Genomic DNA, 121,896 nt, shown 5'->3' on the forward strand with positions numbered 1-121,896 from the left:
ATGGAACTCTAACTCGGAACTAAAATATATTTGTAAAAATAGTGAATAATATATCGTCCAAGGTGGGTGCTATGGCACCCAGGGCACCCCCTGGGCCTAAGTACCTGTTTGTAAAGGGCAGGTCGCTCAGTGCATCTTCCTCGACACCTTTGTTTACCTATGGTTATAGTCACGTGCCAGATATGCAGTCCCACGGTCTCGCGCTGTTGGTTCTGAGAACTCTAGCGGGGATGCTACTTGGCCTAATCCGAGGGTCTCCATTGTTGCACTCGAAACCACTTAAGCCGCCTGATAATGCCGATTGCACTTAAACCTGTAGATAAACCTCGAAAACCAATTATAACGGCGGCTCCTTTTAGCATATGCTACAATACATATCAATAGACTTCAGTAAATACATATTAATAAACATCCACAAAGATATTTATGGTTAAATTTGTAAATTTGCAGCATCTTATACAATTCAGTGAAATCTGAGATTGCTGAAAACTCGAGATTTGCGAGAAAATGGGTAAGGTTGCTAATTTGTTGGAAACGTTTCAATAAAAATCAGAAAAATTCCGATAGTAAACAATCGACCTGGAGTCACAAATCCAAGGTCTGGCCAGCAGAAACCAGTGGGATTTGAACCCGTGACCACTTTGTTCAAAGCATTGTATGCTAACCACTAGTGACAAGTCTATTCTGCTGCATACACGTTTTTAGGGTTTGGATGAAAAGCTTTCCTACTTGTTCCGATATTACATCGTCATTATCATCGCCCAGCCTTGCAAATATTCCATCGATGACTTCAAATATTGCACTCCGTAGCCCTTCTCGCAAAAATGTCGAGATTATTGATGCGAATTACAGTTGTGAAATACTAATAAAAATATTCAATCTATTTAATAAACCTTTTACTATCCCTCCTTTTAATACGATACTGTAACGTAGAGATTAGGTGGATGGTGCTCGTGGACCAATGGCTTACGAGCGCTAATCACCTGATCTCTCGTTCGCGCCAAAATGTCCTCGCCGAATGAATATGCCGTATGTAACGGCCAATGGGGTCGCCCCACTCATCGACCAATAGTTTATTACATGTCTATGTATGTGTGTTGCGCCCAACGGGTATAAATATGGGGAGCTCTCGGCCTGGAAACCATTCCGACCTGGAGCGCCGACGAGAGCAGGCGAATAAGCGACTTCTACAACCCTCTCCGATCTTCTTTCTTTCTTCTTTCTTTCTCTCCGATCCTGGAAGCCCCCTCTTCACGTCCACGCAAAAATACTTTTAAATTATTTAAAAATGAAAATTTTTTTTAAATTAATTTTTATGCGAAAAAACAAATGACAATGCTTAATCATTTTGCTAAGAGAATTTTCGTCACAGTTTTCGGAGACAAATTAAAACACAACAATTGATTTTGTCCGATTTTCTTTACCGCAAATTAAGCACGCTTTTTATACATATGTATATTAAATTTTGCGAAACACACACACATTTTTACATACCTCTTATTTATATGTAGTTAATATGAGATATTGCGATGGCCTCGGTAAAACACAGTGTGCAAAAAAAGCAAACTGCATCATTTATAAACATAATTTTGGAAATATGTAGGCAGTATTCGAGAAATACTATATTTTATGAAATATTTTATTTCAGTGCCGTAATAATTTAGTTGTCGACCCAACCTATAAATCTTTTTTTTTAATAATAAAATAAAGTCAGTGTTGGGGTTGTAATAGTTTTATTAGTTCATCTCGAACAATGTCCATCGTTGGTTCGTTTGCGGAAACGTGGTCGGCAGCCAAGTGGGTCGTTCGGGTCGTTTAAAAACCATTAGTGAATGAAGATATCATTCGTCAATAAAATATGTGAAGTACTTCGGCATCTGTGGGAACGGGTCATTCCAATCAACAATTGGAGACGAACACCCAGAGGGTGACTATATTGAATTGCCCGTGACGTAATCGCATTTTCCAGTCCACGTACTGTTTCAGGTGTGTTCTTTATTCAATTTATCTTCTGACACGTTGGATAAAATAAAATGTGTATAAAAGAAACCTACATTTTACGTTTTCCGAATCCAATTCTCTCTTTCGATATCTATCTAACTGAACTGGCTGATAATGTACATACATATGTATGTAAGTACATACAATTGAAACTATTTACATATATGTATATGTAATAGATTTTAGCGCGAAGATATCGAATGCACAAGTTTTTATTATAAAAATCAAGTACACAAATTTATTACAAGGAATTTTATCACTGGATCACATCTTGTTCATTAAAGAAAAAAATCGGATGTAACCAACCCATGACTATCTATGTATTTGAGGAATATAAGAAGGTCACAAAACAAAATTCGATATTGAACCGTACAGACACATCCACACATACCGGCAGCAATATGAAATACTAATAGCTATGACAGCATTTTCGATACAAATTGAGCGCCAATATATGGAAACTTGCACAAGACAAAAGTTCTACCTCCGGTTGTCGGATTTTGTTCAAATTTTTTTTATTACTTAAAATCACTATCAGTATTATCGTCTTGATATTTACCCAATAAATATCAAGATGATTAAAATAATCTAAAAGTTCAAATTAAAATAATGAAATATTGTTTAAAAAAAAAATACTACTTCCGGTTTATCAATTCTGACCAAAGTCTTATCAGCTCTAAGTTAGTACATATAAAATACAAATATAATTTTTCAGCTAAATAAGTTCAGGGGTGTGGACAGAGTAGTGGCCACAACATTTTTGACCTTTCTAATAGGAAAAAATCCCACTTCCGGTTTATTAAATTTATTGATTTTTTTTATCTTTATCGCATTGATACAAGAATTATACTTCAATTGTTTCGTGAAGAGCACACATGTTTAAGGGGTCGAAAAAAATAGTGGAAGAAAAATCAAACAAGAGTAAACTGCCACTTCTGGTTGAGGGATGCTTACCAAATTTTATACATAATTTGATATTAAGCTTATACTCCTAGGTATGAAATTACAGTACAATAAACCAAAAGATTTCTGAGAAAAATATAAAAAACCTCGATTCTCTAGAATAAAAGTACATATTACTTCCGGTTCAGGTAAAAATATGAAAAAAATATTAATTAAGGGTATAAAATTAATAATTTATTTTTCATGTAAAATAATTCCAGTCTGATTCGGTTAGCGGCTTGGGAGATAATTTAATTCAAAAACTTAAAAAAACCTTTAAGGGAAGGTACCATTTCCGCATATACGCGTACACTACTACTACTAGTACGGAATAGAATCAGTCATCACTAAAAATCGGATAGTCACAGTGCTATCCATTGTTCCATTGTTGTAAATCCTTTGTAAAAAAGGTTCGGCAAACCTTTAACAATGCATTTACATCCTTTGAACAATACGCGGCACCTTCTGGGTCCGGTGACTATGTAGTCATCACATATTCGCTACAGAAATAAAAGTCCTTTTTGATAATTGAATATACGTATTTTATTTTGATATAGATTATTATTATTTAGAATTTATTTATTTATTAAAGAAAAAAACAGATTTTAATAATAACAAGAAAATAAAACCAGTAGATAAAAGTAATAAAAATAATAATATGTCGTTTAATCATATAAATATGAGAAAAACATAGTAACATAGGAATGAAAAAATAGTAAAAACGAAATATAAAAGAAAGAATACTAATATAATGAAGGATAAACAATATTCTGAATGGATCTATTAAACTGACCGTAAGTCATATTAGACATGTCGATATCCGTATGATCAGCTATATAGTTAAATAACCTGTGCATATTTTAGAAAATTACATATTGATACAAATAATACAAATTTTAAATTAAACACCATTGAAAAGAATTTGCTTATTAAAGCGTTGACGGTTACTTTCTCCTTTAATTTTTAAAGTAGACATTTTACTTAAAAACATATTTTTCGATTATTGCTTTAATAAAATGTGGAGCAAATATACTAATGGGGTTACCTAATAGTTGATTTATTGTTTTGTTGAATATTGAAGTAAAAAAATGCCTTTTCACAAAACAATACATCTCATAGTACCTATATTTAAAGCCAAGAAAAACACCTATAGTTCACATTTAAATTTAAAGATAATATAAAAATATTGATATCACTGATATTGTTGCATTTTGAATTTTATAAATTGTAATATTAAATCATGAACAAAAAGTTGAATCACATTTTACAATAAATTATGTAGTTGGGTTATCAGTAGAGATCGGACCGGAAGCGTGCCGTTATCTACAAATCAACGGCCTCAAAGTTTGAGAATCTTTTGAAAGAAGCATATAAGTTAATGACTAAAGAGCGGACCCAGAGCACGCCGTCAATTGTTCAATTGTTGTAAATGCTTTGTTAAAGGTTCGCTGAATCTTTTTTTTTGCATTCTAGCTTTAAATGCTCAATATAAAGTAGTGTTAACAGTGAAAATACGTACTTTTGACTTTTGATTTGAACTGGACGACAACTTAGAGAGATTTTAAAGTTAAAACGTACTACAAATGAACGATAAAATACCCGAATATAGATTCCAATATTCATTTTGAACAGGAAATTGACAGATTTTGAGACATCGACCGAACAACACCAAGACATTTAGTAGATACAAATGTGAATATCACCACCACAGTACTAATGAGGGATACCGTCCTGATTTTCCAGATGCTCTTATACACTGGTCATGATTAAAGCCAGGACCCAGAGGGTGCCGCGTATTGTTCAAATGTTGTAAATGCATTGTTAAAGGTTTGCCGAACCATTTTACAAAGCTTCGCCCCTCCTTTTACTTCGCCCCTCCGCGCCCCCATGATTAAATGCCGTCTAGGGCTTCGCCCCCATGATCAGTTACCTTTTCGATCTAGACGCCCCTCCGCGTCTAGATCGAAAAAAAAAATCACGTGTTCGATGACGTCACCGATCTACGGACGACGAACGAAGGATACATATTTACATACATACATACAAAGTCTCTTTCCAAATTATATATTAGATAGAAGATATAAGATAGACTAGTGTTGTACCCGATGAAATATCATCGCATGGGTGTTGGTATATTGTGGTTAAAATACATGTGTCGGTCTTGTTTTTTTACTTTACTTTTCATTCATTTACGATTTTCAGAATGTATGTACCCGAAATAATTAAACAATAAATTATCGACGCTATTCATTTTTACATATATCGTAAATGAAAAAAAATCGGATGTGACCAACCCATGAAATTATTTATGTATTTGAGGATAGGGCTTCCAAGTCAGCTTAAATCGAAACCGAAAAACCAGCTTTTTGACTATTTAAAAAAAACGAAAACCGGTTTTTTTTGCTCAAATCAACCGACTTTTTAAGGTTTTCTTTAATTAACACTTTGTATGCGGGCCATATTGCAATTGCCCCTCGCCGTATAGCGGGTAATTCTGATAGAAAAAATCATAAATTGAAATGGAGGAAAATTTAAAACATTTTTGAATACTTTTATAAATGTTTTTAAATTGAACAAAACTTTTAAGCCTGACACAAAACCTTTAAAACTTTTAAACCTGACACTGACACAAAAAAATCCCCAAAATACACAGAGACACACACACACAGTTTTTCTAATTCACGAAAATGTGATCAGTGATCGATTTGAATCAGTCGAAGTCTCGAGTTTGAATTTTCGCATGATCACAAAAATTCATCTATTGTCACTACGTACATAGATAAAGTAATAAAATATTAGACAGAATATGTCAATTTTCTTATTTAAACATATCTTTTTAATTTTCAGTGCATCCGACGTACTAATACTATGTTTTATTGCAGCAGTAAATCGAAAATTAAGTCGTAAATCGAAATTGAAAATTTTCATTACTCCGCGCCGTCGACACATGGCAATTTCCAGGGGGATTTTCCGATTTGGAGAATTTTGTTGGACAGGAGATAGGCAATTAGTTCTATATTTAATTGCAATTTACAGAACTACTAGTTGATGACCTGCGCTATAAATTAGCTTTTGCATAAAATAACCTACTTACACGAAAATGAATGTTTGCTATACAAGCAACTACATACACATATTATAAGTACATATGTATGTACATACATACATATGTATACATATGTACATACATAAACCAGTAGCGTGGTCTAGTGGTGAGTGTTGAATTCTTTTGTGCTTGATGTCACGGGTTCGATTCCCACTAAGAGTCTTGTTGTTGGCCAGATCTTGGTTTGTCGAGGTCGATAGTTTCTTATCAGAATTTGGCAATTTTTCTGATTTTCATTGAAAAGGTTTCTGTAAAATTGGCGTTTCCTTCCTAATTTTCTGTTGCAAAAATTGAGTTATTGTTATATTGTTATTATTATATTAGGAGTATTCATCGGGACTTCTAATGAGCGTACGTGCCCTCTCGTTTATAATCAATCAATCCAGTGTTTCTTAACTATTAATTACAAATTCTATTTTATTTATCGAATATTAGCTTTATCACAATATCACAATGTTTAAGTGTGCGCGTTGTAATTCTGAAGGCTTAGACGGTGTTCTATGTAGTGGCTGTAAATTGAAATTTGATTTCCCTTGTTCTGGTATTACCAAAGCGGGCTATAATAAACTCGGAGGGGATCGTCAGCTCCAGTGGAAATGTGCTTCATGCAAGACGGGCCTTATTCCAACCCCTCCCGGAAGCGTCACAGCGTCGAGCTCCCCAACCCCAGTATCGATGGATCTTCTGTTGGCTGAAATACAAGGCATCAAGATGGACTAAGCCCCTCTCAGATCAATGTCGGATGACATAAAATCCCTGAAATCTGATGTTTCTGATTTGAAGAACTCTTTGGAGATGGCCCATTCCTTAATAAATGATTTTACACAGAAGATACATAAACTAGAGTCTAGGTTAGATACTCTAGAAAAGACAAACCTTGAGACAGCAACTATCCATAACAAGATTGATCACCTTGAACAGAAATTAAATGAGAAGGAACAATGGTCAAGAAGAAACAATATTGAAATCAAAGGGGTGCCACTCTTTAAAAGTGAAAATCTGATTGACACCATTGTTAATCTGAGCAAGAAAATTAATTATCCCATAACCCCTAATCAAATTAACTTTGTTGCGCGGGTTCCTTCCCGTATTAATAATAATTCTAAACCGATTGTCGCCTCTTTTCATAACTATCATCTTAAAGAAGAATTTATGCTGGCAGCACGGCGTTTAAAGTCACTTTCATCGAAGGATCTCGGTTATTCCGATGACAAAAGGATTTTTGTAAATGACCACCTGACCGTTTCGAACAAAATGCTGCTGACAAAGGTGAAGGCCCTGGCTAAGGAAAAACATTTTTGATATGTTTGGGTGAAACACTCAAAGATCTTAGTACGGAAGAACAACACCTCACCGATCACAGCTATACATATACTCGGAACGAGATCTAATAAATATCCAGTGAAACAATCATCTAAAATTTTACATTTAGTCAAATCAATTTTTCAAAGGTTGATAACCATTTGCAAATCAATAAGTTATTGTAGTATTGTTGCCATTCTGACGGTTATGACGATGGTTGGTTTTGGTCGGTGTGAGCGGGTATACTATCAAGAGTCAGAATTGACTGCGAATAAAAATGACGGATTTCATATATAATGAACTAGATAAAAAAAATATTATTGAAGAAAAAACATATAACAGCTACAAAGAATACTGTATCCAACAAAACGACATCAACTGCAGTCCTTTAATTCTTCATATGTACATAAGAAGCATAGAACGGAACATAGATGAATTTTTAACAACTATTAATAATGATCTCAAGAAGCCAGCATGCATAGTGTTAACAGAAACTCATTCGAATAGTGAAGTGACGTACTATATACCGGGATATACTTATGTATCAACTACTAACCGTATAAATAAAAACAGTGGGATCGCTATGTTCATGTTCATCTTCTTCTTCTAATCTATAATTTGGAAAGAGACTTTGTATGTATGTAAATATCCTTCGTCGTCGTCCGTAGATCGGTGACGTCATCGAACACGTGATTCGATTTTTTTTTTTTCGATCCATGGGCGCCGATTTGTTTTTTTCGATTCAATGGATTCACCCCCGCGGGGGCGCAAGGCGAGTAGTTTCATGGAGCCCCGCCAGGGGCGCCACAAGGGGCGCAGCCCCGTGGGGCCCCGAAGGGGGCCCGGGGGCGCAGCCTCATGGGGCGCAGCCCCATGGGGCTCAAAAGGGGGCGCAGCTTTATGGGGCACAGCCTTATCGGCCGTAGCCTTATGGGGCGCAACCTTATGGGGCGCAGTCTTATGGGGCGCAGCCTTATGGGGCGCTGTCTTATGGGGCGCAGCCTTAGGGGCGCAGTCTTATGGGGCGCCGCCTTATGGGGCGCCGCCTTATGGGGCGCCGCCTTAGGGGCGCAGCCTTATGGGGCGCCGCCTTATGGGGCGCCGCCTTATGGAGCTAAGCCACATGGGGCCCCGAAGGGGGCGCAAGGGGGCGCAGCCTCATGGGGCGCAGCCCCATGGGGCCCCAAAGGGGGCGTAGCCTCATGGGGCGTAGCCCCATGGGGCCCCGAAGGGGGCGCAGCCTCATGGGGCGTAGCCTTATGGTGTCTTATGGGGCACAGTCTTATGGAGCTTAGCCGTATGCGGCCCCGAAGGGGGCGCAGCCTCATGGGGCCCCAAAGGGGGCGCAGCCCCATGGGGCACCAAAGGGGGCGCAGCCTCATGGGGCCCCGAAGGGGGTGCAGCCTCATTAGGCCCCAAAGGGGGCGCAGCCCCATGGGGCCCCGAAGGGGGCGCAGGGGGGCGCAGCCTCATGGGGCGCCGCCTTATGGGGCGCTGCCTTATAGGGCGCTGTCTTATGGGGCGCAGCCTTATGGGGCGCCGCCATATGGGGCGCTGCCTTATGGGGCGCCGCCTTATGGGGCGCCGCCTTATGGAGCTTAGCCGCATGGGGCCCCGAAGGGGGCGCAGCCTCCTGGGGCGCAGCCCCATGGGGCCCCGAAGGGGGCGCAGCCTCATGGGGCGAAGCCCCATGGGGCGCAGCCTTATGAGGCGAAGCCCTAAACGGCAACTGATCATGGGGGCGAAGCCCTTGACGGCATTTAATCATGGGGGCGCGGAGGGGCGAAGCCCTAATAGGCATTAACTAAGGGGGGCGAAGCCCTAGGCGGCATTTAATCATGAGAGTGCGGAGGGGCGAAGCCCCAAAAGGCATTAGTTAAGGGGGGCGAAGCCCTAAACGGCATTTAATAATGGGGGCGCGGAGGGGCGAAGCCCTAAAAGGCATTAACTAAGGGGGGCGAAGCCCTAAACGGCATTTAATAATGGGGGCGCGGAGGGGCGAAGCCCTAAAAGGCAACTGATAATGGGGGCGAAGCCCTAGACGGCATTTAATCATGAGGGTGCGGAGGGGCGAAGCCCTAAAAGGCAACTGATCATGGGGGCGAAGCCCTAGACGGCAATTAACCATGGGGACGTGGAGGGGCGAAGCCCTAAAAGGCAACTGATCATGGGGGCGAAGCCCTAGACGGCATTTAACCATGGGGACGTGGAGGGGCGAAGCCCTAAAAGGCATTAACTAAGGGGGGCGAAGCCCTAGACGGCAGTTAATCATGGGGGCGCGGAGGGGCGAAGCCCTAAAAGGCAACTGATCATGGGGGCGAAGCCCTAGACGGCAATTAACCATGGGGACGTGGAGGGGCGAAGCCCTAAAAGGCAACTGATCATGGGGGCGAAGCCCTAGACGGCATTTAACCATGGGGACGTGGAGGGGCGAAGCCCTTATCGGCAACTGATCATGGGGGCGAAGCCCTAGACGGCATTTAATCATGAGGGTGCGGAGGGGCGAAGCCCCAAAAGGCATTAGTTAAGGGGGGCGAAGCCCTAAACGGCTTTGAATCATGGGGGCGCGGAGGGGCGAAGCCCTAAAAGGCAACTGATCATGGGGGCGAAGCCCTAGACGGCAATTAATCTTGGGGGCGCGGGGGGCGAAGCCCTAAAAGGCATTAACTAGGGGGGGCGAAGCCCTAGACGGCATTTAATCATGGGGGTGCGGAGGGGCGAAGCCCTAAAAGGCACTAACTAAGGGGGGCGAAGCCCTAAACGGCAATTAATCTTGGGGGCGCGGGGGGCGAAGCCCTAAAAGGTATTAACTAAGGGGGGCGAAGCCCTAGACGGCTTTGAATCATGGGGGCGCGGAGGGGCGAAGCCCTAAAAGGCAACTGATCATGGGGGCGAAGCCCTAAACGGCAATTGCTCATGGGGCGTGGAGGGGCGAAGCCCTAGAAGGCAAAGGCTCAGGGGGGTGCCGAGGGCGAAGCCCTAGAAGGCAAAAAAAAAAATTTGATTTTTTTTTTGATTTTTTAAAATTTTTTTTTTGATTTTTTTTTGATTTTTTTTTTTATTTATTTTTTATTTTTTTTAAAATTTTTTTTTTTAATTTTTTTTTAAAATTTTTTTTTTTTTTTAATTAAATTAGCTTAGTCATGTTTAAGCGGTTTATATTATAAACACTGAGCGAAGCCGGGTAATACAGCTAGTACTAAATAATTGTGACATATTATGCGAGGAAGAAATTCATATAAATGGAACAAACTGCCTACATGTACAAATTAAGTATTATAACAAAAAAATTGATATTATCCCTATATATAGAACGCAATCATCTACTGTCTGTTTGTTTATAGAAGAACTAAGACAAATATTATTAAAATTTAAAAACGCAAATGCAATAATTTTAGGTGACATAAATTTAAATATATCACACGATTATACATCGAAGAACAAAGAACAAAACTAAACATGATGGCGGAATTAAATTTTGTACCGTGTATTTACTCTTACACTGGAAACATAAATGGGCAACGTCCATCGTGCATCGATCATATTTTCACAAATATAAAAGATATAAATAATATAAACTCGGGAATTATAAAAACTTCAATTACCGACCATTACATGACTATGCTACATTATATTTCAATGACACCTCAGACGATAAATCAACATTACAAACAAACTGCTAATACTAATAATGAAATATCTGTTATTAATAATGTATCTTTGATAAATAAATTGTCATCTGAACTTTGGTTAGATATTCTCCGAAATAATAACGTTAACGAGTGCTGTGAAATATTTGAAAATAGATATATTAATAATGACTCGAAAAAAATTATTCAAATAAGAAATTCAGCAAAATTTCTTAAAATCAAACCGTGGATAACACATGGACTAGTGGTATCTATAAGACATAAAGAAAGGCTTTACAAAGAAACAAAAAAAAAACCACTAGATATAAAATTAATTAATCATTTTAGAAAATACAAAAATAAATTAGTTTCTCTCATAAAAAATACTAAAGAAAAATATTATAAAAACAAACTTGATGATTCTGAAAACGACAGTAAGAGAGTTTGGATAATAATCAATGAAATTCTGGAAAATAAACAGAAAACTAAAAGTAATACCATAAAAAATATAATAAACTGTACTGAGGAACCCAAAAAAGGAGCAAACGCTTTTAACGATTTCTTTGCAAATGTTGGAAAGACTCTAGCTGATAAAATTACTGTAAAAAAAAAATATATATTGAAAAAACTGCGAACATAGAAACTAAACTAGATCTCTTCGAACCAACCAATCCGTCTGAAATAGTACAAATTATATCAAATATGCGAGGTGGCTCTGCTTCCGGTTTTGATGGTCTCTCCGTAAAAACACCAAAAATAATTAAAAATTACGTTTCTACACCAATCTCTCATATTATAAACAATAGCTTTAAAACGGGAATTTTCCCGAACACATAAAAAAACCATAATTACTCCAATATTTAAATCTGGTAACCCAGAGGATATTTCTAATTATAGACCTATTTCACTCTTATCAAATATATCGAAAATTTTTGAAAAAATTGCTAAAAAAAGACTAACTCTGTTTATAAAAAATAGCTCGATCATAAATGAAAATCAATTCGGATTCACAGAGGGAAAAAGTACCCAAGATGCCATTGCAAAAATTTCATGTATTATCCAGAGTACCTTAGACAAATCAAATAAATGTATAGGAATTTTCATTGATTTAAAAAAAGCATTTGACAGCATTTCCCATAAAAAACTTGTATTAAAATTAAAAGAAAATGGCATTGACCTCATAGCCCTTAAATGGATAAAAAGCTATTTAAGAGAGAGACCTCATATTGTAAAATTAAATCAAACATATAGTACACCACTAACAAGTATATTTGGCATTCCTCAAGGCACGGTCCTCGGACCATTACTTTTTCTAATATATGTAAATGACATTTTCCAACAGAAAATAAAGGGTGATTTAATCTCTTATGCAGATGATACTGTATTATTAGTAAAAGGCCAAACATGGGAAATAGTTAACAAACTTGCAAATGAATATATTAATACTTTAAAATCATGGTTTGATAATAACCTACTCACACTTAATGCAAAAAAACAACATATATATTATTCTCATTACAAAAAATACCTATAGAAAAAGTTAATATTATAATCCATGATGAAAAATGTGACAATGTAAACTGTAAACTACATGATCCTGTTTGTACTGTAATCAACTCTTCTTCTGAAATTAAATATCTCGGTGTTATCACTGATCAAAACATGAAATGGACAAGCCATATTACAGAGCTAGTAAAGAGAATAAGGAAATGTATATATATATATATATTTGTTAGGTTAAGAAATATTTTAAATGTGGATATAATAAAAAATGTGTATTATGCCCTTGTCCACTCTCTGCTTATCTATGGAATTATAGGTTGGGGAGGATCCTACAAAAGCAATCTAAATTCAATAAAAGTTTCGCAAAAAATTATTATAAAAGTAATACTTAAAAAAAACTCTACTTTCTCGACAAAATCGCTTTTTAACCTATTTCCAGTACCAAATATCGATGACATATTTAAGCAAGCTTCCATTATAAAAATGTGTAAAGAAAAAAATAACAAAGAATATCAAGAATTTTATAAATTAATGAGAAATGGAAACCAATTTATCACACCAAATTTTAAAACAACACAAATGCAAAACCATTATATTTTCCAAGCCATAAATAACTATAATAATCTCCCTTCTGAATTGCGCTCTATTGTTAACCAAACAGAACAAGTAAAAAAAATTAAACACTTTTTCAAAAACAACTTACACTGAAAAATTTTAGTGTAACTTTTATATAAAAAATATTATAATAGATTTTAAGAATTTATAATAGAATCGTAGCTCCCTTATCAGGCACAAGAGCTACTCTTATCTGATAAGGAATACATGTCCAACTTTGAAATAAACATTATATCCTGTAAATATATGTATATGAATAAATTAAATAAAAAAAAAAACTCAGGTTTCACCAGATTTCTCACCAAAGATGACTCTGTGGTTGTTTATCGAATGTAAAAATTCGTATTGTTAAATGAAAAATGTTACTAATCGTATTTATACAATGAGTATTGTTGCGTAGGGGTGGGTGGAGGATCCAAGTAAAAGCCAACAGTCGTTTCACAGCATTTATTGATGATTCAGGAGATACACGCACGGTCACTGCTCCGTCCAGAATGCCCTGATATCGCCTACGTACCGCCTTATAAGGGGTAGATCTCTCAGGACGTCTAATCTGTTTACCTACTGTATAGTCACGTATTCGGATATGTATTCCCACGGTATTAGAAGTGCAATCATTGTTTAGCTTTCATGCACTTAGCTTGTCGCTAATCCCTAAACCACTTACACCGGTCTCACGGTCTCTCAGGACGTCTAATCTGTTTACCTACTGTATAGTCACGTATTCGGATATGTATTCCCACGGTATGAGAAGTGCAATCATTGTTTCATGCACTTAGCTTGTCGCTAATCCTTAAAACCCACTTATACCAGTCGCACGGTATGCATTTAGTTAATCCGTTAACAGATATCCGTTACAGATAATCTTTGAACGGTCACAGTCTCTGGGATTCTATTCGCTTAATCCACGGCGTACGTTACAGTATAAATATGAGTTTTCAATGTCTTGTAATAAATTAGCAATAGTGACGACCTGGAGCTAATCTGTAATGTCACTATGGCGAAATTGTAAAAAATAAAATAAAATATGTTTGTAAAAGTAGTTTTAATAAAACTAAATAATAGCATGATGTACATACATTATATGTACATACATATAAGCTTTGTATCAATATCATTCAGGCAATATTCCGCATTGAAACCTATATTTTAGGTTGAGAGGTGAGGCAAGAGGATTTGAATTATTGAGGTCCAATTTAACAATTTGTGAACGCCCCTACGTGTAAACTTTGATATTCTTTATGAATACGTCATGATATGAATTGAAAACAGGTAGACAATGCGTGACACGGGTCAGAGCAAACGCAAGGGGGTGTGGGAGGCTATTGTTCCCGCTCCAAAAGGGGGTTTCTGGCGTAAAGCTTTCAAAGGACACACATGGTCGAGTTATAAAGGATCGCGGCCTCATCATAAAGGATATAAAAGCCGCGGCCGAGATGTGGCCCGTTCACGCGAGACACGTGTGCATGTGCCGCCATCTTGCTCTTTCCGCAGTCACGCCAATTCATAATCAAGTGGGCGCGACGGGTTGGTACTGCCGACTAAACGTTCTACCGCCATTTTGAATAAGGTAAAAATGCTGTGGGATATAGTTAGTCCTTTTAGTTTCATTCGCTTTTACGACCTACCATTAGAAGCCATGTATGTAGTTGCCAACAGGCGAGAGATCGTGTACGCTATCCAAAGCACAAATTTCCTATGGCCAGTTAGGGTCATTAGTAAAGCCCGGACCCTGAGGGGTCTGTATATTGTTCAAATATTGTTAATGTATTGTTAAAGGTTTGCCGAACCTTTTTTACAAAGGATTTACAACAATTGAACAATAAACGGCACGCTTCCGGTCCTACCTCTAGTCATTAGTTTGTATCTGGGTACATGTTTGATTCGCTACATGCAAAAGTTTGAATGAATGAGTGACGTACACTTTTGATATCGTATAGTAGATGTGATGTTGTGGCGACGATGCGCTATTGAAACTTTTAGAGGTCATATTTACCATTGAACTTTGCCTATAAAGCTAAGTAGTTTAAATACCCTCTAAGAGAGACGGAAGCAACTCTACGGCCCAGCACTTTCCGGGGACTGAGCGAAAAAGGGGACAAGCTGAGGTTGAGGGGGTGTAGATGGGCCTTCGAAGGGGCGAAACGATGCCTCGAAAAAACAAAAGGGCCGAATATAGGCCGTAGCGACGAGTAAAGCTGTTAACTTTAATGGCCCAACTTGTTCGAGTCTGTCGTGAGTATGAATAATTAATTTCGAATTATAATTTCCTTGGAGGGGAGGACAGAGGACGAGAAAAGGCGGGGCAGCAGATGCTTTTCCATTTGACACAATTCCATTTTCCACTTGACTCTCGGGATGAAAATGAAACAATACTGTTGTATCTGAAAAATCGCCTTTGTAATCCAATTTTTTGTTTATATTGACCATTTCAGATTTCGATTTAATTTAATTTCAAATTGAATTTGAGATGCTAACTGCTATCTTTTATAATTAGAAGCTAAGGAGCCCATATTAAAACGTTCGACAAAAACGCACTTCTGAAATTATTTCGTAAATAAGTACACAAACCTATATACCACCTTTTTGTTTGAGAAATTCGATCAAAAACACAATCAATATAAATTGGAAAAAGGTTGATATTATTGAGACTTTTATCGACGCTTTTAAATTGAAGGAAATGTAAAATTTTGTAGCCGAGATAAAACTTTTATTTTCCATTGAACTGTTTATAAGTACATATAATGGTTAATGGTATTTCGTGTTAAGTTATTTATCAAAGGAAGCATCCTTTTCTTGAAAATTTACAATAAAGGAAAGGGATTAAGAGATTCTTGATTTTGACGACAATGCATATTAAACGTTTGTGATCCATAATACATATATCAAGAAAGTTTATTCGTCTGGATTTAATCGTATCCCGAAACTTGCAACAATGATGGCTTTGATCATAAGGAATCTTCGAGGCATGTTGACGAGTTTCCGTGCCGCACCTAATCGTGGGATCTTCGCTTCCTGATCCTTCGCACGGAGATACGCATTTATTACGACACGTCTAACGAGTCTCCCCCTTCTCATTATCCAACCCCCACCCCCTCCATTACCATTCCATCACCCATATTATTTAAGCTATACCAGTAGAAAAACATAAGTATAGAAATTTAGTTTCATTTTTATTTTTTTAATTTGTGCCAGTGGCTTTACAGTTTTTCTAAATACGCCACTATAACCAGATATACATTTATTTATTTATACAGGTATACACCCATTTTTTCATTACAAAATACCAATTATAGGTTTCCGCTAGTAGTAATAAACTAAAGGGCAAACATACACGTAGTCGTACATAAATCTTGGAAATTAACATAAGAAGAAACAGAGAAATTAAATAATTAAATGTGAGTATTAAATTACACAGTTAGTAAGATAAGTTCTGAAAAAAAATTGGTATAAATTGCATAAGAGATAAATTATATAATCTTGTTTAAATCACTGGTTTTGGTTATGATCAAAACTTTGGATGTATCGTTCTTTCTTATGGGAATTTTACCATGTTTAATCCAAGTGTACTGATAGTTTTTTTCTTTGGCCGTTTCCTTGGTAATAGTGAGTAGTTGTTTGGATGCTGGTGTGAGGTGGTCATTGACATAAATTCTGTGGGACTTATTTTCAAAACCAGATATACAGGATAGCGATAGTCCCTTTTGGGTTCTTGATGCCGCAATAAAATCTTCCTTCACGTACCTGTTGATGAAACTTACTACAAGTAATTTATCCGAAGAAGTGTGGGTTGTGACTGTGAAGTGCAACAGAATGTTGCACTTCACAGTTTTGGAGATGGAATCTAAAAAAGTGTAGACGTTTTCAATTTTCTTATAAGGAACTCCTTTGATCTCAACATTGTTAAGCCGTAATCTCTGTTCATTGCTTGTGAGTGAATTTTGCAGACTCTCGACCAGATTCTGAAGGGGCTCGATATCTTTCACCTTATCCTCAACTACGCATAACCTATTTTGAGCTTCTATGATGCTAGAACTGTTAAATTTGCAGGAAGTTTTGAGGTCAGAAATATCAGTTTTAATCATTTAATGTCTTCTACGAGTGACGGCAGGCAGATAGGTAACGTTTGATATCAAGGATCTCCTTAAGTAATGTATCCAGTGAAGGCGAAGGTGACTCGGCCAATGGCTGAGAACTTGGTGGACGGCATCGCAGACACTTCCATGCAGCCCTTTTATTATCTCTCAATTTTTTGTAGCCGCCTTCCGTGATGTTGGAACAACCAAAATCGTAGTGTTAATCGGGTCTACGCGACGAGCCAGAATGTTAAATTACAGAAAACACAAATATCGGAAGGCAAAGATCGAAAATCGAAAGATCAAAAAAAAAAAGGGTGCATGGTAAAGGGTACATACTCACATAATTTCCGCGAGCAGGGTACAACTGGAACAAGAGGAACAGGCTTTTCCTCCCGTATTCTGCGCGCACACATTAATACGGGAGGAAAAGCCTGTTCCTCTTGTTCCTGTTGTATGATGCTTGCGAAAATTAAGTGAGTAATCCCGTAATCCCGTTTACCATGCACCCTTTTTTTTTTGATCTTTCGACTTAAGATCTTTCGATTTTCGATCTTTGCCTTCCGATATTTGCGTTTTCTGTATTTTAACATTCTGGCTCGTCACGGAGACCGGTGCTAATCGTAGTACCACATTGAACACCATCAGTGAATTGCGATTCACAGGATGCACAACTCTGCATAATTGCCAAATTAAATTGAACTAAAGGTTGACAATCTATGAAATTCACTCCGGGAAAATTGAAACTTGAAATGATACTGAATTTGATTTTGATTTTGTGAGTATTATTCAAGGCCAATTACAAACATCCATTCATAGAGATATCTATGAACAAGTTTTGAGATGCCGTAAAATCAAATTCTATGAGAAATAGGACAGGATTGCCAATTTATTAGAACCGGTTTCAATGAAATCAGATAAATTGATAAACTCTAAAAGAAAACGATCGACCTTGGAGTCACATATCCAAAGTCTGGCTAGCAAAAAAGCCAGGGATAGATCCCGTGACAATACAATTGAAAGTATTACACACAAACTACTGGTCGATGCTGTATTATTTTATTTTACATATGCAATGCGCTTTCCAGGCCAATTATGTATAAACATCGATAAACAATTTATAGAGTAAATTTTACAGAAAATAATGGAGACATCTATGGATACACTTGATAAATTTGCATTTTTGCAGCATTTTACAAATCAGCTGATTCAAGATGCCGAAAAACTCGAAATTTGCGAGAAATATGTAGGTCAACCGTTTCAATTAAAATCAGATAAATTGGCAAACTCTGATAGGAAACGATGGACCTGGATTCACATTTTCAAGGTCTGGCCAGCAGCGCCAGGCAGGAATTCAACCCGTTACTTTTTAAAACTATTACATGCTAACCACTGATCTATGCTGCTGGATAATTTTTACACTTTCAAGATACAGGTTAATCTTATAAATGTATATACATACATGTATGTATGTACGATGTACCTACTATTGTATAATAATTGTATATCTGGTATGCGGTATGTGAATTGAACTAAGAAGGGATGATTTATTTTCTAATGTAAGTCGCTTTTTTGCCTATATTTACATAAATACTGGACACGCTCACAAATATTGCCATCGGTAAAAACGTTTTCCCTTTGAATTCCCTTAACGCGGCTCGCAATATGGCCGGATAAAGAGGGGCCATGGTGGTGTTGCCCCATAAAAAAATCCCCGGCGAATATGCGGACGGCGACATCTTGTCACGACCCTCTTCACCTGTTATGTCTTTTCGGTACAAACTGTGAATATTTAACGCCACCTCACCCCTACCACTATCGCACACCCACCCTTAGACCTATCCCACTTCCTTTTACGGGGATAAGAATGAGTCTTCGATGAGACAGCTCGCCGAACATATGATGATAGATGCGATGTTTCAGTTTAGATAGTTTAAAAATTCTGACTCTTGCATTTGCTCGATCGGAACTTGGTCTACTCTTTTTCCAACGAGAACAATACGGTTAATTTTCGAGTAAAAATTTAAATTTGTGTCGAAAGCCTCCCGCAGTGAGACGGGTCGACATTTTGAGGGATATTGGGGTCTCGGGGGCCCCGTGCGAGTCCAACCCTGAAAAGTCCACCACATTTTCCGCCGATTCGATTACGCGCGGCTAGGGGCGTTTGCATAATTGATGTCGCGGTCGCGAACCGCGCTTTGCTACCCCTGTTCTTCTTAACGTACCCATAACGACGCGTCAACTCTGTGCTAGCGAATGTATGTATGCATGTATGTATGTAGTTCCAAGCTAATATTTCTAAATTTCAAAGTTTCACCAAAAAGTTCAACATCGTTAAATATGTATATTAGTGAAAAACTGAATTTAGTATGAAGGTGTGATTCGAATGTGTTAATTTTCAGTTTTTTTTTTGAAAATTGCGATGAGTGGGATGTGGGGAGCATAGGATGACCAAGAATGTACTGGTAGTACATACATACATATGTAGGTGGGAGGAACAGACGGTCGTTGAGGAATGAAGTTGTAAAAAATGTAGAGGGTACAACGCCGTCGACGAGAGCAGAATTAAAAATGAAACCGCGATCCTCTCCCCATTCCCACTACTCTTTACCCTATGCCAAAACAATGGCGACTTTTTGGTAAAACATCTGTTGCAGAGGATGTCTCGAAAGTGACATATTTCAATTTGTTCTCTAGAAGTATTGTAGAAAATATAATGAATCAAGAGCAGTGACGCTATATTGTAGTTTGGCTATTTGCAAAGCTTGTAATTTTTTTTTATTTATTTTACTTATTTTTATTTTTAACATATTAGCCACAGTGAAATTACGGAGAGCTCTAACGCATCACTGTGGCCAGTCATACAATCATAATATCATAATAATATTACCTTAATCATAATAATGACAACCTGTTATATCTTGATGGAAAAATCATTGACATTTATAATTGATAATATCAACCACTGGCGTTGCTCAACAGCCACTCAACCAGCTTAGCACAGTTTACATTAAAGAGATAAATTTCACCAGCAACCCGGTTGAGCAGATATATCGCTCTAGATATTGGAGACGTTTCCAACATATTTGTGCGACCCACAGTAGAAGAAAACAAATCAAGATTCCTCAGAACTTACTAGGTGCATCAAACTTAAATTCATTAAGAACCTGAGGATTGTGTACTATTCCATTTAATAGCTTAACAAAGTGCTTTCCCAGAAACATGACGAGACCCCAATGAGTTGAAGTCTAACGCCCCTAATAGGAATGCACTAAGATATAGCCAAGGATAACAACCATACAATTTCATATAAAGATATCTGAGAAACCGTTTTTGGATTCTCTCAATCTTCAATGAATGAGTCATATGGGTAGGATAATATGATTCTAGAATGCTACGTACTAGAGATTCATAAAGAATTTTAAGCACCAACGCATTCTGGATAGGTTTACTAACTCTTAGTAAGAATTCCAGCATTTTTATGGCCCGCAAACAAATATTGTCTATGTGCCGTTTAAAATAAAAATGATTTGGGAACATGAAACCCACATCGCAAAATTCATCCACAAACTTTAATTCAACACCACTTACATAGGCGATAGGGATAAATCAAGCGATTTGAAGATCTTGTCACGTTGAGGACACAGCATTTTTGAATGCTAAAAGTTAATTTATTTTCAACTTAACAGTGTATCTAAGTCCAACTGGAGAAGAGCTGCGTCACTATGAGACTTAACTGTCTTAAAAAATTTGAGGTCATCAGCGAATAAAATATAGTCGGAATACTTTATTACTTTGAAAATGTCATTAATGTAAAAAGAACAATGTCCCAGATTGGACCCTTGAGGTACCCCAGAATATGAAATAAATTCTCTTGAGGAATTGGCGTGATAATAGACAAATTTCCTCTAATTTTCAAAGTAATTTTCGAGAATTTGCATTAAGCCCTTTGATAAACCAAAACGTCGTAATTTTACAAATAAAATATTATATGGTCCACCATATCAAAGGCCTTCATGAAAGAGTCGTTGCACGGTTTAAAACATTGTTTATTAATTGGAGAGCCACAACGAACTAAACTGTTCCGAGACATTACACGCTACCAACCTCATCATTCATTTTACGCATGCCTACCAACTTAATCAACCACACATGCATTATTCTAGATTAAAAAACTAAATGCCACAAAGTTTTACAATCACAGAGTTGATGAGATTGTTTCAGCCTATTTGTTGACCGTTTTCCACGTGTTCAATAGAAAATGGTCAGTACTGGATGTACATATTTCACGTAATGATCTTTTGACTAACGCTTCTTTATTCACGCTTGATGTAAAACGGAAAATGTTTCAGATTCGTCGAAAAGAGATTACAAAATGGCGCGGGACATTATCCTTTCCTGGGCGACGCATTAATTATGAACACGCAATTAATTAAAACAACTATTAATTCATATTAGAGTGACGCGCCCGCGGCCATTACTCTTTGCGGCGGAATATGGCCAACGGTGAAACCCTTTCATTAATCAAAAACTGTCTTACTTGTTACACTCGCGCGCCATCTTGCGGTGAGACACTGAAAACTATCCGTCATTATATTTTATTCAGTCATTGTTCGAATAAGCTAATAATATAGCAACACTTTGACAGATGATCCAGAATGGCACTAAAGCGACACGAGTTTTGTTCGCACGTCTTAAATAATAAATCGTCATTTAAATATTATTATTGTTCTATTGTACGCGGAGGCGTTAGCGTTTGTGAATCTGTGTGTTTTGTGTATTAAGACTGGATAAAGTTTTCGAAAATTTAGGAAATTTAAACGTAGCAAATTTTCAAAAAGATTCTCTCGAAAGAGTCCTCTCGATTTACGAACGTCGTTTCAGTACTGACATTTTCGTTACAGCGAGCGTGGCGCAAAGTCTATACAAAGTACGAGAGTTCTATAAAATATGTGCAATAAACTTTGAAACTACATTTGCTCGTGCTATTATTCTATCTTAAGCTACTGCCACCAAGTGTGGTACATAGATAGTTTCAATAATGATGATTTATATTATATTTGAACTTTCCGTAAACGGTTAAAATAAATGTAACTTTCTTTTTTTTAACGTTTAGTTTGACATAGAAAAGTATACACTACAGTTTACTGATTTCGGATTGTCATCTGTACGAAGTATTCTTTTTACTTACAAAGTATAGATATATGTATGTAATATATTTATTAACCAGTGTCTTTTCTGAAAGCTTTTACAAAAAATAAGGTCTCTGATTGTATTTTTTCGATTTAAATGAAACATAATTGGAAATTCTAATTGGTGGGGTATTTTATTATACGCAACGCTACGTTTCAATTGTTTCCGAGGATTTGAATTTACGAAGAAAATATATTTAACGTTCCCTAGTAACTCACAGCTAATATTATTGCAGTTTCAGTTGTTCGGTATCCGGGTTAAATTAACGAAATTGGAAACAATATAAATATAGTAGTAATAGATATCAGTTAAATTTTTATTTCTTTTAATTTTTAATAGACATACAATTTGATACTCGAAAACGTATCGAAATTTTCGGTTTGAAAAATAATTAAACACTTTCATTTGTTTTTTCATACAAAAAAAACACTCGACGTTTTTATTTCGATTTCAGTAAAAGATTATTTGGTCGTGAAGTACATATAAATGAAGTCGTTTGAGGTATGTATCAAAATTATTTACATACATATGTTAACATGGGACAATATCAATAAACTTCGCATACATATTAAAAATGTTGTCAAAATGGTTACAGTTACATATGTTGGTAAACAGTCGCAGCCATTATAAGAAGACGAAGAAATATAACTATGTATATACTATAGGCGGTAAGTTGATATGAATTTTAAAAGGTCGCAGGTTTTTGACCAAGCCGCTAATGCGGTCAAAGATCAATTATAAGCATCGGCACTATCTTTCGCATGAATTATGCCATATACATAGGTACGTACTACCTATATGATGTGTGCGTTGTATTTATGTATGTTTATCCATTCGGTTGTGTAAAACAACCGCAAAAACGGCTGTCGGCAGATTGGCCAGGGAATTAGCCGCAGCTTGGTAATTGGCTGTCGTACAAAGCAATTCCTGTGTCCCCGAAGGGACACTCGCCGCAAACTATGTGCTTTAGCGGCGGCCATTTTGATTTGTATGGTGTATGTATGTAAGTCCCTAAATATGTATATTTTCAACTTTTTTCTAACCGTTAATTTTATTATTCATACCAAATTATTTGTAAGCCAATTAATATATTAGAGATTGTGAAATATTCGGTTCACATTCTGAATGAGTGAATATTTTAATTTCTGTCTGTGTACAGTGTTTGGTGGGTTAAAGGATTATCGATCCGTGCAAACGTGTGATAGTATCGAAGACATTTATAGGTGAGATTTGCGGTGCATTCGCGTCTGTAAAGACGCATTATTTTCATGCATCGGGGATGCACTTCGAAACAACGTCCCGCCCATATTCGGGGATCAACGTCACTTTTACGACGGTCGTAACTTCCGCGCGAAATCTTCTAATTTGACCCGATAAGTACGTTTTATGGACCAATGGTCTCTGATGACTTTAAGGGTTTTTACTATCAAGTTTTAATTCTACACAGCTATGTACATATGTATATTTATGTATTTGTAGGTACGGCTTCTGTTTCTGTTTGTTTTTTCAATTAAAAATAAATACATAACTCTCAAAGTGTGAATGTTATTTTATTTGGGGCTATTAAAACTTTGGCGTTAAACTTTCGATCTCTATTATGGAAAGAAATTTTATTATCCTTTATTTTTTAAATTAAATTTTTTTTAAATTATTTTTTAAATTAAATCTGAAAACTTTTCGTAGTCTACCGGTGCCAAATTTTGTATACTGCTAAACATTATTGGAAAATACTGTGAAAAATCACAACTCTTAAGCTCAAGTTAATTGAGATTTATCGTTTTCAATGAAACTAAAATCCTACACGCTAAGCGTATGGAATTTAAAATTCATATCTGTGAGTAACAAATTAAGATTAAGTATCGATATTATGTAATTCGGCGATATTAATCAACCGGAAGTGGAATTTTCTTTCAATCTTTTTCAACTTTTTTTTAACCTTCAAATGGTTGCTTAAGGATCTCGGTAAAATTTTGTTAAAACGGAAGCGAGATTTTTTGTTGTCGAAAAGTTAAAAATATTATTAGGTTTTTTTTACTTTATCTATGTATGTACGTAGTAACAATAGATTAAGTTTTGTGATCAAAATGTTGTGCCCACTACTCTGTCCAAACCCCTGAACGTATCAAGCTGTCATAGTTATTAGTATTTCATAATCTGTCTGTACGGTTCAATATCGAATTTTGTTTTGTAACCTTATATTCCTCAAATAAAGTCGTGGGTTGATATTTTTGTCATACAGCCTTGCTTAATGTGCGCGCGCAGGATACGGGAGGAAAAGCCTGTTCCTCTTGTTCCTGTTGTATACTGCTCGCGCAAATTAAGTAGCTAGCAGCATAGCTCGGTCGTTAAGCTTCTGCTTAGCGTCGAGAGGCGCCGGGTTCAATCCTAGGGCCGGGCCTCGAGTGAAAATGAATTTTTCAGAGTATGCTGTTGGTCAGACCTGGATTTGTGACTCCAGGTTGATCGTTTCCTATCAGAGTTTGCCAATTTTCTTTGATTTCATTGTTGAATCGGTTCCCGGAATAAAAATTGGCTAAAAATCCTTCCTACCTACTATGTCACCACTATTTGAAGTATGATTGATGTACAATAAAATGTATGTATAATTCATAGATGTCTCGTTAATTTGCGAGTTTTTCAGTGTCTCGTAATTCAACGACTTGTAATAAAAATGCTGCATTTGTAATTGTAATTTTAATTTGTAATTGGCCAGGAAGGCGCATTGGGATTTACCCGTAAGGCCTTCCTGGTATATATGTAAAAAAAAGTGAGGATGTACGACGGGAGAGAGAGTTTTACCGCACGCCACTGATATACATACATATGTATGTATATACTAACCGTTTTTCATATGTATGCATGGTAAACTAATATTTTCGACTTTTTCACTGTCGACTTTTTTACGGTCACCCATACATACATATGTATGGGTGACATACATACATATAAAATGTATAGATAATGGATAAGGTACATATTCATAACTATTGGGCACGATCTGGCAAGAATTCTGTTGGTTTGGTTTTTTTGGCGAGATCATCGTTCTATAATTTTAAAGCGAGAAATTTATCTATCATAAAAAGGGCCAGTGAAAACTCACTACATTTTTCAACGTCCCATTTTCCGGAATGGCGGATCCCTTTATAGGATTTTCCATACTGTCGAGACGGTAATCCTTCCTTTCGCCTAGAGGAGCTCAACCTTTTCCTAGGTATAAGAATTCATGTTTATGAAATAATTCAATCGAAAAATAGTTGAAAATTTCGCTGACGAAGAAAATATTCTTATATACAGCTTTTTACTTTCCTTTTCTTATGTATTTGCTGTGAAACATTCCGTTTTAAAATGATGAATATTCTGAGAATTGTTTTGGTGAGAAAATTCTTCAAATCGAAAAGTTTTCCGTACTTCCAGTTCGGGTTTCAGTCTGAAAGAGTAAATTTAAAGAGACAGGTAAAGGTAAAGAGACAGGTGTCTTGTTGTCAATTTTTTTTAAATTAAACGTATGTTATATACATAAATGAACATTATACATTTGTATGTAACTGTAAGATCAATGTAACATATCGGTACAATTATAATATTAAAAAAAAATTTAATTGAAATTTAGTATAGACAAATCAAAGTACAATGTCTAATTAGAAGTGTATACTATTCATAACTTGCAATTTCTTTATATATTATATTTAAAATACAGTGGCGTAGTAATCATAAAACATAATATTATGCAGATATCTTGATTTCACAATATTGTTGAGGCGTTTCCTTAAAAAATTGATATTATTAAAAATTCATCACATCCACCATCAATTATTTTCATACTAATGAAAAAAACCCTTTTCAAGAAAATTTCACTATAAAAATGTCTTGAAATCAAATATACAGAAATATTTCACATCTTCTTTGTCGTCATGTCTGAGGTTCGCGACTTTCCCGTCTTCTGACTTCTTCCAGACCTCTCGACACCCCACAGCTCGCACCGATTCAACTATGGTTCTCCTGATAGTTGGATTATTAGTCACATTGTGGTGGTCACAAAGACAATTTTTTCCATAAAAATTGCGTATTCGCAATATTTGGCACTCAAGTTCTCGTTAGTATGATAGTTATCGTTAGTATGATGTACTTTTCGGCTGCCAGATGTTCCGTTTTGGAGATTTTAGTGAATTTGTGACCAGTAATCACTAGAGGCCGGAATCTGAAGGGGCTGTATATTGTTCAAAGATTGTAAATGCATTGTTAAAGGTTTGCCGAACCTTTTTTACAAAGCATTTACAACAATTGAACAATAGGCGGCACGTTTCCGGCCCCTTCAGATTCCGGCCTTTAGTAATCACCGAACCGGTTCTCCTAGTGGTAGCCCTGACCTGATCAGCCCATCTTGTTGAGGATCAAATAACTGGAGGATACACCTAGATAACCTAGATAGAAGACATATGGATGACAGCCTATCGCTAACCCACAGCTCTTGCAAAATGAAGGCATTAGTTCTTCTTAATGTCCAGGGGATTCTAAGCATCCGTCCCTAGTACCAAAAGTGTCTATTATCTACCTTTTTAGAGCGCACAGCGTCCATGTGAGACCAAAACTTGGACACATTTTCGTAGACACGGTCTTTCAAAATTTAGCTCAGTTTCAACAATGAGCTTTTCTCCTCGCGGATGTGCCTTTTAAATTCGGTTTAAAAATACTGCAAATTTACAAATTTGATCATAGATTTTAATTGATATGTATTTACTCTGTATAATAATACAAATGTACAATGTTTCTGGCTAGGAAGGCGCATTGGGTTTACCTGCTAGGCCTTCCTGGTATAAATTAATTTATTTTATTTTATTTATACAATTTAAGCTAGTTAGCTAATTTTAACAAATACTATTTTAATTTAATACATACCTAATTACATAAATCCAAAATTATATGTATATACTAGTTTTATGTCCGTTGAAATTTTATCGGGCGCTTTCGGATTGATACATGATTTAAAATAAAGTTAAAATTTGAATAGTAATAATTAATCGGAATCGGAACTGAAACAGAAATCTGGAATCGGTTATACCAATTAAATTATGCAATAAAAAATAATAATAAAATTATAAAACCCGAAGTCAACATTGAAGTCGAAATTGGAATCGGAATTGGATAATATGAAAAGTTTGTATTTTTACATCGCGTGACGTATGCAAAAATGTATGTTTAATTTACAAAACCCAATACCCACAATTATGTATAAACAAACCCCGATCATTGACCTCGCAACCTTGAATAATACTTTTTTATGCTTGATGTCAGAGCGTGTTTTAGATATTGTGGAGCTTTGCGAAATAATTGAGAAATATTTTAAATATTTAATCTATATATATAAAATTGAATGTCTGTTTGCCTGTCTGTCTGTCTGTCTCGTATAGGCTCCTAAACCAACTAACCGATTACGATGGAACTTTCAAGATTTGTTGTATGCATGTCCGTGAAACTTACTGTGAAAAAACCTCTTAATAATAATATTCGTAATTAAGATTTGTAGTATAGAATTCACCATTGTGTAGTCAAGGAAATGTGTTCGTTGGTAACCACGTTACCAGTTGGTTTATGATGACACGGCGTTGAAGAGACGATAGTAGAGCTCCAACCATCACTTGAAACGGGAACGGGAAATTGCATGCCTTATTCTGACATTGCAACGCATGCCGTGTTCAGCTAGTTAATAATAAATATTTAATCAATTTTTTTTTTCCACAAGCACGAATTTCCGTGCACCAGGTCACTATTTATAATATAATGCAACATAATAAATAGTGATTGCTCTAACCGTAGAAAAAATAAATGCAAATCAAAATACACACATGTGTACATAATATATGAAATCGTGATTTTGGTATGCCCGTTGGGAAGACGTTTTTAAAATGGGAATTCCTGGACACGGGACGCCGCTGCGTTTCCCGAAGCACGCCGAGATGAACCGACGATGACCGAATACGTATATAGACGATGGGTTCGGTTCGGCGTTCAGTTGTGGCGCCAGTTCGGGCCCGGCGCCGGCCCTGTTCGGCCGGACGCGCCCGGCCCACTTCCGGTGTTCGCGCTTTCGCGGAAAACCCCACTTCCGGTGTAAACCGTTTCCCTCTTGCGACTCGTGCAATCACACGCCACGCCACTGTGCTAAGTATTGTATTCGTTCGTTGGTACTTCGACACACACGCACGTGAGTTATATAAATATTTCGATATGATTTATTGTTATCAACGTTACGTGAATTCCGACGGGGTTCATTGCGCGGACTGTGCGGATTTCCGTGAATTTTCCGACTTTTTTTCGCCGCTGTTTATTTAAAGACGAAACAATTTAAATTTCTCTTCTTATTGCAGCTTATAGAAATATTTTCATTTCATACAGTCGCGCCAAAAGTCGGTTGTTTACACTAGTAAATTTAATTCAGTTTTTATTTAAATCTCTTTTTAATGTTTATTATATTTTTTGTTACAATTGATTGGAAAATATTTAGTGATAAAGAATAACTTTCATGTATAAGAAAAAAATCAGGAATTGATTTTATCAATGTGGCTTTCCATTATCGGCCATTTCGTCTGGCGGTGACACGTGTCGTATTGTTTTAATTTTCCGCGCGGAAAAAGTCACTCTTCACGGTGGAAAATTTTCGCGGAGGGAATCTGTACTGGGAAAACTTTTTTAATTTCACTTTCCGGAAATTCGGGTAAGGGTACGAATCGAACTTCGTCACCTGTGGAGCTGTTGTCTCTCTCGCACCACTTTTTAACTGACGAAAAGCTTCGATGGGAAAATTCTGAAGTAATACGAAAGTGTCTCGGGGAGCCTTTATCCGGGTATTTGCGTCCGCAATCTCGTTAATTAAAGATTATTATTTCGAGAATTACAAAGTAAATTGTTTATATTTTATTCAAAATATAACTGAAATATATCGCAATACATACATATGTACATATGTATGTACCTATGTACTACTTCCAAATCGAATCAATTTGTAAAGCAACAATTAATTGTACATACAAATCAATTAATTTCTATTAATCCTATTTTTCTAAAGTACAATATTTTTGAAGCTTTATATACGAGCAGCGCTTTTTATCAGTTTATCTTTTGTGTGTAAGGGTAAACAGCACAACTGCATCTTATTAAAAAAAAATATGCCTTTTTTAACTATAAATATCACTAAACATATAATGCAAACCAAAAACACTACTAGTATGGACGTAGATTTATGGTGATTCAATTTGAGTGGCGTATATGTATGTTTCTATAGGTATATTAAATGTAAATTTGCCATTTGGAATGATTTGAACAATTTCTCGCGCTCTTTAGTGAATTCATTATTTTAGAGTTTGTTCGCACTAAAGGAGGACTTTTACCTTAGTGAAAGGTAGTATGTATGGATACGAAGTTAGTCGAATTTTTTGGCGAGTAAACAAAAACTACTGGGTCTTCCGATGGCGTACCGCCAAACCAAGCTGATTCGCACATACATACATACATACCTTATCCCTTGCGTGAATGAGCTCTGTAGACCGGACCATAGAGAAATGTCGTGGGTAAAACTTTAAATTTATTACGACAAATATAAATAAAGTCAATCAGGAAAAAAATATGGTTTCAAGTCAAATCACTCTACGACAGTCTAGATCGGTGGTTCTCTCGGGAAATTTTATTGTCGCCGCAAAATTGACATCGGTGGTCCGATGGAAATATCTTGTGGCCGTACCAAATTTCGCCTTTGTTGTGATAAAAAAAATTAAAGCTTAATTTTATTTAATAAAAAGGTGGATTAATTTATAAGATCGTTTAATAAAAGGCATTTTGGTAATTTGGCAAAATTAATGAAGCAATTCTTTGAATTGTTTTGAATTCTTTGAAAGTTATCAATTCTTTGAATTGTCTTGATTCATGCTCAAGGTATATGTATGTAGATTCGAACAAAAATTTTCACCGACTTTATATACCTACTTGGACCTGAATCATATTCAACAACGTATATTTACCGTTGGCCCAATTAATTTAATTGAATACTGAAAAAGAAGTTAATCTCGTTTGTAGTCCTCGTTTGAATTTTTCATCATCTGAAATGGGGAAGATACAAAAGACAGTTCAAAAAAATCAATTCTTAGAACCTTTTATCAAGTTCTATATTTAGAGATTGAAGACACTATTATTTTAGGTTGTAATTTTAATTTAGAACTTATGTTTGTAATATTATCTAGGAAGCCCCAAATCAAAATAAAATAGAAAAATTGGCATTTTTTACATACCTCCTTTACGTTTCACTTATTAACTTCTAACACAAGCCATTTAACTTTTTTTTTTTTAATTTGTTTATGATGAACATGGTTTCTATTATTGCTAAAATGCTTTTTGTAGTTGCTTATAAATCGAACTAATACGCGACAAAAATCCTTAGAATAAAATTGACCTTTTTACTAATTTTACTCTTCTGAGTTCAGAATCGTTTTTTTCGTCTGACGAAGTTTGTGTTCTTATCCGATCGTTTTAAAATTTTACCATTTTGCTCGGTTTGGTCATCAATGTAAGTGGAAATGACGGCCGCCACTACCATGGTGAAAAATAATCGTAATAGGCACGTTTGAAAATATTGCATCTTCCTTCACAATGACGTCTATCGTCCACACTGTCCCATTTGTTCACACTGTTCTGATCGTTTTTTCCCTTTTCGCCCCCCTCTCGCTATGGCAGATTGAGCACCATGCCATACTCATGATCAAAGTTTACGGAGAGAATTGGTGATTTCTTAATTAGGTTTTTTATACATTTGCATATAGTCTTAATTATATAAATAAAATATAGGAGAGGTTAGTTTTTAAAAAACATTTTTTTTATATACATATATTTTTTATGGGTCTACGTGACGAGACAGAATGTTAAATTACAGAAAACACAAATATCGGAAGGCAAAGATCGAAAATCGAAAGATCTTAAATCGAAAGATCAAAAAAAAAATGGTGCATGGTAAACGGTACATACTCACTTAATTTGCGCGAGCAGGATACAACAGGAACAAGAGGAACATGCTTTTCCTCCCGTATTCTGCGCGCGCACATTAATTTTTTTTGATCTTTCGACTTAAGATCTTTCGATTTTCGACTTAAGATCTTTCGATTTTCGATCTTTGCCTTCCGATATTTGCGTTTTCTGTAATTTAACATTCTGTCTCGTCACGGAGACCGATTTTTTATATAATCACTTTGAAGCTTTTCACTTATTTTCCATCTAATCTGTTTGTTATTGAGTAATACATGAGCCGTTATAAATAAAAGTGGCATTTGTCCACTTTTCTTCTTTTCATTTAACAGTCTTTAAAAATACTGTAATACGTTTATTCTGCTTTTCGAGATTCTGGACATATCGAATTAAAAGAAGTGATAAAAATTTGTGAAAATTGGACACCCGCCACTTTCAAATAAAACGGCTCATATTATGTGTTTCTTTGTTGATTTCACATATAGACTTCAGCAAGCTCGACAATTTAAGTACTGATATTAATTGCATTTAATACTTTTCTCACTGTTAATGCCACATTTTCGATATACATATAATTTTTTTCTTGATGCTCAATTTGGCATACGAAATATTTTATTTTTACAGTCTTCGTTAAACAAATAAAACTGTGAAATATAATTCTATAAAGCGTTGGCGGCTGCAGCAAAATCTGCCGGTGACCGCTCATGAGAACCACTGGTCTTGATATGTACATATGTATGTATGATAGTTGGGACATGTATGTATGTATGTATATACATACGTAGTACATACATACATATATACCCATATCCACGTTTCTGTCAGATTTTAAATGTCTATGAAATGCGTTGTGTAATTTTGTCACACGACGTGCCATCAATTTAATAAATTTCGTCATTGTCGTATCTCCGTTGTCGACAACTCGATTATGTCACTTAAGCTTTTCTACGCGAGCGTGTTCGTTCAATTTGCACGGATTTTCCTTTCGGGGAAATTTTATTCGGCGCGTAATCGTATTAAAATCCGTCGTCTCGTTTGCCCACCGGAAGCAATCGGAATGACGACGATGTAGAATCGGATACGTTCATTCGAAACACATCTAAACGTGTTTGATGAGATTCCGGCATACGAAGCGGAACGATCCAATTTATGTATGTACATATTTTTTTGTATACATTTTGTCTCTAGTAAATATGAAATTTCGGTAATACTCCTCGAGACGGGGAAACGAATCACATTTTTCTCATATTTATGTAGCTTTTATATGCATCACTTGAAATTATTCCGTATTTTGTTGTATATATGTACATATGTATCTGTGGGTATGCTCACATCTAAAGTAATTGTATAGTAATATTTACTTTTAATTCGGTAGCGAATAAGTTTGATCACGTACGAAACGCGCTTTCGTAAAGTTTTCGGACTTAATTCGACCAAATAAATAATACTGACGGACGTGCGATATAATTAAAATTATCCTAGTTCTACGTGAGAATAATTGTATTTTTTACGTGATGTGACTAAATAAAATAAGACGATTCTCTGTTGCGAAATAAAAGCAACTGTATTTAAATTACGCATTTCCGCATATTCGTTGAATTTGCACCAAATACATGGCTAATATTCTATAATTTGACAATTTTGTTGGTTTTAAACTTAATTTCACGAAATGCCATGGCTTGTGCCACGTGCTTTATACGCGTTTATATGCTGCACTGTGACGAACGACTCGAATTGATGTAAACGTCACACACACGCGTGCGTGCGTATAATATATTCATATCGAGAAGTGAATTTATGATAAGGGATTTCGGATATAGGCTTTGTGCTTCGACCCGACGATGGGATATATTGAAATGCATGCAAATTTCGACCAACAAAGGATAGAAATGGCAGAGAAGAAAGGAGCTGCCGTGGTTTTCTTTTTACTTTTTTTACTTTATTTTTTTGGCAAACACGTGAATCGTCATTTATTTGGGTCAGGTCAGATCGAGAATCTGTTGTATACATACAAGCAATAGTTCCGTAGATTCAGTTGATAAAAAAACTTGTGTGACGATTGCTTTATTTCATTTGCACGTCACAATATAATATATGTATACATATGTAAGTCGCGTACAAAATTATCTTTGAATAAAAATCGGATGTCTTAAATTATCTATCTTATATATGTATACATATGTATTACATATCATGAAGATGATATTCTTAAATATCAATTATGGTTGATATTGCACCAAAGGTTTAATTAAGACGATAAATTTCGGCGAAGCATTCCAGTGGTTCGACCGACTATTTGGTCGTTGTTTGTTCTTAAAATATGGGTCTAATTACGACGCATGGCTCGGCTGGGAGGGTTATTGCATATTGGGGTCTTTCTCGCCGGGTTTTATTTTGCAGGTTCTATAAAGGGACAAAAAAATTAGATGGCGAATCTGCTGGAAGGAAGACAAAAGATCCATTTGGCGTATTTGCATGATCGAATTACAGAACGATGCTCGCACTTTAGGAAGGTGCGACAGGAGCAGCGTAAGAATAATAATAATTTTGGAGAGGAAAAATCTTGGGAGAGCAAACAGACGTCAAGTCGAGTGGACGTGGAAGTCAATAAAGTGAACTGTAGCAGTGGTAGTGAAGGACTTCTCCAAAAATGAGATGTGAGCCGATTATGGCGCCCAGAGCCACCTATATTATACGGATAGCTCGAAGATGGGGCGGTTGATACAATCTGGGATTTGAGAGCTTCGATAGATGGAACGGGGGAGTACGGGGGGGGGGGGGGGGAGGGAGTTTCTCGTCTGAAGGTGAGGACTGGTCCTTCAGTGGCTACGAAAAAATTCGCGATAAAGAGGCCGATCTGATAGACACCTTGCTTCGACGTTCGAGGATTTGAGCTGAATAAGAAAGTGCTCCACCTCAATTTTATTTTCCTCCATATTAGCATATATATGTATGTACTTTAGCGGTTGCCACGTGGGCTATTTTCAGGCGTAGTTTACATTTGTGAATCTTTTTTTTGGTTCAGGGCGTGAACCTTTTTTTTCGACTAATAATACCAGTCAAGAAACTGATATTGTTCTGGCATATTTTGAATAGAAATAACTGCAATGAATACTTATGGTATATTATTACCTGCCATGCCCGTTAATTGAAAATATTTTTACAAGGCTCTTCTATGTATGTATATTTCAATTCGCTCATTGGTCTGATATTGTAGGATACATTGGTTCTACATTCTTCCAATCGTTTTGAAACTTTACCATTTTGCGCGGTTTGGTCAACGATAGAAACTTAAATCGATTCTGATAGTTCAGTGGTGAAAAATAATCGTAATAAATACGTCTAAGATTGCGAAAATTTTGGAGACCTTGACGTTTAGTGGTCAGTAGGCTCATATGTTTGACTTTCCGCCACCCACTCGTTTTGTCAGATTTTAATTGTTTAAACACCTATAATTGTATGCAATTACTGTTAACTAAATACTTTTTTTCTGTTCATCACGATGTTCATTTTATTTAAAAATATTACTTTCAAAGCTGACGAATAGTTAAAAACAGGAAATAATGTTTATTACGGATGGACGGACCAATATCGTTAAATATGAGTGCAAGCCTAAATAAAAGTTGGTATTTACATATGTATATACATATGTACCTCCCCGAAAAAGAGAGAAATTTCGTCTAGACGAAAAAGCGAAAGCAACCTAATATGAGACTTGTAAAAAGGAAACGATTTTATCTAAAATATTTACACTGTAATCGATTCATTTTATTACAATACTAGTGAATAGCCCGATGAAACATCATCGCATGGGTATAAAATTATTATATACTCGTATAAAACTAAAAAAAAAATCCGGAACCGGAACCGTTATTTTCGTAGACTCTCATAGATAGTTTTCAATTCTTTATTTGTAATAATTTTCAATTCTTAAAAATACGCAGACTCCCATAGAGAGTTTTCAATTATTTATTTAAAGACCTATTTTTTTCTATTATTATTAGCTATCGCCCCGAGCGATACTGCAAATCGAAATCGATTCACTCGATCCATGACACCCGACTAATTCCGACTTGTTCCGACAACTACCGAAGATATGACTCCGTTTTGATTGGTTGTCCATACGTTCTGTACGATTATTGAATATTAACGTTATTTAGAGCAGCCTTTATATCCGTATCATGGTGTACTGGTCAGTGTATATTGATCTGGGCGCGATGGGGGTAGGTTCGAGTCGGCGTCCTGGAATTGATTTTATTTTTTCAAATATCGCTAAAATATAAATTAATTTCAATTTCAATAATTTCAATTAAAAATATATATTTAATTGTTTTATATGAAAAGAAAAAAAAATGGTTCAAAACTTCGATAAATGAAATTATTAAAATTATGTATTTTTATATGGCGAGAAGGAATATTTCAATTAATGTTTAAAAAAAAAAGGCGAAATGAAAAATTGGATTTGGCACGATGTCCGAGACGATTAGCTCATTTAGACCCATATTCAGGCTATTTGGGGTGATCGGTTCGAGTCGCGACAAAGTCGTCTCGTCGAAAAATGAATAAATCGATTTTTATCGATTCGTTCATTATGTTCGGCGAGAGTTAGGACACACACACACACACACACACACCCACACACACACACACACACACACACACACACACACAGATTACCGTCGTTATATATATGATATAGTATTTGTTTATGTATTTTATTAAAATACATATATTATATTTTATATGGAAAACCCCTGTTAATTGCATATATAGAAAAAATAGGCCAATAGGATAATACTGGAAAAATGAACTATGCCCGAAAATAGCCCGGGTGGCGACTAGTGATGTACTTAGTCCGGTGATTGGGAAATCATTTTTATGTGTATAATGTGTATATTGAATTATCCAATCGGAAAAGATTTTATATGAAAGATGCATAAGACAAACAAGAATGGGGGAAAACTGTACGTTGTGAAAATTTGTTAATGAGGAAGCTTCATAATGTATGTATGTAGGTATATTATTCGTTGATTACATTTCTTGGGTCGACTATAGTAAATGTAGGTTCAATATACCTAGGTAGTTTTAGGTTGATGGCAAAAGGGAATAAAGAGGGGCAGTCTTTACACAGGAAAGTGGGCCCTCCCATTGGCGTTCCAAAATCGTCATAAATCTTGACAACGGCGGGAAAAATGCCCATCCGGTGTGGGAACCGGACCAAAAATCGTAAAACCCCATACAACCGTTGCCAAGAAATCTGAGATTGACTACCTGTTTGGCCAAAGCGATACGCGATTGTCTCCCTTAACGTCCACCGACTTACAGACTAAAATGTCGTGTGAAAACAGTGAAAATTCTTAATTAACGTATCGTTATTGTTTTCTCGGTTATAAATAAAGTTGGTATTTCGGATTAAGTGCGCGCTGATACTGTTTCGCAAAGCATACACGATGATGCGAACAATACTTACGCATCGGTATATAGACACAACAAAAGGCTAGCTTTTAACCCTTTAGTGCTGAAATTTATGCAATGTTTATGCAAGGTCGTGCTTGTTTAGGCCAAGAGGCCGGTGTGAAATTAACTCGCCCCGTGCGCAAAGTGATCCCCTCGTTTCACTTATAAAATAACACTTTCATGACCGAAAACCCTTACAGTGTCGGCCGGACAATTCCGCAATTAATAATCAGTCGGGCTACGTGCATTAAATTAAACGAGAAACTAATCGTAACAAAAAAAGAAGAATTTCATGGAACCCTTTAATTATAAATTATACAACTGAATGTGTATTTAATTAATCGTTGGCTAAAATTAATTAATGTCTGCGACTACAATACACGTTTCAAAATATAGGGTGTATTACAATTATATTTCGAATGTTCTATTAAAATATTTGAAAACTAGCGCTATAGAATAAATCAGCAAGGACGGGGGGGATATCAAAATATTTAAAATTTTGGTTTTAAAAATCGTACATATGTATGTATGTATAAATTATCCTCATAGGACTTGTCATTGACCGAAAAGTCTTTATTCCAAAATTTTTTCTAGTTCTCCATATGATTCTGGATCTTCTCAAATGTATACTTTTTATCGCTTTAATCGGTTTGTTGTGATGACAGATCAAATGGAAATAGGGAATAATATGTTTAAAAAAAGGAAGGCTTATTTTGCATATTGCGATCACGACACGACAGTCGTTGCCACAAAAATCGCGAATATGGAATATCTGGCACTCAAGCTCGCGCGGTGATTTTCGATGGATGGAATTTTTGGGGTGACAGATGTTCCGCGATCGAGACTTTAATGATGTGTACGGGATCGCTTTGTGCGGAATAATCACCGACCCGTTTTTACCATGGACGAGTATGTAGATTTCCAAAAATAAATATTACAATTATCAGAAGTTCATAAAAACGATAGAGAACCATGACAAAAACACACATACACATGCCCATTTGTATGTGGATGACCAGGTGAGCGTGAGGGGATAGAATGAGGAGGCAGTATGGGGATGAGCAGTGCCGATTTTAGTGGGACTGGGTCGGGCGGTGCCGAAGGGCGCCACTTGATGCGCATGAATTTAAAATTAGAACGCCAAAGGCCCTACAAAACTTTAGATTAAAGGGCGAAAGGCGCCTTTAGAAACTTTCTAAACTGTTAACATGCTTACACTATGTTCAGCTTCAATATATCGCTGGAAGATTCTAACTGATTCACGTGCAATTATATTCCTTGAATAATTCCTTATAATCTGACACGATGGGAAGCGAATATAGCAAGTGTCAAAGCAGTTTGTTATCAAATTGTTGACGTTCATGATGCTTTGTAGCTCATGAAGCAACCACATTAGCGGATCAATTAAAAGATTTCAGTTTTCCTGTTTCATTAATTATTTGGTACGATGTTATTTTTCAATTAAATTAATTTTTAATTCTTAGATACAACTTTAATGTCAATGAAAGAGAGAACAGTTGAACAAATATCCAGACATTTTGACATGCATTGCAAAGAATATTTTTCTAAGACGGGGTCGGACAGTCGATGCATATCAGACGACGATAATAATTGGCGGTCTGCTCTATTTTAACATGCGAGCAGCGACCGTCGATGTCGGGGTCTATTTGCGGATGCGACCCTGACACCTTTCGTGTCGCAAGTCACTTGCCCTGACCAACTGACTGACACATTACCGACAGACAATCTGGCGATGGCGTTATAAGTTACATGCGTGTATCTACTACATACATACATATGTACATATACTCCCCAATTAAATTTTACGGTGTTTTTGAGAGAGAAGCGCTTCGCGCAATTCAATTATGCACAACCTCGGTATTTGACTATTCAGCAATGAAATTGTATAGCAGCGCAATTATTATGGTGTTAAATTCTCCAATAAATAGACTGTAGTCAGCTAGAGTCTATGTTGGTTGATTTTAATGAATCCTCTATAATGAGGAAATTTATAGGCAGGCATTCGATACGTTAGATAGTTTCTGCGTTTGTTTCAATTTCGTATTTATTAAACTTACATATATATGTATGTATGTAAGTTTCGAAATACTCGGCAAAATTATGAAATAAAAATCTGGAAAGCGCACCGTTGGGGATTCGGGGACAAAAGACGTTTTTATCGCGGCATGATCCTCAATATCGGAGCCGGGAAGTTTTTGCGAGGATTTAAAACGGGAATGTTTATCATATCTCTACAAAAGAGAGGACGATACAGAAAGTTTTTTATTGGACTAATAGGATTAGAGAGGATTTCCAACCGTTTCGGATGTTCACAAAAGATACCTTTGCTTTGATAATAAAATACTAAAAGTAAAAACACTAGAAGTAAACTTTCTCAAATACACGACAGACATGATTACAATATGCTTTTATTCAGAATAAAGTTGATATTTTACAAGATTTTAATTACATATCTATGTACTTTCATTTGTTAAGTTATGTAGGTGAATTCCTAATTCCACTTGCACTCTTCTGATCGCTTTGACATTTTACCGACCTATGTAAGAGGGCTAGCTCTTGTTATGTGAATGATCTCCCAAGCTCTCGATCCCACATATATTTTTACTAATATATATATATATATATATATATATATATATATATATATATATATATATATATATATATATATATATATATATATATATATATATATATATATATATGCCTATTGGACAACATGTATATATATATATATATATATATATATATATATATATATATATATATATATATATATATATATATATATATATGCCTATTGGACAACATGTATTTACAATTATCATGAATTCTATTTTCCTACTAATATTATTTTTTAGCCCTCACATAGTTTTATTACGAACATATGTTTCTTTCCAATTTTAAAAGTTATTGTTATTTTAGCCCTCACAAGGCTTTATTGCGAACATACATATGTTTCCTTCGAAATTTTAAAGTTATTATTATATTTTTTTTAATTGGCATTTATACGTACCCGTACAAATACTAATCACTACACGTGCCCGTGTTATATCTTTCCCATGGTTTTATGACCATTACTTATTGACGCCTCTCCTAACATAATTATCGATTAAACCATGTACTTCACACATATGTAAAACCCCAACTTTATTACTTATCCTCCAGATTGTTATTTAATTATAAACCCTAAATATATTCGGGTTTAGACATGTGTTCAAACTGTTCTGTGATTGGTTGAACTCAACCAGCAGATTATACATATATACATATACTACTACCAGCCCTTTGTTACTCACTTGCGATTAAACTGCCTAAATAGTATTACATACATAATTAATAACTTGTGATTAAACTGTCACTAGTAATTTGTGTTATAATTCCAGACTTGTATCATGCATCTCAAAATATGTCTGCATAAATCTCGTTTACACAAACTGCTTCTTTCGGAAATACAAATTTAATAAGCATATCAAAATTGTGTTTATGATTTTTGTCAACACCTACTCTTCCCCCGTAACACCATCAATGTAGAGAAGAACTTAATCATTAAAAATGACAGGAATCATCTGTCAGATCGACGGGATGACAGCTAGCTATCCAAACGCACCTTCCTACTGCCCAACTCACAAGTTTAATAGTTGAACAGTTATAACAGTTATTTTTTTTCCCTCTATCTCATGTAATTACGAAGCTTACATATATGTATGTATAATATATGCAGTGACGGCACGTGCATAGGAGTTGCAGATCTGCAGTATCCCCAGAAAAATTACGAAAAAAGTGCGTTTAAAATAATTTCGATTGGAAATTTGGTATTTACAACCTGTGCATATAAAAATGAAAGTAAAAAAAGTGATTACTATGACTATTCAACTTATACGTATAGTTTCGTTCATGATTAAACTCCTCTAATTTCATGTTGAAGAAATTAGGTTACTTCAATGTTAGCTAACCTCCGTATGTCGGTAAGATATCAACGCGACCTGAAGAGTAGAAGTGGTTCAAAATCAGATCACAATTTTTTGACGGGCAGGAATGTCACTGAACTAGCAGAGTGAAGCTAATGAAAAGCTTGTAATTAAATTAAAAATGCTGAGCGTCGTGGTAATTTCTTGTCATCTGAGATCTGGTGGACAATCCGCCACCACTACACCTGGTTCCGTGCCAAGTTAAATGCAGTGTAAAGGGACGATCCCAGTCAGTTATTTGATTTGATCAGACTATTTCGTAAGAGAACCTCCTCTCTTTTGCTTTCCCTCTAGGGTTCCGGTGACCAGCAGCTTCTCGAGACTCTCCAAATTCTTTCTAATAATGTGGCCAAGTAGGAAAAACTCCAGTTTCTACATGTTATGGAGAGTATTTCTGAAAATACTAGCTCTTTAAGAATGGAGATGTTCGTGCGTTTTGCGGTCCATGGAGTATATGTATGAAAAGTCATTATATGACTCTTGAGATCGTATTCGGTGACGCTGCAGCTGAAAGCAGCGCCGAAGACGTGAACGACTAATGCGGGTGCCTTCTAAATCGCAATTCGCGCTATTGAGCTGCTCATTCGGCAGCGATACTGCTTATTCCACATCCGTTGCATTACCTACATATGTACTCTTACATATGTATGTATATATGTACGATATTTTTATCGGACGCTGGTCGTAAGCAGCACCCCTATGATTTCAAGCCACGAAACGTATATATATATATATATATATATATATATATATATATATATATATATATATATATATATATATATATATATATATATATATATATATATATATATATATATATATATATATATATATATATATATATATATATATATATATATATATATATATATATATATATATATATATATATATATATATATATATATATATATATATATATATATATATATATATATATATATATATATATATATATATATATATATATATATATATAATATATATATATATATATATATATATATATATATATATATATATATATATATATATATATATATATATATATATATATATATATATATATATATATATATATATATATATATATATATATATATATATATATATATATATATATATATATATATATATATATATATATATATATATATATATATATATATATATATATATATATATATATATATATATATATATATATATATATATATATATATATATATATATATATATATATATATATATATATATATATATATATATATATATATATATATATATATATATATATATATATATATATATATATATATATATATATATATATATATATATATATATATATATATATATATATATATATATATATATATATATATATATATATATATATATATATATATATATATATATATATATATATATATATATATATATATATATATATATATATATATATATATATATATATATATATATATATATATATATATATATATATATATATATATATATATATATATATATATATATATATATATATATATATATATATATATATATATATATATATATATATATATATATATATATATATATATATATATATATATATATATATATATATATATATATATATATATATATATATATATATATATATATATATATATATATATATATATATATATATATATATATATATATATATATATATATATATATATATATATATATATATATATATATATATATATATATATATATATATATATATATATATATATATATATATATATATATATATATATATATATATATATATATATATATATATATATATATATATATATATATATATATATATATATATATATATATATATATATATATATATATATATATATATATATATATATATATATATATATATATATATATATATATATATATATATATATATATATATATATATATATATATATATATATATATATATATATATATATATATATATATATATATATATATATATATATATATATATATATATATATATATATATATATATATATATATATATATATATATATATATATATATATATATATATATATATATATATATATATATATATATATATGTATGTATATTAGTTTTATGCCCGTTGAAATTTCAACGGGTGCTTTCGGATTAATACATGATTTAAAATAATGTTACAATATGAATATTAAAAATTAATCGGAATCGGAACTGAAACAGAAATTGGGAATTGGTTATGCTAATTAAATTATGCAATAAAAAATAAAAAAAGTTGAAATCCGAATCGGAATAGGATAATATGAAAAGTACATATTTTTACATCGCGTGACTTAAGCAAAAATATTTAGTTTACAAAACCCAATACCCACAATTATGTATAAACAATCCCCGGCCATTGAACTCACAACTTTGAATATTATAAATTACATATACGTATATTAAATTTAGGACACCTCCTTTGTCAGCCGTCGTGTATCGTTCAGCGTATACTGCTCTGGCCATGCGGGAGATTTCAATTAAAAATATATATTTAATTATTTAATATGAAAATGAAAAAAAATGGTTCAAAATTAAATAATTATAATTACGTATTTTTATATGGTGAGAACGAAAAATTCAATTAATGTTTAAAAAAAAGGCCATTTGGATGTTCTACGATGGTTTCATCGCTAACTCTCTGAACTCAGGTATACCTATAAGAGGATATTTGTGTTCGCTTGAGGGTTCGCGTGTTCGACTCCGAATGAGAATTTATACAAAGTTTAGGCTTTTTATCGATTCATTCATTATGGTTGGCTAGCGTTAGGACACACACACACACACACACACATACTAGCTTCTTTATATATATATATATATATATATATATATATATATATATATATATATATATATATATATATATGTATATATAATAATGTATGTACGTATGAGGCTTTTAACTCCGTACTTCCGACACATACCTAGAATATACATATGTATGTTCACTTTTGGCGCGATCTGTATAAATGCGGTGTCATTAATCAATCGCAATAACCATTAATTAGCGTCGAACATTAGTCAGACGTCATAAATAAATCGCGTTCGATATAATCGTTCTAACGATAAATTACGCGCACTATCGAAAAAGGCCATGCGGGGATTTAACCCGTTCGCAGCAGCCCGCCCATCCTCTTCGTGTCGCGGACTTTGGATACAATCCCCATATTAAACCGTAAACTTCGACGACATTGTGTAAGTGTGTGTCCGATTGTGGCTTTCAGATCTCTCTGGCAAGAATGTTCGTTCGGTCGGGTCCGATTCAATTGCCGATCCTATACAATCGTGTTAATTAACCGCAATAGTTTCTCGGAAACAAATCCGAATTTGGCCACATTCGATAATATTGCCGTTCTAATCCCCTTTGGCGTTTCGCCTATTCGACTAGAATTCAATTCGAAACGGTGCAAAATTAAATGATTAATTTCGCACGGCGACACACTCGAACGGTTAACGATTTAGTGATGATATTTTGGTGGCGAATAGATATTGTAAAATGTAGACAATTATAGGGTTGCCATTTATGTAAATTTTGTATATGTAATCTTCTTACGAAAATTTGAATGCGGATTTAATGAAATGGAAATTTATGTATAGGTGCTTGTCGTTAAAACTTTTCTGCATAAAATATGTATAAGTGCTTTAGTCAATAGAATGGCGATTCCATATTAATTAAGAGAATAAGGGAATTGAAGTTAACACAATTTGCCTCGTGTGCCTGGCTGTATGTTCATATGTATCTTACGGAATAAATATGTTTTCTTGAGAGATGTTGCTAAACATTACACAAGTGAAGACAACATTATTTTTATTCCGAATATTTTTATATAATATTGCATGTTGTGAAAATCAATGTATGGCAAGTTGTTTTAGCAAAATAATATGTACAATAGGTAGACAAAAATAAATAATTTATTCAGTCGAAAATATGAAATAAATATATACGTAGCTGTTTTATCTATCAGCGCAGTATTGTCACAATTGTCACAATCAGGGGCGGCTCGTGACTTTAAAAACAGGTGTGGCAGTGCCCTAGTTGCCTTTAAAGACGAGCCGCCCTTGGTTATAATAATTTTAAACTAAAATTATCGAAGTTTGAAGCAAGTAAAGACAGTCATAATGATGTAATATTGAATGCACTACAGTATAATATTTAAAAATTTTATGTTGGTTAGTGATTTACAAGTCAACTTAATTATGACTCATCATCTCCTTAATAATAAAATTGGTTTTAGTAAATAAAGACTTCAAATGAAGTAATGTGTATGTATGTATGTATGTATGTACGTACATAAGTATGTAGGTATATGGAAGGTTGAGAGTAATAAGCGTGCAGACGATCAAAATAACAATAAAACCGACTTTTACGATTCAGCATTGCGCCATAAAAAATACAATAAAATGCATACCGATCGATTCCGCTTCATTTAACGGTATCTTGCCCCCCCCCCCCCTCCTTAGCTACACCTCAATCTTATATGTACGTTTCGATGTTTTTGTGCAGTGAATGTGCCAACCCTGAAAATGCAAATACAGAATGTGCGGCTTCCGAATCAGACAGTAAGCTGAAGGGGGTGGAAGGGGGCCATAAATTAAATCAGATCTGTCGAGGATTTCCACTTGAATTATGCGACAAAAAGTGTGTCACGTGTCACGGTGATCCGTTAATTCGAAATCTTCGAATTACATCGAATTTTCGAGGATAGCTCATTTTGAAAATTCGTTTCATGTGTCGTGAATTCATGGAAGCCGCTTACAACCAAACTAATGTTTGAATAACCTCATAACCAAAATAAACACAATAGGGGTTCGGCCACTTTGCCTCTCGACTCCCATCTTTGCAGGTCCCTCGAGTACTTGATAAATAAATTATGTGAGAAATATTAATATTTTGGCAACGGCTTAACCATATTTGTCAGACAAACAAAAGGACAACGAAACATTATTAAATTACATAAAATAATCCCACTACCATATAATGTGTGTACTTGTTATAATTGTATGTGTGTGTTTGTTGCACGTGCGCCACTGAAATTTACGGAGTGATCGAACAATTATTGTGGGATTTGCTCTAGTCATTTAATAACTGTATTATGTTTGTAAATGTAATTTATCGGTTCATTTGTTCGTATTAGTACCACCAAATAATCTAAATCGAGCTGATTGATTATAAATCTTTTATATAATTTTAACCCGGAAGTTAAGTGGCATATTACACCTGCTCATATGTATTTTTATGTACTTATATATGCGTATATATCATCATCGGTGCAGCGACTATTTCGCACACGTCACTAAGAACTCAATAATTCGGCCAACCGAGAGACATCCACGCGAAATATCACGCTAACGAAAATTCAAGTGCTACATATTCCATATACTCGATTTTAACGGCAACGATTGTCTTGTCCGAGATCGCCATGAGTGAAATTGTCCGTTAACCATCATTTACAACCATTAACCATCCACTGCTAGATGAAGGCATCCCCGACACGCTTCTATTCGTCTCTGTTTCGCGCAACCCTCATCCATCTCACCCCACACATTTTTATACTTTCGTCTCCCCATCTTCTTATTACATTCTCTCGAGTACCACTTCTTTTGTCCACTTTTCGTCCATTCTTCTATCTATGTGACCCGCCCATTTCCATTAAAATTTTTTCACTCTTTCCACTATATCCACTTGTTATACTTCTCACCAAAAGTATTCCGTTTCCTATCATTCTTCGCTATACTGAGCATACAGCGTTTCATACTTCTTTGAATGTATTGAGTGTATTGTGTAATATCTAAGCGTTAAATGTCCACATCCATATGTCATCACTCATCACTAACAAAACATATTAATCGAAGATCTGAAGTATATATGTATGTATGTACATATATGTATGTACATAAATATACATTAAAATACCCAATTATATAAAATTATTAATTATATATGTACATACATAGACCGGGCTTAATAGCTGCATATTAGTGCTTCCAGTCCCGGAAGATTACTTCAGCACCGGGATTGAGGTGCTAGGAATCTCCAATCCCGGGATCCCGGTGCTAGCTAGCACCGGGAAATCAAATGGATAACAAAAAAAAGGAAAAAATGTTCAATTGCATATTTTCATATTTCAAAACCGTTCAATTGCATTTTGCAAACTCTCCCGACGTTTCACGCAAAAAATACTCTTCATATTGGCGTTCTTGTTTTGAGAGTTTGGCTACATTCTTTAAATTTTCGGTTCGCATCCATTTCTAGATTTCTAAGATTAAATAAAAGACATCCTTTAGTGTAATTAAATAAAGTAAAAACATCACTTTGATTCATTAATTCCTTTTTTACAAATAGTTTGTACCGTCTAGTAATTATTCATCGAAACAAAAGAGTGTGGATAAGAACCCAAATATTGTCAGATGAAAAAATCAAAAGCAAGGTGAAAAGAGAATAGTAAAAAAGAGAACACCTATAATGAGAGGTACCATTTCGGGTCAACTTGAAAATTTGAAAAAAATTTACGTCGTATCGATAATAATTTCAGTAACCGATACTAAGTTTCAGTTCGATAGCACGAACGGTGTTCAAAAATCCCCAAAATACACTGACATACAGACACACATACAGACACACAGACACTCGTGAAAACGTGATTAGTGATCGATTCTAAGTTCGAATCAGTCAAAATATGCTAGAAATACCATTGCAGTTGAGCACAAAATCTGCGACACAATACAGGCCTTTTATACAATTTCGTGGGAACGGCAAGCCGGCGTCAAAACGAGTCAGAGAAAGCAAATGGACTATGACTGTCATTGCTTATCCCACCATTGTTCATTATATAATGTTGTTTTATGTTTTTTCTTCATTATTTTTGTAAAAATAATATTTTTAAAGAAATTTTGCCTTAACCCCGGTATTCAGACTAGTTTCAGCACCGGGATTCACGGTACCAGAAAACACCGGGATCCCGGGCACCGTTGGAAGCCTTAGTACATATGTAGGTGCATGTACATATATAGATTGTAGACGAAATGTTGAGAATAAAAGCACGATTTATTATTATCGATGTAGGTATGTAGATCTGTACATACATATGTACATATGTATATCCTTTTATTTATTTTCTTTGGTATTTACGGCTGCTTTGCTGCATTTCAAATGGAAGGTTGAGGAATAATATAAATGATTTAATATATTTTTAATGAAAAACGAGAAGAATTTTGCATTTTTGAGGAAGAAGCTTCCCCTTCTAAGCTAATATTTGGTAAGAAGCTACATATTTTCCCGTGCGGTCGGTTTTATTATATTTAATACAAAATCAGAGCGTTCGTGAAATTTGCGCTTAAGTTTATCATAATTCTGCGTTAATTAGAAATATCCGGAGCCTGGTGTGGCGGTTGTGAAATTCGAAACCATATAAATCGAAAGCCTTGTGCGAAACCGCAAAGTCGAATTTTGAAAGACAGAATTAATCTCATCCCTACGTTGTGCTTTGTAATTACCATAGTTAAAAGTCACATTAGAGGAAAAATCATCACCGCAATTTATTACCTAAGTATGAAATTACACTTGGATTCATATACATATATGGGTAATCATCCTATGCTTAAGGTGGGTATCGTGCTTAAAGGGTTAATTTAGCTTTTCGAAACGGATTTTGGGCACTTACATACATACATAGACGCGTACACTAATCATGGCAGACTACACATGTCTTAGCCCAAATACACATGTAACGAAATTAAATTTCCCGATGACATACATACATACATATGTACTGTGAAGGTACAATATCTTGACTCGTGTTGTTAAGAGAAAGTCGGTTTAAACTGTGGAATGTTTAAAATTTGAATTAAAAAACGTCGTAAAAATTGATCAAGCGGAGGTTAAAGAATATGCCGTCATTCAGTCGACTTCTCGAAGATAGGATTTTAACGTCCGATTGCTATTTGTGTCTCATCTAATATATACTTTCGAAAGAGACTTTATATATATGTATGTATGTATGTATGTAATATTCGTTGGAAACTTTGTAAATAAGTCAAAGTTTTCATGACTACATGGGGACGGGGGACGAACCTTCGCCCCCGACGCACCGGGGGCAAAGGCCTGGGGGCATCGGGGGCGAAAGCCCGGGGGCGTCAAGGGCGAAGGCCCGGGACGCGTTGGGGCAAAAAGCCCAGGGGGGCGCCGGGGGCAAAGACCCAGGGGGGCGCTGGGGGCAAAGGCTTGGGGGGGCCGCCAGATTCTGGTATAATCTAATATGTATATAATTTCGAAAGAGATTTTGTATGTATGTAACTATATTTGGTTCATAGAATCCGTGACGTTAAATTTAATAAAACAAAAACATATGAATATTCAAATAAATTTGAAGAAAACAAAACTTTTCAAATAAATTGTTTACTATGAGAATGGCCATTTTTAAGAGGTTTATATCACAAATACCGAGCAAAGCTGGGTAAAACCACTAGTATTTTATAAATTGAGCTAATTTTTATTCCTTATCTAAATGAAAATGAATACGTTTGAAATCTATCCCCTCAGTGCCAAGCCCAACGTTTGGTATTTCCTATATTTGTATGAACGATTGTATGGATATGTGCGCTTATACCGTACGCTTCGTACGGTATAAGCGCACCAAATCACGTACGCTTCGTTTTGCGTCAAGTCTAGTTGTACACGTAGAAAATGCTTGCCAAGTACTGCTGATTTATCTTAATTTATAATACGTTGCCCTTAATTATCATCAGCATAATTTCTTCGAATAAAAAAAACCACTTATTCTACAGTGATACATAATTCGAAATACAGAAATACACACAAAACTGTCGAAATAATTTGACTATGCGTTTTTCCATTAGCCCAAGTATCTTTTTGAGTCTATATGTATATAGAAAACGTTCAACATAAGCAAATTATACAGATACTACAAACTACGGATATAGAAGATATATAAATATCTCCGAATCGTTGCGAATCTATACTATAAAAAGCCGCTGTCAAAGTGTACGAGGAAATGACAGAATACATCGATATCAAAGGAAAGTAAGACAAGGATACATACTATCCCCAATGATCTTCTAAATTTACTACAAATAAATATACTAAATATACTACAAATAAATATGGCAGAAAGTCGAGATGGATTACAGATATTCAATAACAGAGTGACTGGATCATGTAATAGATATGGTTTAAAATAAACATAACAAAAAATAATATGAATATCTGCAAACACCCATCTGATGGATTGACATGCGAAGTTGAACGAGTGCCTCTGAAGAGGGTCAACAAGACCATATGTATATCTAGGTTGTACTTAAGATGACAAGTGGGATCACACGACTGAAATACAATCTGTGAAAGGAGAGGCCTCGGATGAAGGACGACCTGACTGAAAAACCTGAAACAAATTATCACTGCACTGTTCCGGGTGGCGACCAACAAAATCATCATTGCAAACATGATACCAACGTCCGGTAATGGATAAGGCACTACAAGAAGAAAGCATTAGGAAATCATTAAGTCTACATATGTATATTACTAAAAAAATGATATCTGTTATGTTATACAATAAAATAAGCTGCAATGTGTTGTTCAGTCCGTTTCTACATAGCGATAGAAATAAGCGACACGTTTGAGAGAAAAATCAATGCGAACCGATTCTTCAGGGGTCGATAGCATTTCTTCAAGTCGGAATCGAATTTAAAACGGCCTCGGGACGCTTTCCGTCGAGAACAAACATTTGAACAACAAACGTCCAGACTTGATTTTGCAAAGTTTGAACATTTTTCAATCATCTACAGTAAATTTCATCATTAAAGATATGCAAACAACTTTCTGTTTGATGAGCTTTCGACAGCAATAATGATGATCATAAACAACTAAGCAATGAAAAACATAGATTAAGTAAAAAATTCGGATGTGACCAACCCATGACTTTATCTATGTTTTTGAGGAATATAAGAAAGTCACAAAACAAAATTCAATATTTAACCGTACAGACACATTCACACATACCGGCAGAATTATGAAATACTAATAGCTATGACAGCATTTTCGATACAAATTGAATGCAAATGTATGGAAACTTGCAAAAGACAAAAGTTCTACTTACGGTTGTTGGATTTGGATTTTTTTTTATTACTATAAATCACTATCAGTATTATACACAATAAATATTAAGAAGATTAAAATAATTTAAAAGGTCAAAATAAAATAATTGAATATTGTTTAAAAACAAACACTACTTCCGGCTTACGAATTCTGACCAAAACCTTATAAAATCTAAGTTAGTACATAAAGAATACAAATACAAATTTTCAACTTGATAGGTTCAGGGGTATGGACAGAATCGTGGCTACAACATTTTTGACCTTTCTAAGAGGAAAAAATCCCACTTTCGGTTTATTAAATTTAATGATTTTTTTCTTATTTTCATCACATTAATACAAAAATTATACATGAATTTTTTTGTGAAGAGCACACATGTTAAAGGGTTGAAAAAAATAGTGGAAGAAAAATCGAACAAAAGTAAATTGCCACTTTCAGTTGACGGATGCTTACCAAATTTTATACATAACTTGGTATTAAGCTTAAACTTTTTGATATGAAATTTCAGTTCAATAAACCAAGAGATTTCTGAGAAGAACATAAAAAACCTCGATTCTCTAGAGTAAAAGTACTACTTCCGGTTCAGATAAAAATATTTAAAAAATATAAAAATTCATAATTTATATTACATATAAAAAAATTTCAGTCCGATTTAGTTAGTGGTTTGGGAGATAATTGAATTCAAAAACTTAAATAAGAAAAGAGACACCTATAGGGGAGATACCATTTCCAGTCGATTTAAAAATTTGAAAAAAATTGAAATCGTGTAGATAAAAATTTCACTATACTAATTTCAGTTCGATGGGACTAACGGTGATCAAAAAATCCCCAAAATACACAGACACACACATTTTTTCTAGATCATGAAAACGAGATCAGTGATCGATTCTGAGATGGAATCAGTCAAAATTTCGAGTTAGAATTTTCGCATGATCTCAAAACTTCTTCTATTTTTACTACGTTCATAGATAAAGTAAAAATACAATTCAAAAATTTGAATGCAATTACGTACATATGTATGTATATTGATGTCATTTAATTACTCATGATAGGGATGTTATAATGGATGAAATTGTGCATTTGACTTTCACGCAATAAATTCGGGTCAAGGAAATATTGGTGTAACGTGCGAGGAATGCGTTCCCGGTATTGCGAGCCAAAAATAATGGAACGGAACACGATAAGTTTCACGTTCCTGAACGCTTTCAGGACTTCAGGGAAAAAATCGCTTATTCACGCCGAAAATTTTCTGGACGAGCATCGTAAAGATTTCGTGGAAAAATTTCAAGGAATTTTGGCGTTGTGCAAGTACACAATTTCTAAATATTGCACCGCGAATTCTTCTTGTATTTGTCTCGTCGTAGGTGACAGAAATTGTTGCTCTATCGAATCCAGTACACTAAATGCTGAAGACCGTAAACTCGATTTGGCTCTTCGCGTGTCACGCACTGTCGAACTATAGATTTAATTTAACGTGACAGTACACTCTTGCTTGTTCCCCTTGACCCGAATAAGTCATCATGTGCCAACACGTGGTTCTGTCGAATCGGCAGTGGTCACAAACGACTAATTTGGCAAGTTCGCCAAGTCAAAGAGTGGCGGTGAAATATCGAAATTCAAATCATCAATACTGAGGCACAGTAGAATCATTAAGATCGCTACTTCGCGAAGCTAAACTTTTTAAATATAAAACTAACATATTTTGTTTTATATTTGTATGAAGTATCCATACAGTTTGACTGTGTTTTAATAATTGTGTCGCAGTATATTTTTCAAATTTGCATTTGCAGCCACACTATTTGTTCGGCTGAAAATAGTACAGATGCTGATAGCAATACGCTGGATTACGTGTTGGACAATATCTGCTCCATACATTTCAGTTTAATTATAAAATATGCGGTCAGCCGGTTTTTAAAGTGCAACTATTCATATAAACACTCGTACAATCCTTATACATAGATAATCATTTATCAATTTTATTTCATTCAAACATACATACATATGTACATATGTATGTACCGATCCGCTGTAGAGTATAGTCGATCGTTTGCTAGCAGTTTTAAAAATATGAGATCGATTACTGACTAGTAATTTATTATTTATGTAGTTACGTGTTAGGTAGTTCATTCACGAGTAATTATTTATGTAATACGTAATTATGCCTAAGTAGTACTACATAAATAATAACTTGTGATTGAACTGCCTAGCTCTTAACTACATAAATAATTACTTGCCAGCAATCGATCTCATATTTTTAAACCTGTTAGCAAACGATCAACTATGCTCTAGAGCAGACCCAAATGTACTAGCATCATATCAAGGAAACGTTAATTTGAAAAAAAATATTTAAACAGTGTCCTGTGCCTCCAACTAATTGATTTATCTCGACAATACTTGCGAACACTTAGGTTTTTTTTTTTTGTTAAGAGTTTATTTTTTTAAAATACTTATAATAAAATAAACTCTTAACAATTACTTATTCCAGTTTGATCCATTGTGATTGGTTTTGAATGATTAACGAGAATTCAAATTCGCTGTTTTACCAGAAACTTCCTTACAAAGCGCGTCAAGCTCACAACGGCCATTTTCAAAAAATCGTCATTTATTTCATATTCCTGTCATTACAAAACATGAGGGAAAAATATGTAAATTTAATGAAATATAAGCAGGCCAAAACGAAGTACATATTTTAATGTGAAAAATGGCATTTTGGGTCAAAATGTATCCTATGTGTAAAATGTGTTGTATCTGAATTTTTTACATTATTCGGCACTATTTATGTATATTTATGCTGTTGATATTATTAGCTGAAATTTCCAGAGGTTGAGATTTACTGTCGCTTAATCCCCGAGCTCAATTTATGAATTTAATCTGACCGAAATGAGCAAGAATGCTTTATGGGACGCAGAATCGGTGTAGTGTTCAGCCTTAGCTTTATAACTGAAGGGAAGAAAAGACAGTCATAAATTATGACTAATGTGTTGTTGTCATGCCGGTTGTTTTCGACTAGGTCTAGTGACTCACATTATATCCTGATAATACGACAGATTATGGTCGGTGAGCGAAACTCGTTGCCAAATACTAGCGTGCTGTTCGTCAAGCGGACACGCAAAAAAAGCGATGTTTGACGTTAACTAATGTTCCGAGCATTCTCCACAAATTCGTTAACCCTTACGCTGTCGAAATTCACGCATCGATGCGCTCTCGCACTAAGGGTCGATTTATTGTTTTTTTTCGGGTCACTCACTACTTTCGCCCTCACTTTTATGATGATAAGTTTTGATTGCTATATAGAGAATTCCTTTATCCACGTCAAGCCGTTACGTTTGACCTACATGAAATTTTTCTCCGTAATAATGATTTGGAGGTTTCTCGAAATAGTTTTGGGAAATTCTGAACACACGTTTATATGTGTGATATTTTGGAACTTGTTTGCAGAACCAATAATCTCAATATGGTGTATATTGTATGTACGTATATAATCTTAATATTCTTACTGGTTGAAAAGTTCTGTTACGAACCTCTAACCTACGTGAACCTATTGGTAAGAAGATCAATAGAATTTCATTTTTTTTATCTACTGCAAACATCTGTGAAATAAAATATGTATACATACATATATAGTAAACGTGTATGAAAAATATCTACTTACATTACAATTTTCATTTGAAAAGGACTGACATTATTCAGATTCAATTTTTGGCAGCAATATAAATTTGAATGACCATATTTAAACTATGTATATGTATGTATGTATGTACGTAGGCGTTGAGCTAATTTGATTTATTTTACATATACATTTTCATATTTACATACATACATACTTATGCTATTATCATCATCATCTACAGCCGCTCACGATCCACTGCTGGACGAAGGCCTCTCCAACATGCTTCCACTCATCTCTGTTTTACGCAACTCTCATTCATCTCAACCCACACATTTTCCTAATTTCGTCTACCCATCTTCCCCGCGGTCATCCTTTTACACTTTTGCATTCACTCGAGTACCATCACTTATTTTGCCAACCTTTCATCCATTCTGCTAGCCACGTGGCCCGTCCATTGCCATTTCAATCTCTTCACTTTATTCATTATGTCCACTACCCTTGTCATACTTCTCACCCACGTTTTCCGTTTCCTGTCTTTCCAGGTTATGCCATGCATACAGCGTTCCATACTTATTTGAGTGCATTGGACTTTGTGTAGCATATTGGCGTTCAATTCTCAAGTTTCACATCCATACGTCATCACTGGCAAAACGCATTGAATGAGCATATAAATATATGAGTATTTTTTAAACGTAAAAATATATACAAATGTACATGTCACAAATCTTATGTCTGCGAATCAAATTTCCGAATCCTCGTATTAATACCAGGTTGACGCGAAAGGAGTGCACTCGGACCAAGTCAACTAATTTGGTCACTCGGACATTACTCTTACGCTAATCGGACGTTGCCACGTTACGAGCTGTGTTCGTGACTCTGTCTGGGTTTACACGTATCGTGTCAACCCTGTATAAGAAGGCATTGAAAAATTTCTAAAATTCTAAAATTTTTGAACATTTGATACAAATAAACACCCGAATTTTTCTGGTGATGTACACAATAGGAGCTAGACTCAATCTCAAATATATATATAGATCAAAATTGTACGTACATATGATCAACGTCTAATCCAATTTTGGTTTATATCAATCGGAAAATTTGTTCGAAATTCATCTCAGACGATTCTCTGAAGTGCAAAGTCTCAAACGGAGACTCCTTTGACGGCATAACTGCACTCGGGACGGCGGTCGACGACGCGATAGACAGAACCCGAAATCACGCAAGATAACTCCCCAAGTCGATATCCTGTGAAAATATCACCCGGCCAAGTCGTAAAGAGGGACACCGGTATGCGTCTCCGGGGACAAGGAGGGCTCAGGCTTGGGTCGTAAGAAGCCGCAATCGAAAGTTTCAGGGGGCACAAAAACTTAGGGGCGCAGCCGCCACCACCGCCGCCTTAAATCGGCTCCTAATGGCTGCTGGGGATTCGGTATATAAGACCGTTCGCCAACTTACCCGGCGGTTATTGCTTTATGCAAATTGCACCAACCCCTTTCCTCGCCTCCATCCCTAACACCCATCACACCACCAACACACGTAGAATAGCTCTCCGAGGTACCAGAGAAACCCCTGATGCAATTAGGCCGTCAGCTTGCCGCCGAGGTGACCCTTGCTGGGTAGCAATTAGTCGTTGTGACGTGTGCCACACTAAGGACCGAATTAGCATAATAATTGTGTCAGTCTTTCTAAACAATAAAAAAATATTACCCAGATTCTGTATAATCATAAATCAAAAGCTTTGTTGTGCTACTTTCACACCTCAACAAGTGTCAATGACACATTGTCTAGTACGCTCTGAAACAACAAGTGCGAATATATTCAAAAGGTTCCTTAGCAAAGTGAAATGTATCTAATATATAATTTTGAAAGAGACTTTGTATATATGTAACATTCGTTGGGAACTTTGTCAAAGTCAAAGTTTCCATTACAACATGGTGAAGGTCTAGAGGGGGCCGCCGGATTCTGGTATAATCTAATATATAATTTCGAAAGAGACTTTATATGTATGTAACTATCGTTGATTCGTAGAATCCGTGACGTTAAATTGAATAAAACAAAAACAAATGAATATTCAAATAAATTTGAATAAAACAAACCTGTTCAAATAAATTGTGTACTATGAGATTGGCCATTTTTAAGCGGTTTATATTACAAATACCGAGCAAAGCCGGGTAAAACCACTAGTAACAAATATAGCAACATACATATGTAATGGGAAGGCGAGGAATTGAAATGTTGTGTAATCTTTTATTTATTTATTTCAAAATTTAGTTAATTCTTACAAAATCCAGACTCATTTAATTCGCTTTTGGATCGGAAATCAAAATTCTTGTATTGCTCGATCAATAGTACCTATAGGATGAAATTCAATGTAAAAATACTCGTAAAATATAAATTGAATGTTTGATCGGTTATTTCGAATGCTCTGTGAGTGTGAAAATTGATTTTTAAATCGGACAAAGCATTCAATTTCGATTTTTCCCTTTCTATTTATTCCCAAGTTGAATTAAATATCGGCGTATGTATGTATGTGCTCAATTCACCAGTTGCTCGAACTCGATAAATGTGCAACAACGGAATTGTTTACCAATATTATAATCAAATGGATGTCCATCGAAATTTTCTCACAATAAAACCGCCCTGTCAATAAAAATCATAAAATATTTTACTATGTATGTATGTATATGTATATGAGAAATTGAGAGGAAACTGTAAAAAACCCGTTCCGTATGTGTGTCTGAGATAACGCTCGCCGTAAGAAGCGTGGTAGCGAGGAGGTGAAGGGGGGGGGGGGCGTCATGTGATAATACACACACACACACTTATAATTTCTAACGGGCTGGGTAAGTGAACGTGTATTGCGCGCATACACGTTTACACATATTTTTATATATGTATTACGCAAAAAAACACTTATCATGGTCAAAATATTACGAAAAGCGTTCGTAGGGGTTGAAAAAGTTAAGAGTTCTCATTTTTTGTTGTTTCAATACCCTATTGAAACGACTAAGTTACCAAAAACTTTCATTGGTCACATATGTACATATGTATATACATACACATCATTTTGATTTCATATCACAAAATAGTGAATTTTTCTTAAATTTTGACCTTCTGTGTAAGATATCTTTTTTGATTATCAGTAGGTATATATTTTTATAATTATAGGTGCATATTTACTTTATGTACATGGTACCTCCCTTTATAGGTGTCCTCTTTTTTTAAGTTTTTGAATTCAATTATCTCCCAAACCGCCAACTGAACTTTCGTCTTGTGCAAGTTTCCATACATTTGCGCTCAATGTGTAAAGTCATGGGTTGGTCACATCCGAATTTTTTTATAATATACTATTATAAAAAAATTCGGATATATATGTTGTACGAGGTTACACAATATTAACTGAGTCTACGATCTCAATTCCGACGACGGCCGATTCCTATTCGAATTTTCTGAAAAGGCTTTTGTTACTCTTGTTCAGCATTAAATTAATTGCGAATTTCAACGTTATTGATTTTGCGTTCTGCGCTAAGAATATTATCGTGAAAATGGAGTGATGATAGTAGACAACAATAACACTTAGTTATTGCGAACCGACGTTTCTATAGAATTTCTGATAGTCGGCCTTATTCATTCTGGAATCTACCTATAGACCCAAGTACCTTTGAGTATTTACTTGTGTATGATGTTCATACATATGTATATTACACATATAAAAGCTGAAATGATGAGTGTCTATTCACATACCTACATGTATGTACATACATATGTAGTATGTATATGATAGTGGAGATGTTGTTTATTTTGAACAAATGGTCAAATCATTCGTGGGTACACTATAGGGCCTTTACAAAATTTGAAATACTCGCATACTGAAATAGCACGAAGCAATATTGCGTCTTTCACAAGCATGTACATTAACAATCACTTTGACCTGAAAAGACTTATTGTAGACATTTTCATTGCAAACTCAATGAATATTTCCCTCATTTCGAAATAATCTACTAAGAAATTTGTAACGAAACGTCATCTCTGATGAAGAAAATTCGATCAAATCTTAATTGAATTTGTTGAAATAATTTTATAATTTGTAATTTGTATGTATTTATGTACATAACATACCTAGTTATAAAATAATATAAATTATACATAAATGTAATACTATGTGTTCGTCGGAGTTCCGCAATACGCCTAGACAATTAAGCTAAAAAATTCGGATGTGACCAACACATGACTTGAACTATGTATTTGAGGAATATAAGAAGGTCACAAAAAAAAATTCAATACTGAGCCGTACATACACATTATGAAATACTATGACATCATTTTCGAAACATATTGAGCGCAAATATATGGAAACCTGCACAAGGCAAAAGTTCTACTTTCAATTGTCGGATTATGTTCAAATTTGTTTTATTACTTAAAATCACTATCAGTATATACACATTAAATATCAATAATTTAAAAGGTAAAAAAAAAAATTAAATATTGGTTTTTTTTTTTTTTTTAATATATACCAAGAAGGCCTTACAGGTAAATCCCAATGCGCCTTCCTGGCCAATTACAAATACAAATGCAGCATTTTTTTATTATAAGTCGTTGAATTGCGAGACACTGAAAAAACTCGCAAATTAACGAGACATCTATGAATTGTACATAAATTTTTATTGTACATCCATCAAATTTCAAATAATGGTGACATAGTAGGTAGGAAGGATTTTTAGCCAATTTTTTTTTCCGGGAACCGTTTCAACAATGAAATCAGAGAAAATTGGCAAACTCTGATAGGAAACGATCAACCTGGAGTCACAAATCCAGGTCTGACCAACAGCATACTCTGAAAAATTCATTTTCATTCAGGGATAGAACCCGGCACTTTCTTGACGGTAAGCAGAAGCTTAACGTCCGAGCTATGCTGCTGGCTTTTAAAACAACAATATAGAAATATCGGGTGACCGTAAAAAAGTCGACAGTGAAAAAGTCGAAAATGTTCGTTTACCATGCATACATATGAAAAACGGTTAGTATATATATATATATATATATATATATATATATATATATATATATATATATATATATATATATATCTGTGGCGTGCGGTAAAACTCTCTCTCCCCCGGTCGTACATCCTCACTTAATTTGCGCGAGCAGGATACAACAGGAACAAGAGGAACAGGCTTTTCCTCCCGTATCCTGCGCGCGCACATTAAACAAGGCTGTATGACAAAAATAGAGATAATTTCACCACATGCCACTGATATACATATATTATATACATAGTACCGTTTACCATGCACCCTTTTTATTTTTTCGATTTTCGATCTGTGTCTTCCGATATTTGCTTTTTCGATCTTTTCACTTTCAGTGTCATGAGGTAGACCCCAATTTGTTTCCGAAACCACCCGTTGAAATTTCAACGGGCACAACACACTAGTAATAAATATTATCTTTCGGTGTGTGACGGGCCAAGGAAGGTGGGTTGAAATATCCTCCATTCATTTCCGGGGTGTTTTCGTTGATTGATTCGCAACCCGTCCGTCGACACTTTCTTTCGTTCGTTTACATCTGTTCGAGTCCATTGTGACCACTTCATATCCGGTTCGTTGGAAAAAAGTCGGGCTACGTAATCGATACATTTTTCATCGTCTCCGCGTTGCACCCCCTCTCGAGCACTCTCATTCTTTTAACCCTCTTGGTGACGATAAACCGTCGGCATCCGCGTGTGTCGACATTGTCCGAAAGCTACCAGGAATAGATTTGTGTCGATGTTGTGGCTATAACTTATTAATAATCCGTGACAGCAGCGGCGGCACGCGCTGGCACACATTTTTGTGACCGTGGCGCGTATTTATAACGCAACGAGCTGCGATGCCACTGGTGCTGGACAACTCTTTCATTCAGTGCATTCGCTATTCAGTTAGCTGCATTTATGACCGATTGTTTATTCAAAACAGCACCGTGGCAAAAAGTGCCGAGGATTAAACCACAGCATGTGATTTCACGGGTATCTAACCCTGAAAAGGATCGTACGTACATACATAGATATATATGTACATACGTACGAACATAGGCATCTGCCCAGCCGGAAAATCAAAGATGAAAATACGGGAATGAAAAGGGCAGTGTCTGAACGTTGCGGATTGAAAAAAAAGTCATGAAATTGACATGTCTGAAAAAACAATGAATGAAGAGATCTCGTTGTATAATAAAATAAAGACGTATTTAATATAAATTTTTGGGGTTTCTGCGTCTGACTTGATCCGTTCTTGATCTCCAATTTAGAAGAAATCTTGCCGTCAATGTTTATGGTAACGAATGAAGATAAAGCACGCGTCTATAAATCTCATTTAGCAATACGAATCCACACAGAAACAATAAATATTTTACTAGTGTAATATCTAGCGAAATTGCCGTTTAAATTGGCGAATGTTTCTTGTTGAATACGAACATTTAATACCGAATAGTAGTGGAATTTATGTTCTTATTAGAATTCGTCTATGTTAACAATGTAGCATATAATAGACAAATGTGTTGCAAAATTAAATTTCTTACATTAATTAATCACAAAAGTAATTACGAAATGTTTCATGACATAAATAAATACCAGGGCTGTCGGATAATTGGGATAATTTCAAGCGGAGTCGGAGTCCGGCTCCATATTCTTTTTACAAACCTCCTTTACGTTTTTATTATTATTTTCTTTATTACAGTATGTGTCAACTAGAGTCTCCAATTTTATAGAAGTAATCCACGAATAAATTGAAATTTAATATTTCCTTTGTAAAAATAATGAATGTAAATTACATTATAAATAAAATCATTGAATACCACGTATTTTGATGTGTTGTGGCCAAAACCGATAGTTTCCTACGTCTCGTACTTTTTTTATTCTCATTTTTACTGTAATTATTAAATTGATTTTTTTGTGTATGAAATTCATACGCATACACTATGAATGTATTTAATTTTTATTTATACTTATTTCATTATCAATAGTTCAATAAATTGGGTCACATGTCAACTTTCAGTTATTTTTTTATATATTTTAATTTTTTATATTTTGAAAATCGCTATTTATTATTAGTAAATAGTGTTTTGCCCGTTTATATCAACGGATGGTTTCAGATAGGATTTGATACACGAATTAAAATAAAGTTATATATTATATATAAATATAAAGCAAGGTAATTAACGCGCGTGCACGTAATATTATCGTAATAAAAAGTGGGCGCAATACACGCTCACCAATCCAACCCGTTCGAAATGATGAAAGAAGTGTGTGTGTATGTATGTGTCACCCGTCGCTCAGCCAAATGTCGCACATGCCTGTCTTCGATCGGCCTGATGTCCCCCACCCCCACCCTCCCCAATTTCTCGCTACCACACTTCCCCGTTTCTTGAATACTTCGTTCTGATTGGCTGCGTGTCCACGCTCTGCCAAATACATACACACATCGCGTCCGTTTTTATATTTACTAATAATTTCATACGTTGACAAGAAAAATCGATGTTATTAAAATCGTTCAAGTTGGAGTTGGAGTTTGGAATCAGAGTTGCAGTCAAATCATCGGACCGGAGTCGGTGTCGTTAAAGTTTAAACCGACTCTTCGGCCCTGAAAAATATATACATAGATATATAATTTTTTGAAAATGAATTAAGTATTGAACTAGAACTTTGCGCGCTTATTTAAATCGCACTCGATCGTTGGGCGCTCGGCGATAGGCAACTACAAACATCACGCCTATACGATTACAAGAACAACATAACTCAACAAATATACTATACATGATTCTGACTTAGTGATGCTTGATGATGTTTGTAGATTGTACATCGCCGAGTGCCCAACGTTTAAGCGCGATTTTATGTAAGCCTGAATAAATAATTGAAGACGAACGGTTTAAATAAAAAATAGCTTATTACGGACTAACTTCAATAGAACTGATTACGGACTAACTTAAATTCCAACATTGAAGAGTTTATATACTCTTATTTAAAACAATGAATGTGTTGAAGACACGTGTTGCACAATTTCGGTTAGTCAGTACTTAGCTATGCCACAAATCAATGGTCCTATATATTAAATTAGGTGTGTCTTATCTACTAGTTAGTCGTTTTTATTGTTGATATTAATTACACATCATATGAAAATGAAGGAGTCATACATAATGGTGTCATACAAGTGACGAATTGGTAATATTTGAATATAGTGAATATAATGGTAGAGGGTTGTCCTCAGCCCTTAATTCGCGCAACGACCATGAAACCGACTAATTTAATTTGATATTTATTAATAAATATACTGTATCAATAACAAACTGATCATAAATATAATATGTATTTGATAGATAAATCTTCACAAAGTATCACATCGTCTGGACATTTTTAAATGCCCGGGCACACAATACACAATGTGAGTACGTCAGCAGTATCACACCATTAGTCTGCCCGTCAACTGGTTATCAAGATTATGTCGGCCATTTCTCGACATCTGTCACATTCAATTCAAACGTGTATATGTGTGTATCGGGAAAATTCGTTTCGATGTTGAAATGTCGGAATATCTCCTCTAAGAACTTTCGGAAAACCCTTTATAAAGCCTTTATATTATTTTTAAAATACAGTACATCGCCTTCTAACTAGGGATCCCAAATATTCGTCGACTTCAACTATTCGAATATCGAAAAGTAAATCAAGAGCTATTCGAATATTCGAATATATTCGAAACTTAAAAAAAAGGTAATTACATATAAACAAATCATAAATTTGAATGAATCGTCTTATCATAGTTGCCATTGAATTCCAACTAGTTTTTATAGCCAATAATAATTTCAATTTTTTATTTTCCTTTTTTCATTATGATTTCTTGTAAAAATGTATATTTCGCCGGTGACTTCTTAAATATTCGTATTATTTTTCTGATGTTTTCTAAAATTTCGTAGAGATTATTATCGATCTAAAAGTGATTTTCTTCAAACATTTCCGTATTTATGTAATTAATAAAAATCTTCTACATTATCTTCATTTTTGTCACAATTATCCCCATTATACATATATGTATTTCATTTTCTTCATAATCGTCGTCTTCTTCTTCATCTCTCTTTTCATGTTGATTTTGTGTATTTAGTTTATAAAAAAATATACATATACACGAGTAATATTCGAATAGTTGATGAAATATTCGAATAATGAATGGCTGAAAAATCAGACGAATAATTCGAATAACGCTGTAAATTTGCGATGTATGTTGGTATATACATATATTATATTGCATATATCGAAATCATTTTTCGTAGAAAATTGTCATAAATCAACGGCGAACTGCGATCATCGTCTGGTGAACATTTCTCATTCAGTCGACTTGCGAAATTGTATTTGGAATGACATGTCGCAAGCCGTTCGAATGAGAGACGTTTGCTTCTCCGAATAAATTTTGATAGAAAATGCGAGTTGCGTGACGAAAGAGGAAAACGAGAGTGGAAAATTGACGTTATCGATCGTTATGGTTCGAGAAAACTGAGAAAATTCAAAATACTATAATTTCCACACAAAGATTTACGAAAAATTCGTTGATTTTTGATGAACTCCCAATTCAATTGAAAATTTATTTTCTATTTGTTATTAAGGCTTTTATGTTTACAAAATTATATATAACTTTATTGCCTTACGCGTGAATCGTCTTATAAATCTGAGAAAGCAAAACTTTATTAATTAATTTTGCAATCGTATACTTTCAAACAATTTAAACTATAAAGTTTATCTTGTGTAAATTTAATCTGGAAAACGTTTTCAAAATATAATTTTCTAAATAAATAATCGCAATTGTTGAATTTCCCATGGTATGAAAAATAGTGTAGGTACATACATTTGGAACATTCTGAAATTCAATAAAGATTTTATTTTTAAATACATCGTAAAATATTTTATTGCACTATTATCTTAATCCAAAAATCTGATCTCATTATATGAGCCGTTATATTTGAAAGTGGCATAAGTCCACTTTTCTTCATTTCGGGAAATATGTCGCAAAACATTAAATATAATGTTTCGCGTTTAAAATATTTAAAAATAAAATAGCATTTAAAAATACTTTAATACGTTTATTCTGCTTTTCCAAGATTCTGGAGATTATCTACATAATCTGGAGATTCTCGAATTAAAATAAGTGATAACAAATTGGGAATTACATGTTTAAAATGTTTTTGGAACTGAAAATTAAACTTAAATATAACGGCTCATATGTATAAAGAAAGCAGCAGTTTTCATCCAGCGTTTTTAATATGGGTACATATTACAATTTATAATTTTCATAATTCGCTGGTTTGATTTTCAAACCGCTTTAAATTTGTTTCAGTATTGCGACCAGTGCTTGTCAATCTCGGTTTGCGTCCCCTATTTAATTATTATTATTTAGGGCGTAGCGTCGGATCCAATTTGTCCGACCTTTTTCGACCTTAAGGGTCCAAAAGAGGGTCTGAGGTCACAATGAATCGACGAACACGAGGATCCACATCCTCTTCCGCTCCGAAAGGACCCATGTAAATGAATTGATCGGAAAATATGCTCACCCCCAAATTCACCAACGAAACTTTTGGTCGGTCGTATACTAATTAAAAACAATAATTTATTCAACAATATGTATGTACATATGTATGTATGTATGTACATCGGATGAGATTTAATCCGACGTGTAAAATGTGTTTATTATCATTCACTGTCAATCTGATGGGCGATTTGCTAAAGTTTGTTTTTAAAACAATCTCAAGTTGCGAGCTTGTTGATACATTGCACGTTTATTTGACGCGCACAAACGAAATAACCAATTTAACGATCGTTCAAGAATATTCTGTTTGTATATAAATAGAATAACGTTTATTACAGGATTAAATTCATAGTCTCTAATCAATCGAAAATGAGATGTTTTTGTAAATTTTAAAATTCTATAATTAGCTTTCAAATATGATAAGGTACATATGTATTGTACAAATATGTAATGAATTTGTTTAAAATGAGCGATTAACACTCGAATCGATTTTTTTTGCGTTGTCTTTCAATATATGAGCCGTTATATTTGAAAGTGGCGGGAGTCCAATTTTCAGTTTCAAAAACACTATTTCAGTTTGACTTAATTCACAAATTGCTATCACTTCTTGTAATTTGATTTGTCCAAAATCTTGGAAAGCAGAAAAAATAATATTACAAGGCACCAGTTTTTTTAAATATTGTAAAACGTTAAGCATTATATTTAATGTTTTGCAAGATACATTTCTCGAAATAAAGAAAAGTGGACTTATGTCACTTACAGGCTCATATACATACATATATGTATATGTGTATGTAAGTAAAACAGGTATAGGTAAGTAAGTAAAAAGTAATAATGTCAAGTAGCACTTGAAAAAGCAAATTAAAATATATGACTGGACATTATTTTATATTTATTACACCAGGGGCGCGTTCTCGATTCTTATAAAAAAAAACCAAAATGAAGAATAGGGAGAGAATCCGGAGGAGGGGTTGTCGATTAATAAAATTAATTTCAAAGGACCTCTCCCTTTTCATAATTAGTTCGTCAAAGTAGGCAGTCGTTCGAATGAAATTTTTACGAGTTTCGAACCGGATGTTAAATTTTCATTTTAATATTGCGTTTTAATTTCGAAATTGTGATTAAAGTTTGAAATATAGTCCGCAAAGCAATAAAATCACCAAGTAAATATCGATTATACTATTAAGTCTACATACATACATATGCATAATAGATATATTTTTCAAACTTTGAGCGTTGATGGATGATACCAGAAAAACGACAAACTCTTCGTTACTTCTAGACGAAGATTAAGATTCTTCTGAAAATAACACGAAAACTTAGTAGATTCTGAATTCTTATTTAAAGCATATACATACATACATACCTACGCAAGTACACAAAGCTTGTTTTATTTTATAAATGCTTTAAAAAATTGATAAAAAACAATAATAACAAATTAATGACCGCCGTGACCTGACAAGTTACAAATTAATAAATTAATAATCATTCATCTCATTCAAATAGACTCGTGTTTGATTTTGATTTTTAAATGCTTTTTATTATTACGAAATTATGTTCACAATACATCTTATATCTATTTTAATAGCTACTGATCTACTGATCATTTTCTATTTTACAATTTAATTTAATTTGGTTAGTAATCACAGTATTATATTATTCTAATGTTAATCTAAAGCATAATAGGAAAAAGAGCTCAAAAACCTATTTACAATCCTTATAGACTCGTGTTGAGTCTCATGAAACTGACCAGTTCATCAACACGATAATCAAACAGGTTCAAATGCTAAACTATCACGTTAAGAAACCGAACAGCCTCTACAAGAGACGAGTTGCCAAAAGCAGATGCTCTCGTAACAATATATGTACATATGTATGTAGGTTGGTTGGAAAAGTCGACGATGATACAAAGCTCAACACCAAATTCAGGAGCCCAAAATGTATGTATGTACATTCATATGTATGTACATATGTATGTAGATCGTAAGAAAGCAGTGTAGAGTGTTATAGAAAAAGAATAATGAAAATATATTTAATTTAATTATAATGTCTTAGATTTGGTATGCAGTTTCATCTAGTCCTTGATACATTTTTAAGTACAATTTAACGGGGGGTGTAAAATGTTGACGATCTGCGTATTTCCTCAGGGGCGATAGCGTTAGAGTCGGGCGTTGATGAGTTATCGGCACTCGAAGTTGCTCGGCGCCGAGGTGCTCTTAAATTTCGGATAAACGGGTATTTAAGATAATAACAGGTATATATCACCATGAAAGCCTTAAATTACGTTTCATTGCGACGGCTTAATTTGCATTTAATATTTAATTTACGACCGTGAAATAAATCAAAAACCCTGCTTTTAAATACGAAACATGAACGAGGCGCTATAAAGAAAACAATGAAAATGTCGTGAAAATTCGAAATATCAAATTAAATTCTGTATCCTGTAAATGATTTCTCACAATGTCTGAAAGCTGTATTAGAAAACGTTTAGTACAATAAGAATAAAGTTTAAAGTATTATTTTATTAATTAAATAATCTATTAGTGAATTAAAAATATGAGAAAGTGTGAAAGTCTGTAATATCAAGTTTATATGAGTAAAATAACTGCTATTAATAGAAATTGGCGTTGAAGGGATGCTTTTCAAATAACAATAAACCACTCCATCAGTGTTCAAAACAAGAATGTAAAATAGTTTGGTTTTTCTAAGAAATTGACAATGGTGAACCATTTTTTTGCGAAAAGCATCCTTCTAACACGTACATACAACTGGTGATAAGTTATAAGCTAGAGGTAGGATAGTCACAGTGCTATCCATTGTTCCATTGTTGTTAATCCTTTGTAAAAAAGGTTCGGCAAACCGTTAAAAATGCATTTACAACCTTTGAACAATACGCGGCACCTTCTGGGTCCGGTGACTAGTTATAACTAGTCTTCAATGGTGGCGTTTCCATTTTCCAGGAAAGAGGATTGACAATTACTATTGTCCTACAAAATAAGAGAGCAAAAAAAAGGCTGACAATAGAAATTGACGATAGTGAACCCATTTTTTGTTCAAATAGAAACCGGCCGCCGTCCCTTAGTTATAACTAGAGGTAGGATAGTCTCAGTGCTATCCATTGTTCGGCAAACCTTTAACAATGCATTTACAACCTTTGAACAATACACGGCCCCTTCAGGCTCCGGTGACTAGTTATAACTAGTCACCGGAGCCTGAGGGGGCCGTGTATTGTTCAAAAGTTGTAAATGCGTTGTTAAAGGTTTTCCGAACAATGGATAGCACTGTGACTATCCTGCCTCTAGTTATAACTAGGCGTAGGAATCCTAGCGCGCTGTTGAACAAAAAAAGGGACCAAACGACAAAAAAATGGATGGGGACAGAACTAGGCAACTACTTCCCGGTCATTTAATATTATATTTAATTATCATGGTATCAATATATGATATTTTAGATATATAAACTAGATAAATTAATTAAGATATTTTGATATTTCTACATATGAGTACAATATATATATACATACAAAAACATATCTACTTATCATACAAATTAGGCAAAGTTACGATCATAGATTTTCGCATCACCCAGGAGGTACTATGAATAATGCTTTACCTTTTTTGTGGAAGGTTCCCCAAGAGGACTCTAACCATCAATTCTACATATAGCATGCACAATATTTATTCTAAAATTAATAATTACGAAACTAATCAAATATGAATAAGATATTAGGATATATAGGTATTATTTGGATATAGCAAATAATTCATCACTTGAGTTACATATGTATGTACATACATATAATATAATCTATTATACTGTAATACAGAACTATTTTCGTATTACACTATTAAATATTGTTCTAAATTCTGTATGGTCATATGTATGTCGACGCCTATCATTAAAAATCCATTTTAAAAGAGAAAACGATCGTTCCACATCGACCGACGTTGTGGGTGAATACTTAAAATAGGTGAAATGTCGTATTATATTAATATTTTCAGTTATAGAGCAATTAATTTGTTTTAATTTTAGAAAATTTGATATGCTGTTTATCGTCTTAAATCCCGGATTTTTCTCCAAAACGCTCTTTAATTTATCCTTAACTTTATACCCGATGTTTCCAGATGGTGTTTCAAATGATAAAGTTAATTTATTTATTATGTCTAGAGATTCGTCAAGTTTTAAATTGCGCTTTTCTAACATTTGAATAGCATTTGGCAATTTAGAATAATTTTTTTTAATATCCACTAAGTGCCTTTTTATATTTGGATCAGCAAAAGCTTTTTGTGCATTTAATATAGAGATCGCATCTTGACTATTAAAACCGTCGATTATTATTTTTATTTTATCAAAATGTTCCGCGTAGTAGAACGGCATGAAGCCAAACGCCCCATCTAGTAATCACTGGCTCTGGCGGAAAAGGTAAATTTGGTAATTTTTATTTAAAAAATTCTTTCCTTAAGGGAGACTTCAAAAATATATTTTTCGTAAATGAAATTATGTTTTTAACATTTTCATAAATATCTCGAATTGTTTCGGCAACTCGGTGAAGCCCATGTGCTAAACAAGTAAGATGGGTCATATTATGATATGTATTTTGTAATATTTTAGCAGCTTTTATCATGTATGCAGCACCGTCCGTAATAAATAAAAGAACTTTATCATTTACATGTTCCCCCCACAAATCAAATAAACTATCTTTAACCAGTTTTTTTATTGTTTCGGAATTTGTTTTATCTAATTTTTTACATGATATTACATGTGCTTTATTAATAATTGAATTTTCATGTAAAGCTTACATTACAATTACATTACCTATATTATTACCACATTTGTCAGTTGTTTCATCCACACTTACGTAAATATATTTGCCACTAAGTTCTTCTTTAATTTTTTTGATTTTTTGACTGAACACTTTTGGTAAATAACATTTTCGTAGTGTGGATTCACTTGGACATACGACATCGGATGCATATTCTTGGTTTGAACACTTAGTTAAAAAATATTGAAATGATGGAGTATCAACCTTTGACCAAGGAATATTACATTTAATTAACATTTCAACTAAATCAAAATTAAATTTATGTCCAGATGATTTACGTTTTGGAACATTATTATGTTTATCTGAATTCAGGTGTCTATTTACTGAAGATTTTTTAATCACAATATGATATTTACACCTTTCACAATAAATTTTTTCACCATTTAATATTAATTCCGGATGACCGCTTATCCAACTGTTAACTGTTGTTATGGAATGTTTAATCGGAACCATTATTTTTATTTTTATTATTAAAAGCGATAAGTTGGAACTATTTTTTTTAGATTAATTGTAATTATTTTCAAAGAATTTTATTAACTTAATTGGAATTGAATGGCGGAGATTATCGAAGTTCGTCACGAATATAATATTATTCATTAGATCTATACTGAACGGACAACCGATTACAACTACTTAAATTTTAAAAGTTCGTGGAGCAACCGAATTCCTAATATTATTAAACAATGGACCGGACGTTTTAACTAAAACTACTCATAAAATAAAGCTTTTAAGACGCCGAACTATGCTGAACCGAATGCCGACAAAAGGCAAAAATAAAACTTTCGAGACTGTCATTATATAAATTATGACGATATAGTTTGGCATTTTTGATCCCTTTGAAATAAATTCTTTACAAATATTTTCGTTGCAAAGGGAAACTTTCCACAAAATAAATAATATTTTATAATGTTTCCGACCAGTTCGGCTCTCGTAAAGTAACCATTTTTTTCATGACGGCACTTTGTTTATCCGCCCATTAGTTATAACTAGAGGTAGGATAGTCACAGTGCTATCCATTGTTCCATTGTTGTAAATCCTTTGTAAAAAAGGTTCGGCAAACCTTTAACAATGCATTTACAACCTTTGAACAATACGCGGCACCTTCTGGGTCCGGTGACTAGTTATAACAAAATCGAGGCGCGTGGATAAATGGGTTCGAAATAAATGGGTTTCTTTTGTCAATTTCTATTGCAATTGTTAACCTTTTTTTTTGCTCTATAGAGATAGCAAAAAAAAGGTTAACAATAGAAATTGACAAAAGGGTCCCGTTTCGGTGCAATCGTCCGCCGAAGACTGGTTATAAGTTTATAACTATTCAACTGTTTGGGATGGTAGAAAGGAGCGTTTGGATAGCTAGCTCGATGTGACAGATCATTCCGATGTCATTTTTTTTTGTTAATGATTAAATTAAAAAAAATGTGATGTGATTAAATTCTTCTAGCATCAAGTCGGAGACATTTTATTACTTTAGTTAATTAATTGATTTATTTCAAATTTAATTTAGACCATAGTAATATTAAAGGTTTCTCTAAACCGTCACCATGAACGAAAACATGTAAACAAGATTCATTTAAAAATATCACAATAAATAGTAATAAAAATAATAAAATTACACAAATAAGAAAAATAAAAATAATACAATAATATATATATATATATATATATATATATATATATATATATATATATATATATATATATATATATATATACATATATATATATATATATATATATATATATATATATATATATATATATATATATATATATATATATATATATATATATATATATATATATATATATATATATATTAATATATTTAATTAAAAATAGAAATTTTGATAAATCTACGTGTGTGATGGAGAATAGGTCAACATTGACTGCTATTTCATTGATAAGCCATATCGCCCGCTATTCCAGCGAGTTTTGGATTAAGCACGTATAGACTACATACATATGTACATATGCGGTGCGGTGCAAGCGCTCGACAATCACCAGACAGACTGAACGACAGATAAACTGGAAAGGAAAGGTTACTGTACGTCATTTGATGTGCAATCTATCATTCGAGAAGACGAGAATTGCGTTTAAAGCTGCCATCCAGTTTATCTGTCGTTCAGTCTGTCTGATGATTGTCGAGCGCTTGCACCAAACCCGTACATATGTATGTACATACGGGCGCGAACAGGCAAGAAAATAGAGCAGGATCTAGACATGTGGGAAAATTCTGGAGCCTAAAAACGGAGTTCTTCGAGGATTCGCGGATTGCTTACTTGTCCTGTTAATATGTATGCCGAAAATGTTTCGAATATTATGCGAAAATGTTTCACTTGCCAATTCATTTTCGGATGAGAGCTATCCCCCCCCCCCCGTATGTCGGTAAAATATCAAAGCGATCGGAAGAGTAGAAGTGGTTCAAAATCAGCTCACAAATTTCGGATGGTAAGGGATTTCATCTAACTAACCACGTGAAACTAATAAAAAAACACAACGGTGTATTTTATCTCCTTGAATAAAGTTTCCACTAGTATACAAACAGTTTTTATATTTATTGGTCACTAATATGATTTCGTATTTGTTTTCTATATACATATGTATGTAGGAATGATTTTTAAACGAGCCGAGCCGTATGTATGGTTTGCCAAACTGCTAGGGATAAAGTGTGTGTGGTATGCATGGGAAAGACCGGATGCGTGCTGTTATGGTCACTTGTTGGAGAACAAGCCCGAAGATATGTGTTAATAAATACATAGTTCTGACTTAATCTGCGTTTCACTTGGAATCCTTCACATCCGGATCCTATATGTATGTACCTATCAAACAGAAATTTTACATTTCAAATGCTATATATAAACTTTAAAAGTATATTATTTGAGTATTCAATATTATTTACACGGCTATCCTAGACTATTGTAATTATTTATTTCTGTTTAAAATTATAAAATTTGAATTGTTTATTATTCTATTGTCTTCATTGTAGACTCAACAATTTTGATGTGTCGCGTCTTTAGTCCATATTGATACCTCGGGTTACATATGTACAATATGGGGTATTGTAGGGTGGATGAGACAGGGATAACTTTTGTGTGTGAACAGAAATCGGCCACGTCTCGTGTGTAAGTATGCGGCCATCGTGAATTACGGCGTGCTGAATAAGTGATTCGCGGCCTGGTGCGAATTCTTGTAAGGTTGCCAACAGTCGTCGGCAAGGGGTTAACGACTCGACTCGACTCCACCAGCTGATATTAAGAATATTGTACCGGTGACAGAAGCTTAACGTCACATTTATAATGGTCTGTTTTTTTTCTAAATTAATTTCAATTTATCAATCGTTTCGTAAATGAGTCACTTGAATTTCTATACTTTAACGTAAGCGATATTCCTATTGATGATTTAAAATCGAGATTCTAAAATCGGTTTTTTTATTACTATGTACTTGAAGATTTTGAATGTGGACAAGGATTCTTGCAACTTTTTGACCTACATACTTACGCCGAGATGATTTTCATATATACATACATTCATCCATAATATACATATATGTATATATAAAAATGAATGTCTGTGTGTGTGTCTTGAATAGGCTCCTAAGCCGCGGAACCAATTACGATGGAACTTTCAGGATTTGTTATATGCATGTCCGGAATGCCTACTGTGAAAAAAAAAACGGGAAAAAACCTCTTAATAATAATATTCGTAATTACGATTTTACTGACGCGAAAGTAAAGTTATCCCATCCCGCTTTCAACGCATCACGCTGCGAGTGTGACAATAATCGCGCCACGCCTACCTTGCACTCGAATGTACTGACCATTCAGGGCTGTACCAAAAAACACACAGCGAATGCCCCACGTCAACAAATATATCTATACCTATATATATAAAATTGAATGTCTGTGGAACGGGAACGAGAATAATAGCCACTGATCTAGTGATCACTGTCCTATTTTACACGGTATTTTTCTTGTTAGTATTTACTTATTTTAATATTAGAGTATGTAATATGTAAAGCATAATAGAAAAAAAAGGCTTGAAAACAAATTTTCAATTCTTATGTTAGTATACATACATATACATATGTATGTTACAGTAGAGGTGTATGTTCCATTTGTAATATATTACATCTAACCTGGTACTCCCTAGCGTTATAGTTGAAGTGTATTTTCATTTGTAATATATTTGACTAGTTGGAACATATTCCGTCTAACTCACGTAAGTTGATTCATATGGCGAATTACATATACATATATGTCACAGTGAAATTATATTTCAAATGAAAATATATTTTCACTGACGTTTCAGTGAAATCATAACCAGTTAACATTTTTCAGAGTTGGTTTTATTCATTTAAGATTAGATTGTTAGGGTTGGTATTATTTAGGGGTTATGATAGATTAGGCTAAGTATGGGTTGGCCCTATTCATTTAAGATTGGGTTGTTAGGGTTAAATTTATAGAGTTAAACGTTGTAAATTCATTGTTTGATACATTTTCACTGCTTTAATTTTTTGAAAATATATTTTCACTCGAAATATGCTTTCGCTGTAGCATATAACATACATGTGTACATTCATAAGGTAGCAATTAAATAAAATTTAAATCGTTGTCTTGTTTTTTTTATTATAATTAATAAATGCTTTCATTTGTTTCAGAATATTTTTCTTCCAAAAGCAGTTCGCAAACAAACGTTTATTCAGTGTTCAAAATGTGATAGTGAACGTTAAAAATGACGAAATATTTTGGCTAACATCATAATAGTCGAGAAGTGTATGGACCAGGGGTTAAACATGAAACTGGAATCGGAAACGAAATCGACTTTTTTCAATGATGCTTCAATGTGTCCATCGTCAGCTCGGAGACGGATCTCTTCGAAACGTCGACATGAACATGAGTGAACGAAACCATTCCGAAAGTGCTGAGATCGATTATTCCCCGGCCGCCGCCAGAGGAAAGGGGACAAGTTGATCGTTCGCCAAGTGTGCGTGCGTGTGTTTGTGTATTTGTGCGAAAACCCTTTAGTCGCGCGTGTCGTTTGTGTTTGTGTTTTTGTTTTGTGCTGTTTTGTGAACGAGACACACCGCTGAAAAATTTCGCTTAAATGTTACCCAAGGGCATACTTCATCACCTCGTACTGGGTGAGTTTACAAATTTTCGCTTTTTAAATCTATTTATTACTTTAAGCTCGAGCTTCGTCACCGTTTAATGCTTTGTATTGTGAAAATACATTTTCACACCTCATATCATCAATCGAGAACCAAAATTTCAAAATTTAATCTCATGAAACTTTTTTTATAAACGTTTTCTCATTGAGCTGAAAAAGTTTGCAAGTGACGAAGTGCGATTTCTTTTTATATTCTTCGTTTGATTTTAAATTGAGGATCAAAAAATGCAATGGAATAGAATGTTTATCTTTTATTTACTGTACAATGTTATATATAAATTTCAGAATTTTCTTTTACGAGCATTTTGTATGCTATCATATATGTATGCTATCGTGCCATGGCAGGTCACCCTAAATTAACACATTATAAAATGTAGGCAGGATTGTGGAATAGCTGGTACACGCCGGTACGGCACCCCTCCAGCTTATATCGGCACTGGTACACGACCCGGCATAAAAAAATCAAAAATCAAAATAGTATAAAACTTTAATTTTTTCGAAAAGTTTTACCACTTTTGGGATATATTTCACCTAAATCCGATGACAAGGAGCGCTGTCATGCATAAAAATTCTGTCAGGATCAAGGATACCACCAGGCTTTATGTGAGGCACCAGATGTGTCTTTAGCATATTTAAATATTGGTGGACCCATTAACGAAATAAATGGACATATTCATGGACCCATTAACGAAATAAATGGGCCCTGGACCTTTTTTCGCTTATGACGGCTAAAATCATTGTCTAGGGTGGATGTTTCATTGTGCTATCGATATGAGGGTAGGTAGCGTTTTTGGGGGCTGCTACGACGAGACGGTTTGTATCATGAACTGAAGGATACATTCATCGCTCGAAGATTGTTTTGAAGATACTCTCGACGCATTTATTGCATAATGTGCAAAATCGAGTATAAAAAAGTGCAAATTCGAGCGTACTGGCACCTCAAAATTTAGCACTACACCACTGAATGTAGGTATATGTATTTACATATATAAATTAAACACTGTAAGCATGTGTAAGCTTACAACAATTAACAAATTCGCACTAGCTGAATTTTAGAGAGAAGGAGGAAGGAGGGGATGCTGATTTTATTGGAACCGTTGCAACAATAACATAACAGATAAACTAGCAAACAGGAGACGGTCGACCTGGATTTAATAAACATCCAGATCTTGTTAGTAATGATAGATGTGCTGGCGTTCATCGAAAAAGTCGAAAAAAAAATTCAATTACGGCCGGGATTTGAACTCACAACTTCTCTATCTCTATCGTTTAACCAGTGAGTTAAGCTGTGGTTATGATTAATTAAGTGCATGTGATAAATTTGGTTTTCTTCTACCCATAAAATTTGGTGAAAATTTTTTTCATATAATATTATAGTTTAATCTAATATTTATTATTGAAATAAATATATTTCCATCTTTGGGTTCAAAAACCAGCGCTAATTAAAAAAGCTATTAATCTTTGAGTTATTGTGAAAATTAGACATTAGCTGGAAACGACTTCAATTAAGTCTATATAGCATGCGTAATGAAAATGCCCGGTAAAAAAATCGGCTAAAAAGCCAGGCTATCGTATCGGTTTCGCGATTCGTCGATTGAGCGATTCGTCAAATTTCATGGAAATTTGTAAATATTCATATTAACTCCTCATATTTATTCATTTATTTAAGAATACTCGGGAAAGTTGGCAAAGGCAAAAAAAAATTATTATTAGAAAAAACAGCCAAAAATAAGTTAAAAACTAAAACAGAAAAGTAAATATAAGCAACTCAAAATATAGGAAATAAATAAATCAAATAATAATTCTAATATATAATTTCGAAAGAGACTTTGTAACTATGTATGTACGTAATGTATCTAAGGCTTGTTGGGAACATCGAAAACAAATCAATGTTTCTATAACGACGATATCGATATCATCGAATTTTTTTTTTCGATTTAAATAAATTTAATAAAAAAACAAATGAATGTTACTGTATTAGATTGTTTTGCCATGTTTAAACTGTTTATATTACAAATACCGAGTGAAGCCGGCTAAAACCACTAGTCTATATATAAAACAAAACTTCATCTATTGTTACTACGTATATAGATAAAGTAAAAATATGTATGTACATATATATAAAAATCAATGTTTGTCTTTCACGTATAAATTTCTATACCATTCAACCGATTGCGATGAAACTTATAAGAGTTATTGTGGGAATCGGAACGGGAATTGCATGCGCTATTGTGGCATTGCAATGCATGCCGGGTTCAGCTAGTAAATAATAAAATAAAACAAAAGAAAATACAAAAGATAAACTCAAAAAAAGTTCGAATGCAACCAACCCACAACTTTATTTATGTACATATTTGAGGAATATAAGGTTACAAAACAAATTTCAATAATTAAACATACATATACACATCCACAAATACTGGCTGCCAGAGGATTTTCGAAACAAATTGAGCGCAAATGTAGAGACAAAAGTTCTACTTTTGCTAAATTTTTAATTTTCACTAATCATCTAGTTTATTTTTGAAAAGGTTTATCTTACTAGAAGTTACTAATTCGTCGGATACACTATTACAAATTTTAAATACTCTATTTCATATGAAATATAGTAATGAATATACATACGTATGTACATATATCAGAATACTAATTTGCTATTGGAAAAAGGAACATACTATTATATGTATATGTATAATATATGATGTTCACTTGCTTATTGGGCAAAAAATGTGGAAAACATAGATATTTTATATGAAAACCTACGAGTTATATGTATAATGTATGTATGTGTACAAACATGAATTATATGAAAAACATTTTTATGTGAAAAAAAAATACAATCTAAAAAGAAAGATGACTTACAATTCCAATTGCATAGTAGGTAGTCTAGTATATTGTATTGTGTTAATGTTTTTATATATATAAAAATAAATAGATAAGAAATATCAGTCAGAGTGGTCGATTCGCGCTGTTTAGTTGGCTTCAATTGATTACGCTCCAGTGGGTGGCAGCGTTGCTAATCGTTCTGTAACGTTTCATTTAGCAGCGAATCAATTTTTGTTGATTTTCGTCGCCAACTTTTCCTTTGATTTTCTTCACCTCGATTCATTTTCCGTTTGAAAAGAAAAACATTTATTTTTTCTCTTACAATCAATCCATCTATTTCAGTCGCTGTGAAGGCTGTCTTCCGCGATAAATCACCGACTGACGCGTCTGAAATCAGGAGACAAAACTTGTCTTTGTAATTATTTTCTCCGCCAAAAATCGATAGACTTCAATAACACGGATAGCATTTTGACGCGGAAACTGAGAACATACGTACATATGTGTGTAGCCGAATCATATAAGTCAGTTATTAGTAGTAAGTGCTTACATAATTAATTCGATAATAAGAAGCATTTGCTAAATATTGCGTTTCGATATTAGATTTATACTTCTCGGTTTTCTCGTGTGCATTCCGCTGAAAATTTTCTCGCTATAATAAATCTGAAACTCGACTCGACTCTGCAAATATAAAATTTCATATAAATGCGCGCGCTTGAGCTTTCTCTCTCCTTCTCTCGTTTTCTTTCTTTCTCCTGTTAAGTTTACGATTTCGCATAAATCCGCCAAGCGACCGCCAGTGATGATTCATAGCGACAAGAAAAAGCATAGAAATTTCGCAAGAAAAAAATGCGGCTTGAATTTGACACGTTTTACTAAATAAATGTCGTTAATAATATAGGAACGCTTTGTGTCGGCTACTTACACACATACATATTTTGTTTGTAAATAATTACGGTAAAAGAGAAATCTACGACAAAACTGTCTAATACGAAATGACTCATATGAAATGTATTAATCGAGCTAGTGTTTTTATTTTGATAAAAGTTTTGAAAATGTATGCTTCTTTTTTTGTTCAAAACGTTACGTTCTCTTGAGTAACGGAATGAAATTCTAACAAAATGTACTATGAGGTGTTTCGGGCACGATGCCATCTCGGGGCGTTGCACCATCTCGCGTATAAATTCAAAGTCTCATTTCCTAGGTTTCATCTCGTTTTTATAACATTCCGGCAATATATCCAGTTACCGAACTAGAGTATACCCCTTTCCTTTTACTACGAGTTATGCACTCGTGCTGGCGGCCGTTATCCTCGGCCGCTATCTGCGCATAAACACGTACATACGTTGTGCCGCACAAAGAGTTTCTTAACTTTTATCATTTAATTTATTAAAAAAAAGGATCGTTTGGACGATGCGTTCGTGAGTTAGCAATGTTTTCACACGCTTTTCCTGGCAACAGATGGAAATTTAAATTTTCGTTCTCCGTTGAGACTAGAGTTTTCGTCCCATGCTTCTCTTTTTATCCGACGTCGGTTGGTCCGTCCGTAATCTAACTTTGTCCCTTAAATCACTCCCCCGGAGACCAGCCGCATCCGGCCGCGGCTCGCGCGATATGGAGAGGTTTTCCCGGTGATTTTTCCGAGTCCAAACACATTTTTGGAATTTCATCTCGACGCGTTGTCACAGAGATGACTCTCAAATGTGATCGTGTCAATGATATGGGTGGTTTTGAATTTGCTTTGGCTTATTGTTTCGATAACGAGGAAGCGGAGCACTCGATCGTTACTAACGCTCTCATTGTATCATATCAAAGGGTAGTTCATTGTTGTTGGAGCATGTTTATTTAGGGGCTTAGCGACTTCGATCACGTATTATATTGGTATATATGTATCGAGAGATTCTTGTCGCTATAAAGTCGCTCGAAATAGTCAAATTAAACACTTATCAGCTCACTTACTCATTTGAAAATGAAACATCTTTATATATACATGTGTACATATGTATATCATATGAATTTATTCATTTAAAAATTCAATTTTTCAACGTTTAATCTAGCGCCCGTTCCATGGACCATTTCTCTCGAATATACCCGTTTTTTTAATCCAGTGTTTGTATTTTTGTTGCTTTCGCCGTGCCATAAATCCAGGGAAACAATGGGTCGACGGGACAAAAGGAAATGCGAAAAGTTGAAAGCGTATTAATTCCGCATAATATGCTCTTTTGTGATGCCATACAAGTCCAGATTCCATACTTTATATATTTATACGCACATAAACGATTATTTATGCATTTGTACGTGTAGAAATGTGGTTAAATATGATTTAAAATAATTTTTAGGTGGTTTTACCTATTTTATTGATCAAGTTGATTATACACTCAGTTTTCTAATTAATATTGGGATCACTGTGAAGTTTAATATGTTTAAATATGTATACATATGTATGTATGTAGGTAAATAGCGACTTTTTGTTCGATATAAAAACAAAAGTTTTTGACTCGAATAAATAATTTTTCGGTAAAAATATTCAAATGATTGAAGCCGTTGTTCGTTATTCTGCGCGTGGGGGTTCAAGTCAACCCTCAAAGAGACCATGGAGTACGACGGGACCCCGTTTTCGCGGTACAATCAATTATAAACGGATTGCTGGGTCACTCTCTAGGGAACAACCACCAACATCCAATTACACCCTTTTCGAATTGGATTGCGGCGAAACAATTCCGCGAGAATAGTTCACGAGCGAGAGAAACTATTGGCGGCACTTCCGGTCGAAAATTTCACTACATCCCTTGAATAGCGAATGATATGATCATCGTTTCGTTTCCTTTTCGACCACCAAGCATATACTAAACACTAACGGCATCACATAACGGAAATTAACCGAAATACTACGTATGTATACTTCCTATACATATATACTGGGGATTGAAACGGATTTCTGTATTTTTGTTCTTTATCCGATAAATCGTTGGTTGGGCACGTATAATTATTTACCATGGGTGTATATGTTTATATTTGAAATGTGGGAAATGTGCGAAGTTTCCGTAAGCGGAAAATCTGTTAATCTGGCATTTTCCTAGACGTGTAATACACACGCGTCTCTCACACGCACTACCTAAAAGAGTCATAACCGTTTTTTACGGCGTAAAGTTTATGTTGTTTTTGCGCGAACGAATCGAGATACTGAACGGGTACAGGGGAGGAGAGGATGAATACCCCGAACGTACATACGAGGGAAAAAAATGAAACACTCGGTCGACGTTGCAATAAAAAAGCGTAACGTACATAAAGGAACATAATTTCGTAATGTGACGCGCGAAGTCGACCCATAAAAATGATTGCACTTTAATATTCACGTGGAAAAATTCACCAGAAAATATTGCATCGCACGGAGAATTCCCTCGAATCGTAGTATGGCCTTAGACGATTTTTGTTTCAGTGGTTTTGTTATTTTGCCTGAAAAATAATTAAAAGAAAAATGTTTGGAATAGTGTTTTGGGGTTGGAGTCTGAACGAGGAGTTTTTCGCTTAGTTTATGAGTACGAAGGGTCTGAGAAGCAGTCCTGAGCCAGATTGATAGCCGCAAGTGGCCGAAGCCAGGGTTTCCAAATCCGACAACAAATTATCATCGAGCCTGGCCGTAAATCGTGTTGTTTAGCGGCCGGTAATCGAGACGTAACGCAGCAGCTTGTTGGCGCAATAAAAGAGAACGAGTAATTTATTTAGGGGAGGGGGGGATCGAAATGAACCCTGAAATCGGTGGTGCAAAGATCTTAGCTTCCCTTTTCACTAATTTTACTCTAATTTAATGCTCTTTACAGAGAAAGAAGATTAAAAGATTAAGTAATTTGTTTTTAGATTGATGGTTTTCCAAATTAATCATTAAAACTTAACATGTTTCTTATGTATGTACATGCGTATTTTTAGCATAGCTACATGTGTATAGGGATTCTTAAAAATAATTTTCAATCATGCTTTTTTAATATTTTTTTTTGTAACATTCCTAGTTTCATTTTCTCGCTATTCTTATCTACTTCTCGCCATTTCAATGTTTTTGCTCTCTTCTTTCTGCATGTCTTTCTGCACGTTTTCTAGCTATTCTTGGTTCAGTCTATCGTTTATGCAAGGGCGTGCATAAAATGTATATGCATATTTGATTGTGCGTATAAAATTTTAGTACTTTTCTCCGCGAAATCGTTTATGATGAATATTGGTGTTGGTTATATGTACCTTCAGTACATATGTACATATGTAGACATATACAGAAGTAACAGTTTTCATATATGTACATATACATGAAACATGTAAAATGATACATGATGCCAATATTGGGTTGCCCTGAGTGACATTTATGGTATTAAACTTGTATACATATGTATAAATTTAGTAGAAGTAGTAAATAATTATTTATATTTAGGTCAAATAATAAACATGTCCGGTATTAAAGAAGAAGAAATAAATAGACGTATGCATTTAGAGTGGAGTGCATTTGGACGAATTAATGTTGTTTTTAAATCAAAAATGCCACTCTGCCTGAAGAAAAAGATCTTCGATCAATGCGTTTTGCCAGTAATGACTTTTGGATGTGAAACTTGGACATTAAGCACCAAGATGCTATACAAAGTCCGATGCAATCAAAGCATTATGAAACGCTGTATGGTCGGCATTAACGAGAAAATACAGAAAGTGAAATATGTGGGTGAGAAGTATGACAAGGGTAGTGGACATATTGGATAGAGTAAAGAGATTGAAATGGAAATGCGGAGCCACGTGGCTAGAAGAATGGACGGACGGTGGACAAAAGAAGTGCTAGAATGGTAACCGAGAGAATGAAAAAGGGTAAAAGGAAGACTTCAGGGAAGATGGATAGATGAAATCGGAAATATGTGTGGGGTGAGATGGATGAGAGTATATGATGATGTATAAATTTAGAGACAATAAATTTTTAAATCACAATAAAATAGTGGGTAGCTTGGTTTTTGCCAATTTGATGAGGAACCGTTTCAACAATGAAATCAAATGAATTGGCAAGCTCTGATAGACAACGATCGAACTTGGAGTCGGTAATATCCGAGCCTGACCAGCAGAGCTACATAAATACTTTAAATAAATTATTTACAATCAAGGTCAACCCACGAGATCGAATAGGGTGGATAGCATTAACGCAACCATCAAGCTATGCTGCTGACTGATTTTAGAATGAAATTGTTATGAAATAAATGTAATTGAAACCATTGAACACGAACATATTGTTGAGTTTAGAATGATAACAAAATGTTTTACACTGAAATAACGATTAATGGCAGATACGAATTCGCACCGCGTATTTGCAAATCGAAACTAGATGTGAAACTGGCAATGTGGTGCCGAAGGATTCACTGAACCGTGAAATCACTATATTATTTGAAGAAAACAATGTGTATGTACATATATGTATATATGTATGTATGTGGAGGTACATATGTAGGTCTATACTATATATGTACATATGTATTTATAACTAAGAAATACGTCGTAATTTATATTTGTGTTTATGTGTGCACGTGTTTGTGTACGAGTTTCGAAATGTTTGTCCGAGCGTTTAATTTAGTGCGTTTGGCGCACTCTCGGCTAAATTAAAATCTGAAAAATTAAATACGGTCGAGCCGGCGAGCGTCCCGCGGCAAAAAGGTTTAACAGCCACGTCTACAAATTATTTCGTACCTACTGTGCAAAAATGAACGTAATGCCCCTAATGTTTTTCACTTTGATCGTGATAATGAGGCTAAATTTACGTACATATGTACAATGATTTGTCGGTCATTACTGTATTTTTTTTAACAAAGTGGTAATTTGTACTCATGTGGGCTTAGATTATATTTGCGGAACTATCAGAATATAAAGTGAGGAAGATTATTGGAGTTGCTCTAGTGGATGAAATTTATAATGAGACTAATTAATGTAACTGTTATAATTGATTAACTGTTTATCCTGTGAGTTATCTGTCATCACGTTGATCTAAAAGATAACTCCAATTTTATTTTTAACGATTTTTTTAATAATTCAATTCATCGAAATGGTGGTTCAAAATTAGCTCACAAATTTCGGACTAAATTTAGAAATTTCAACTAACTAACCAAGTAAAACTAATAAACACCTTGTAAAAATATATAAAAAAAAACCTTCCGAGAGATGAAGATATTTCTATTTATATGTATACAATGTATTATATCAAAACTTTATACGAGGAAGGCTTTACAGGTAAACCCCAATGCGCCTTTCCGGCCAATTATGTACAAGCAATACAGCATTTTTATTTATTATACAAGTCACTGACTTAAACGGGTGGCGGAATATCAAACATGTAAGATCAAGATTACCACTAAACGTCGAGATGACCAAAATATTTGCATTTTTAAACGTGTCTATTACGATTATTTTTCACCATCATACTGACGAAATTGATTTAAATATCTATCGTTGACTAGACCGCGCAAAATGGAAAAGTATCAAAACGATCAGAAGAATGTAGGAATTTTATCTGAATCGTTTGCAAAGTGAAATATAAAAGAGCCTTGTAAAAAGCGTAGAATTGCTGAAAAACGCCTGACGGAAAGCGTATAATTGTTTTATGCAATCGATAGCTAGAGTGTTCCATTACATGACGTCACATTCTTTTTATACGTTTCTTTCATTTCTGAATGTCATATGTCATAATGTCAGAAAAGTAATGAAGTAAATGAGTAAATTTTGAAATGTATCCATTGATCAATATGCATGTGGAATTGAAGCGTTAGTGCGATCCAGAGGCTATTATGTCGTCTCGTCCCAAATCGAATTACTGAAACTTTCCGCGTGTAATATATTTCAGGTGAAAGTACACTTGGGACAAGAAACGACAGTGTAAAACGGTCTACGGATCGCTAATAACGACACAGTGATCGGTAACGTCTCTTTTTGTTCGATATCTACAAAGGGTTAACGGGAACGGATCCGATACAAAGTCCCTCTTGCTTTTACCTTTACCGATCCACCCTTCTATACCGTTTAAACTGTGCTCACATATCGATTGAACCGCTAAACCTGACAATGGAATTCTTTGGAATCGTTCAGGTGCTCGTTAGCAACTTTGTACCTACATACATACATATATGTATACAATACAAATGTTCACTGATATCGATGTTTTTATCACATGATAGCGTATTTAATTTATTAAATATTTTCGATACAAGTTATGATGTAAGGAAACTCACACAATACAAAAGTTGTACTTTCGGTTGTCCAATTTTGTTGAAAATTTTTTGATATTACTATAAATATTATTACAAGTATATAATGTCAAAACGATAGAAATATTTTAATAGGTCAAAGCAAAATAATGAAATATTGTTTAAAAAAAATACTGTTTCGACTTCTTCTATTTTCTACTTATACGGAATATTTCTATTTTCTTATTATATGAATTTTAACCAAAACCTTATCAGGCTAGTACATAAAAAATAAAAATATATTTTTTAAGCTCGATATGTTCAGTAGTGTAGAAAAATCATTTGGTCACATTTTTAACATTTCTAAGAGGAAAAAATCCCACTTCCTGTTAATCAAATGTGCTATTTTTTATTTAGATGAAATTAATACAAGAATTATTCTGGAATATTTTCGTAACGGTCGAAAAAAATAGTGGAAGAAAAATCGAACAAGTGTAAACTACCATTTTTGGTTAACGTAACTGCTCTAAATTATATATACATACATATATGTACATATATATTACTTTATATTAAATTAAAATTTTAGTTTAATAAATTGAAAGTTTTTACAGAAAAACAAAAAACACCTCGATTCTCTAGAGTAAAAGTGCTACTTCCGGTTGAGTTAAAAACATTTTTAAAATATAAATGTATGAAATTAATTATATCTATTACATATATTTCTTTTTAGTCTGATCCATTAAGCGGCTTAGGAGGGAATTTAATACAAAAACTTAAAAAAGAGGACACTTGTAAGGGGAGGTACCAGAGTTTCGCATGATCACAATACTTCATATATTGTTACTACGTACATATGTATGTACATAGATGATATATAGAGATAGTGAAAAAGCTCTGTAAATTTACCCAATACCTATTTAATTTTTTATAATTATCGGTTACTAATATGCATAGTATTTGTTTTATTATTTATATCGGTTGAATAGAATTCGTAGAATACATATGTCTTCGATGAAAATAAATTCCTACACATCTTGTGGAAATTTATGACATGAAATGTAAAATAATTCACACACACACATCTTTAATTACGTATATGTATACATATGCTGTATCGATAAAAGATGATTAAGTATTGTTTGAAAATTTTGATGAGCTTTATTTCATTGGTGTGTGTACATATTTATTGATGTTCTACATATATGTCTTCATTTGCTTGTGCCGACACTGTTCCCGTTCTCTGGTTTCGCAACCGATCCTCGGATTATTTTAATATCTTGGCGGTCTGGAGACGAGCCAATCCTGCGCCAGAAGATGCCACCAGCTGCCACCGATGCAGCATCAGCTCCATCTCTCCCTATATGGGAAATCTTGATGAGCTGTCACTCAAAATCTATGCAAACATTGAACAGAAATCGTCAGAAGACAATACATGTACGTATGTACATATGTACATAGCTATTATGAATAAAAGAGGGTTTCACTTGATATTCAATAGGGGTTAGTGCGAATCCGACCCTCGTATAATATTAGTGTACTTTGTGTTCGACACGTTCCACTATTCGTTTTCCCGATTTTCCGGGCGTCAGCGTGCGCTATTTTCCGGACGTGCGTTTCGCTAATTTTACGTACGGGAAATTCTCGTCTGCGAATTGATGGGCCATCTCTTTTATGGGACTTTCGCTGCGAGAGGGTTGCGTTGAAAGTTATCGTCGGATATTTTTCATCGCGTATTTTCCGCGACGCTTCCGGAAAATCCGCGACATTCGAGATATAAACCTCGCTTTGTTGCTGCAAAGTCCGCGCGCCGATTTGTAGCTGCCTTATCGTTTCATTTCGCAACGTTAAATTTGAACCATTCTTCTCACTGAACTTATATGGGTATGAAATCGCAAAAATTGCGCGTGTTTTGTTGTAAACTTGTCACAAGTTTTATTGACTGCGATAACAACTTAGTCACGTAGTCAACGTCTCTATCATACAAATAAGTTTACCATATTATTTTTCCTAAAAATTCAGAAGCTTTATCATTTTATTTTGTATGTACATATATAACGAAATATAATACATATGTTTAATTAAAATCAATACATAAAATCATACATTTTTCAGCGTATTTTCAATGAAATTGTATAAATTTGTTTTATTTTATTTATTCTACGTAGCTCAGTAGTTAGCGTATGATGTTATCAACTGAGAGGTCATGGATTCAATCTTGAAACGGTTCGAAAAAAATGGTCAACCTTGCCCATTTGTCATTATTATTTGAATATAATTTCAAATTTATAATAAAAATGTTATAAATTTATACAATATATTGTTTGTTTTTAAAAGCTTTTTATTAGCTGCGCTGTCTTAGTTTAGTGACATTCCTGTCTGTCAAAAAATTGTGATCTGATTTTGAACCACTTCCACTCTTCAGGTCGCTTTGATATGTCACCAACATACGGGGGGCTAGCTAACGTTGAAGTAAGCTAATTGAGTTTAATCGTTAACGAATTCATTATCTCATATCTCATTATTTACATCGGAATCTTGTGTCACATTTGAGCGATGACATCTAGCTATCCATTCGCTCCTATCTACAACCCCCTTGCAACTCATTTAAACAGTGGTAAAACTACTTTTTTCACTCTCATTTACTCTCATCCCATATACACTTAATATTACAAGCTTTTATACTTTCTCATATTCCTTTTTTAATTCACTAAATTTATATTTTCGTATACGCATGTTCATATATGTGAATTTGTGTGGATGCATAAAATGCGCAATGCATTTTTCTTCATAGCAAAAGCACATGCGATCAATGCATCCAGGTTGGCAAAATTAGGCATCCCATTCAAATCGGATTGTTCCGATCAATTCGGGACATAGTAAGCCGAAATATTATTATATATACATGCATGTATGTAGTTATATGGTTTTCGCGCTATCGCTTTTTCATAAATAACTTCAGTAGACGTTTTCCCGCTCTTTTTGTCATCGTTGTCGTAAATTGTTGCCTCATACCGCGCTGTATTGAAATGGCGGCCGTTTTCCCCCCAGCACACAAAAAGACAATAAAACATTAAACAAAAAAAATAGAATTACAATGGCGGAATCCCATACGCATACGCGACCGTGAACAGATAACGATGGCAATACAAATGGCGGCGTGTGAAAAATATAATGTCGCCGCCATAAATCGCCGGTCAACCTGGATGGCCGCAGCGCGATATATGGCGGACCCACAGGAGATTTGTCGACATTTGAAAGCCGTAAAGTCATAAAAATCGCTCTTTTGTGCAGTCGCGATATCCTCGTAAATATAATTTAACGTTCAAAACTGCCATGCGAATTGAAATCGTCGTTCAAAAATAATATATTACTGTTTCCACGCGAGGGCGAAAATCTGATTCGTAGTATTTCATCGTGTTAATTTATTTCAAAATATTCTAATTTTATTTTATTTTAATATGTACATATGTATAATATGTCTTTTAGCATCGAATTTTTTGAATCGAAAATACTGAAATGTAGAATATACAGACGTGATTCAAAATTTGCTTCAATTTCACAACATTTATTATTCTGATAGTATTTTTACTAGAGCTGAATTCAATGGTGGAATTTCGCTCATAATGATGATACGTTTATAAAATTACATGGTTTATTACAATCACAATTATTTCATTCTACCTATGTATATGTAAAAGCAAAACATTAATTATTTATTTAAACAAATGCCATTTTATTTGATAAGCATAAATAGATTTCGTTGTTGATTATAATTAGAACATAAAATTTTCTTTTGTCACTTTTTGAAATCTTGTCACATATGTATATGTACATATAGCCAGCAGCATAGCTCGGACGTTAAGCTTCTGCTTACCGTCAAGAAGGTGCCGGGTTCTATCCCTGAATGAAAATGAATTTTTCAGAGTATGCTGTTGGTCAGACCTGGATTTGTGACTCCAGGTTGATCGTTTCCTATCAGAGTTTGCCAATTTTCTCTGATTTCATTGTTGAAACGGTTCCCGGAAAAAAAAATTGGCTAAAAATCCTTCCTACCTACTATGTCACCACTATTTGAAATTTGATGGATGTACAATAAAAATTTATGTACAATTCATAGATGTCTCGTTAATTTGCGAGTTTTTTCAGTGTCTCGCAATTCAACGACTTATAATTAAAAAAAAATGCTGCATTTGTATTTGTAATTGGCCAGGAAGGCGCATTGGGATTTTCCTGTAAGGCCTTCCTGGTATAGATGTAAAATAAAAAATAAAAAAAAATAAAAAATAAATGAATCATATTAATCGAGCTTATCTTGTATAATCGTACAAACATACATAAATATGTACATACACACACACACACGCACACTTATATATACATATATTTTTTTTTCCTTTCAAAAACCAGATTAATCATTTTGTCGAATATTTTCACATCCCCTAGTTCTGGTCTAAAAATCACAATGAATTGGGTCTCAACCCTGAGATAATGAAACTTTCAGGAATTGTTGTATGCATGTCCGGGAAGATTACTGTGAAAAAAAATCGCCCAAAAACGCGAACGGAAACGGGAAAAACGGGAATGAGTGTCATTGCAACGCTATAATTTCAAATGTCCCGTTTTGTTTTTAGAGGTGGGTCAACCACTAAAGGTCCATTCGACTATATATTCAGATAATCGTTCGACCGGTTAGAGTAGAGTATGGGTAGTGGGAGGGTTTTGGATGATGTGGGTGGTAGTGGTCTTTTCGCCGCATCCAGGTGGCTCAGCAGGCAGCAGCCGGAGCGTGAAGATAAACGTCTCCGGGTTCCAGGTTCACCTTCGGCTTTCAACTCGGTTTAGTGAAGCGGGTTAGATTTATGGCTGCTTGTATCTGATGCTTCGGTATAAATTGTAACTGTACCCATTTATACGCGAACGCTCTGAATATAAAAACGAGGGCTAAGGTTCGACACCACCCACTCACCCACTCACCTACTTAAACCTCCACCCCTCCTCCCATAGATCCATCCACCCGTCTATTCAAACCGGGCTCTTGCCGTCAGCTTGAGTACATATGTAAATGTAAGCATGCGTAATACCGTATGATACTTATGCATACACATATGAAACGTTAGCAAATTTAATATGCAACGTTGCGTTGAATACAAATCAAGTTGGGAGCGAATGCACTGTACTTACACTTCAAATTAAACGCGAAAATTTTCCAGTATCGGATTGATGGTCCAGTGTGGGTACGGAAAACCCTGTCAACATTACTATATACATACATACATACATACATACATGTAACCGGAGTGGTTCTTGACTTTTAAAACAGGTGGAGCGCGAGAAGCCCCCTCCTTCCACTCTTACATATTTATTTTTTTCCAAAAAAATAAAACTTTATATATTTTAAGTAACATTTATCGCAAGGAAAATTACTTTTTTTTAACAAATTATCGACTTGGTTCATTTGGTGTTCTGAAAAAGCGAAAATTTGATTAATAAAAAGTATCTTATGGTAAAATTGTCATGTTGTGATTGATAATTTAATCATACATATGTACCTTGCAAAATATAGTTGAAACGTCGAAATGCAAAATATAGTTGAAATGTCAACACTCAATTTTTCGAATCGTATAAAGAATATAGACGACTGGAGCTGGCGTATTCTGCCCCTAAGAGACCTTTACTCAGCCAGTTAAAAGCGACCTTCTGTATTCGATAATATAGATCGTTTTTCTGTCCGACTGACTGTCTACACTCTACACACAGTACAATTCGCAGGTGCCGGAGTAGTAGGTAAACTGAAGCTGGCGACCACGGGGTCACGGCAGATAAGTGACTGCCCCGAACTGAATTATGAACCGGCTCTACTCACCGCGTGGTGAGTGATATAATAAATAAAGTCTCGCCAAACACTTATGATACCAACAATATGCAAAATTTAATTTCTTTTTTGGTTAGGAGAAATGTGTGTGGGGCAGTGCCCCGGTTGCCTTTAAAGATGAACCGCCACTGCATATGTATGTATGTATATATTTGGAAGACCTAACAGGTAAACCCATTTCGCATTCCTGACCAATTACAGACATTTTATAAAGTAGCATAGAAATATTTATAGACAAATTTTGCAGAGTGGTAGCATATTTATATAATAATCAACAATGATTATATTAGGAGATTTTGAGGATTTGAGATACTATTTGAGATGTTATCACCGGTCGTCGGTCATGTGATCGATCCCCACGATTTTTTTCAAATATCTTTTAAATACATATACTTCATTAATAATTTATATTTCATTGTTAAATATGAAAAAAAAGGTAAAAACTACCTACCTACCTACATGTCAACAATATAAAACACCAATAGAAAAATTAATTAATTAATTATATAAATTTTCAATATATGTTGGCAAATTTTCTGCCAAGAGGAAACATTGGTAGCATTTAGTATATATAAAAGTTTTTTTCTTTTGTTATTGTATTCGTATGTATGTATGTATATACGCTTTAGTAGTGGTTTAGCAGCTGTGACGTAGATATGTATGTATGTCGAATTGAAACGACTATATATATATATATATATATATATATATATATATATATATATATATATATATATATATATATATATATATATATACATGTATATATATATATATATATATATATATATATATATATATATATATATATATATATATATATATATATATATATATATATATATATATATATATATATATATATATATATATATTATATATATATATATATATATATATATATATATATATATATATATATATATATATATATGATTTGTATATATGATATATATATATATATATATATATATATATATGATTTTTACCCACGAGCCACCATTGCTCTTAGTACTAGAATCAGTATACTATTAAGTACTAACGTTTAGATTTAAATATTGAGAAATTCCACAGTTTTTACTGAAATCAATCGTTTTCCACTAACTTTATATTTGTACGCGTGAAATATAAAAAATAGTGGTACAAAAATACGGCGAGCGTTATCTCAGACAGACACACAGACGGAATAGCGATATTATATGTATTAGACGATGGGCTGTGCAAATATGAGACCTTCGGTTAAATTACATATACTCAAAAAATAGTTAAACATCACGAACTTTTTGGAGAGGTATTGATACTGAATACAAATTAGTCATATAATCAGTCAAATTTTGTCATGATTAAAAAAAATTATAAAAATCGTCAAATATGGCAAGCTTTTCGTTATGTATGTATGTATGTATGTAGGTTACACGTCTGGTTCTACATACTTACATACATAGAGTGAGCGTAAACTCTGGTAAGCTTAAAATTACATTAACATTGGAGACAGAAGTTTTGTTTGAAACATTTTGATGTGGTCAAGCTGAAGTTGTAACATCCCAAACATTTTGATGTTTTTGATTATTGTGAATGTACATATATAAAGTAGCGTGTCGACCGTGTCATTTTTTATATAATATTTCGCTGTTTCGGTAAGAGGGTGGAGGGCGAGTTGTCGTGACGCAAATACTTAATTCGAGTGACATTTTTATACAAATCCCATTTGAAGAGGGTTTAGCTTTTGACGTTCAGCTTTTAAACCCAATTACTGAAACATTTTAAAAACGAACTTTTGTTCACCACTTTACCGGTATGTGACCAAAATTGCTTATTACGAATTTGAATGCGGCAAGCGAGTTAAATTTATTTACGTTAAATTATTTACGCAAAGATGAAAGATCTCACAATGCACTTCCGTTTTGGTGAAATATAATATCAACGGTTGTAAAAAGTGGTCACGTTCGAAAAATAAATCTACGAGTATTGTATGAGAATTATGGTCAAAGTAAAAAAAAAGTTGTCTCGTTCGAGAGTTGAGATATTTTTGCTTTTAAGGATTGTCCTTTTTTGCCGTGCAAACCCCTTTCGTGCGAACTACCCCAAAAAGACTCGACTGTTCCTTGTAAATAACACACCCTTCAACTTAACGACCGAACTTTCGCACGGCAAAAAACAGCGTTAGTTCAATCTTCGATAAATAATAAAATCGTACTTACGCAACTATACTATAACAGCAAAAAATATAATACTATGTACAACGGTCAATCGTTCGTAATAAATTTTATATATCAATTTTATTTACGGCTAGATACTCGATTGTGAAAAAGTTTATTTTCCTTTGGGGTAATGCGAATTCTTTTAATGGTATGCGTTTGACATTTTAAGTGGCACCCAATTTTTTGTAACAAGTCATTGCTCACCCAAACGACTATTTTTCATTTGCAGTATGTGGCACTACAATTTTAGTATTTTCTAACTAAAGGCAAACTATTCACATCTAGAGGATCTAATCCAGACGACAAACTTCGTAGACCAATACATATACATATGTATGTATTCCGTAAGCTGATAATGAAGTTTTATAAGTACTTGACCTGTACGTTTTGCTGTTGCCTTTTGCATGGTATAACATTGGCTTTAGAATCTCGATATTAGTATACTTATTTATATGTATGTAGTGTACATGGGTATAAGTTCGCTCTTGCCAAAGTGGCGTAGCTAGGAATTTTGGGCCCTCATGCAAAATTTATCCAAGCCCCGCCCCCCCCCCTCTTATCCTGATTATTAAAAATATGAGATGAAATAATTAAAATTGTTTTTAGATACATATTTAGATAAGATTATTATATAGTATAATAATTCTACAAAAAAAATAAATTTAACTTTGATGAGTCCTGTGGATATTTTTCCAATTAAGTCTTATTTTAATAATGCCGTTATTGGATTAATTATTCCACTTGAACCCAAACGGCTTTTATGATTTGCAGTGATACAAGCCCAAATAGTTGCTTGGATCTTTTCACATTTCTGGATGGTAAAATAAAGGTGAAAGTCAAATCATTTTTCTTACTTTCGATGTTAAATTATATAGCGTGTACCAATTATTATTATATGTATAAAAATACGCTATTCTGTGTGTGTGTGTCCTAACGCTAGCCGAACATAATAATGAATCGATAAAAAGCTTAAACTTTGTATAAATTCATTCAGAATCGAACCCGCGTACCCTCATGCGAACACAAATATCATCTTATAGGTATACCTGAGTTCAGAGAGTTAGCCACGAACCCAACGTCGAATTTTCAATTGGCCTTCTTTTTTTAAACATTAATTGAAATTGTTTCCTTCTCACCATATAAAAATACGTAATAATAATTTTATTTAGTTTTTTTTTGTTTTCATATTAAACAATTAAATATACATTTATATTTTTTAATTATATTATAACGATATTTGAAAAATAAAATGAAATTGAAATTGCGGATATGTATATGTGTATATATATTTATATTATATTAACTAATTTTAGTCGTTTTTTTATGTATATACTTTTTATAGTGTCTTATGTATAGATATAGTATAATGTGTAAGAGCTTAAGTTTCCTAAGCGCATTGACGAATGTGAATTTGAATATGATATATTGCTAAGCAGGTGCTACAAAGGTATTAATTTTCCATTCTACTGCATTGGACGGGTTGTCATCTAGTATTCGTGACGAGGGAGGCTGCCATCCTCACGAAACGTCCCTTCTCTCCACTGCCATTTACACACAACTACTTTCATTATAAACGGCTTTTGTTCGGATTGGAACCTAAATGAGCGCTGCCTATGTTCCTCTCTATCTCTCTCTGTCGCTTTGTGTCTTTCTGTAATTTATGATTTATTATCTGATTTAACTTTTAAATTATACATTCTCGCCTATGTAGATAAATCTGGAAAATATTATTTTTCAGCCGATTACTATACGTATGAAGTGCTACTTGATTCTTTTTTATATGTTAGTACGAATGTGTGGAAGATCACGAATGTTGGGATATATGTACATATATGTATGTAGAATGATACATATTGCTGGGCGCCACGGGGAAATTTCAGCCTTAAGATTTTAGCTCGTTTGTATCTGGTATCGATCCCTGTTCACATTTTTATGATTTTTAGAAGGCGTGTTTGTGTTTTTTTATATACTATTTCATTATGGAAATGACTTTTTTTAGGGAGTTTTTAAACGGACAGGGCTCTCCTGCCCCCTTGGTGATAAAGTATTTTATGCTAAATATATGTACCTACATACATGTATATGCACTTATGTGTTAACGCACACCAGCTCGAATTTATAACCCTTTGCGTGCCACTTACCCTCGACAACTAAACTTCGCAAAGACTCCACAAAAGCTCTGTGGAACTTTGCGCATAAAATTCCCCGACGCTTAATAGACGGCGTCGTTATCACAACGGGAAAGCACACTTGCGCATCTCTACAACTAGGATTGGTTGGAAAGATTGTCTCCGTTTTTTTTTTCGTCCCTTTTCCTTTTTTTAGCCTTCGTCCATGAATTATTAATTGCGGTCGCGCTCACCTTCACCCGGTGGTCAATTATGCAAATGTGACCAAAACTTCCGTGAAAACGAAGCCTTTCGAGACGGAAAGCCGCAAACGACAAGCTTACTTAAAACTTTCGATACTGTTCACTTTTTTTTTCTCGAAAATCTTCTTGTATGTATATGTTAACTTTTCGTGCGTGACAATTGTAACATTTCTTAAAGTTTTTTTTAAGAATTAATAGAGCTTTTAATAAGAAGTTGATGACACTGAAATTCAACAAATATAAGAATAATATACTACACAAGAATTTAATAATATATAATATGTGAGTGTGCAAAATCAATGAGTCAGAACTAAGCGACTTAAGTTTAACAACTTCAGGAACTTATGGCCACCCTATCGCCGAAACACACTTAAATTAATTGAACCGAGATTATACCTACGGTTTGGCTGACTTTAGTGCGACCACTAATTGTATATGTACACAAATATCTACATATATACCCGCAAAACAAAGGTTTGTACGTGAATATTTACATGTAAGTTTAAAATGTAATCGTAATAGCGAATGGAAGATTATTTTGTTTAAAAAAATTATGCATTCAAAATTTAATTCCGAAGTTTAATATAAAGCTCGCGGCAGTGTTTCGCGCAAATAACGTAATCCTTTGAAATGCGAACCGCTTTGTGAGAAATACGTGGAGGGTCGTTTATGCCACTTTTTTATCGCCATATAAAAGCGTGTTTAAGATATTGCTTTGTAAATTATATTGCAGTGTCTTTGCTCGCCTTGATCGTTGTGACTTTGTTTCAACTTGCAAAATTGATCTATAAATCTCCAACTGTTTATTTATTTATTTTATTTATATAATTTTAGCTATCTAGCTAATTTAAAAATGCATTCTTAATTACCTAACTCTAAAATTTTAAGTATAAATTTATATCCACTGTCCTTCACAGAGGTGTCTCCTCGCACCTCTGTTATAATACGCTACGAACTAACCGAAGTATGCATGTGTGTAAGTCAGGTGTGACATCGATTGCGTGTTTATTGATGTTGAAGTGCTTTCAAATATATATGTATTAACACCCTTGTATTTGGCCACATGGCCCTTTCATTATTTAGACAATGTCGTTCGCCAAATGTACAACTTATGCCATCGAAAATATGAAATATTAAAGTTAAAATTGTAACATTTTTGAAATGAATTACCGGTATTGGGATTGCTAACTGGTCAACGTGAATTTTCTCGTTTTTTGCTATTTTCTATTTTCGATATTAATTTTAATCGTGAGTTCGATATTTATTAAACCAATATTTTTAAATATTGTTGCGTGGACGTGAATAGGGCCTTCCAGGATCGGAGAGAAAGACGCAGCTAGCGTTGTAGAAGTGGTTTATTGGTCTACACTCGTCAGCTCTCCAGTTCCGAATGGTTTACAGTTCGAGTGCGTCAAATATTTATACTCATCGGTCGCAATACACATACATATGTTCCCGAGATCCTATTGGTCGATGAGTCGCGCGATCCTATTGGCCGTTATATACGACTCCTCTATTGTATGTACGTCGAGGCTATCAGCGCTAGTAAATCAACAGTCCACGAGCGCCACTCACCTAATCTCTACGTTACAATATTAAAAAAATCCCCAAAATACACAGACACACACACACACACAATTTTTTTCTATATCATGAAAACGTGATCAGTAATCGATTCTGAATTCGAATCAGTCAAAATCTCGATTTCGAATTTTCGCATGATCACAAAACTTCGTCTATTGTTACTACGTACATAGATAAAGCAAAAATATATTGGTTGTGCTTCTGGGTGAAATATTATATGTGCATATACATAAATATGTACATATGGACATATGTATGTTTGTGATGTAACATATTGGTAAAGATAATCTGTTTCCGAATCTCATTGTAAACGTTATTTACAAAGCAAGTAAATAAAGCTGAACTGGATTGTATGTATTTCGACGAAATTAGTTCTCCAGATAAATATTACTCTTGGCGTATCGTTGTGCGTTTACTACAATTGATTAAAATATTATTCAGATTTTTATTTAGTTAGTATTTGAATTTAGTAAGGTAGACTAACAGTGCATGGGTCTACCTCACGGGCCCGAATGTGAAACACCTGAAAACGCAAATATCGGAAGGCATAGATCGAAAATCGAAAGATCTTAAGTCGAAAGATCCAAAAAAAAAGGGTGCATGGTAAACGGTACATACTCACTTAATTTGCGCGAGCAGGATACAACAGGAACAAGACGAACAGGCTTTTCCTCCCGTATTCTGCGCGCGCACATTAATACGGGAGGAAAAGCCTGTTCCCCTTGTTCCTGTTGTATCCTGCTCGCGCAAATTAAGTGAATATGTACCGTTTACCATGCACCCTTTTTTTTATCTTTAGACTTAAGATCTTTCGATTTTCGATCTTTGCCTTCCGATATTTGCGTTTTCGGGCGTTTCACATTCGGGCCCGTCACGGAGACCGGTATTTCTTATATAAATAAGTAAATACAAATTTTGTTTTATTAATAACTAGTGGTTTTACCCGGCACCACTCCGTCACGGATTCTACGAACCAAACAAACAAACATACATACAAAGTCTCTTTCAAAATTATATATTAGATTTTTACTTTATCTATGTATGTACGTAGTAACAATAGATGAAGTTTTGTGATCATGCGAAAATTCGAACTCGAGATTTTGACTGATTCGAACTCAGAATCGATTACTGATCACGTTTTCATGATCTAGAAAAAATGTGTGTGTGTGTGTCTGTGTGTGTGTCTGTGTACTTTGGGGATTTTTTTCAACACCGTTAGTCCTATCGAACTGAAACTTTGTATCGGTTACTGAAATTCTTATTGACACTACGTAAATTTTTTTCAAATTTTTAAGTTGACCGGAAATGGTACCTCTCCTTATAGGTGTCCTCTTTTTTGTAAGTTTTTGAATTCGATTTCCTCCCAAACTACTAACTGAATCGGACTGATTTTTTTTTACATGTACTAGAAATAATAATTTTTATAATTTTATATTTTTTAAATATTTTTATCTGAACCGGAAGTAGTACTTTTACTCTAGAGAATCGAGGTTTTTTATGTTTTTCTCAAAAGCCTTTTGATTTATCGAACTGAAATTTCATATCGATCAGTTTAAGCTCAATACCAAGTTATGTCTAAAATTTGGTAAGCGTCCGTCGACCGGAAGTGGCAGTTTACTCTTGTTCGATTTGTCTTCCACTATTTTTTTCGACCCCTTAAACATGTGTGGTCTTCACGAAAAAATTCAAGTATAATTCATGTATCAATGTGATTAAAATAATAAAAAAATCACTAAATTTAATAAACCGGAAGTGGGATTTTTCCCTTCCGGAAGCATCCGGAAGGAAGGTCAAAAATGTTGTCGCCTGGATCCTGACCACACCCCTGAACGTATTAAGCTGAAAATTTATAATTATATTCTTTATGTACTAACTTAGATTTGGTAACGTTTTGGTCAGAATTCGTAAACCGGAAGTAGTATTTTTTTTATTTAAGCACCAGATTAAAATAAATCGACCGTATTTAACTGTGCTTTTGAAGTGAAAAACGGAAGTTTGTTGAACTTTTTAAAGCAACCAATTGGCGCCGCTTTAATGCAGGCAGCACCTACCGGCAAATGCACGTAACCAACAAGTAAATAGAGTATTCGTTCGTACAATATATCTTTATATCCATACTTCCTGTTAACGTGCTGTGCTAATATTAATAGATCTTTAGTCGTAATAATGATACCCGATTTCTGTTTCTGTTCCAATTCAGATTAATTATTACAATTAATTTCTTTCCGAAACCACCCGTTGAAGTCAACGGGCATAAAACTAGTATAAATATATATGAAGTTAAGTAGGGGGGTTGGAGGTGAGAAGGCGTATCTGATCAGGCCAGCTGTCATCACGTCGATCTGACAGACGATTCAAATGAAATTTTTGATGATTTCGTTAATGATTAAATTCCTCTAGCGTTATTTCAGAGACATTTGCTTACTTTAATAAGAGCTAAATTTCTACCACCCCTCCTCGCGTGTTGGTAAAATATCAATGTGATCAGAAGAGTGAAAGTGGTTAAAAAATCACCTTACGAATTTTCCTGACCGAGCACATAGTGAAACAAATAAAAGCTTGTAAAATCTGTCTATAAGACTCGATAGTATATAAATCGTATAAGACAATAATATATCCATAGACGATGGTACATTTCATATGGATGTTGTAATATCCTTCTAACTCGCTTATATTGAAAGTACAAGAGTGTCTTAGTAAACTTGTCGTTTAACCTTGTTCGCACCCGACCGCACAACCGTTTTTGATTTGCATGCGAAAACAAATCAGGGGTCGGCACCATGAATTATGTAATCCGGCGATGGGGTTGGTCTAAGGGGCTTGCGGGGTCTGAGGGACCCCGGGGACCTTTGCTGAATAAACGCTATGTCTGTGCGTATCGGCCGCGATCGCTTAACCGAGGAATTTTTACGGGCCTCCACGTCTGTGGGGGCCCCCATGGGACGAAAGGGGACCGAAAAAACGAGCTCGAGAATATCCTTGTCCAGAAAAAGTGTATGTGAATATATTGACGCGCCCTTGTACGATCAATATTTATTGAAAATATTTCTTTTATTGCCTATCGAATTGTATGTGAACGAATCACGCACTCGTAAGATCAACGCCATGCTAAAAATGTCGAACAGAACCAGCATTCATATGTATATTTATATTCGATATGTGATCAAAAATATTAAATCTTGTCATGAAATATTTATATCTAGTATTCGTATTTTTGGTCCATTCATAAAATGTTCAAAAACCATTTTCGCTACACTATTTCCGTATTCATTTATCGAAACTCGTTCCTAGTTTATACGTAAAATTTGAGTGAATGCAATTCACTTGCTTCATATAATACACTAGTTTTATGCCCGTTGAAATTTCAATGGGTGCTTTCAGAAACAAATTGATACATGATTTAAAATAAAGTTACAATACAATAATAATTAATCGGAAATTAGAACGGAAACAGGAATCGGAATTTGGAACTGAAACAGGAATAGGTCATCGGAACTGAAAAAGGAATTAGAATCTTAGTGATAAGCCTGATGGAATATCACCGCATAGGTTATGCCAGTTAAATTATGCAATAAAAATTAATCATAGTAAAATCGATTAATATTTACAAAAAGAAGGCAGTATATTCCAATATTCAATTAAATGGATAAAAAAGTTTATGAGCTATGTATGTATAGTTTACGAAACCTAATACGTATAAATAAACCCCGGTCATTGACCTTGAATATTATAAATTACAGATATATGCAGATCGCAATTTTATGTCTCAATAAATTTAGAACGCTTCCTTTGTCAGCCGTCGTGGTGTACTGGTACTCTGCAGTCAAGCAACAGAGCTGGCCGGGGTCGATCCGCAATCTTGATTTCATTTTATTTTTCAAATATCGTTAAAATATAATTAATTTTAATTAAAATATATATATTTAATTGTTTAATATAAAAAAAATGTTTCAAAACGTCACTAAATAAAATTATTATTACGTATTTTTATATGGCGGGAAGGAAAAAATTTCAATTAACGTTTAAAAAAAAAGGGCGATTGATAATTTGACGTTTGCTTCGTGATTGAGACCGTTGAACTCAGTTACACCTAAAATAGGGTATTTGACGTCGCGGGTTCGATACCGCGGTGAAATGAATTTTTACAAACCTCCTTTACGTTTCACTTACGATTACAGTTCAGGAAAATATTTGCCTGTTATCCGATCGTTTTCATACTTTGCCATATTGCTCATTTTGGTCATCAATTAAGTAAATGGATCCTCCGCCATTACGATGGTGCAAAAATACCGCGTAAGACGCGTTTGAAAACGCTCCCACGAAAAAGTGCTTGACGTTTATCCAGCGTTTGTTTAGACTATTCTCACTTTTCGCCATGTCAGATTTCAATTGTCAGATTTCAAACGCCTATAACTTTTTCTTTTCTCACTCTATATTTTATAAAATTTGCCTTATAGTTTCTCATTATCTCTAATATATAAATATTTACAGTTCTAACTCTCATATGTATATATAAATTTCAAATTTGGCGTATAGCTTCGTGTAATGGCATATAGCCTCTATATATCAATTTACGGCCAAATGTGTCAGATTTGACATTTCACAGCAGAACTACATCTCTTCACTGAGCGTTATCTGCGAGATAAGTAATCAATAAGAAGTTATGTTGTATCTAATTGTGAATATCATTTATCAAATAGTTTTCCACCAACAAACAAAGCTGGGCACATTTGACGATTAACTCATAACCTCAAATTTCAGTTGTTTCTTCCTCCAAAACAAACTGTCTAACCAATACAGGCTTAATATATGTACAAAGATCAAACAGTGATAGTTTTATTTTTAGTTATCAGCTGATTTTTATCGATTCATTATATTCGGCTAGCGTTAGGACACACACACACACACACACACATAATAGCGTCTTATTATGTGTGTGTGTGTGTATGTGTGTGTTAATACGCGTCATATTATGTTCGGCGAACATAATAAGCGTCTTATTATGTTCGGCGAGAGTTAGGACACACACACACACACCCACACACACACCCACACACACACAGATTACCGTCGTTATATATATGATAATAATTACGTCTTGTAATTTTTTTTATGTTTTTGATTGTGAAGGATTTTAATATTATAAAATAAAATTTTTATGCCATTTCATATTTTTTCATTACACATCACTGATTGTTATGAAGTTGTCAATTTATTCCAATTTTATTCGTACCAGAAATGATTGAATGCAATCGATTCACCTGAGAAGGAATATACTCGCTTCCAATGACACACCTCGGCGAGAACATTTTAATGGTTTCGATATGCACACGTTTTTGAACCGTATCGAATCGTTGATTAAAGACGAAAAAAGATTCGTTTCTCCAGTTCTGCTTTCCTTTGTGCATATGAAATAAGAATTTCATTTTATATTTTATAACTTCCTCTTTGAGAATCACGAGTATATTCTCCACGCGTATCGAATAGTAAAAACTAATAGAACATTTCTGTACATAAAATAAAATAAATTGATCTACAAACATATAATTGTACATATACATATTTATGTATATATAATATATATTTATGTAATTAAATGAATTTTAAACTTTTTTAAAAAGTTTGCATGAATTTTAGAATTGTTTATTAAATTTTAATTCTGTATGCTCTTTAAGAATTGCAAATTGTGCCAAAATATGCATTGGATCCTGGAGGATGTATGAATGGAAAGAAAAAGGGGCACTTTTCAATTACTTAACGTTTTTCCCCATAAATAATTTAAAAGGTGAATAGCTCTGCTATTCACTTTTCTCCAATATACTAACGTCTCTCTTTTATTTCATTGTGGTTAAGATAGAGTTCAAGGGAAAAAGGTTTCTCAGGACCATACCAATAACATTATGTTAATTTCGTATAAATTTTCATGGAAAAACTCATCGACATATTCACATATGTATGTAACTACACCAAAACCGTCAGTTCTTTACTTTTTCTGTCTTACTTTATTAATTTTTTACTTTAAAATTGATCAATTTTAAGATTTAATTGAATTACTCGAGTTTTCAAAGGACATAATTAAAGTTAGGGTTAATTGGATTAAATTTATCATTTGCAAAATTAGCCCTTAATTTAGAATTCTACGATTATGTCTGAGGTAAAAGCGAAATTGATTAATTTTTATTATAAACCCCAACGCTTTTGATTTGGAACGAGACCGTTGCGGAATAGGTGACGTAGAGTTCATGCAGATGTCCACTGGCTCTGTCTTATGAAATATTGAATATTAAATGCACGTTTCTCAACAAACGCTTTCATCCTCTACCCTCTACTATCTAATTTTGTTCATTCACGTCAACACTCAAGACTATATTCTCATTTAGATAATTGCGTTCAATTTTATACCCTGAAGTCTTAATTCTACTTCACATTGAATTATTTATTAATGAACCTTTCTGCTTTTAGCACGCGTATAAACACAGTCGAACATCTCAAAAGCCACAGCTTCTGCGTAAAGAACCATCGACATGTTTGAGATAGTGGTCGCAAAAAGCGCATGTATGCGGCCACGACCTGCGGCTAATTCACTTATGGTACAGAGAGCGAGTGGGCGAATTCGGGCAGTTAGTCTGTCGTCGGCCCTCATAATGCGATAAGGGCTAGCCGGCCCTTGTAAGTAATCGCCGTTAATGCGGGCAAAAACACGCTTAATCCGGACCGATGGCCCTCCGGTTTGGCAAAAAACCGGACCCACACATCCCGCCCAGCATACCGCTTTCCGCCACATCTATATTAATTGTTGGTGCGGGGACCGCGCAAGAAGTGGCTCGTGAGACGCCGATAAGGCATTCGGGTGTTGAACAAACTTTTGAACAAACCGTTTATCCGGACGTAACATGCGCAAAAAAATATATTTTCATTTCACGAAGCCCAACCCTGAATGAGTATGCTACTAACGTAAGTCTTCCTTGAAACTGTATTGTTTATAATAACTACAAGATTCCAAAAGATGACAACCCAAACGATAAATAACTTAGATAGCATATGCAAGTATGTATGTACATATGTACATATACAATATACGTACATAGATAGTAGAAAATGTAAAACGTTTTTCAGTCATTTCGTCTTAAGTCTTCGGGTTAAGTCAATATTTTTACTTTATCAATGTATGTACATACGTAGTAACAATAGATGAAGTTTTATGATCATGCGAAAATTCGAACTTGAGGTTTTGACTGATTCGAGCTCGGAATAGATCACTGATCACGTTTTCATGATCTAGAAAAAATGTGTGTTTCTGTGTGACTGTGGATTTTTGGGGATTTTTTGAACAACCTTAGTCCTATTGAACTAAAACTTAGTATGGGTAACTGAAATTTTTATCGACACAACGTAAATTTTTTTCAAATTTTTAAGTTGACCGGAAATGGTACCTCCCCTTATAGGTGTCCCCAGTTTTTGATTTCAATTATCTCCCCAAACCGCTAACTGAATCAAACTGAAATTTTTTGACATGTAATATAAATTATAAATTTTATAACGTAATATTTTTTAAATATTTTTATCTGAACCGGAAGTAGTACTTTTACTTTAGAGAATCGAGGTTTTTTTTATGTTTTTCTTAAAAACCTTTTTGTTTATTGAACTGAAATTTCATATTTAGAAGTTTAAGCGTAATACCAAGTTATGTATAAAATTTGGTAAGCATCCGTCAACCTAAAGTGGCAGTTTGCTCCTGTTCGTGAGTATTGGCAATGATGACGCCTATCGGTTGATTTGGAAAGTTCAACAATCCGCTTCCGCCTATAACGTTTCGATACGCGTTCATTATTCGTATGTCACTCTCAGAGTTCACGAATGGGTGAGGTGAGTCGCGAAGGGAAAGGGTACGTGTCTCGAATAAAAAAAACCCGTTCAGCTTCAGCGGGCAAAATACTAATTTAAAATATAAATATTGTTGCGTAGGGGTGGGTGGAGGATCCAAGTAAAAGGCCAAAGTCGTTTCACAGCATTTATTGGTGATTAAGGAGATACACGCACCGGCAGTGCTCCGTCCAGAATGCCTTGTTATGGTCTAAGTACCTCCTTATAAAAGACGGGTCGCTCAGGGAATCGTCAACTACATAAGTTAACCACATACAGTTATATAATTCACGATTTTTTCATTTACCGGTAAATACCAGTATACCGGTAGTAGGAATCCTCTTTTGCGAAGTGAAAAATAGAAGAGGCTTGTAAAAATAATTTATCGTTTCAGTTTATGAAAATTGACGGTAAATTGCAATCCCTAACCCCAACGAACAGACGTGCAATATGTACATACATATAATACATAGTTCTACGTCTAAACTTAATGGCAACCGATGGACGATTTTCAAAATCGATCGAGTAAATGACCATATTTGTGAATTGTACATTTTGGCAAACGTTACAGGCTACGTTACATAAATCAATCGACCCTTTCATCGGAAGTCCCATAAATTGAGTGCGAAACGTAGGTGAATTGTGTAACGCTTCCCATCTACAGCGCGCCACGTCTATGGCGATAATCGTTTTCTGATATCGCTTTCCCTCTTTTACGTTTTTTTTTCCACGGAACGGAACCGTCGTATCCTCGCACGCGATACATTTCTTAATGCCCAAATTGTTTCTGAGGCTGTATTGTATATCGGTAATAAAGATAAACGGACGCGCGACCGTAGACGGAGAGGGGAAGTTTCGTAGGAGAATCGCGAGCGAACGAAACGGCACGATGCCAAATTGCAGAAGAAGCGGAAAGAAAATGTCGACAATGGAAACGGGTACGACATATCTATACGCGACTTTTTTATCTTCTTTATTTTTCTTTTCGTCTTAAAAATCTCTTATTACGTTATCATGGCAGCGCGGTCAAGTTTCCGTTCAACCGGGAAATATGTACAACACAAATACATATGTACGCTCAACAGTGATACTTAACCGGTGCTCTACGAGAAAATATTAACTGAATAAAACTAGAATTCTACATATGTATGTTTAAGAATATTCATAAAATAAAAGAGAGTGAATAAAGTAATTGTTATTACTGATCAAGTTTTTAATCTATGAGTTGAGAAGGGGTGGTATGAAGTCTCGTTTGCATAGCTAGCTGTCATCGTTTTGATCCGACACAAGATTTCGATGTAATTTTTAATGATTAAACTCCTCTAGCTTCACGTCGGAGACATTATCTTCACAAAATTTTGATGGGCAGGAATGTCATGGATCTAACTGAATGAAGCTAATAAAAAGCTTGTAAAAAAGCATAACTTTTGTTGGATTTTTAATTTTATATAATGTGCCTAGCATCTTATGATTATTTTTACTCCATTTTAGAAGATCCATAAATCTATGGTAGGGTAATAGCAGACAAAAATTCAAGTATACGATTTTTTTCCGTGGAACCTTTATATAATCTAAATCTTAATCTTGATAGGAAGAAATTAATTTGTGGTTTTATTCTAAAAAATATATTAAGATATTTTGCATCAAAAAATAAATTTATAAAAAAGTTTCATATTTATGTACATATTTATTTATACAAAAGTTACATATTTATTTACACAAAAGTGTTATACTAATGATATAATTTTCACTTTTATCGTTGAATGAGAAAGCTATCATTTTTAATGAGAATAGGGACGGGATGACTTTGATACATTAAATGAAAACAACTTTGAGCCCGAGTGTTCAGCAAAATTTTATATACATAGATAAAAGTAAATCCGCGACTCCAAAAAGGTTAAGTATCATGTATGTATGTACATATATATGTATGTATGTATGTATGTACATACGAGCGTGTACTTTTCTGGCATAAAATTTGATTCTTTTATGACAAACGAAGGCATGTCCTCATTAAATTGTTTTTTGATGTACGATATTTTTCACCGCTAAGTACATAAATTTCATTTTTCATTACTTTGAAATATCTCATAAAATTAATTTTTAATAACAATGCTATTTTATTTAAATATCCTTCGATTTTACGAACTAGCAACTAACCATGTCAATCAATTATTATTTTTACAATGCTTCGTTTTTTTCATTATTTGTAAGCATGATTGCTACTCAATGAACAAATATTTGTGTTCATGCCTTCCGGTGTAGACGTAATTCTTCTACATTGAAATGTCGATAATATTTTATCAAGTTTCCAAAAACTGCTGATATAGATGTCCTGTTATTCACATACATGACAAGGTTTTAATGTGTTGAAACAGTGTATAATAATTGTTGTGTATTGTTACAGGTATAATTCTGGTGCCGGTGTTCACGTTGCCGAACGTCAATGTCACCAAAACATCTCATGAACATGTCACTGGCGAGTCCAGGACGAGCCGTCGGCCATCTCATCTGACAGGTCGGTCGCAATGGAGCACCGCCGCGTTCGGTTCGTCGGAGTCTGTTCGCGTGTGGAGCCAACCCGTCAATTATGCATATCGAGACAGTGGGGTCGCCGAAATACCCCATAGGTTAAGCAGCAACGTTTCTAGTTTTAAGCTTGTAGATAGGAAATCAATAGTAGCGAATCAAAGTGCAAGTGTCACCGAACCAACGCCGGCAGTCTCCTTCGTCAGTGAAAGGATCAGACGGTTCCGAAGGGAAATGGCCGATGAGGATGCGGGTCCTTGTCAACCGTTCGACATAAGACAACCGGATCAACTGACGTTCTACAGTCCCGGACATCCAGAAAATTATCCCAACAAGACTGACTGTTTCACCTTGTTATCAGGTGAGCATCTAATCATATCATCATATCATATATCTCATTTCACTATTCTGTGTGTCTGTCTGTCTGAGATAACTCTCGCCGTAAGAAGCATGGTAGCGGGGAAGTGCGGGGGGGTATGGCGCGTCATGTGATCGACGGTGGAGCGACGGGTGACAATACACACACACACACACACACACACTTCATCATTTCTAACGGGCTGAATTGGTGATCTTGTATTGCGGGCACTTTTTATTACAATTTATATTACGAGCGTGTGCGTGCCTATAAATTACCTTACACTATATTTATATATAACATATAACTTTATTTTAATTCGTGTATCAATTCCTTTCCGAAACCACCCATTGAAAACAATGGGCATAATACTAGTATATATGTATATAATAGCGCTATTCTGTGTATCTGTATGTCTGCGATAACGCTCACCGTTTCGATTTTCGTTTTTTCGATTGTCGTTTCGATTCGACATATGTACGTCATAGTTAAAACACTGCCAGCAAAATGTATAAATATAATAACGAATAAAAAAAAAACCTGTATATATTATATATTGTTTGCTACTAATGTTTCCTCTAGGAAAATAGTCTCACGAGAATTTAACGCCATCTATTGAAAATTAATTTAATTAATTAATTAATTTTTATATTGTTTATATGTAGATAGGTAGGTAGGTTTTACTTATAATACACCCTGAAATTTTCATCAGGTCTATCACTATATTACAGGCCTGTTACCGAGAGTTGGCGCGTTCTCCTACTCACGCATATGCGCACAAAAGAGACAGAGCGTCTTTTTACCTTGTGCTTTCGTGTTAGTGGTCATTTTTATCTCTTATCCGATCGTTTTCATACTTTGCCATATTGCTCATTTTGGTCATCAATATAAGTAAATGGAGCCTCCGCCATTACGATGGTGCAAATATATCGTGTAAGACGCGTTTGTAATTTGCCCGCCGACATTCTATTTGACGTTTACGGTTGACGTTTGTTTGTTAGTTTTAAACATAGATGGCGATAGTAAAAAAAAATTATTGGTGTTTTTATTCAAAATAATAATTTTTTACTAGTTTTTATATTATTATTGAATGCAGTGTGACAGCACCTATTCACAAACACTATATAAGCGCATTTGTTCGCACTTGCTCTCGGTAACAGACCTATAGGAGAAATTACTTACATCACGCCATATAAAAGTGATAGACATGACTAAAAATTTACAGAATTGGTGTCATATTACAATTGCGATGTCATATAAATTCCTGTGTCAATTCCTTTTCCGAAACCACCCCGTTAAATATCAACGGGCATAACACTAGTCGATTATATTGTCGCACAAGTGAAAATTTAATGCATAAAAAATTACGACTTTTACAAATAAAAAATCTTATGGTGTCAAAATTGAATTTGACTTGAAAAAGCATTAAATATAATATTTGAAAGCTGCCAGATTCTTGGGTGTTAATTAACATAATAGTAGAAGCTTATCTTTATTTCACGTCACAAACTGTCACCATCGTTGAATGTGCTTTAATCAATAAATTTCATTATGTCTATTCAATAATGGTTTTTTAAATATGTAATATAAATTTAAAATTTAAAAAATATTTAAGTTCACATTGGGAAACACTGGCACTATCACTTGAGAATTCGTTATTCTAAAGTATTGGCGTTTTCTTCGATAAAAGTTCGTATAAAATAATAGATTCTTTCCTTTGAAGTAATAAAAAGTGCAATTGCTTTTCTCATTACGAAGTATCTACTACGTCTGGAATCTATCGATTCTTATGTTTGTTTTACATACATACCTACACTACAGACATATTATATGTACGATTGATGAGTACAATATAAATTCAATTAAATTTTTCCATTGAAATATTCAATACTTTCAAATGCGTTTTTATTTTTGTAATAAAATAAATAATATTTTTTGATAAAGTCGGAATTAAAATTGTGAAAAGTCTCAGTCACGCTAAGGCTAAGAACCGATCAGTCAATAAGGAAACCCTCGTCAAATATGGCTTTCAAATAAATCAACGTTTAAGTGCGCATTCACGAACGCACACACACACACATACACACACACACACACCCACAAACGCACACTCGCAAAATTCCCAGAATTTCTCTAAACACCCGTACCGAAGTATATAACTCGGTTTTAATTTTATATCCGGAATTCGCCGGAAACGCCGGAACGACGCATGCCATAAATTTGGTCGAGGTGAGGAAGTTTTCCCGACCGAAAGTAAATATTGTATTGACTTCTGCGGTGTAGCCGAGAGGGGGGATCGAGGATGTAGTAAATTCTAGTAACGAAAAACACAGTGGTGTAGTGGTTGTGGCCGATGAATAAAGAAACGCGCAGATGCTCGGAATTAATGGTCGAAAGTGCGCTCGATTTATGGGGAAAGCTCACGAAGCTACCCCCATCCTCACTTCACACACACACAAAGTATAATCTAAAAGTTTCAGAATCCTATTTTGTATGTACATACATATGTAGGTATACACATATATATAGTACATACATATGTACATATTTGTGTATCGCTTACCGAAATTTTCCAATCATTTTTTGTTCAAAATACATATTGAATTTATTTTTTGTTGACGTTGTCAACGTACCACCTGTAGTTATTCAGCTGACACAAACAAACCAAAATTGATTTTCATATCGTTTGCGCACATATTGAACCGGGAACGAAAAGCAAAATACAAAAGCGAAAGGCAAACTTTTAATTTCCGGGTACAGCCATCCAATAATCCATTTAACCCTCCACCCGGCGCTACCAGCGTTCGATTTTGGTAATAATAATTTATTCACGTGTCGACGTCAAATGCACAGCATCTCTCTTCCGCTCTACGCGCACTCGAATAATCGGAAGGTATTATATGTAGTGCATTCGGTAGGTATTCCAATTTTAATTTTAATTTTAAACGTTCATACCGTGTCCTGTTCGAGGCACTTGTGGTAGAATGGCCACTTCGCGGATACCGGTATATGAATTATCTTCCTGGGCCATAAATTTGCAATGATGCAATGTAAGCGGTTTTGCGTCAGCTTCCACGAACGCTTCACGTGCACATGTAGTACTACCGAATACGCTCCCCTAATAAATTATCCCAACATTATTGAATTACTTTCGGTACACTCTCTTTTAGCATAATACATTTTCGGAATCTTTGGGAGTCAATGTGATATCGTGCCGACAGATATTATGTTTCTGAGAAATTATAATTTTCTTATTTGGGACATAAAACCTATATTGTATTTGTAGTAGGTAGGATAATCCTACTTACTATAGAGTTGTATTATGTATACCTGTAGATATGATGATTTACTCAAAAGACGTTAACGTGTGCGCCTGTGGCTCCATTCAATTAGGAGTCCCACTCACGTCAACTTAATACAGACACGACTACCCCTTTCCATTTTCTCTCCATTCTCCCTCTTTCTCCTCTCTAGGGGCTCATTATTCACCAACGCGTACACCTCATTTTCTTAGTAGAGAACATGTCTGCATTAAAAGGTATGTCATACGTTGTATATATAGGTATATACGTTGTATATATGTACATATATACCTATATATGTATATATTTTTTTATCGGTTGATTCAAGTATCACAAATGTTGTTTAAAATAAGAGTGCTTATTTTAATTTACAATTTGTATTATTTTGCGAGGATATTCAGAATCGGTTTACCTCGCCTTACCCTTCTCCCGTCTACCTATTAACTTCCGCATGAAAATCCCTGGAAAAAAGACACTCGGGACGCTTTTCAACGTCACGCCCCCCTCATGAATATATTTACTCCGGAATACAACCAAAAGAGACGATGTAGAGAAGGGGAGTTAAAAAGTGCGCAGAAAGAGGATGAGGCTGGGGAGTGAGCATACACCGCTAAAACACTCATCCTGTTTCCACAATAGCAAATTGTCATGGAAATTATGATCGTTTTTCCCCGCGCTTATGTTTGGCAACAAGGATGGCAATTCATTACGAAAATGAATTTCAAAATATGATACGTATTTACATTTTAAATATTCCGAATGCTTTTAATTAGAATTTATGAATATATTATTGCTATTATGAATGCTGAAATATTCGTATAAACTCATTATTTTGTAAATCATATTTGAAATATTCACTGGTTATTCCAGATTTTGACGAATATAATTTTTCCGTCGAACCAACGTTCGGTCAATTAACATACATACATATAAGCATTAATTTACATAATTTTTCGTCAGTCATTTTGATTTCAGAAATTTACATATTCTATGAAATTGAAAAAGTCAAAACTGGAAGATTTGAAGAAGTTTTTTCTATTTAATTGAAAAATTGCTTGATTATTAAAATATTGCATTAGTCACACTAATGACATTAAAAATATTCAATTGACAATCAAACAATATAATGATAATTATGCCTCAGTTAATATTTTATTTCGAGATATTTTAAAATGGCAAAATTGACGTTGACTCATATGTGCTTGAATGCCGATAGGAAAAGGATATTCATAAGAGAACCCACGAGGCTAACAAACTACCATGGTGTCATTCGTGAATACAAATTTGAAAACAGTGGCAAAATACAACGACATACTCGCAGTTATATACATACGTAGTTTCATGTCAAATATAATATTTGAAACTTGGATAAAAAGAATACGTGCCAGAGAAGATCATAAATATATATAAAACGTACAGCTCCAAAAAGCAAAAAAAACCTGCATGTTGCGCATATTCACGTGGAAAATGTGATTTTCTACGGATTGTTTTCTTATGATTTAAAAATAAATATTAGCTTTTAAAGCAGGAAAGTCTTGATTTCCATCACTCACATGTGCCGTAACATGCAACTCGATTTTTTTAAATAAGATGTGTGCCTTCATATGTACTCTCAAATATATGTACATACATTTATACTTGGTGGCTATAACTAAAAATAATTTAATTTCTTAATTACACAAACCACAAAAAAATAAATGAAAGCATGTAAGATTGAATACATTTGAAAAACATAGCATGTATTTCGAAAGCGGTGTCTCAATTCGTTTTATTTGTACTATGTACATAAACATGCATATGTATTTTTATAATATTTCATTTCTTCATTCGTTGAGACATTGATTGAAATAAAAGCGAATTGGTGGGGATCATGATATTCTTTTTGCGCTAACTTATCGTAATATGTAATTTTAATGCACAAGACAAACATAAATATACATATATCATATCTATGTAATTCAAAATACCTTTCTTTTATTATTATCACTAAAGTCATGAAAGCATTCATACATATGTACATAAACATGTATATATCTGTACAAACATCTGTATTGTACAAATTGTAATTTTATACATCTCCAGCAACGTAAATTGTATTTTTGGAAAATTATTATTATTTTTAATTAATTTTTTTCCAAGAACAAGATTCACAATTTTTATTATACTTTGTGGAAAACGAAGGAAAAACATTTTCCTATTCCCACAGCAGATTTCTGGTTCTTAGTAAAACAAGGATATTCCCACGGTACGAGATCTTCGTCAAGTATACCGACTTTCCCACCACAAATTTCCTCCCATTCATCCCCCATACTCCCCTTATAAAACCCAGATGCTTGCTTGGCGATTCTATAAAAAAACCTTTAAAAACATGTGTGTGTTAACTTTCCACGACATTTTTAACGGCTGTAAAAATGATGTCATCCACGTTTTCTTATTTCAGCCGAACAAGGACAAATCATTCGACTGGACTGGAGGAACACGTTTCACATCGAATACTCTGAAGACTGCCAATTCGACTATTTAGAGGTACGCATTAACTTAACAACGAAATATTGTATCAAACTGAAATTTGTGAATAAAATCATAATTTGTTCTGACCCAAATATGCTATGACTCGTTCATTCATAATAATAATTGTTAAAGACGAACCTATTATTTGCGACAGCGAAACGCTTTTATGTCGTTCTTCTTATGCGTAAGTGTCTCCAAGTGCTTAAGAAAAATTGCCCCTAATTTGTCCGCTGTAATAATATGTATTGTAATAATAAATTCAGAGTATATTTATATACATGTACATATTTATTTTCGTACGCCACTGGAGAGCGGTTCCATTATAGTAAGCATTATAATTAGTGACGCGCTCCGAAGAAAGTGACACGGAGGAAAAAATGTACAATACTTATATTTATAAACGACAAAGGCTCACAGTGCTTATATTGTGACGTTAATATATTCATTTGACCCTACGTTTCTCAAACTTTGGCCTTCTATTTCATTTACACTTGTATATGGACATATATTACCAAAATAAAAATGTATATTATACACTATTTACAATGTATAATATGTACCCGTATACACATTATTGTTACAACGTTCGATCCCGTAGAGATCTACCCAAGTTTTATTACAAAAAACGTAAAAAAATACCCCATGGTTTATTATAAGAAACATAAATATACATACATAAAGTGCTGTCTGAAAAAAAATGGAAACTCTCGCTTTTAATTTCAAAAATTTACGTATATATTTTCAATAAATTGAAGGCGAAAATCTTGACGATATGATAACCTTATACTTCATCGGATGGGTATTTGATTTTGATTTTCAAATGCTTTTTATTATTACGAAATTATGTTCACAATACATCTTATATCTATTTTAATAGCTACTGATCTACCGGTCATTTTCTATTTTACAATTTAATTTAATTTGGTTAGTAATCATAGTATTATATTATTCTAATGTTAATGTACAGTATAATAGGAAAAAGAGCTCAAAAACCTATTTACAATTCTTATAAATGCTCATAATACATCTAATACATAATATTAATTAAAGACTCTCCAAAGTCGATGACCTTAAGCAGATAGTGTTTAGGTAATCTGTGTTTATACCTGAAGGGTATAGACATTTTGTTGTTACCACCGAGACTCTTTACAAGTGTGTTAGTATGGTTATTAGTGATTCTATCATAGAATCTACTGGTTAGTTTGTTAGTAATGTTTCGGATGGGTATGAAGTTATACACAGTAGAAGAAAAACATAATTTTTTTTCATGACAGTAAGGAGGGATAGGATTAAATTAAGATCATTCGTCTTTATCCTTCAATATCTAACAGCATTCTCATACTTAATTTGTTTTCAGATAAGGGATGGTCCTCACGGCTATTCGACTCTGCTGGGAAAATATTGCGGCAAGGATTTTCCACCAATGCTGACGTCACAGGGTCGACATCTCTGGCTGCGTTTCCATTCTGACGAGAACATCGAGTACAGTGGCTTCACAGCCGTATACGAGTTCATACCGAAGCCCACCACCTGTAAGTCATTAACCCTTTCTCATCCACCTCCACCTAGTCTAATTAACGTTTATAACCCTTATTCACCGGCGTAGACAATGAGCCGCGGCCGTCCGACGCGAATGAGCCTTTTCTTTGTCCTCCGTTAACCCGCCACCGATAAATCTGTTAACTGGTTGAGTGCCCATTCTTCTACGACAGGAGCGCAATTATATAAATCCTCAAATGCACGTCACCGGCATACAATGGCCGATGGATAATGTCTGTCCTTTCAAGAGTCAGTTTTTTTGCATACGTTGGTTTTGTCAGCAAATGATATATCCGTTAAATAAGAGAGACCTCTCTGATCGTTCAATATCGTGTAATGGGCAGGCAAAGTGCTAACGAGATTCTTAAATATCACATAAACGCGCGTTTTCCCGCTTTTCCGAGTGCGTTTATTTATTTAGTAGGTATTTATATAACGAGCGTTTGTATCACCCGGTTTACTACCGGTTTTGCGGCACATTGAAACAACACTTTGTTCGCCATAATTAACCGGTTAGTATGGAGCTTAAAAAAAGCTGATTTGTATATTTTTGTTTCATTGAAATTAGCTGACGAGTCGAATTTGCCAGTCCATATGTACATATGTATGTGTTAAACAATACCATTTTGCATGCCATATCCCTGGTAATTTCGGATGAAATGCCACAATTTTGATTTGTATTTAATTTTTACTATCATTCATTTCAGTTTATAATCAACAGGAGATGGATGATTGTATCATAACAACGAATAAGTCTGAAGGTATCATCAAAAGTGACGATATTGAATTAGAGAGAAAACAGTACACGGTCAAATACGGAGTACCGTTAGATTGTATGTGGATCATATCTGTAGAAAAGGGGAAAAAAGTTAGTTGTAAAAAGAAAAATCGATCATATTTACATCTCTACAGTTCAATATTTTAATTAAAAATTTATTTTTCAGGTTTTTTTGTCGTTCAAAGACTTCAATTTAGCGAAACCGAATGATTGTGACAGCAATGTTGTGGACGTATTTTCTAACAGGACAGATCAAAGGTAAAATTCTTCTCGTTGAAGTTTATTTTATTTTTACTTTTGAGTTGTTAATTCGAAATTCATAAATTTTCAGGATTAAAACGTTTTGCGGTTCAATAGCTGACAATTTAGAAATCCCCGGAAACAAATTTCATCTCCGTTATATGGTGTACCCGAAGGCTATAAATTCTACGTTTGAATTATTATATACAGCTTATAGGGAAAAAGATAAAGATCAAAGTGAGTTACATTGTGCAATCAACTAGATTGATTTGATTAAAAATGCTATTGTCAAATTCTTTCAATTTTTAGATTGCCTAGATGACGAATACGACTGTGAAGATAACACTTGTATAAATCTAGATTTGAAATGCAACGGTCGGTTCAACTGCAGACTAAAATGGGACGAAGACAACTGTTTAGTGAGGATTGTTTTTTATTTATTTATTATATGTACAAACGACGTTTCACGAACATAAATATTTGACTTTTGACAGAAAAGCAAAGATGGAGCACCAATGCAATCGGAACACATCGTAATCATTCTAGTTGTATTCTCTTTGATACTCTTTGGCATGGCTGCTGCTTTTGTATTCAACTGCGTCAAGAAACTCATCAGCGACCACCGTATCATACAGGTAAATATGCTAGTAGCTGTTAGAAAACACGTAATAATACGAACTAATATCGAAAATAGATAGGATCGGATGATTGACATTCTAGATTCGTTGACATGGTAACAAAATGATCTAAAATATATTACAAGGGGATAATACGTAATGCGTATAATAGAAACCAACAATCAAATCGCTCTTTATTCTACTGAGGCGTAATAGACGAATATATGTATGAACGTATAACGTACCTATATGTCTTTTCACTTTCCGTTTATAAATGTCCGGTTTTTTAAACCGGCTGTAAGTCTCCAAGAGAGCAGAAGGGCATCCGGTTTTACGACCGCTCGTTAGCGACGAATTTATCGAGCTCGCACGCGGCCGGATATCCGGTGACGTATCTTGACAATTTATTCGAACGGTTCCAGCTTCACGTTTTGCGGCACGCGAGATGTTGGTAGCGCATGCGCCATCATCAAATCCCTGCCTGCCCGCGAACATCAAAGGGTTAATTTGCTGTAGTTACCACAACTCCTGATACTCTGTCGGATCAAATTTGCCGCTGAATTCAGATTCATACCCAATTTTCAGATCAAACGGCACAAGATTCTAAATTAATTTTTGTTTGGTGTACATAGTTGCGCATTCGCATTATATTTTACATGTTTGTTTAAAATTATTTATTGCGAGTACATATAATGAATTTATCAATTTGAAAAATTAACTAATTGATTTAAATCACTAATATTAATTTATAATACATCATGCACATTTTTGCAATTAAAGGTATGAAAAATGAATAAATAAAAATCAATGCGTTTTAAATAGATACCTTTATACAAGTCGTAAAAATATAACAGTGTGACGAATTAAGCTCTCATTCAAAATATATTTAAAATGAAATCCGTGTCTTGTTTCCCCTTTGCTTCAGATTGTACTAAAACCCCGACTTTATTGAGCATTTCTGCCTTAAAAGCCTTTTTAGCACCCAACTACGGCGCCTCCACCGCAAATGAACTCAGTTTTAAAGCTACTTCTATTTTTTATTTTATTTTTTTAATCTTTGCAGGAGCATATAAGGCAATCTCAGGAAGGAAACTTGGATGCTGCCGGACGATTACCGACCAAAGTAGCTGAACCAGTCTCGAAAATTAACATCAAACAGGATGGTCTTTCACCAATGTCGTCAACGGAGCAGTTGGACAACGTCGATTGTTACGTGCCTGGTGTGGGGGAGATCTTACCCATCCTTTTGCAAAGCAATAAGCGTGAGAGAATCAACGGAGATCCCACCATACCACAGAATAATAGGGACAATGAGATTTTAATGAGACAACGGGAAAAGTCAATACAACACGACCAAGATAAAGAATCGGAAAGCGACGACCAAGAAAAAGGACCAGAAATGTGTGATAGTTGTTGTCAGACAAGGGAAAGCTTATTTCAAACGCCATCGTTCCATCATCAATCTAGTTCAGACGGAAGCTTCTCACCTATACCCCCGAGCGTTGATTATTCGAGAAAACCTACGAGGAACCGTGACGTGCACTCCTCAGACTCCAGCGTTAGGCCTGTATATCAACAGAGTTCGACCCCGTTTTCCACTTTTGGATATAGTGGAAGCACAGTTCCAAAAAGCGATAGTAGGCAGAGCAGTAAATCTAAAGACCCAAAATACAAAGCGGAAGCAGTAATTGAAATGGAACGTTTTGGAGAAGACAACGGAAATTACGTAGATCCAAATAGAAATAGAAACAGAGATATATATAAAATTGAGGACCAAATGAACAGAAATAGAATACATCTTGATACGAGTCAATCAAAGGTTGGTAAGAAGGGCCACAACACAATGCAAACGGACAAATACGTAGAACATGCCAAAAAACAACTGGAACGAAGACCATATAGCGTCGAGACTACGAAATCGGCTCCTGATGTTATAATAATGACAAAGTCGCACTGACAGGAGGGGATCAGCTCTGAATGGGAGCCGTATAAGAGGAGACAGCCTAAAGGTTTCTTGAGAACGGCAGCGTACGGCTGTGGAGTCTTGAAAAATCCTGGAGCAGCTTTGGATCCGACATCCGCCTACAAGTCGCCTGTGGTCTTCGTGAGAAATTGCCAGACCCAGACTTATGATGAAGACTTCTCTGATCTGGAAAGTCTGTACGGAGCTTGTGACTTTTCATCGTGATACAACCTTTGGTTGCATCTAATTTTGTTAATATTGAGTGGAAAACGATTGACATATATTTCCAATCATTTTCCTACACACATATGTATTCGTAAATCAAACTTAGACGCTCTCAATTGTTTTTGAGGTGATAAGAATCCATTAACTTGAAATGAGCACTATTGACAATGAGTATACAACGCGAATTGTAAAGTGAGATTACACACATAAAACACAAGACTCATAGAAAAATTATACAAATCAAATCAATTAATTTGAATTGAAAGAAAACATGTTAGTGACGATAACACTATATTGAATAATTATTTTTATCAAAAAATAAAATGCTTTTTAAACGAAACTTGGTTTTATTGAGACACATGTATTTTTAATATTAAATAACTATGTAGACACTGTATTAAATTTACCGAACACTCATTAGTAGTACAATATAATATGTACATTAGTATTCAGTCATACGTTTTACTCGTCAGTTTTCCGCAATGGAATGCTTATTAAGGCGTCTTATTTGAATTCGAAACAATAAGCTCTCAGGCATTCTCGGAATTTCAGTCCTCTTACATTCAATAAATTCAACAGCGCATTAGTTGATAATCGTAAGCAATTCGCAGCTGAGGCGTAAGATCGTTCAGATAATTAATTATTCAAATTTAAGTGTCGATGCTCGTGTGAGCTAATTGTTCAATGTGGTTTCTAAGTGCCGTTGAAACGCTAATTTCTATTATATGTATGTATATCCATATAAATTATTCTGCATTTTATCAATTCGATGTCAAAAAAGGTTTTAATTTGAACCGTCAAAACAGTGGACTCTCCTTGAACTTTTCAATTTACGATTATAACGACCTCCCTCTCTTCCATAAAAAAGCTATTTACGCAAAAATATATTCAATTTTAAAACAACCCACCCTACCACCTGCAGCCCTTGATGATATTTTGATGAAATTCTCAACTTTACCCCCACCTCGTCCTATACTCATCCCCTCATTTTCGTAAATGTTTCCTAGTTACCCGATATACGCAACTAGGTGGATATTGCGAATGGAAACTTTCTCATGTTATTCCAAAGTTATTTACATGATTAAGAGTACTCGAGATAAGAAAATAAAAATCTGATCGTAAATTTCATTATATTATAAAGTTGTTAAACTTCGCTTAGTGTTTAAATTCATCAAAGTTGAAAACTCGACATATTGTTTTGAAATCTTTACTCGAAAAAATTTAATATGTTTCATATTTAATAAATAATTATGCTGTACCTATATTTAATATAATTTGTATGTACACTTATGTATTTACAAAAGATAATTTGTTTTGTTGAAAATTGAAAGGTACAAACTTTCAGAAAATTAATTCAGGATTTCTTGTGAGTGAAGGTTATAAAGGTTATAAAATAACAATGATCACGTTTTGAAGTCGAAAGTCACGTTTTCACAAGTTCAGCGACCATTCAACGTTAAAATTTTGTTTCGACTTCGACCGTATCGCATAAACAGCGTCACATCTGGCTCAGAAACATTCAGAAATTTCTAGATGGAATCTAATGGACATACAATGTTCTCAGCTCGTATACAATGGCAGAAGAGAAATGATTCCGAATGAGGTGACTCGGCTTGATAGGTTTACGGTCTTATTGTTCAACACAAGTGTCCCACACCGCAACGTACACACAATATTTGAAAAAACTAACTTTTTAAGTAAATGGGGGGTATTAATTAGATGATACGACAAACTTACTCATTATTAGAATCCAAAATAAATTGTACTTATGCTCGACGTATCACCGTAATAAATTTTTAAGTCGAATATTATTCCACTTATGCTGCAACAAATAATATTAAAAATGATGTAAAATCAACTGTTGAAAATCTTGTATTAGAACATTTTTAACAATTTAAAACTCGAATATAATTTCGATGGCTTATAATTTAAATTTTGATCTTAAATCTATCGCTATTGTGAACAGCAATGTTTTTAAGAATGGTGTTTTTGAAGTTTTAACTTTTTCAATGAGTGGAGTAAGATAAGAATGGAAGTGAAATGAAACGTTTTAGCCTAATGAGTCGCAGTGACGACGACTATTGGTTGTTTTGAAAAGTTCGACAACTTCAACTCGGTGTCCAAAATCTGTGTATTCGAATACTTTTTATACGAATTTAATTTTCAATCTAAAACACATTTGATTATATTTGATGTAACAGGATTCTGTTAAAATTTTAATAACATCTTGACTTTTCTAAAACTTCATCTCAATAATTTATAGCTTACTATTCGATGTTCGATATTTAGAATATTTGACAGCGCTACCTATGCATAATGTGTTGATACTCCGTATTCGTGTGTATTTAGAAATTTGCGCCAAATAGCAAAATACAATTTTAATATTTCCACATACAACTTTCATCGTGCGTGGATTTTCAGAAACTTGATTTTTTAATATATGTACATATGTACAATGTAGGTACATTTATTTTTTTTGAAAGAAATGATAAAAAAATACTTCAATCTTTATAGGTATATACATATAATAGTTTGGTTATTAAAATGAACTATTTCTTCTTGTCCCGAAGCTGTTTGGAATATAATAGCAAGCTGTGCTGTCGTAATTAATTTTATCATCGCTATTCTACCGTTGTGACTTCAGCTAAAATTAGAAGTAGGTGCTTCAATTATATTTTCCGCGATTAATTAAAACGCGAACGTTCCACTGTAAAAGTCGACAAAGGTGAAACGTCAGCTCTATCTGGTGGAGATGCTTTGGTGGTGGAACA

The 121,896-nt window shown here is 34.3% G+C and overlaps 2 protein-coding genes across 4 annotated transcripts; both read left to right on the forward strand.

Annotated features, from left to right (window-relative positions):
* The first annotated feature begins 6,502 nt into the window (after nt 1-6,502).
* LOC143909153 (uncharacterized) lies at nt 6,503-7,351 on the forward strand. The gene is made up of 2 exons (XM_077427053.1): nt 6,503-6,718; nt 6,833-7,351. The coding sequence occupies exons 1-2, from the start codon at nt 6,503-6,505 to the stop codon at nt 7,349-7,351; spliced, it is 735 nt and encodes a 244-aa protein (XP_077283179.1).
* Nucleotides 7,352-28,354: 21,003 nt separating this feature from the next.
* On the forward strand, nt 28,355-119,462 carry Neto (Neuropilin and tolloid-like). 3 transcript variants are annotated; one of them, XM_077446709.1, is made up of 11 exons: nt 28,355-28,569; nt 74,651-75,133; nt 107,471-107,953; nt 113,693-113,778; nt 115,121-115,295; nt 116,010-116,170; nt 116,247-116,338; nt 116,412-116,557; nt 116,630-116,739; nt 116,815-116,955; nt 118,001-119,462. In XM_077446709.1, exons 2-11 carry the CDS (start codon nt 75,097-75,099, stop codon nt 118,892-118,894), a joined length of 2,325 nt encoding a protein of 774 aa, XP_077302835.1. In that variant the 5' UTR covers nt 28,355-28,569; nt 74,651-75,096; the 3' UTR covers nt 118,895-119,462. The 3 variants fall into 3 exon arrangements, with proteins under 3 accessions (XP_077302835.1, XP_077302836.1, XP_077302837.1); XM_077446710.1 differs by lacking the exons at nt 28,355-28,569; nt 74,651-75,133 and adding an exon at nt 78,104-78,183; XM_077446711.1 differs by lacking the exons at nt 28,355-28,569; nt 74,651-75,133 and adding an exon at nt 78,104-78,178.
* Nucleotides 119,463-121,896: the final 2,434 nt, after the last annotated feature.

The sequence above is a fragment of the Arctopsyche grandis genome, chromosome 3 (assembly GCF_051622035.1).
Source record: "Arctopsyche grandis isolate Sample6627 chromosome 3, ASM5162203v2, whole genome shotgun sequence".
In the NCBI taxonomy this organism is placed as follows: domain Eukaryota; kingdom Metazoa; phylum Arthropoda; class Insecta; order Trichoptera; family Hydropsychidae; genus Arctopsyche; species Arctopsyche grandis.

Excerpts from the sequence above, each read along its gene's own strand:
- LOC143909153 (XM_077427053.1), top strand. The coding sequence starts at position 6,503 with ATGTTTAAGTGTGCGCGTTGTAATTCTGAAGGCTTAGACGGTGTTCTA. Across the intron at positions 6,719-6,832 it reads CGTCGAGCTCCCCAACCCCA|AACTCTTTGGAGATGGCCCA; the intron begins GTATCGATGGAT and ends TCTGATTTGAAG.
- Neto (XM_077446709.1), top strand. The coding sequence starts at position 75,097 with ATGTTACCCAAGGGCATACTTCATCACCTCGTACTGG. Across the intron at positions 116,740-116,814 it reads GGGACGAAGACAACTGTTTA|AAAAGCAAAGATGGAGCACC; the intron begins GTGAGGATTGTT and ends GACTTTTGACAG. Across the intron at positions 116,956-118,000 it reads GCGACCACCGTATCATACAG|GAGCATATAAGGCAATCTCA; the intron begins GTAAATATGCTA and ends TAATCTTTGCAG.